Consider the following 144,179-nt stretch of genomic DNA (forward strand, 5'->3'; position numbering starts at 1 on the left):
AATCAAAAATGTCCATCTCAAAATCCCAAAATTTCCGTTTGAGCACCAACCGGGGTTTGAATGGTTGACCAAATCAAATGTTTTTTCGACATCAAAAAATATACCAATTACTTTTTCATCATTATCTATTTTATTTCTGACGTATAATTTGATGTATTTTTCAAAAACATTACTGATTGAAAGAGATAAAAAAATAGGTCTGTAATTACCTATTACCTATACATTTATTATCACCACTTTTAAAAATTGGATTAATTATGCATTTTTTGAATAAAGTAGGAAAAGTTTAAATTTCAAAACATTTATTAAAGTATCATTTGTTATCCCCGGATGATTGATGAACAGTCAGTTACAACTTACTATCGTACTAAAATGGTCAGAAATACTTGTACTAATAATGTAACTTGTTATAGAGTCTGACAAAACATTTTTTTTTTCACAAAATTATGATTCTTATTTCTTATTACTGTTTGAATCATTTACACTTTTAGTAATGCCATTTATACACTAGAAGAACTGATAATTATCCATAAGGTTAGGTTAGTATAATGAAATAACTAATAATACTAGGTGACAACTCTATTATAATAAGACGTTTAAGTCGCAGGTACGTCCAAGAAAAAAGTGATATACGGGATTCGAATGGAATTTACGTTGTGATTGAAGTTTTAGTAGCGAACAAAACCGTATCCTGGATTATTGGCATAATATTTTTGTTCTGGTGTATGGTATCCACCAAGTTCCTGTTTCCGGTATCTACCCTTTCCTTTTTTGTTACCACGACCTTGGCATATAACTTCTCTGGTGCCTTCATCTTGTTCTTGGCTGTCACCATGTTCTTGGCCGTTACAATTACAATCACCGCTATTATATCAAGGTTCTGGGTTGACGTGTTCGTATTCGTCGTCTAATTCATAATGACTGTATTGTGGTGTACCCTGTGAGTAACCCACCAATGCAATAACCAATACAATTGACTTGAAAAGACACTAAATGCATTTAAACAACATATTTAGTACCTAGTTAAGCAATTTTAGTTAACAGTTGCATATAGCTGTACATAATATAACAGATATTACTTATAAGTTATGAAATAAAATATAGTAAATTATATAAGTTTCAGAATAGATGTTCTGGTACTTATTCATAGTGGGTATATTATTCAGCGATTTCGGAGTATTGGATATTTTCTAAACTTATAGTGGCACAGTGTGGCGCGGTCTGTACACTCAACTGCAAAACGCTCTGAGTGTACGAATCCACCAGTGTTGCTTTCTCCGGGGTGATTTTTAGCATCAAATCCTGTCACACCAAAAACGTGTTCGAACCACAACCGTTCCCAGCCCCTTTAAAAAGTACTTTAAAAAGTAAAAAAACGTGCAGTTTTACATTTAGTATCACCACTTTTAAAGTCGGGTTAACTATGCATTTTTTGAAAAAGTAGTAATAAATGTATAGGTAATAGGTAATTACAGACCTACTTCTTTATCTCTTTCAATCAGTAATGTTTTTGAAATATATCAAATTATACGTCAGAAATAAATTGATAATGATGAAAAAGTAATTGGTATATTTTTTGAAAAGACATTTGATTTGGTCAACCATAAATTACTTAACATTAAAGTAAGGTATCAAGCAGTTAGACTGGGTTATGTGATTTATAGTACTTGAATACCTGTACATTTCGGAGTCCCGCAACGGACAGTTTTAGAACAGTTTAGTTTTGTTATTTATTCTAGTTGTCTATTAAAATTAAATTTATCTGCTAAAATAATTAGTTTTGCTGATGATACAGTTGTTTTGGTCAGTAAATCAAATAAATTTTTTTTTTAAATCTTATATATATATAAATCTTGTGTCACGTGTCTGTCCGGAATAAACTCCGAAACTATCTTGATGAAATTTTTACAATGTGTGTATTTTGGTCCAACTTAAAAGATGGGCTAATTTAAAAAGGGAGAGGACCAACCCCGGTAATTTAATTTTTAGTACAATTTATATTACATATATGTTATATTTTAGTAGTATGTGATAATTCTGTTGACGTGTATATGCAATATGCATACAAACTTAATGTTACAATAAATTCATTATTGAGATTTATGTTGAAAAACCATTTATAATCATGTTTTTTTTACCTTTTTTGGCCCGATCCGAATCAATTATCACCACGGATCTTCGACTTTTGCATTTTCGAACGCCACTGTATGCACACGCACAAGTCAGTCCATATATTAATGTATTATCTAAATATTTATTATGATAATGACGTGAAGTACGTGTACGGGGAAACCCGTAGGCGTATACCGTACTACATTAACCTCGATAGGTCATTAAATCTTGATACACAATATTTTTTATAACAGTATATATATGCATATTATACTCGCGGGTGGAAAAGCCCGTCCGCAGACTTCCTTTATAATACAGCGCACGTCCGACGAACGATCATAGTCGCAACCCGAAGATTGTCAATAGTCTTCCAAGTTCCAACGTTTGCTGAACTCGTCTTGTGAAAAAACACTACACAATCACTCGCCAACATGAATTTTCTGGTAAATATTATAATATATACTTATTAAATTATATCGTTATATGCGACTTGTACTTAAAACAGTGTTAGTACCAAGACCGTATACGATTTTAGGTAAAAATATCCGAGTAGGTATATTCAAAATATTGTTGTCACGCCACGATTACCTTTTCAGCTCGTGTTCTTAAAATATAGTAATTAACATCATACGAATCCTACCTTTTAATAATAAATATTGTATACTTGAATATTTTTTATTTAAATAAATTTTGTAAAGCATCAAATATTTAAAAATCTACGAATGCCTTTAAAAAAAGTTTTCAATATTTCTCTGTAGTATCTTGTACCTACTTAAGTCATAATGTTCTAATGTAGGTTACCTAACATATCTAACATACCTAACATACCTAACATATCTAACATACCTAACATACCTAACATATCAATGAATAGATTTTTAAAACGTTGTTGGCGTTTTATTTAAACCTTATAATATTATATTTATTTCATAGTGTTAAAGATTTTTAATTTGTAATACAAATTATACTTAGAGGATTATAGTCACTTTAATAATAATAATTTATAATGTTTCAAAATGAAATAGTCTTTAAAGTTCTGTGTGATACCTAAGAGTATATATTTTTAAATATACAATACATAATATAATATTAGTTTAATAATAAAATAATTTACTTTTGATGATTTAATATTTAATTTACCTTATTTACCTATATAGGCCATTTAATGGATTTTTTTTTAACAACTTTATTGTAATTTATAAAATTAATTTTGAAACATAAACAATAATTTATTATAAAATACCAAAATAAATTTAAAATTATAACTCCTAGAAACTATAAAAATACTATCATTCATGATTTTATATTCGTAAAGAATATTCTATTACCAATGTAATATGCAGGTTTTTTTTACTTTTTAAAGTACTTTAACTTTTTGGGGCTAGGAATGGTTGTGGTTCGAACACGCTTTTGATGTGTGATAGGATTTGATGCTAAAAATCACCCGGGAGAAAGCAACACTGGTGGATACGTACACTCAGAGCGTTTTGCAGTTGAGTGTACAGACCACGCCACACTGTGCCACTATAAGTTATATATTATAAGAAAATATCCTATACTCCGATATCGCTGAATAATATACCCACTATGAATAAGTACCAGAACATCTATTCTGAAACTTATATAATTTACTATATTTTATTTCATAACTTATAAGTAATATCTGTTATATTATGTACAGCTATCTGCAACTGTGACCTATAATTGCTTAACTAGGTACTAAATGTGTTGTTTAAATCCATCTATTGTCTTTTCTAGTCAATTGTATTGGTTATTGCATTGGTTGGTTATTCGCTGGGTGCACCACAATACGGACATAATGAATTAGATAACGAATACGAACACATCAATGCAGAACACCATGATGATGGCACCAAAAGTAATTGTAAAAACCGAAAAAATGGTGACAGCCAAGAACAAGATGAAGGCACCAATGAAGGTAGAGGCCAAGGTCGTGGTAACAAACAAGTGCCAGGTAGATACCTACAACCGGAACTTGGTGGATACTATACACCAGTACAACAATATTATGCCAATAATCCAGGATACGTTGGGGGTTCAGATCAATACTACCAAGGTTGGCGTTTACCACCATACAGCCAAGGTGGACCTGGTTTATATCATCCTGCAGGATACGGTAGGGTTCACTACTAAAACTTCAATCACAACGTAAATTCCATACGAATCCCGTATATCACTTTTTTCTTGGACGTACCTGTGACTTAAACGTCATATTATAATAGAATTGTCGCCTAGTATTATAAGTTATTTTATTATTATTTATAACTAAATTGTAAATTTGTTTACAATACTGTATCTTTACATTGTTATATAAGATTTTGAACTGTAATGATTATAACTCAATATAATAATGTCTATACATTTATTTCTTTGGTGTAATATATTGTTGTTATATACAGGTATTGTTTTTTTTCTTTTTTAATTGAACTTTAAGCCCGCAACTATGGCCATTAGCTGTTTTTGATGTTTTTGTTGCTTGGGGGGGGGGGGGGGAGAGATTGGAACGGTTGGTTAAAACAGGTATTGTTTGTTGTTATACATTATGAATATTAATAGATTAAATCATCATACAATTTTCAAAAAACTATGTTAAGAATGTTATCAATAAAAAAAAATTTCAAGAGGGGGTAAATTTTCAATATGGGTAAACTGAGCCACTAAATTCTCAGTTTTTTCGATGAAAATATTGCAAGGTTTATTCGATGATGTAAAAGCTGAAATTACTATTAATATTTATTAAAATTAATATTACTTAGATCATAATATTACAATACGGATGGAGCCATGACTTAATAAACAGGCATGTCAGTAAGCTCCTGTATTTTTTCTATATCATTATATTTATGAATAACAATCAATTTTATATATTTATTTGACTATGTGTGAGGTGTACCCCAGACTTATAACTGATAATTTACATCCCAAATACAATGGGGTGTTGATAAAGAACTCATGATTAATTCGTTTATTCATGTGGGGCACACTTTATGCGCAGAACGATTTTTCTGACATGGCTGTTTATTTAGTCATGACTCATGGCTCAATCCATAGTATATTATCTAAGCAGTGACGCACCTAGTAAAATATTTTTAAGATCATTTAGTATGGTGTACATTATTTGAATATTATGGATAATTATCAGTTCTTCTCGTGTATAAATGGCATTACTAGAAGTGTAAATGATTCAAACAGTAATAAGAAATAATAATCATAATTTTGTGAAAAAAAAAATGTTTTGTCAGACTCTATAACAAGTTACATTATTAGTACAAGTATTTCTGACCATTTTAGTACGATAGTAAGTTGTAACTGACTGTTTATCAATCATCCGGGTATAACAAATCATATTTTAATAAATGTTTTGAAATTGAAATTTTTCCTACTTTATTCAAAAAATGCATAATTAATCCGATTTTTAAAAGTGGTGATAATAAATGTATAGGTAATAGGTAATTACAGACCTATTTCTTTATCTCTTTCAATCAGTAATGTTTTTGAAAATATATCAAATTATACGTCAGAAATAAAATTGATAATGATGAAAAAGTAATTGGTATATTTTTTGATGTCGAAAAAACATTTGATTTGGTCAACCATAAATTACTTAACAGTAAAGTAAGGTATCAAGCAGTTAGACTGGGTTATGTGATTTATAGTACTTGATTACCTGTAAATTGTGGAGTCCCGCAACGGACAGTTTTAGAACAGTTTAGTTTTGTTATTTATTCTAGTTGTCTATTAAAATTAAATTTATCTGCTAAAATAATTAGTTTTGCTGATGATACAGTTGTTTTGGTCAGTAATAAAACAATCGCTGATTTTATGACCATCAATTATACACTAAAAATTGTTAAAAATCGGTTTGATAATAATTTCATAGAATTAAATTCTAGTAAATCAAATAAATTTTTTTTTTTTTAGTTTCGGAGTTTATTCCGGACAGACACGTGACACAAGATTTATATATATATAAGAATTTAAAAAAAAAATTATTTGATTTACTAGAATTTAATTCTATGAAATTATTATCAAACCAATTTTTAACAATTGTTAGTGTATAATTAATAGTCATAAAATCAGCGATCGTTTTATTACTGACCAAAATAACTGTATCATCAGCAAAACTAATTATTTTAGCACATAAATTTAATTTTAATAGACAACTAGAATAAATAACAAAAGTAAACTGTTCTAAAACTGTCCGTTGCGGGACTCCACAATTTACAGGTAATCAAGTACTATAAATCACATAACCCAGTCTAACTGCTTGATACCTTACTTTACTGTTAAGTAATTTATGGTTGACCAAATCAAATGTTTTTTTGACATTTATCACCACTTTTAATAATCGAATTAATTATGCATTTTTTGAATAAAGTAGGAAAAATTTCAATTTCAAAACATTTATTAAAATATGATTTGTTATCCCCGGATGATTGATTTGATGAACAGTCAGTTACAACTTACTATCGTACTAAAATGGTCAGAAATACTTGTACTAACAATGTAACTTGTTATAGAGTCTGACAAAACATTTTTAACAAAATTATGATTCTTATTTCTTATTACTGTTTGAATCATTTACACTTCTAGTAACACTATTTATACACGATAAGAACTGATAATTATCCATAATATGCAGATAATGTACACCATACTAAATTATTAGATAATATATTAATATTAAATCACCACAAATATTGAAATATATTGCAACTTTACATTATCTTTTTCAATCTTTTTCAATTCATGTACAGTGAGTTAAATTATGATTAATATTTAAAACAATTTATTAATTTTCCGATACTATATTTGTGCGGGCCGGGAGCGTACAGTAATAATACGCGCGCCCGGACACCAACTTAGGATCTTTACACCACTAACACCTAAGACCTAGAATTATGGAGAACAAGCTGGGTGTGTAATGGTGTAATAGCTCGAGCAGTAGTGGACGGGATCGCCTAGCAATTACTGTCGGCTATGTAGTGCGTGTTGTGTAATAATGTATATTTATGTATGAATATGTGTATGTGTGTAGGTGTGTATACAATTAAACAAATAGGTAATAAAAATTGATAACATGGTTTCTGATAGCTAAGTTGCTGTATAATACGCAAATTGAAATAATAGCGGTACAAATTATATATTAAAACTCACCGTAACACAAATGTATAAAAAATATATAATAATAATAATAATAAATGACTGGAGCTTATGGCCAACCGAAATAATAACAATATACCTAATGATAATATAAAAAATCTATTTGAGCCGCTATGAAAATAATGTGAGACCCTTCTGGTCCAACAATGTATAATAATAAAAATAATAATAATAAATGACTGGCCCTTATGGACAACCGAAATAATAATAACAATATATTGACGCAGCTATTTGAGCTGCAGCTCGTATAAAATAATATGCAGCCCTTCTGGCCAACAAATTAATAATAATAAAAAATATCTATAGCCCTTTTGGCTCAATAGTTAAATGTGTATAATAAATAAATAATAATAAAAAAAATGAAAAAACTCACAGATTATGGAGCTGGTCCTGTGCTATAGTATGGGTACACGCAAATGACAAAAATAATAATGTGATGATTGCCCTTATGGCTCACAATAATAAAAAAAAAAAATAATCGTGACTCGGCGCGGCGCAGTGACTGAAATCAATCACGCGATGTGATTAAGAGTAAGCAACGGCCGCTGCCGCTAGTTCTCGGATGGGTGACCATCCAGATTCGTTGTGCGCGAAAACCTTGTCACACATACACGTGTTCCTAACCGACCGTACCAACAGTCCCAACCCTACTGCACCAACCCTACCAACCTCACAGGCTAATGACCTCAGTCGGCGAAGCCTTAAAAAAAAAAAATAATAATAATAAAATAATATAATATACGAACAGACGTATAATAGACTCGTGTCTGGTCACCGTTACGACGAAAATCGATGTCGCTGAAAGACGTATGATACGAGACGAAATATCACGGCGGCCGTGTTAATAACGTTCGCGGAGCCAGCTCGGCGACGTGCGATAACGCGGTGATAGTAAAAATAATTATGTATAATAATATTATAGGTACTATTACATAATAATTCACTGGACACGTTTGAATAATATATACAAAAATAAAACAATAATTACAACGGTGATTATGTGTGTGTGTGTGTGTGTGTTTGTGACCAGCTGTTCTCCGTTGCCGATATCCTATATCTATGCTTAATGCTTATATTTCGTTATGTTGCGGCGGTAACAATATTACTTAGATGATCTTAGATCATCCGTATTATAATATTATGATCTAAGTAATATGAATTCTACTAAATATTAATAATAATTAAAGCTTTTACATCATCGAACAAACCTTGCAATATTTTCAGCGAAAAAACTGAGAATTTAGTGGCTCAATTTACCCATATTGAAAATTTACCCAATCTTGAAATTTTTTTTATTGATAACACTCTTTAACTACCTATTTCAACCAACTGTTCCAATCTCTCCCTCCCCTCCCCCCCCCAGCAACAAAAACATCAAAAACAGCTAATGGCCATAGTTGCGGGCTTAAAGTTCAATGAAAGAAGAAAACAAACAATACATGTATATAAAAACTATATATTACACCAGAGACATAAATATATAGACAATATTATATTGAGTTATAATCTTTACAGTTCAAAATCTTATATAACAATGTAAAGATACAGTATTGTAAACAAATTTACAATTTAGTTATAAATAATAATAAAATAACTTATAATACTAGGCGACAATTCTATTATAATATGACGTTTAAGTCACAGGTACGTCCAAGAAAAAAGTGATATACGGGATTCGTATGGAATTTACGTTGTGATTGAAGTTTTAGTAGTGAACCCTACCGTATCCTGCAGGATGATATAAACCAGGTCCACCTTGGCTGTATGGTGGTAAACGCCAACCTTGGTAGTATTGATCTGAACCCCCAACGTATCCTGGATTATTGGCATAATATTGTTGTACTGGTGTATAGTATCCACCAAGTTCCGGTTGTAGGTATCTACCTGGCACTTGTTTGTTACCACGACCTTGGCCTCTACCTTCATTGGTGCCTTCATCTTGTTCTTGGCTGTCACCATTTTTTCGGTTTTTACAATTACTTTTGGTGCCATCATCATGGTGTTCTGCATTGATGTGTTCGTATTCGTTATCTAATTCATTATGTCCGTATTGTGGTGCACCCAGCGAATAACCAACCAATGCAATAACCAATACAATTGACTAGAAAAGACAATAGATGGATTTAAACAACACATTTAGTACCTAGTTAAGCAATTATAGGTCACAGTTGCAGATAGCTGTACATAATATAACAGATATTACTTATAAGTTATGAAATAAAATGTAGTAAATTATATAAGTTTCAGAATAGATGTTCTGGTACTTATTCATAGTGGGTATATTATTCAGCGATATCGGAGTATAGGATATTTTCTTATAATATATAACTTATAGTGGCACAGTGTGGCGTGGTCTGTACACTCAACTGCAAAACGCTCTGAGTGTACGTATCCACCAGTGTTGCTTTCTCCCGGGTGATTTTTAGCATCAAATCCTATCACACATCAAAAGCGTGTTCGAACCACAACCATTCCTAGCCCCAAAAAGTTAAAGTACTTTAAAAAGTAAAAAAAACCTGCATATTACATTGGTAATAGAATATTCTTTACGAATATAAAATCATGAATGATAGTATTTTTATAGTTTCTAGGAGTTATAATTTTAAATTTATTTTGGTATTTTATAATAAATTATTGTTTATGTTTCAAAATTAATTTTATAAATTACAATAAAGTTGTTAAAAAAAAATCCATTAAATGGCCTATATAGGTAAATAAGGTAAATTAAATATTAAATCATCAAAAGTAAATTATTTTATTATTAAACTAATATTATATTATGTATTGTATATTTAAAAATATATACTCTTAGGTATCACACAGAACTTTAAAGACTATTTCATTTTGAAACATTATAAATTATTATTATTAAAGTGACTATAATCCTCTAAGTATAATTTGTATTACAAATTAAAAATCTTTAACACTATGAAATAAATATAATATTATAAGGTTTAAATAAAACGCCAACAACGTTTTAAAAATCTATTCATTGATATGTTAGGTATGTTAGGTATGTTAGATATGTTAGGTATGTTAGGTATGTTAGATATGTTAGGTAACCTACATTAGAACATTATGACTTAAGTAGGTACAAGATACTACAGAGAAATATTGAAAACTTTTTTTAAAGGCATTCGTAGATTTTTAAATATTTGATGCTTTACAAAATTTATTTAAATAAAAAATATTCAAGTATACAATATTTATTATTAAAAGGTAGGATTCGTATGATGTTAATTACTATATTTTAAGAACACGAGCTGAAAAGGTAATCGTGGCGTGACAACAATATTTTGAATATACCTACTCGGATATTTTTACCTAAAATCGTATACGGTCTTGGTACTAACACTGTTTTAAGTACAAGTCGCATATAACGATATAATTTAATAAGTATATATTATAATATTTACCAGAAAATTCATGTTGGCGAGTGATTGTGTAGTGTTTTTTCACAAGACGAGTTCAGCAAACGTTGGAGTTTGGAAACTTGGAAGACTATTGACAATCGTCGGGTTGCGACTATGATCGTTCGTCGGACGTGCGCTGTATTATAAAGGAAGTCTGCGGACGGGCTTTTCCACCCGCGAGTATATTATGCATATATATACTGTTATCAAATATATTGTGTATCAAGATTTAATGACCTATCGAGGTTAATGTAGTACGGTATACGCCTACGGGTTTCCCCGTACACGTACTTCACGTCATTATCATAATAAATATTTAGATAATACATTAATATATGGACTGACTTGTGCGTGTGCATACAGTGGCGTTCGAAAATTTTTCGGTTTTGCAAAAGTCGAAGATCCGTGGTGGTAATTGATTCGGATCGGGCCAAAAAAGGTTCAATATTTTTTAACTGCTATTGTAACAATATATCAAGAGCCTTGCATTAAATGTTCACGTTTTTCTACCCAAAAAAAAAAATTTTAATGATATTTATAGAAAAAAAAAACTAAAAAAATTGATAACAGACAATGTCCGTAAACCGCTCAAAAAGTGTCAAATTATTTTCAGCATTTTATCCTGTATAGAAAATGCTAATATAAACATTCAGTGAAATTTTCAAGTATCTACAATCATACGTTTTTTAATTACAACAAAAGAAGAAAATCGTTACACTATAAATCGAATGAATATCAAATGTTGTAAAAATATGAATTTCAAACGCTCATAAAAATTTAATTTTATTTTCTTGTAGATATTTTTTTTTTTGATAAAGGTAGACAAACTTATGGACAATCTTGTATTATATTTCCAAATCCTAGATTTAAAAAGAAAAAATTTTATGAATTCTCAACTCAAAATAATTTGCTAATTTTCGTGATTTTTCCGTATTTTATCAATATTTGAACTTTAAATGCTTATAAATAAGAACTCTGACTAAGGATTTTTAATTTTATATCTGCCTTTGAAACAATAACCTATAGGAGCCTTCTATTAAATTTTCAAGCTTTTTGAACCAACAAATAAAATTTTATTGATATTTATAAAAAAAAATAAAAAAAATGGAAACTGAAAATGTCCGTAAACAGCTCAAAATAAGTCAAAATATCCAAAGTATCAACTAGATCCACTTTCCTATCCGAGAAGTTACTGTTGAAGAAAATCCATGCACTTATACTGTCCTAAAAGGTGATGACAGACACAAAAAAAAACACACATCATTGTAAGATTAATACATTCACCGCTTTGCTCAGAATCTAATACACATACATTTATCTAGATAAAAAAATAGATAATTTTTTTTAAATTATATTATAATTAATGTAATTTATTAGTAATTACTAATTAGATAATATTTAAAGATAATAATTAATAAATCCTTAATGTCATTTTTCAACTAAAATAATATACAATTTAATTTTTTAATATACAACTTGAATAAAAATAAATTAACAAAATAAAACTGGGGGACGGAGTTACCGAGCGGACTAAGCCGACCCGAGTTCAATACCTTGGCCGTGGGCGGCATTTTGCTTCGGGCAAGTCACGGTGTCCGGAGAACAAGTGCCGCCATCCCCCCACCCGGGGCACGGCAGAAACCTACGGGTGCCCCATTAGAAATTCTGCCAAAACACAACACACACGTGTACCAACCTACTACCCAATTTAAAAACCTACAGTGCCCTACCCCACACCCAATGGCCTTTGTTGCAGCGGGTCACCCAATAAAAAAAAAAAAAAAAATAAAACTGACAATATTTCAGTAAACATTTCTTTTTTTAACTATAATAATATTGGAATTTGGAATCACTACTCGGTTCTCGTAAATTATTGGCTATTTCAGTATTTAGAAATGTTCTTATTATTATATTATTTATCTAGATAAATTACCACAGATAACCATTACATTTATCTAGATGAGATAATTAGATGATTTAATTATTTTTATCCAGATAAGATAATTAAAGAAATAATTTTATCTAGATAATTCCCAACACTGGTCGTATAGGTAATTTAAGTATTTATATAAATTTGTTTATAATTTATAAACAAAGTCTGCGGACGGGCTTTTAACCCGCGAGTATATTATGCATGTACATAATATGTACATGTACTGTTATTACGCCTACAGCGCATCCGAACCTTTTCCCCAATAATGTTCACGTATTGTACGTATCCTATAAATCGTGGCCGTGATAGTAATAATGTCGAAGAGTCGGTGGTTGGCGGCGTGGTGGCGGTGGTGGTTCTAGCAGTAATCACCAACGCTGGTCAGCTGCAGTTGTTATGTTGTGCATAGACGACGATGATAATATCGTTATCGTTGTTATTTACACGTTGTTTTCTTACTAATAGTTATTATCATAATAAATATTAAGATAATACATTAATTTATCGACTGACTTGTGCACGTGGCATACAGCGACGTTCGCGTATTTTTCGAATTTTAGCGAGTGCTGTCTGCCTCACTCAAGGCTCTCTCTCTCTAACTCTCTCTTTTTCGCTCCTTCTACTACACAAACACAATCTGACACTCTATGCAAAGGTCGAAGATCCACTGTGATAATTGATTCTGGTCGAGACGAAAAAGCATATTATTATACAGTTAATATAATATATAGGAACAAGGTACATAATAATATAGTATATATTGTAAAATATGTGGTGGTGGACTTTACGATTGAGATCAAAAATAGAAACAAAATAACAACTTTATCTCAATCATTATAATAGTAGGTACTAGATACATATAAATTAATATACTATTGGGAAATATTAATACTAATTAATAATTTAACCTATCACTTCTTCGTCTGTCCTTTCGACGACCTTCGCAATATTTTTGGCGAAAAAAACTGAGAATTTACCCATAATTTATTACATGCATATATTATTATCGCAAGACTTACATGCAACTGTGAAGAACACAGTGGTAATAATAATAGCATAATTATTATGTTATTCCGTTATATAATATACCAATAAAGACTATAATAGGTACATGGCTAATTTAATTTTGTTTTGTAACTATAATATCTATAATACTTTATATTCTTTTAAAACCTCGTCGTTGATTTTTAAAACATCCTAGATACCTGCAGATGTATACATATCATATCGTATACGGTTTTGGGTTTTTAATTCTCATGGATTAAGTCCAGTGTAACATATAAAATAAAACTTAATTCATAAAATATTTAAATCTAAATTAAATAGGCAGTTAAAAAATGTTTATTATAAAAAGTAGATACATCAAGATTTAATCGTCTTAAAAGACTAACATATTGTGCACATCAAATATTTTTTCATAAGACACCACAACATGATAACTATATGGTTTTTCCAATATAAATCTAAATAATGAATTTATTGTAACATTAAGTTTTTGCATATACACGTCAACAGAATTACTAAAATATAACATATCTAATATAGATTGTACTAAAGATGTATTATGTATAATACTAATAGTAAATAATTAATATTAAGAATTTCTCTTAGTATCTTAAATCGATATAAATATTTTCTAACTGTATTAGTTACGTATTCAGTCTGTAAATCTCATCTGAGATGCTGATCAAAAATGATTGCTAAATATTTGGTCAAATTTACATTAATAATTTTATCAAGTACACAATATTTTAAACAATTTGTTATAAACATGTTTAAAATATGAATTTAAAACATTTGTTTTAAACATTTTGTTCATTGTTTAAAACGAACAAAACACATATGTTTTAAACAGTGAAAAATCCAAGTGAATATTGTGTTTTTTTATTTATTGTTAATAATAAATAATTATATCTACCTATTACCAACTTTTATTTTAAATTTTTTTTTAATTTTATTGAATAAATTACCAAATTTAAAATGTTTTATTTAATAGTTTATATAATCATAATATAATATAATATAATGCCCACGTAAAACATCTATTCAGAAAATATTTCAAATGCATTTCAAATACTTTTAAGATTTAAGATAAATAATAAATAAACAGTGAAACATATACTAATACACGGCATATTGGCGTATAAGTAAATTACATATTATTTAAAGTTATTTTAAGTATAGTGTTTTTACTGCTTTAAATTGTTTAAAACTCAAACAATTTATTTTGTAACAATTTAGTTTGAAACAGCTTGAAACAAAAAATACAGTTTTTTTTGTTTTTTTTTTTCAAAAATGAAAAAAATACACCAACTCTGATTATTACAGCCGACTTATGTACCCGTGCTATATAGATAGTTGTGTTTTCGGTTGAACGTGTTGTGGTTATTCTTTGTCACGTCTTACCTAACTTTGTTTAAAAATGCCAATGTTTGTATACTTTGCTGCAGGGCTTCAAAACGTTATTTATAACGGTATAACGGAAAATAATGAAAAACAAATAAACGAAATCAATAAACGAACAACAAAAATAATCTAACACCATTAAATATAATAAACCATTAATCATAATTAATGATTAAAAATAAACAACAAACGTATACCTATGTAACATAAAAAAAATTGCAAATAACGTTTGGGCTTTTTTTGCGTTGAACTTAACATTACAATTATTCAACTAACATTACGGCGGCGTACGCGTATCTTTCGGTTTTTATGCCAGACTGACAGGGAGTGCTGTCTCCCTCCCACTCTTCGCTCTCTATCACTCTCCCTCTATTTCATAAACACATTCACGCACTATGCTAATCCGTTTTTTAATTTAATTGATTCAGGTAGAGACAGAAAAGCATATTATACAAGTAGTATAATATAGATTATAGGTGCATATAATATTGTATATATACGGTTGTGGTCTTTGTAATTTAAATCAAAAATTTAAGTAAAAAATCAGCTTTATCGCATCACTATACCTAATATATCAGTCAAAGGTGGGCAATAACTGGTTAAAAAGTTATTTATTTTTGTTTTTAATTTATTAACTAATTCAGTTAAAATTTTTATTTTTGTAAATTAACTTTGTATAGTTATTCATCATTGTCGTGCGGTTAATTTAATTTTCGTTTCAAATCATGCGGAACCAGCTATAGACAATACTGATTCGTTGACTCTTTTTAGATTTCGGTCATTTATTTTCTAATTATATAATATAATAATTAAATTTGTTAAAATATAGTCTTGGAAAATGTTTGTGTAAATCGAAATACTAGGGTGGTTTATGACATAAAAATATTGTAACTTGAAAAAAAATGTTTAACTTTTAACTTTTAACTGAAGAAAATTTAATTTAATTAACTTAACTTGCCACAGTTAATTATTTTCACTAACTTGCCGGCCTTTGGTATTAGTATAGGTATACCTACATAATATTATAATATACCTTAGATCATAATAATACACTTTTTATGGATCCATGCCCCGATAATTTTAAGTACATATTATTAGCAACAAGTTTCTGTATTGGATAAATAAACTGCGCATAAACGAAAAGAAATGTGCATTTTTTTCAATTTGAAACGACCAATGGCTAAACATATACGACGGTTAGTCTTACGCATAAGCACATCAAACATCCAATACAGTGCTCGTCGCTCACATGTGTGAGTCAAATTATGATTAATATTTAATACAATGTATTAATAATATTTTCCAATGGTATACTACTTAGATCATATTCTATGGATGGAGCCATGACTAAATAAACAGACATGTCAGCAAAATTATAGTTCATCGCATAAAGTGTGCCCCCTATGAATAAACGAGTCAATCATGAGTTCTTTAACAACGCCCCAACGTATTTGGGATGTAAAATATCGTTTATTCCAAGTCATGGACACACATAGACACATGGATATATAAAACTAGTTGTTATTCATATATACAATAATACAGGAAAAATACAAGAGTTCGCTGACATGCCTGTTTATTTAGTCATGGCTCCATCCGTAGTATATGACCTAGGTAATATACTATCGGAAAATATTAATAATGAATTCTACTAAATATTAATCACAATTTAAGCTCTCAGGTTGAACGGCCTTCGCAATCTTTTCAGTGAAAAAAACTGAGAATTTAATGGCTTATTTTACTCATATTATATAATTTATTACGTGCATACAATAACATGGACGCCACTATTCTCTCCCTTGAATATTTTTTTCTATTGATATTACTTTTAATATAATTTAAATACATTATATGATGATCGTATCTATTAATATTAATGATAAATAACAACAAACACTAGGTACGCCTGTATTCAGTATATTAATAACAACTAGATATTATATCTATTTTATTCTTACTTATTTCATCATCAACCATAAAAATCAAACATTAAGCAAAAAGTGTACATGAGCAAATAATGCCAATAAGCAAGGCTAGGCATTAACGAGTTAAAAAGTTAAGTTACTTTTACGTTTTAACTAAGTTAAATAACGAGTTACTTTTTTTTTCATGTTATTCAATAAATAATATTACTTATAAGTTAATCTATTTTATTGTCACGTTAAATTAATTTTATTCCCAAACCACATAATATCAAACATATATTAAATTTTGTAAAAATTAATTTTATAAAAAAAATAATAATAATCTGAAATATTAAATGCAATTGATTAATAATCAATAATTAATTTTTAATATACACGTGTGATGTATACTTATTACTCGGTACCTAATCATTAATAATGTTATTAAATAACGAGTATTAATGATTATTATATTTTTTATTCATTCATTCAATTACAGCGATAACTTGGCCCGTCGATGCAAATAATGCAAACCCGCAGTAGCGTATATTGCGTCCATTATATTATTATATATTGCGTAACGTGAATTTCAACGTGGCAATATGTCTTAAAAACATCTCTCCCTCAAGGGGAAAATCGTGATTTTGGACAAAGTGAAATAGCTACCTCCAGGCACTTCACAACGTAAAATCGCTGAAAAATTATGAGTCCCGAAATCAATGGTGGTGAAACTGCTCAAAGACGAAGCAATGGAGAGGATTACGGTTTTATTATGTTTCAATATGACCGGGAATGATAAAAAAACTGCCAGTAGTCGGGAAAATCTTAAAACCTCGATGCAAATAATAACTTTAATTATTATAATTTTTTTTTTTTTTACCTAATTTAAAACAACTAATTGAAAACAGGGCTGGTCCCAACGTGTCCACATTAAGCGGAATCTACTGTATTTGTTATATTTTAGTAGTATGGGGTAATTCTGTTGACGTGTATATGCAATATGCATACAAACTTAATATTACAATAAATTCATTATTGAGATTTATGTTGAAAAACCATTTAGTTATCATGTTTTTTTTACCTTTTTTGCCTCGATCCGAATCAATTATCACCAGGGATTATCAACCTTTGCATAGAGTGTCAGTGTATTTTTGTGAAGAAGAGGGAGTGATAAATTAGAGAGTTAGAGAGACAGCCGTGAAGTGAGGGAGACACCACTCGCTATTAGTCTGACGGGAAAACCGAAAAATGTTCGAACGCCACTGTATGCACACGCACAATTCAGTCGATATATTAATGTATTATCTAAATATTTATTATGATAATGACGTGTACATTATAGTGGAAACCCGTAGGCATATACCGTACTACATTAACCTCGGTAGGTCATTAAATCTTGATACACAATATATTTTATAACAGTATATATATGCATAATATACTCGCGGGTGGAAAAGCCCGTCCGCAGACTTCCTTTATAATACAGCGCACGTCCGACGAACGATCATAGTCGCAACCCGAAGATTGACAATAGTCTTCCAAGTTCCAACGTTTTCTGAACTCGTCTTGTGAAAAAACACTACACAATCACTCGTCAACATGAATTTTCTGGTAAATATTATAATATATACTTATTAAATTATATCGTTATATGTAACTTGTACTTAAAACCGTGTTAGTACCAAGACCGTATACGATTTTAGGTAAAAATATCCGAGTAGGTATATTCAAAATATTATTGTCACGCCACGATTACCTTTTCAGCTCGTGTTCTTAAAATATAGTAATTAACATCATACGAATCCCTACCTTTTAATAATATTTATTGTATACTTGAATATTTTTTATTTAAATAAATTTTGTAAAGCATCAAATATTTAAAAATCTACGAATGCCTTTAAAAAAGTTAAATTTCTCTGTAGTATCTTGTACCTACTTAAGTCATAATGTTTAATGTAGGTTACCTAACATATCAACGAATAGATTATTAAATTTTTTTTTATTTATATATTTTGAATCATTTTTCATTTTTCACCCACTTATCGAACAACCATGGTATTGCGGAAGTCAAAAACGGTTCCCTTGATCATTTCCGTTTTGTATCTATAATGTTTGCTATCCTTATGAACGACAAACTGCAATTTTGGCTGTGAAATATAATTATTTAAAACAATAATTGTATACCATGCACGTTGTTGACGTTTTATTTAAACCTTATAATATTATATTTATTTCATAATGTTAAAGATTTTTACTTTGTAATACAAAGCCGAAAAGATTATAGTCACTTTAATAATAATAATTTATAATGTTTCAAAATGAAATAGTATTTAAAGTTCTGTGTGATACCTAAGAATAGTATATTGTGTGGCAAGGGCGGGAAATGGCCTTCCCGCGTGAGCCACACATACTATTTTTTTGTCACGCCCCTGCGTTCATGGAAAAGGTTATGCAGGGATATATGCAACAATTATAGACTATTCTACAAAAACAATTTTATGGAAGACATTTTATTTTATTTCAAAATTACAATTTTCACTTTTTATATTTTATTATTGTAACTGATAAGATTATTATACAAATTGCGAGAAATAAACTTACGCATCGTTCGACGCACTTATCTAGGAACAGTGCAAATTAAATATGTTTAAATGTTTATGCGTCGTGCAAGGAGGTTATACTATATAAGATGTAACCAAAAGTTTATGTTTTGTAAGAACCGTGGTAGGTATACATTTTAGTTTTTGGTTGTGCAGGGGATACGCGCCCGGCGGCCGGCACTTTTGGGGATTTCTACTTTTCCGCCCGGCACTTTTGGGGATTTCCTCTTTTCCGCCCGGCACTTTGGGGATTTCCCTTTACCGCCCGCTGGACGGAAAAAGGACGCTTTTGAACGCTTCAACCGTGGTCGAAAACCAAACTTTCGGTGCAGGCGTGACAAAATATATTTTTTTTAATAAATATAATATTAGTTTAATATTAAAATGATTTACTTTTGATAATTTAATATTTAATTTACCTTATTTACCTATATTAGCCATTTAATGGATTTTTTTTTAACAACTTTATTATAATTTATAAAATTAATTTTGAAACATAAACAATAATTTATTATAAGATACCAAAATAAATTTAAAATCATAACTCCTAGAAACTATAAAAATACTATCATTCATGATTTTATATTCGTAAAGAATATTCTATTACCAATGTAATATGCAGGTTTTTTTTACTTTTTAAAGTACTTTAACTTTTTGGGGCTAGGAATGGTTGTGGTTCGAACACGCTTTTGATGTGTGATAGGATTTGATGCTAAAAATCACCCGGGAGAAAGCAACACTGGTGGATACGTACACTTCGAGCGTTTTGCAGTTGAGTGTACAGACCACGCCACACTGTGCCACTATAAGTTATATATTATAAGAAAATATCCTATACTCCGATATCGCTGAATAATATACCCACTATGAATAAGTACCAGAGCACCTATTCTGAAACTTATATAATTTACTATATTTTATTTCATAACTTATAAGTATATCAGCTATTATGTAATGTACAACTATATGCAATTGTTAACTATTGATTAACTAGGTACTAAATGTGTTGTTTAAATGCATATATTGTCTTTTCTAGACAATTGTATTGGTTATTGCATTGGTCGGTTATTCACTGGGTGCACCACAATACAGTCATTATGAATTAGACGACGAATACGAACACGTCAACCCAGAACCTCGATATAATAGCGGTGATTGTAATTGTAACGGCCGAGAACATGGTGACAGCCGAGAAAATGGTGACAGCCGAGAAAATGGTGACAGCCGAGAAAATGGTGACAGCCAAGAACAAGGTGAAGTTTTATGCCAAGGTCGTGTTCACAAACAAAAACCAAGTAGAACCCGAAACCAACTTGGTGGATACCATATACCAGTACAACAATATTATGCCAATAATCCAGGATACAGTGGAGGTTTACAACAAAACTACCAAGGTTGGCGTTTACCACCATACAGCCAAGGTGGACCTGGTTTATATCATCCAAGATACGCTACGGAACGATACTAAAACTTCAATCACAACGTAAATTCCATTCGAATCCCGTATATCACTTTTTTCTTGGACGTACCTGCGACTTAAACGTCATATTATAATAGAGTTGTCGCCTAGTATTATTAGTTATTTCATTATTATTTATAACTAAATTGTAAATTTGTTTACAATACTGTACCTATACATTGTTCTATAAGATTTTGAACTGTAATGTTATAACTCAATATAATAATGTCTATACATTTATTTCTTTGGTGTAATATATTGTTGTTATATACAGGTATTGTTTTTTTTTCTTTTTTAATTGAACTTTAAGCCCGCAACTATGGCCATTAGCTGTTTTAGATGTTTTTGTAGCTGGGAGGGGGGGGGAGAGATTGGAATGGTTGGTTGAAACAGGTATTGTTTATTGTTATACATTATGAATATTAATAGATTAAATCATCATACAATTTTCAAAAAACTATGTTAAGAATGTTATCAATAAAAAAAAATTTCAAGAGGGGGTAAATTTTCAATATGGGTAAACTGAGCCACTAAATTCTCAGTTTTTTCGATGAAAATATTGCAAGGTTTGTTCGATGATGTAAAAGCTTAAATTATTATTAATATTTAGTAAAATTCATATTACTTAGATCATAATATTACAATACGGACGGAGCCATGACTTAATAAACAGGCATGTCAGTAAGCTCCTGTATTTTTTCTATATCATTATATTTATGAATAACAACTAATTTTATATATTTATTTGACTATGTGTGAGATGTGCCCCAGACTTATAACTGATAATTTACATCCCAAATACAATGGGGTGTCGATAAAGAACTCATGATTACCTAATTCGTTTATTCATGTGGGGCACACTTTATGCGCAGAACGATTTTTCTGACATGTCTGTTTATTTATTCATGACTCATGGCTCAATCCATAGTATATTATCTAAGCAGATCATTTAGTATGGTATACATTATCTGAATATTATGGATAATTATCAGTTCTTCTCGTGTATAAATGGTGTTACTAGAAGTGTAAATGATTCAAACAGTAATAAGAAATAAGAATCATAATTTTGTTAAAAATGTTTTGTCAGACTGTATAACAAGTTACATTTTTAGTACAAGTATTTCTGACCATTTTAGTACGATAGTAAGTTGTAACTGACTGTTCATCAATCGTCCGGGGATAACAAATCATATTTTAATAAATGTTTTGAAATTGAAATTTTTCCTACTTTATTCAAAATATGCATAATTAATCCGATTTTTAAAAGTTGTGATAAAAAATGTATAGGTAATTACAGACCTATTTCATTCTCTTTCAATAAGTAATGTTTTTGAAAAATGTATCAAATTATTTTTCGTATTCTTTTCTTTCTTAGATATAATAGATTTTTTCTCTGAAAATCGGTTTGGTTTTTTACCAGGCAAATCGACCAATGATGCTTTAGTAAGTTATTAGTGTAGACACATATACGTCAGAAATAAAATTGATAATGATGAAAAAGTAATTGGTATATTTTTTGATGTCAAAAAGACATTTGATTTGGTCAACCATAAATTACTTAACAGTAAAGTAAGGTATCAAGCAGTTAGACTGGGTTATGTGATTTATAGTCCTTGTTACCTGTAAATTGCGGAGTCCCGCAACGGACAGTTTTAGAACAGTTTAATTTTGTTATTTATTCTAGTTGTCTATTAAAATTAAATTTATGTGCTAAAATAATTAGTTTTGCTGATGATACAGTTATTTTGGTCAGTAATAAAGCGATCGCTGATTTTATGACTATTAATATTATACACTAAAAATTTTTAAAAATTGGTTTGATAATAATTTCATAGAATTAAATTCTAGTAAATCAAATAAATTTTTTTTTTAAATCTTATATATATAAAAATCTTGTGTCACGTGTCCGTCCGGAATAAACTCCGAAACTATCTTGATGAAATTTTTACAATGTGTGTATTTTGGTCCAACTTAAAAGATGGGCTAATTTAAAAAGCGGGGAGGACCAACCCCGGTTGCTGCTCAAACGGGAATTTTGGGATTTTGAGATGGACATTTTTGATTATAAATGGTTGCCATTGGTTTTTAAAGAATATTTGCTTTACTTTTTAAATACAACTTATAATATTAAAAATGTGAAATGAAAATCTCTGTACAAGCTAAACTCTGAAACTATTCAGATATTCTTGATTTTTTTTTTAACGAAAGAGTATTCCACGGAGAAGGTTTATATGATAGACAATTTTAGGAAAATCCACCGGTGTATAATATATTGGCTGCTATTAATTAGTCGGGCATGATTGTTGATTTGTATTATTATATTTTGTCAATATACATATTATATATAATATATACAATAAGATCTGATAAGTAGCTCCAGAGTTTAGTCGGTATAGTTATAGTCTGTGTATTTATATAGTTAGATATATATATAAATTAATGTTTGTGGGTAGATTAGACCTCTGGGAAGAAGATAGGTTAATTTACAAAGGGTTAAATTAGTTTTTTTTTTCCTTAAATATGATATTGAGTAACCGGCCATCGAGTAATTGCCAAACATCTCTAATTTTTAGTACAAATTATATTACATATATGTTATATTTTAGTAGTATGGGATAATTCTGTTGACGTGTATATGCAATATGCATACAAACTAAATGTTACAATAAATTCATTATTGAGATTTATGTTGAAAAACCATTTAATTATCATGTTTTTTTACCTTTTTTGGCCCGATCCGAATCAATTATCACCACGGATCTTCGACTTTTGCATTTTCGAACACCACCGTCAAAGACAGAGTTAGGTTAGGTTACTGTCTCTCTACAGTCATGAAGTGAGGGAGACACCACTCGTTATCGGTCTGACGGGAAAACCGAAAAATTTTCGAACGCCACCGTATGCGCACAAGTCAGTCGATATATTAATGTATTATCTAAATATTTATTATGATAATGACGTGTACATTACAGGGGTAACCCGTAGGCGTATACCGTACTACATTAACCGCGGTAGGTCATTAAATCTTGATACACAATATTTTTTATAACAGTATATATATGCATATTATACTCGCGGGTGGAAAAGCCCGTCCGCAGACTTCCTTTATAATACAGCGCACGTCCGACGAACGATCATAGTCGCAACCCGAAGATTGGGAAAATCACGAAAATTAGCAAATTATTTTGAGTTGAGAATTCATAAAATTTTTTCTTTTTAAATCTAGGATTTGATAATATAATACAAGATTGACCATAAGTTTGTCTACCTTTATCAAAAAAAAAATATCTACAAGAAAGTAAAATTAAATTTTTATGAGCGTTTGAAATTCATATTTTTACAACATTTGATATTCATTCGATTTAGAGTGTTACGATTTTCTTCTTTTGTTGTAATTAAAAAACGTATGATTGTGGATACTTGAAAATTTCACTGAATGTTCATATTAGCATTTTCTATACAGGATAAAATGCTGAAAATAATTTGACACTTTTTGAGCGGTTTACGGACATTGTCTGTTATCAATTTTTTTAGTTTTTTTTTTCTATAAATATCATTAAAATTTTTTTTTTTTTGGGTAGAAAAACGTGAACATTTAATGCAAGGCTCTTGATATATTGTGACAATAGCAGTTAAAAAATATTGAACCTTTTTTGGCCCGATCCGAATCAATTATCACCACGGATCTTCGACTTTTGCAAAACCGAAAAATTTTCGAACGCCACTGTATGCACACGCACAAGTCAGTCCATATATTAATGTATTATCTAAATATTTATTATGATAATGACGTGAAGTACGTGTACGGGGAAACCCGTAGGCGTATACCGTACTACATTAACCTCGATAGGTCATTAAATCTTGATACACAATATATTTGATAACAGTATATATATGCATAATATACTCGCGGGTGGAAAAGCCCGTCCGCAGACTTCCTTTATAATACAGCGCGCGTCCGACGAACGATCATAGTCGCAACCCGAAGATTGTCTATAGTCTTCCAAGTTCCAACGTTTGCTGAACTCGTCTTGTGAAAAAACACTACACAATCACTCACCAACATGAATTTTCTGGTAAATATTATGATATATACTTAATAAATTATATCGTTATATGCGACTTGTACTTAAAACCGTGTTAGTGCCAAGACCGTATACGATTTTAGGTAAAAATATCCGAGTAGGTATATTCAAAATATTGTTGTTACGCCACGATTACCTTATCAGCTCGTGTTCTTAAAATATAGTAATTAACATCATACGAATCCTACCTTTTAATAATAAATATTGTATACTTGAATATTTTTTATTTAAATAAATTTTGTAAAGCATCAAATATTTAAAAATCTACGAATGCCTTTAAAAAAAGTTCTCAATATTTCTCTGTAGTATCTTGTACCTACTTAAGTCATTTTTAACATTGCTGCTAACACTTTTAAAATTTGATTGATAAAACAAAAGTTGTTAAATCAATCGCTTAAATAACGTAGCCGATTGCAGACATACTAAATATAATGTACTTTAATATACACTTAATATGCCTACGATAGTGTAACGTCCCCTCTTCGACCGGTCGATAATTGTTCCGTACTATCGATTATTTAAATCCAGTAATACAATTTTTTTAAAGAAAAATGTTTAATTGGTTGATCTTTACAATTCAAAATCTCATATAATAGGTACAGTATTATAAAGCAAATTTACAATTTAGGTATAAATAATAGTGAAATAAATAATAATATTAGTCGACAACTCTATTATAATACGTCGCAGGTACGTCCCAGAAAATGGTGATATAGGGGATTCGGATGACATTTACGTTGCGATTGAAGTTTTAGTAGTTTCCATGATGATTTGAACCATGACCACCTTGTCCGTGATGATTTGAACCATGACCACCTTGTCCGTGTTGTTGTGAACCTGATCCATGACCACCTTGTCCGTGTTGTGAACCGTATCCTTGATTGTTGCCATATTGATTTCCTTGCCCATGTCCACCATGTCCTTGGCCGCTACCATGTCCTTGGTTGCTACCAAATCCTTGGTTGCTACCAAATCCTTGGTTGCTACCATGTCCTTGGTTGCTACCATATCCTTGGTTGCTACCATGTCCTTGGTTGCTACCATATCCTTGGTTGCTACCATATCCTTGGTTGCTACCATGTCCCTGGCTTCCACTGCTTCCGTGTTGTAAGCCACCACCGTGGCCACTCTGTTGGTATTCACCTTGATTACCATTATTTTGTGATCCACTCCCGTAGCCTGGTGCACCCAGTGAGTAACCGACCAATGCGATAACCAATACAATTGACTAGAAAGGACAATAAATGAATTTAAATAACAATTAATCAATAGATAACAGTTGTACATAAAAGTTATGAAATATATTATAGGAAATTACGTCGTAGAACAGATGTACTGGAACCTATTTATAGTGGCCAGTGGGTATATTATTTAGCAATATCGGAGTATATGTTGTTTTCTCATGTATAAGGAGATAAATTAAAAATGATCACCGTTTAATAATAAACAATAGGTAACATCAGAAACGAGGTGATAGTACTTTTTTAATAATTAGAGCGAAAAAATGTTCTGCGCTGATAGTTAAACAAAAACAATAATATTATTTAATGAGCCTTATAGTCGTTAAAAAAATGGACTTGGTACCTAAAGGTTATATAGATAGCTCGACAATGAAAGAAAAATAGTAAATACTATTAGTTATTATTTATTAGGATATGCATTGATAAGTAATTGAATGCTTTATCATATTTTATTCTTGTTTCATTTAAAATCAAAATAACAAAATTAGGAGTACTTTAAAAACTAAAAAAAATTTACAGATTACTTATGTAGTAATATTAATATTAAAAAAATTGTTAATATAAAGTCAAATAACTCAAATAGGTACTAGAGTTTATTATAAATATAAAATTAATAATGATAGTATTTAAGAATAATTAGGTTTAAGAATAGTAATAATTTTAAATATATATTAGAATTTTATAATAAATTATTGTTTATGTTTCAGAATGGATTGTCTAAATAACAATTTATTGTTAAAACTAAATCGATAAAATGTTTAATGATTTAATTTTTTTTTTAAAAATGAATAATTTGTCAAAAGTCAATTATTTTGAATTATTAACGAATATTACATCATATATTATTATATACTTAAAAAAATATATTTTTTGGTACCTATCATACTGAACTTAAATACTATTTCATTTTGAAACATTATAAGTTATTAGTAGCATAGGCGTGTTCAGACTTTGATGGCCGAGGGGCATAACATATTTTTAAATCGTGAGATTTATTTTTTTTTAGAAAAGATAACAAGAAGAAACATTTATTTTTTATGTTAAAAAACTCGCAATGATTGGAATATTTTTTAATTGTGACCAAAAAGTATAACCATTGACGTGTCAAAACAATAAAAATAAATTTCAAACTAAAATAAAAACACATACATATATTTATAGACGATATTATGAATATAGTACATTGTTGATAAAAATAAAGTGTTTATAAATCCATTCTTCTCTCATATGGTTTCAATACTTTAACAGACTCAATGAAATCTTCTAAGTTTATGCTACTTGCAAATTCTTACTCGATACTGATGTTTAATAAACTATAGTATCATCTAACCTGTGATATGTATATGTTACGTTGTTATAAAAAATTGATGGGCATATATAATAATATTATAATCGCTAATTAAGTAATAGGTATACCTAACTCAAATAACAAAAAAATGTTCTATTATTTGTGTGTGGCAATAAAACAATATTACAACATTACAAGATATAAAACAAATAATCAAAATCTATAGGTAGGTGCTGAGTACAACAGACTACATTATTTTTTTCCCCCTCGACATGATTTTGTTGGTGCTACAGTCTACCCCCCGGGTCAGTGCCCACACGGCCCTTCCCGTTAACACGCCTATGATTAGTAGTATAGTTTGTATTACAAAGTAAAAATCTTTAACACAATGAAATAACTATAATATTAAGGTTTAAATAAAACGCCAAAAACGTGCATGGTATACAATAAATTATTGATTTAAATAATTTTATTTTACAGTCACAATTTCAGTTAGTGGTTCAAAAGGACAGCAAAACTTTATGTTTATTGTTACAATAATAACAGTTGTATTTATTATTTAGAACTAGTGTTAGTTTATTATTTTGTTTTCATTTTTATCAATATTAATATGTAGGTACTTTAAAACTGTGTATGACTAATTAATTAATATTGTAACAGACTACCTACTCTTATCACGAGCTATTGCTTCTAGAGAGTAGGTATCAACTTTAAATGTAAATATTATTATGAAGAAGTTGAAATAAATTATTATTATTATTATTATTATTATAGATACAAAACTGAAATGGGCCAGGGAACAGTTTGTTTATTTGTGGCTTCCGTAGTTCTGTGGTTGTTCGGTCGTATTAGGTGATTTAATTTTAACTCTCAAAGTATAATGATCGACTACAAGGATCGTACAAAATGAAAAAATGATTCAAAACATATAAATAAAAAAATTTTAAAAACATATTCGTTGATAGGTTAGCCCGGTTGGATTAACTTTTTTAAAGGCATTCGTGGATTTTAAAATATTTTATGCTTAACAAAAATTAATTAAACTAAAAATATTCAAGTATACTATATTTATTATTACAAATAATGTGTGTGATTCCTATGATATTAATTAATATATATAAGAACGAGCTTTTAATAGGTAATCGTGTCATAACAATAATATTTTTAATATACTCGGATATTTTCGCCTAAAATCATAATATACGTGCTTGGTACTAACACGGTTAGGTTAGGTATAAGTCGCATATATAACGATATAATTTAATAAGTAGGTGTTATAATATTTACCAGACGATTCATGTTGGAGAGTGAGTGTGTTGTGTTTTTTTGTAAGACGAGTTCAGCAGACGTTTGAAGACTGTTAGTAATCTTCGGGTTGCGACTGTGGTCGTTCGTTGGACTCGCACCGTCTTATAAACGAATTCTGCTGACAGGTTTTTCGCACGCGTGAGATATTATAATGCATATACATGCTATTATAAAATACAATCGTGTATTATGATTTAATGACCGGCCGAGGTTAATCTATAGTACCTACGGTATACGCCTACAGTGTATCCGAACCTATTTCCCGATAAATATACACGTATTATTATCATATAAATCGTGGCCGTGGTAGTAATAATAATGGTGATGAGACGGTTGTGGTGGCGGTGGTGGTGGTGCTGGTGGTGGTGGCGGTTGTCTACAACCTCATGGGCTATATTTTATTATATTTTAATTTTAAAGCGAGTTATGAGTGTTTTAAGATGTACAAACAGTTTACAATTTAAAAATACTCATAATCGCTTTCAAATTAAAATATAATAAAAAGTCCATTAGGATACCCAGATAATAATCTTACCTTTAGATTTTATAAGAGGTCAATTCACTAGGACAGAGCTACACGTGTTCTGCTGAGCGTAAAATTTTCTGTTAAGCACTTTTAAGACGGAGATAACACAGTATGCTGGTATCGCGTCCTCTTAAGATAATAATATATTAATTTATCGACTGGCGTTCGCGTATTTTTTGGATTTTCTGTCAATTTTAACGTATAAAACGTAAGATTAAAATATAAAATTTGAAAAGAAATACCTACATACTCAACAGGGGCGTCAATTCAACTGTTTGAAAGGTATGCTAAGGCTAACCACTATAAGAAGGCCAAAAAAATGTTCTTCTGTTCAATATATTATATTGTACCTACTAAAGAGTTATTACAAAAAATATATGTTATATCGCTATGCTCGACATTTTGAACCTTTATATTTTCCATGTAAAATCTAATATATTATGAATAATGTATACCTAATAATACTAACTACCTACTAAGTTAGTACTTAAATTATTTAAATATTTATAGACATAGACACTATATTATTATGCCTAAAAACATTGTATTTTTTTAAAAAACAGCGGGCCCCATTAAGAGGGCTCTAAATTACATTATAACTTATAAGTACATAAATAGTGCACCTATATAAAACAAATCCTGAAATGCTCAATCGACAATCGCACATAAAATATTTTATACAAACCAAACATTTTTATATTTCATTTGATAATACATTAATAATAATATGGTATAGCTATACATAGTTGCCGATATTTAAGACCAATCAAAAAAAGACAAAACTAATTTTGCCTGGCGCAGAAAATTAAAGTCAGGCCAAAATACAATATTGATAAGTTTTAGGTACCTATTCATAAGCATACCCTGTGGCCTGTAACACCTCATATGACACCCTTGCTCCTGAGTCTCATGTATAGACATTTTTGAGCGTATTTTCATTTTCGAGTGTACAGCCTACAGCTTACTGCATCGTGGAGTAGATAATTGAAATAGTGTAATGGGCGTGTTAAATTTTAAATCAATAATACATTGTTGCAAACGAAAAAACGATCCTTCCCAGGAATTATACTATATACTATATTATTGCAATATCGCCACTATTTTTAAGGATATTTTATAATTTACTTTATGACTATTGGTTATTTCTATTCCTATTGGTATTACCAATGGAATACAGAATGTTGAACTATTTTTTTCCAAAAACATAGCATGTAATAATTATTATATAATACCAAATAGTGTTATTATAGTAGGCATTACAATTTATTATAAGACGATACCGACTTACCTTTGAACAGTATGAATATAGGATCGTTATATAACTAGCATAATCTCAGTATAAGTAATTTTAAAAATTAACTGTGTATTTGTGTATCCATAATATAAATTAAAGCAATATGTTAAAATATACGATTTCGTCAGAACATAAATTATCTATATATAAAATATTATGTTCATACTGCATAATATCATTCAGTCTAGGTATATTGTAGATATGTACTCAATGATAATAGTTCGACTATTTATTTACGATATTTTTAAAATTCTGTAGCTTAATTGTTAGAATAACTTAATAATATGAGGAACCTAGTATTTGCATTAACCTATAAAAAATAAAAATATTATGAATTTTTAATTAATATACAAAATCTAGTTATTTGTAGTTTTGTTTAATGTTGTCAAACTTCTTATTTCAAATGCTTATAAAAAAAAATCGAAACTATAGTATATTATTTGAAATATTACAAGAATAAATTATAAGGAACCTTGTATTGGCATCTTCGTTGTTTTTTACTTAAAAACATTTTTCTTTTAACGTATACATATAAATAGCTGAAAAAAATCCAAATATTTTGGAAATTATATTTAGCTATCGTGCAAAGATTCTGCTAAAATAATTAATATTTTTTTGAAAATCTCAATTATCTATTGTTATTAAATTTTGTATAACAACAAATCTGATTTTGTTGAACACTGGTACTAACTGGGGTTGAACATAATTTTAGTTTTTACTATTATTATTATTCCAATTACTTTATTTTTTTGACCCTTTTTATGAATCAATTTGATGCAATTTTCCATCAAAAACAAACTTTAATTTTGAAGTTTGAAGCATTTTCATTAGGTACTCTAAAAAATGATGATAAATGATGACACTAACAAAAAGTTTTTTAAATAATACACACCTACATCATTGTACCTAAATCCAATACATTCAGCGTTCCTTTCAGAATGTATTATAAATAAGGCACTTGATATATTTAATTGTATTAAATAATGATTTTATAGTAGGTAGTTTAATATTGTTTCTTTATAATTTGTCTCAATAAATCAATAAAATATTTCTAGTCATTTTATAAAATTGTTCAGAAAACATCCATTGTGACATTAAAATATCTCCTTTTATAATATTTTCAATCTAAGTTTGGTAAATATATAAAATAATAAACTATATTCTAACTTCATTGGTTAAACATTAACAGTTAATATTTAAATACTCCTGTTGTTATTTTATTTTTTTTCAAAATATAAATTTGTGTATGTAAAATGTAAAACATTGGCAAATGGCAACAACCTATATTTTGTTTTTTAACGTTTTATATAACTTGAAAAAGCAGGTTGTAGTACGAAAGAGGGAGTTTTGTATTAACGATGTTATATTAAAAAATTATAAAAAAAAAATTTACAGTTATAAAATTGTATACACTATACACCGATAAATACTAACTGAAAACTGTGAGTGTTTATATGTCGAGACTTCAAATAAAATAGATAAATTCATGTTAACATGTGAAATTGTGAAATGTCATGACAATTTTGTTATATTTAATTAAAAATATTTATATATTTTTTTAGATATTTAATAGGCATTCACAATAACGAGGTTATTAGCGGATTCAAATGCATGATATAATATATTAAACGACTTATCCACTTCGTCGTTCATGCGTCATTCGGTGGTTGTACTCATTTAGGTAATGTGTTTTTTATGTACAAACTAAGTAAAAAATTAAGATAAACTTCCCATTAAAATTCTCACTGGTATATTATTATGTAGTACCTATCGTAGTATGCATTGTAGCATCGTATAGAATATTGTTCAATGCTAATATGTATTAATATATTATATAATTATAGAATACAGATATACAGTATACACATATACACGCCACTTAGTTATTTAATCAGTGAACACAGACATATGAGATTTTAACCCATATTATTTCCTCTATTTGTTTTTACTCTTAAGGTACCTTTACACTTTATTGTGTCGTCCATAATTTGTTGTGTTGTTTATTTGATTACATTACCTTGGTAAACATAATTAGAACAGATAATTAGTTAGAGGTTAGCCAGTGTAATCTTTCATATTTTAAACATTTGAATTGTAGACTGTAGTAATAATTGATAACCATTTGACCATTGTAACCATTGTATCACTGAGATTTCAACACTGAGTGTTAAATAATAGACGACACGATTGAATTGTAAGACAGCATCATCATAAGTTTGAAATCACAATGAACTTTGAATTTTTTTTTATCCTGGTCTATATTTTTAACGTCATCATCGATTGCGGAATACATTTTTAAATATTTAATGTAAACATATTGAATAACAAAAATATAGTCTTTATTTTAAAAGAAGTATTTAATACTTATACAGACTTATTCACCCTTATTAGGTATAGCTCCTTATCCTACTGTATAATAATAAACTTATTATAATATTCTGATTTAGGTAATTTATAATTTTATAAGCATACTATTAATGACCATAATATATTCAAAGAAGTACATACTTTTTTTTATGACATTTAAGGAGTGTCCTGTGGCGATACAAACTCATTTTTTTCAAATAAGCCTGCAGTAAAACAATAAAATAATTGTTAAGATGGTATTTTTTATTTTACACGTAGGTACCTATATAAATCGAAATTTGAAATATTAATGATTAAACTTTATGTATTATAAGGATAATATTCCATGATAATAGGTTTAAAGATAATATGGGACCTGAGAATATATTAGTTAAATTCAATTGACTTAATAGTACATATAATTTATATTTTATGTAAAACCATATAGTTTAAAATTGGAATGAATTGTATTGAAGGATTATAATCATCCTTAGATCTTAGTAAAAATCTACGTTTAATAACTTAAAACTCCTCGTTGAAATTTAAATTTCAACATTTTTGAAAAAATAATTAATTAGAATAATACAGAATAAAAAATTTAAGGTTCTCATTTGAAATATATTTTGACACTTCTTAAATGGTTTAGACATTTCAATATCTAAATACTATAAGTTTACTAATTTCCGAAAATCAGAATTTCAAAAACTGCATAGTAAATTGATAAAGTTTCACCTCGTAAAATATGAGTAAAAAATCAGGTTCCAAGTACAATTTTTGGTGCATCGCTTTAGCTTAAACGCTCTAAACTTGTAATGCTATCTAATGCTATTAGTGGTCTATTACAAACATATAGTTAGTTTATAAAAAAAAGCAATATTATTAAACATCGACGATAAATGTATATTAATTTTACCACAGTACTATACCTACAAGATTTTATCCCAAACAGGCTCACTCATTTTTATTATTGATCAATGCATTTATTACAATTTTTAAATGGATATTTAGATTTTTTTCATTTAAGAAGTGTCCTGTGGCGTTGAAAATTTATTATTTTTAAATTATAATACCTCTTTTACTTTAAATAATTAAGCAGATTATTTTTATTCATCTAAATCGCAATTCGAATATGTAGTTTCTGAGTTGTTTAACTTTATGTAGGCATCTAATAAATAATATTAATAGCCCTAAATAATGGTTTTCACAAAATATCAAATAGATTTATAGAGTATAATATTGCAATGAACTTATTTACTCTATTTTTACAAATAATAAAATTGTAATAAATTATATTAATTAGAAATTGTACATACTTACTATAATTTTTAAATGATAATCAGTAATCACTTATATTTTTTTAACATATTATCCTTAGAAAGTAGTTAAAGTTAAATAATTCAAAAACTACTAGTTTTATTTTAAATTTATATAATATATGCTATGGTAAATTATGTTAAACGGAGAATAATGTTATTTAACGGTTATGGCAGGTAACCATCATTATCATATTAAATCGGATAGCGTCGTATCATTTAATTTATTTTACGCGAACAATATATTGCAAATAAAAACGTGTTTTTAGTATAATAATTACCCGAACAGAATATTAATAAAAAAAAATAACAATATTATTTATTTTGACATGAAGTATAGGTACTTCCATGGCATTTACTGTTACGAATTATTGGAGCCCCGCGGCTAGCACAACTACGTTTGTTGTTGCACCACGTCTTGTAATGCCAAAGTTGATTTTTCTGGGAATCCAAAACACAACAGCTATGGTGATAATTTATCTTAGTGCAAGGTTACAATTTGTCACATTTCCGCCTCATCAGTATAATACAATTTATTTTATATATTATAATAACATCTGAGAGCTTAAAAAAATAAATATAGTATAACAAGTAGGTGTAATAAAAAAAAAGATATTTAAACATATCGCCCGGGTATCGAGCGGCAATACGATTCAATCAAATTGCAATAGATAACATCGAACATGATAAACATATGACATTGACGTGAGCAGAATCAAGTATATTTGAAAATTCGGACGTGGAGGACTTGAAAGTGTTTACTGGAATATGTTTATATGTCTTAATGTACCCTATATTATAATGCCTATAGATACATAAATATTTACAGTACCTATTGTTTTCTGTATTATTACATCGTTAACATGAACGATAATATTATCATACTGTTGTAATATGATTTATGATGGGATTATTATTTGACTAGAATTGATTTTCAGTGTTGTTATTTATAATAAAATGTACAAATATGTAGTAATGAAAAAATACCAAATTAGGTACAATAATTTATCGTATTTCACAATAATTATAGATGTAATCATGTGGCGTGTAGGTATGTGTTTATCGATAGGAAAAAATAAATAATCACAGCAACTAATTGCATTTATCCAATGTAATGTAAGCTAAGTCTGCCAATTTGTGATTCAACAATTAATAAAAAACCTTTTTATTTTTTTGTTACACAAGTTAAAAAATTAATATAAAATAATAATATTATATATTATATGAGCTATGTTTTGAACTGTATAAACCTCATACGTTTTGGCATTTGTATTATTATTATTATTGACAGTAAAAAAACCATTTGTATAAATCGTGTAACTGAGTCTGCATTCTATCATATTATAAATCTGATACCAACTGTTCTTAGGGGAGTTCAACATAGGCGATTTTCTATAATATGTCGATGGATACGAAGTGATCATTATTTAATATTTAGTGTGCCACTATATACAACAATAAAAAAGTAACGGAACACTCCCACACACCAAATGCATGTCACCAATCTGTGATCGACGAAATTTATTTTTACGAAAAACCATGTCATTTTTTTCCATAGCAAGAAAAAACGAAAATTGGGAGATAATAAGTTTGAAAAATTCTCTGATTTTGACATTTTTAAATCAATTTTAAGGGATATGAGTCAAAATTTGAAAAAAATGGATGGTTTGTTTCAATTTAACTATAAAGCCAACACCGAACAATAAAGCGAACTCACTCATTATATTATTGTAAATTTTATTTACATAAAACTCTGATGGTATTTATTTGCACTCGCAAGGTTCAGTTTCGTCTCTGTGATGATCAGTGTATAATAAATCTTAAATTTTACAGTGAGCAGACGTTTAAAGATAATTTATTCGTTTTGAATTACAATACCTACCTTATAAGTATTAATATTTTTCGAACTGATTCTAGTACAAATATTATGAATCAAAATCAGTTAAGAATAATAATAAAAATGTATTATGATTACTACCTACCAGACAAATTTCCTAATCGTATATTATCAAGATGACGCCATCCCAAGGTTTCTTGTTCGTAATCAAATTATTATCGCTATACTAAGCATCAACAAGTTTACGCAGATAAATCATCGATTACATTTAATAGAGATTCATGAAGAACTTGAAAAAAAAAATAGTAACTACCAATTATGAAAATTATGGAAATTTTAATTAAAGATTTTAATCTTTTTTTTTTATCTAATTTATTATATTATTATATTTATGCGTAACACTTCATACAAATCCATAATATTATAAAAAGTGATTCTTGGAAGCTAACCACTCTTATTCTTAACAAGTATTAACATTCGTGAAATTATATTTTACACGAGATTTCAAGAGTTAAGTGGACCAACATTTTGCGGGGTACCAACCTTGTACCACTCCACAACGCTCGTCAAAACTATAAACATTATAAAATATAATAACCAATTATTAATTAACTATTTCTTTAAAATTCAATTTTCATGTACAAATTTGTTCATGTCAATTTGCATTTCATCTATTAGAAAAATAGTAGGTATTACTTAGAATATGAAATTAAAAATGTATGACTGTCATTCAGAAAAGTAAAAATTTAAAAAATAAAAACGATAAAAAATTGTAAGAATTATAATGTTTTGTAATGATATGATATTATGTAAAATAGTGTTTCCAAAAACATAATACTTTTTGAGAAAATTAGTGTTTACTTCAATAGTATCAGTCTGTGTTTTAATAAAATGTGTACTACATTATTATTTATATGCCATCAATTTTTATCAAATATTGATAACTGAAGGTTTATCTTAACATGTAAAATATTACCGTGTTAGTAGTTGCACAACAAAAGTAAATTCTTATAACAGTATTCTGTATTACACTAAGAACAATACACTAAGAATTCGGCGACGTTCAGCGTATTATTCATTTATTATGACGTAGGTATTTTCTGGTACTTGAAATATTAGTTTTGATTAACTATACATTTCTCAATTTTGTACCATAATATTATGGTACAGCGATGAATGTATTGATTTTGCAGTGATATATTATTATATTAATATGTGTGTCCGAGTACACGATAAGCAGTCGAAATAATGTTTTGGTTTTCAACTTCAGTATTATTTATGGTGAGAAAGTGAATCTAGACAGGTCACAGTTGAAATTTTCAATAATTCTAAAATGCATTAGGGAAAAAAAAGGTGACGGTCTGTCAGCCTAGGATATTTTATATTATATTTATAATATTATTATTCATGCGGTAGCCGGTTAAGTTGAATTATTATTATTTGTTTATTATCATATTTTTATATAATAATATACTTTGGAAGATTTAAGTACCCATGAATAATATTTTTAAAATTAAACACAATACTAAAATATGTAATTTTGTCCAAATTTGAACATAAAATAACAATAAAAAAAACAATATTTTTTAATTTGTTAGATTATTTGTTTACAGAAAATCCTGCCTACGAGAAATGTTGTTTTAAATTTTCAATCCTTAGCTATAAAAGTTGAACATTTTATAAAATTTTAACTACAAAACCATTTTTAAATTTTAAAAATGATAAATGTTATCGAGATTCGAACTTTAAATACTTAAAAAAATGTGTGCCTATGTATTTTTAATATTTTTCAACTGATATTTAAGTAATATATCAGGAGCCTTGTATTAATTTTGATCCTTTTTTGCTCAACAAATAAGATTTTATTGATATTTTTATAAAAAAAAATAAATAAAAAAATTGAAATTTGAAATTGGCTTGAAACAGCTTAAAACGAGTCAAAATATTTTGAAATTTTTATCAAGTATAAGAATTTTTTTAAATAAAACAACAAAATAAGAAAATGGCTACATGAGAAATCGAGGGAATATCCAATGTTGTAAATATTTGAACTTCAAACGCTCATAAAAATTTAATTTGATTTTCCATCATACATTTTTTTTTTTTTGACAAAGGTAGACAAATTATTGAAGGATCTTGTAATTTTTATACATTTCTAACTCAAAATGATTTGTAATTTTTCATGATTTTTACGTGTTTTGTCAAAATTCAAACTTCAAATGCTTATATAAAAAATTGTGCCTACCTATTTATTTTAAATATTAGATTCTGAGCGGAGCGAGGAATGTAATAGTTTTACAATAATGTTTATTTCTTTTTCTTTTTTATTCTGTAAACACTTTTTCTCCCTCTAAACTTGCTCAAAAGTATCAAGTATAGCATCTTTTCTGAAAGGTAATGTTCTTAAGCCGGTACTTTAGAGAGGTTAGGTAAGTAGATACTTAACATTTTTACCAAACGTAATAGGTATACTATCATTTTCTATATATTACGACAACATTTTCAAAATATTAAAGCTATTGACATTTAATATTTATTTTTTTTTCTATAAATATCTATAAAAAAGGTTTGCCAGATTAAAAATATTGAAAATTAAATACAATGTTCCTCGTAATTTGTATTATATAGCTATTTAAAAATAATAAACATACATAGGCACAATGATTATTTTGTTAGAGTATTTGCAATTAAAATGTTGACAACATTTTTTTAAAATCACGGAAAATTAAAAATTAAAAAAAAATATATTAAAATTTTTAAGCTTAGGACTCGAAATGCAATACTAGGTTTCTCATAAATAGTTCATACTGGAACCAAAAAATCTAAATAATATAAAATCACACATTTTTGTACGGACATTTTTAATTTAAATATGGACGTAATTAGATATTTAAAGTTTAAACGAAGAATAACGGTTTTAGTTATTTTTTTGTCATTAAAGAATATTGTTTGTGGTCATATTTTGCGTATATTATTATATTTTAAAACTTTATAGTATAGGTACACAATTTCAGAATTCCGTTTTAAAAATATCTACATTAATTTTATGATATTGCCTAAATAGGATACTACAAACTTCTTCACACCATTCTTCGCTTATTCGGTATTGCCTAAATGCTTATAATCATAAAATAAATTCTAATATAAATAAATTCTATTCAAATAATTAAATATTAATAATATAAAAAATGCATTGTTTTCAGAATAATTAATTCAACTTACCGTATTACTTATATTAAAACAAGTTACTATACTATTGCAATATAAATTAATCATAAAATATATTAAGTAATGAAGGCTGAATTCAGAATCATTTTTCGTACCTATGCAATGATTTATGCAAAACTGTTAGGCACCTACTTCCTCCACCTTTTTTTGTTTACACGTTCTAAAGTAAATTTATTGTATTAAACATAGACATTAGCTTCGGTGAAATAGAGCGCAGATGAATATATCGAATATGAAATCTTTCCACCAAGCTAACTTGGTTGCAAAAAAATAATTATATAATTTATGACACACATACAAATGTAATCGTAATAGTTAGGTAAGTTTACCTATTTTATAGTTTGAATGATAATTTTTATTAAATACAGTCAAAAATCGTTAACATTTTCAATATAAATTCATAACTTTTAATGTAATATATTATTTTTAATAATACCTAAAAACCAGTCTTGTTCTAAATTATTCAAATATAGGTATTTTAATACTTTATTTGTATTCTAATATAATTTTGTATACATATAAAATGAAGTGTTCAAATAGGTACTGTTTTTCAATAAGTTTTATATTTTTATTGGTGTAAAAGTACTTTATGTCTATCATATTAAAACACAAATAATTTGTTTTTGTTACAAAAAAAAGTTTGAAACTGTAAAAATAAACCATCTTTCCAAATTATTTTATTTTTTTTTATTTTTTACACAGAAATCCAAAAAAGTTTGAACGTTTTCGTGAAATATCTTTACACAAAGTTTCATCGACAGTATAATCTATGGACATAAAATTCTTATTCGTGTTAAAAACTCATACATTTTGATGAACTCTATTTAATACAAGTTATAAGTTCATCCAGAAGTTAAGTGAGTAATATTTAACTCAAAAACTAGAAATTATCAAAAAATAAAATCATTTGAACTCATATAATGGCACGATAAAATCCATAACTTATATAATAAATATTTTAGATTCTAGTAGATTAAGCTTAAAACCTACATAACCATAAATATACAATATTTTAGTTGTTTCCATAATCCTCGATAAGAGTATAAAAAAATAAAAACAAAGATACATCGAAAACGTTATTATAAATGTATAAATAAGGTGTTGATTATAATACTAAATTATCGTATAAAAAAAAAGAACAAAGAGTGGTAAGAATGGTATATGAATTAAAGTCAAAAAAAAAACAATAATCCATAAAAAAAAAATTGTAAAGAAATTAAATAAATATAAAATAACTGTAAGACGAAAATTACAACTATAATGTTTCTATGATAATATTTGCTAAGATTGACACTTTTGAATAGTTTTTGATAGAAAGTCTTATATGATGCAGTATTTTTGTATTTATAATAGTTGTACCTAATCAACTTTCTGGAATTATTTATAATATATTATATAACATAAATGGTGTGGAATATGCACTTGCTTCGCTCTAAAACATTCCAATATTTGGTATGCCGTATTAGATGTGCTTTTCACCTTCAGATTTTACGCTTCTTAAATTAAACGATCCTCTCCTAATATCTCGCAACACCAAATCCACTATGCATACTTCTTCGTCTTTGGGTACCATAGATCCTCGGGCGCGCCTCTTAACATTCGGGACGTCCTTCTCTTTTTCCAATTTAGCGGCGAGTATTTTATTCTTTTCCTCTTGAATCCTGCGGTTTGTATTTTCCTGTAGTAAACAAAAAAAAAAATAATTGTTTTTAGTAAATTTGGTAAGTACACAGGTAGGTATTCAAAAAATTTACATACTTTTTGAAACCTTATTGAATTATAATTATTAATTTATTTCATAAAGTATCAACTGTAATTTGTTAAGTGACTAACATCGTATTCAATTGTTTGCATAAAAAAATAATTTGTTGTGCTGTGAGCAATGACTAAAAAATTAGTTCCCAAACTCTACAGTTGGGTCTTCTGAAGGACTATTGTCCGTTCACACTGCGTTTTATCGAATACGCGATAAGCTACCAAACTAATTACCTATGTGATTTCGAACATTATATATTATCAAAAATGACCTTACCTTAGCAACCGAGTCGATTCGCTCGAAGAAATTTCCTAACAAAGCAAAGCATTCTTCGATTTTAAATTTGTTAACGTCCTCGCCGAAATGAACGGCTACTCTTTGAATTACCTCCATTGCACTCTTATACTCCTTGTTTAAAGTTTCGATATCAATAACGGCTTGCTTCATAAAATCTAAACAGTTTAAAAACATTTAATTTAATTTATATACATAAACATACTATTCTATTTTTCAAGAACAATAAAATGTGATTGTGCATACTGCACAAACCAAAACGCATCGTACCCAAAGTGGACTGACCTCTCCATTATTCGGGTCGCAGCGTATGCGTGAAGTACTCAGTACCAACCAGATTCTCTCAATGAACAGAGTATATACATATGTCTACTTCAAGTAAATAAAACCATTAAGAATATATAACATTATTTTCATTACTTTTTTTTTACTCTATATTTAAGTATGATTAAAATTGAATTACGAAGACTTAATAGTCCCAAAGTCAGGGTCGCGTTTCGATGTATTACAAGATGTATAATACCTACGTTTTTTGATATTTAGATCCAACATTCGTAGTGCAACAATTTATAAGTTTTTCAATATAGGCATTAGGCAATATTTCCGACATTTCGTAAAAATATGAAATTCAATTAAGTCACAATTTACACAACTACTGTACTTGCCTGAGAATTGAGAGCAAATCTGTTTTTTCGTTTGTTTTGACAACTCTAAATGCAACTTTCTGATCTGTTTCGTTTTGATGTTGATTTCGTCTTCCAGCGACAAAAACGATATCCTATAATATTGGAACCAAAACAGAAACAAATAAATAAACCAAGACCAGGTTTGCGCATCGCACTTCAATATTGTGCACAGTTCACCGTCGTCGCGTATGTATATAATTATACATTTATAATTAAAAATGTACGTACGAAAATTAAAGATTAAACTACCATATTGTTGTTGTTATTATTATTACCTGGAGAGATTCCTGAGCGCCGCGGTGTACTTGGTGAAACTCAGTATGTCGTCCATATTGTTCGTCTGCGCCATTTCGACGACGAAATGGAGGAAAGTAACTCTAGGTTTGTTGGCTCTGGTGTCGAGCAATTTAGGCAACGTATCCAATGTAAATCCGCTCGCGTTGCCAGCATAGCTTCCCTGCAAAAAAATTACTTCGTCAACAGGTGAAAAACACGAGTGCGCGCTAATGCTGGCGATTAAAAAGCATTTTATTCCGATGAAAAATATGTAATCGAATAATCATCAGTTATTTTATTTTATTAAAAATAGTATTATGTCAATAAAAAAATATTTTAAATATTTTTATTGGTACCTATAGTTATGTTTAAAACCCATTCAAACGATTATTGTTGAAAACAATACAAAAAATGAACAGTAAAAAATGCATTGGAACACATAATATACGTTCAATTAATTATCTAGATGCAATTTTGACAAACACTAAATACAGAAATATGTAATATGAACTTTAAAAAATTAAGTAACTAAAATTATCAAACTACAAAATGTATAAATATAGTTAAACCAAATAAATAAAAACTAATAAGATAACAGGTACTCTACAATAATAATATTATTATATTGTAAGAGCAACAAAATATGCAAGAAAAAACTAGATCAAATATTTCTAAGTGAATACTTTTTTTAAAAATTATATCTTTAACTAAAGTTTATATAGTACTCTTTTAAAACTATCATTTGACTTAGTATGTTAATATCAGAATTAATATTTAAAATAATTTGTAAAATATATAAGTAATGTGTTGGGTAGTTGTATTATCAAATAAATTGTTACTATTTTATAAGTAAAAGTATCTTTTTTTTTATCTATTTATAAATAAATAACAAATTATTTTATAAAAACAGAATTAAAATTCATGAGTGTGTATAGTTTTACAATGTGTGTGTATATTGTAATTAGAAATTCGAATAAGTCAAAATAACCTATATAGGACTTTATATGAACATTATAAAATGCATGTCTAGAAATTGTTATAGATCAAACTAAATGACAACAAACACAATAATTTAGAACAACGTTTAAAACTAAATTAAGTATTTATGATAAGATGCGAAAATACATTAGGTAGTATTAAATATGGCTAAGGATAAAAAAAATCTCTATTTTTTTATCTTTAAAAAAGTCTAATATTAGAATTTAAAAATAAATGAGTACTTAATAATAGTTTTAAATAAATATTATAAAGTATAACAGTTTTTCCATGCTCAAAATAATAATAATAATTTTTTTTTAATCCACGCAAACTTATGATATTATTGTATTATTATAATTTCGTTTCACACATAGTTAGTTTATATTTATTTTGAGTTTTCTAGTAATTGTTGTTCATATTTCAATAAATTATTTTTTACGTTTTTTTTTTTAAATTTCACAAATATAATGCTTACGGCATTTAAGTAGTTGCCGATAAACAACACAAGCGACAAGAATTGCTTGAACGGCTGATTTGTTATCAGGTCATCGCACATTTCTTTGATGCTTTCCAGTTGACCGTGTATTTCTGATACTATGACAGGTAGTTCTTCTTTCTAAAAAAAAAATAAATAAAATATAGATTTTCAGTAATTTATTTTATGTTAATATTGTGCACGAGCAGTCATAGAATCCTAAAACAGTAACGTACTTCGATCATGAGTTTTATTCTCAACTGGTAGTTGTTTATGCTGTTGAGTTGCAGACAAAACAGCTCGGCCGATCCGATAATCGACTTGTTGGCGTCTTTTTTCTTTATCAATTTTATCTACGAATTCAAAACAGTAAAAAACTCAGTGTTGCCGCGCCACCACAATCGACCGGAACACCGAACTTACCTCTTCGTCTGTGGGCAAAACCCGTTGAAGGCCTTTTAGTTTTTCAAGAGGAATTGTCGTCCCATTCTGGAGCGCATCTAAAATTTCATGTGAACCGGATTTAAACTGTTTCAGCATTATGTTGATCGCTAAACTCCGATTATTGTCTAATATATTCACGACGTTCGATTTGGAAATACCGTTGGGCGACAAAACTGCAGGAGAAGATTTTGCTCTGGGTTTTTGACAAAAAAGTTCGTCAATTTTCCTGAAGTTTATATTTAAGTTAGGAGGGTCTGCTGACGACCAAACGGAATTGTCTGAAAACGCAAAATAGACTATTATAATTTAAACGCGCAATTAAATATAATTAAAAATAAATGTGGATCGTTTAAATAAAATTGTTCCAACTTTACCTAAATATTGGTTGTTGACCTTGGTCCAGTTCAAAGTCTTCATTTTGGTTTTTGGTAATGAGTAGTATTTAATATTGTTATTCGTTCTTCTTGTAGGTACTGTCCGATGACCATCAGTGATATTCGGAATAGTTATACCAAGTCCCATCAATTCCATTGACGATGACAATGTTGTTAATGATTGAGTAGCTTTCTCCGGTACCAAAAGTAGCTCTGGAGACCGCAATCCTGGGAAGGGAGGTGGTGGTGGTACCATTTCAGGCAACAGAGGTGGTGGAGGTGCCATTCCGGGCAAAGGAGGTGGTGGAGGTGCCATTCCTGGCAAAGGAGGTGGCAGAGGTGCCATGAATGGTAAAGGAGGGGGTGGTGGTGGCGATATTCCTGTCGATGGAAGTGGTGGCGGTAGTGGAATTTTTGGTGTTGAAGATGGTGGTGGTGGCGGTGGTGGCGGTGGTGGCGGAATTCCTGTTGTAATTGGAAGTGGGGGAGGAGGTGGTATTACTGAGCTTTTACATGATGATTCCAGCGATTTACAAGCATCATTTTTTACACAGTTTACGTCCAATAAATTTGGACGGTTATTATTCAGCTCGGGATTACTGTCAACTACAGTAAGTCCAATACCGTCACAATAACACGCACGGTCTGTCTGAGTAAATATAGAACATTGAATAGGGCTTTTAATATGGCGCCTGTTCGAATTAGTGTGTCCGTCTAATTTGCTGACGACTGGAAGCGCGGGCAGTGACGGTCTTTTAAGTTTAATAGTGGTTCGCTTATCTTTTGGTATATTTAAGCTGCAGCGTCGGGCATTCGGAGATAAACCTTTAATAAGTCTTTTCTCGTCAGTTTGAGACCCCGTAGAATGTGTTTTTGAAGTTTTCCTGTATATATCCAATATGGCTCGTGGATCATTACAGATGACTTCGTTGATCAAATTCCAAATGTCATTACTGGAAAATAATTACGATTTATTTTATTAATGTACTGTCGTGTCTAACTGTTTTCTTTATCAACTTTACCGACAAATTTAAATAGGTACAACAATAATTAACTATTAAACATTTATACAAAGCATTAATAAGTCGTAAAACTATAGATATTGAAAATAATATGTTTTTAAATATTTACATTTTTGTATCACTGTAATCCATTTCAGACATTTGCAGTAAAATGTTTTGCAAATACGAGTCGTATAACGTGTTTGATATCTATTGAATGAATAAACAATTAATCAATCGAAACAAAAAAGTAGCATCATAACCGGTGATTAAATATTATAAAGATTATGTTCATCATTTAAAATTGATATTTATTTTCAATTGAATTTGTCAATACTAAATATTACTAAGATGATGTGTCCCTGTTCTCAAATAAATACAAATTAAATATGAAAAAAAATTGTTAGCAGTGAAGTTTATGCATTGTCCATGATTAATAGATTGTTTTAAGCTTAATTTTATAAATTATTATAAAATACGTATATATATATTATAATTATTTATTTTATTAACTCGTATTAACTAAAGGTATTTACAAATTCAATTAATATATAGTTATATTATATATGTGCAATTATTTTTTTATACAATTTGAATTAAAGATGAATCTACTGTTTATAAACTTTATTCATCGGTTAATCAGATGTAATTTGCCCAATGTATATAGGTAATATTATAATCTAGACGACGAGCAAACAGACTGTAATTTTACCTTAGACCGTAACTCGTTAAGTAGCTGTTGGTGCGATTTCTGAGGCGATTGATTTTCGTCGGCCAACTGATGCTCTTCGAACACGGCAATTTGTATTTGTAATGCGTCATCTTCGTAACCCTCCATGTTATCGATAGCCGTCCGTAGTCCAAGAGCTGTAATACACATATTTGAACAATATTGGTATTATATGATAGTATAATATATTATGTCATATGACTAAAAACAAGAATACCGAACATAATAGGTGCACCTTAATCGGTGAACACAAAAGCATTGTAAAGTATTCGAGAAAAATGTCGATTAAAATTAAATCAAAAATTCCGACTTTTGAGTGTGTAATATATGCATCGAATTAAGTACACCTCTACTGTAGGGCTGTACTTAGCTTAGATACTTAAAAATTATGCTTTGGGCCGATTTTATTTTTATTTACTGCCCATTTATCAAAACTCGATTCGTGGATAATAATTATTAGGTGTACATACAGCATATGTTATGATTTATATTATATTACGATGATTTTAAATATTGTAATATTTAGATTTGAAAGTTTGTTTTCCACTTCTTTTTAAGACTTATTTCATTGTAGATACCTACCTATTAAGTATTTCAGTGGTTAGAATATAAAAAGCATATTTTCTATATAACACCTGCTAGTAGGTACGTAAAATGCATTTCAAAAGTATATTCTCCGTCACGCCACGGCTCGTAAGTAAAAGACAATATCCAATAATACAACAATATATAATATCGATAATTATATAATAATACGCACCAATCAGTTCGTTTCTGACACACGTTCTCCTCCTCGGATTCTGTTCGACAAGTATCAGACAGTTGACGAAAGCCAACAGAGTCGTTTGATAAGCGAACGTGTCCGCCAGCTGCAGTTCCATCACTACGATTTCGTAATCGTGTCGCAATTCTTGTTTCATCTATATTAAACAGCGAATAAAATATAACCGTACGTGTCGTTAAACCGTGGCCAAAACGCCATAATATAGCCCACAGGCACATTGTAGTAATGTACCTAATTATATTATTATTATAAACCTTACCTTAATGTGTGACAAGACAGACTTTACGAAAATCATCCCGTCCGAGGAGAACACGCACAACGCGCACAACAGTTCGTATACTTGAAGCTTTACGGTCGTATTATTGCATACGAGTACTGCTAAAAATTAAAATATAGTCATTATTCGTCCATTAACTGCAGTCTGGTGAATATCGTTTTTAATTTTGGGCGAGCGCGTTACGTGTAATATTATAGTATATATTATAAACAATATGTAGGTAGTCCATTATCGTGTAAATTATAACTAATCCGGACCATTATTAATTGTTGAATACGAATTTTACTCGATCGCGATATAACCGCCACTCGTTGCGAATTCATGCACCCGTGTCATTCGAGCACCTAAACTCGACAATGTATAACATAATCGTCGCATTTAGATTGACTATACAATGACAAAATAATATCATTAAATTATGGCAAACAAATATATTCGTACACGGGACAAAGGTCGTCCCAGCACCCGAGAACAGGCTCGTATAATTAGTAGTATGCACGCGTCATTATACTACGTATAAATAGTAAATACGAAACTCACTCGAAAATATAGCTGTCATCATTTATTACATTGTTGATAATAAATTAAATTGTCTTATCGTCCACAATAATGTACTCTATATACCGTCGTTGTATACAATAATATTGCACGTGTACATAAATATTAAGCGTTTAGTAGGATTTATAAAATAAAATGAAATATAATGTAACTAAAATAACGGTGAAATATAGTTAATAATATCATCGCGACAGGCTCACTTGTAGAGAGTAACCGAAATAGACTGAAAATATTTAGGGGCCCGACAGTTTTAAATCGAGTAATAAAAAAGAACGGAGATCAAAGTTTCCGAAAATGCAGCAGCGTTTAAGATCGCTTGATACTGGCTTGGAAAAATATACTTAGCAGAGTACTCTGTAAATTATTATAGAAGCGCTGAAATAAAAAAATAGTGTGAAACTGAGCCCACGCCTAATGTATTATGTTTGTCCAAAAAGTACGTGAAAAAATAATATTATCGTCTTACAGGTTGCCAATTATATTTACATGTGTAATGTACATCGTGTTTACCCTTCCACACACTTTCCTGTTTTCTAATCTTTAAAACGTACGTTAAACCTAACTTTCGGGTAATAATATAGGTACAGCGGGAACTATACTAAATCAACTTTTAAAATATGTACATAAATCAATAAGTTGGATATTAATTTTTTTTTTTAAACACGAAAACAACAATTTAATCTTTTTTATTATTAAGATTAATTGAAGAATATTAAAAATTTTAATAATTGCTGATCTCTGTATTATAATATAATATATTAACCATTTTCTAAAATCATATATAAAAAATGTCAAACAAACAAAATTTGTCGAGGAGGAAACGATCATGGTGAAACACGCTGTATATTAGGTATATTTCAATATTTCGCCGTGATTTCAATAACTATTTATTCCTGTTTGATATTATGCTCAAATCGTTATAATTTGTTTTTTGCCTTTGCTGAATTTATCAATGTATATAAAACTATGTTTCCATTGTATTTTACAAGTTTAAAAACAATACTGATTTCGTTAAACTATATTCAAACCGATCATAAAAAATAAATAATTTGTTGTATAGAAAGTATAAATGGCAGTATGGTATAAAAAAAAGTTAACCGCTGTGAAGACGAACCCGAAGCCAAGTATGAAGAGTATTCCAGATGAGTGGATATGTATTTCAATCCGGTCCTGGACCTGACGACAGCACGCAGGCATTCGACGCATTGCAACTGGGCCATCGTGTCCGTCAGAGATTTTCCGCCCGTCGTGCCTAAGCTGCTCAACAGCGTGCCCAGACCATCTCTCTGCAGGAACTCTTCGATCCATTTCCTGTGACGCGAAGAAAACAAACCACAATCGATTAATTTATTGGCGTACGATATAATATTATATAGTAATGTATTGGGCGTTGATATCATATAGGTATATAATGCAGCGATGGATAATCACAAGAGATCATGTGTCGGGTCGTGGGTATATGGGGGTTGAGCCTTAGAGGACCAAAAACTATTCTACGTAATACGGTTTACGATCAAAAATAAAAATAAGTGGCAGGTACTGCTGCTAACCAGTCTCCGTAAGAGCGATTTATATTATAATGTTTATGGGTATTGTGTATATATTTGGATTACACCCTTCCAAAAATGTCTCTAATCGACTGAAACTAAATAAATACAATATTATACAAGCAAGAAGTCTTGTTATTTCAATATATCATAAATATTACAGTTTCATTAACGAAAATATAACACGTAAATCGGGATGGGCTGCAGCAAGTCCACGTCCATCATCATATAGCTCACCCTCTGTATAAACACTTAGTTCTATAAAACGCAATACACATTGAATACAAAATCTATCTGCAGTGACGTATGCGTTTGTATATAGTCATAATGATAATAATTAGGGGATAGTTCTAAGATAGGGGTTATGTAGCCAACTCTACGATCTCACCACTATATCTGAACGACGGTATAATTGCTACTTTTTTTTTACACGTCATGTGATATTTATCATGCGGGTTGAGCGTTGACAGATTCATAATAGACATTTTTTTTTTTCGGTAAAACAAATATTATTTCGTGCGTTAGTATTATTTTCTACGTGGCGTTAAATTCATAGATTTATCATGATAATAATATACATTATTATAATATGACGTAGGCGCTTAAAATGTAATAATATTACAATATTTACAATAATCCAACGGAGGAACAATACAATTTAACATTATAAATATGACCGCACACAAACAACGACATTTCTAATGAATTGGTTTTGAAAGAAATAGAAATGTGTATTCTGAACGAGATACAAACTAGAGATCACAGCATAGGTATAATTCGTAAGACTATATAAACATTATACACAATAATAATATGTTATGTTTTAATATACCTATTAATATGATATATTACGGTCAAAGTAGATTTGTATTTATTATACGCGTATTTTACATAAATTATACACGAGATGTCCCATGGGGTTAGAACGGACGTCATTTAATTTAGTATACTCAAAGTCGTCTTCGTATTATTAAAGAATTTAAATAATATTACACGGTAAACAATTTATTTACCGAAACGATAACACAATATAGGCGACTAAAAATAGCATTAAATTTCGTATAAATTTAAATAATATGTATGTTTGTATACGAAATTCGTTAAAAATAATGACATGTGCGATGTGTTTACGTGTAGGTAAACAGATTACACAACCGGGAACGATTTGACATAGAATACTACATTATGACGTTATCCAACCGTTATGTTACCGTGGTATGTACCTGCCACCGGCTAACTTCAATCTCGTGCATACATTAGTCATATAATAATATTACATGCGTATAAGTATATTATAGTATAACATTATTGTGGCGAACAAATTATCATATACACGCCGTAGGTAATTTTTATGTTGTAACAGAATTATTAATGTTGACCAAATGATAAGAAATCCAGTGATATTCGAGTGTGTATTATTATAATATTATGCACCTAATATTATAATGATAATATTGTACGTCTTCAAAATAACCTTGATGGTCCACTATCAAAATATATTATCGTCTGATATGGAGCGATATTATACGAAAGAATTCGTATGAGATAATTACATTTAATAGGTATAATCTATAAAATCGGATGTACTGCACCGCCATATACCTAGTGTGTATTCGATGCTGGAATATTAAATTCCATAACATCTATAATATAAACAATTTGACGTGTATTATTATTATTATTATTGTTGTTACATAAATGGTCTCGACAACAGTCATAGTCCACATGCACATTTTCTGGGGTCGTTAATAATAATTATTGTTATTTTTTATTAGCATACGCATTCGAGGCCTTAAACAAAATACACGTATACATGATATAAATACATAGTATAATAATACGCGTGTAGACATAATTTTCGATTTTCACACCAACGACAAGCTAATAAATATTATTTTTTTTTGTTACCGTTTATTTGTTTAGTTTTAATTCTATTTCATCGTTTTATAGCCGAATTGTTGACTTAAATAATAATCGTCTAATCCTTTTGACAAATATAATAACAATATAACAAAACACAATAATATGCATGAGAAAAATACAATATACAAAAGCGAACGACAAATAGTTTTCAAAAAAAAAAAAAAAATTGAGTATTGTTGTGAAAAAAAATCGACTGCACAATCCAAAAGCATTCATTTAGAGCCCATCGGCGAATTCAATGAAAACTGAGTTGACAATATTTTAATCGTATTATATGTATATTATTGTTATTTTTTTTTTTTTATAAAAAGTTTTTGTGACAATAGTGCATTCTTACGGTAATTCTCGGGAAGACGCATAATAATATCATAACGCCCGGCGGCGGCGTGTACGATTACAGCGTTTGGTACGTGTTGTATTTAAGCGAGTTTAAAACAAACACCCTGCAGGCGAATTTTCCGCGTCGACAAAAATACGAAACGATTCCGGCAATGGTTATAATATTATATTATGGTAATTGCAATGTAACTACGACGATAGTGCAGTATACAGTGTGTTACTGGGTTTTCCGTACAATCTACAAGAACGATCACACGTTATTTTACGTAGTGCAAGTGGAATCGAAAACCTAAACCTATTTTGCGTTTTGAGATTGCGAGACTTTTATAAGGACCAGCTTTCGGAATTCGGGCTATACCTACTCGTAATATTATGTTAGATTTAATCAAGGCTGGGCATTAACGAGTTAATTTCCCCAAGAGACGTCATTTTGTCCCCAAAACCCCTAATCTAGCGAGTCGCGAGATTTTCAGACATCGACGCCACACATATGACATCCGTCATCAAAAAATATAAAATCGCGCCGTGAGACATTTCAATTAGATAATTAAATAATATTCGTTTAGTCCACCATAGCGACTGTATAATTAAAATAATTATTTTCAACATTGTCCAACCATCGTCGAGGCGTCGACGTTTAGCACGTTCAAAAGTGTATTCATATTTATAATATAATATTATTGATTTACCAATACAAAATATATTAAGCTCCGATATGTTTTTCACTTGCAGACTGCAGTTATAAATAATTGTGCGTTATGTAGTTGTGTACGTGTGGAACAGTCAAATTAATAATTATATGTTTATTAAATACATAATGTCACTAATGTGCGCTGTACAGGTCAAGCATAGTCCGGCGTCTCTATAGCTCCTGGATGGGTGACCACCCGGGTGTTTAGTGAAGAATCCTCGCCCTACGAACATACGTGTTTCTAAAACCAACAATAGGTCATAAACCCCCTACAAAATGCTAATGGCCATAGTTAACGATTCTTTAGTTCAATAAAAAAAAATATAATAATAAATAATTATATAGTATAATTTAAACCTTTTTTATGTATGAACGGGTAGTGACTAATTATATAATTACAAGATTGGATATAACTTTTAATGTTTTAAACAATCCTCAAAATCCCTAGTCTTGAATTTATATTCGATTCGCAGTTTTAAATTTTTAAGTGTATTATGTTTATACTTGTAAATTTTGTTTTATGATTTTTATTTTTTGTGGGTGTATTATATCAACTGTTCCCAGCGTTTAGCTCTCTTGACTCATTGAATTATTTTGATTTCGTAGGCATTATAATTTCGAAATGCATTTTATTATCTTTATAATATTTATTTGATAATTTGTTCTTATGGTTAAAAAAAACATATTTAAAATACTTATCATAATATTAATAACAGTAGATATACAATATACATATATTATTTCTTTTAAGAAAATAATCATGAAACTATAACTTGAATTTTTTTACCTTTTTCATTTTAAATAAATATTGTAGGTAGGCTTACAAATTTTTTTCGTTAGATTTTGTTTTTGATTATGATATTAATGAAAATAATGACAAAATTGTATATATTTTAAACGGTAAATCAATTTTTTTAACAATAATTAGAATAAGAAGAAGCGAACCACACAATATTATATTTCCAAATCTGGATTGCCCCTAAAAATTACTGGACGATCGGGCCCTCGAATAATAGCATTATGGCACAGTGTCCAGTCGATAAAATATTAATAATATTTGGCCGCTCACCGCTTTCGGTCACCTCCGCGGGTCTTCGCAGACATTTCCTCATAAATCGGGTTTTGTTTTTAACACCGCGCGGCTATAATTATATAGGTACCTACGCCGTTTACGTCACGTCTTATATTATTATTATTATTATTATGTATGATACCAATTTCATCTTCATTCCTGTGCACGGTATAATAATAATATTATTATAAGCACGTGGTCGTTCCTAGAATAATCCCCGGCCGACAATAAATATAGCTCATCCGAGAGCCGTAACTTCTAAAATTCCAGTCCAGTTTCAATTACATAATCATCACGGGATAATGCGTATGCTACCTCCACACCCGTCTCGTGTACATCAGCTAGACGTACATTACTATAATAGTAATAGCTAGGCAATAGCGCTGGAATTAAACGACGTGCAATATCCCCAATAATATTATAGTTTGATGGCCGTCCACCGTTTGAAGTTCACGGACGTGTTTTATAATCTTTATATTATTACAATATTCGTTTTGCTCGTCATCGTAATACTATAATATTATTATGTTATTAGCCATTACCGAACGCGTTTTATGTTAATGACATTCCGAAAACGTAATTCGACGGTGTTACGGCGACGAAACTGTCACAGACCTTTTTAAATACAATGTTTATATTATTGTGCGCATCAATGCATCATCGTCTTTATTTCTCTCGCTCATTCTCTCTCTATCGCACCATATTATATTGTCATATTGTATTTTGTACAAATAATACCTATTAAAAGTTTACACACACGAAATAACCGTCTGGTCCACAACTGCGGTGACTTTGACAAACCAATTGTATTTCAATTTAATTCAATTCGTTGAGCCCTGCTCTGTCGCTCGACGAATTTTCTAAACGGATATTTTCAATAATTTCTGATCGCCACCGCTCCCCCGCCGTCTTATTTGTTCCAATTGAGACGACACACACAAATCATAATATAAATTATCAAACAATTACTATTTTATCTTGTCACGGACTAACAAAGACCATGACATATGATCTATAGGGTATACATACAATAGTTGTTCAACTGTTGACGAGCGCACGCATAACTGCATAAGGGATATTTATTGGACTAGGTGTCTAGATGCCGGGTTCGATTGTTGTGTACGTAGAATACGTACCTAAATTCAGTATTAAAAGAATATCACGGGAAATGAGATTTGAGAACACATGAATCCGACTTGTTGTAAATGACAATTTTTAAATATTAACAAATTTTATGAAACATGAATGCTGCTTTAGTCTTACTAATAATCCATCTCTTCTACTGTAAACACTTTGAGTTGTAGTTGTAGGTACCTATAATATCTCCTATTTAATTTATAATGCAAAAATAAGTGTGGTTGCAAAACGACGTCTGTTAAAGTCTAAACATGTTATCATTTACTTAGAGTCTACAAGATAATATATTGTCTAAACTTTAGAATGTAAAAACCACAGATTTAACCGACGAAGATTTTTTGCGAATTTCACCTTTGAAAAATATTATGATTATATCGCCGATAATTGTAGAAATCCATATCACAGAATTATTCGGTGTCCATATATCGCATGATCTAATAATGGTATTGTACAAATTAGGGACAGGAACAGGTTCTTACGGTTCCGGTTCCGGTACCGGTACTTAATTATTTTTATTATGGAGTTTTGGTTCCAGGTCAGGTTTTTTGAAATTTAATTTAAGGGTTATGGTTACGGTTCCACATTTTACAACTCTAAAAAAAACTATCACAGTTTATCAAAATACTTCTACACTTCTGATAGACAATAAATTGAGTACAGGCAATGGAGGTAAACACAAAATAATCGGTGCAAAACCAAATTTTTGTTTATTTAAGAATATGGGTTCCGGTTTCGGTTTCGGTTATTTGAAAATATTAAAATTTGGTTCCGGTTCCCAATATTTTAAGGGTTTTTGGGTTCCAGAATAAGTTAGTTTCGGTTCAGTTCCAGTCCCTGGTACAAATATTAATGTAACCTACCCCTACCCCAGCGTTATATTATATAATATCCTTAAATGTTATAAGACAGAAATATTAAAACGAAAGAACATTAACAGTATATATATAATAAAATATTATATACACGAGCAACATAATACTATTATTGTGATGCACTTTGAATTACTGGAAAGTAAAACGTGCAACAAAAAGTAATTATTGTTTTGATATTAAATATTAATAAATAAACATATTTTTGTAATTCGTTGCATACCTACTAAACTCCACAAAACATAATAACTATAAATTCTAATGGTTATAACATTACAAATAGGAATTTGGACATTTGGTGTACAAACCGTGGTTTTCGTCATGCAGGCACGTGACACTACGTTTAACATTCGAAAACCATACGTAGTATAATAATATAAAGTACCTAAATACTAAGTGAATAATGTTCACATCTCAAGAAAAAAACCAGCTTTTTGAAATCGTACTACCCTAAGCTGAAGTTTGAAAAAAATACTAAAGGTTCAAACGAATTTTAATGTATAACTGTTGCACTATTCAAAAATGTTAATAACATGAAAAAATAATTTTCATCGTTCTCCAGCAAATCAAATAGAATTTTGATTTAATCAATTCGATTTTCACTATATAAATCATGCATTTTATTATTACAAGTCTGTAAGTGAATCGTTGGTCGATTCGCGAAATAATGGCGTTAGCGTCGCGGCAATTTCGCGTCGAAGGAATTTTTAAATTATTATTAAAATATCCGAAAATACGGACGCGCATTTTTTTCGTCGTCTCTTCCTGCGACCGCTACCTCTCTTAGCCATGATGGAAAATATCGAAGAAAAAAAAACCGCGAAAAGATAATAATATTATTTAGGTCATTTACGCACCGTGTAAAACGGGTATACCTACTTACGCGTAACTTCATATTATTATTATTATTATTATTATATTAGTATAATTTAGTAACGAAAATACACATCGGCCAATTGAAAACGAGCGGAAACTGAACGAATTCCTGACCGAAGCCAAGTATGCGACCGGCGCACAGATGGTTCAGCCCTCGTCGCGGACGACACACGGACGACAGCAAATCGGATAGTGCGAGTGTGTGTTTGTGCGTAAACTTAATAATTTTATCTGACCGGGCGGCGGAATACCAGTTGTATATTATTATTATTATTACATTTGTATTAATACTACTCGCACGCATATTAATGGCCATGATTGCCCACGATATAATATTATAATAATAATATGATATTACTATTACACATTTACGTGCCTATAATGTCATACGCACGTGTGTAGACAATAATTATTCGTGACGATGATAATATAATAATTATTATTATTATTATTATTATCACGCGAAACGAGCACTAAACGGTTCGCCGTGTCGCGCAGGCGGTGTGATAGTAATGATATTATATATTTTATTTATATTATAAACGATATACACACGCGCGCATAGGTGAGTTTATAAATATATATTCGCCTATATATCGTAATATCGTCGTGTAACATACCAAGGGAGTGATAGTGAGAGGGGGTGAGGGGGACAGAGAGAGAGTGAGAGAGAGAGAGGGATAGAGGGAGCGAGAGAGGTGCGCGACGCCACCACCGCCGCTGGAGAGGAATTCTGGGAAAAGGAGTCCCGGCAATGTTGTCGCGCGTATATAAGAATTATGGAACAAAATTAGAAACGTCGCCGGCACCGAATATTTTGGCTTGTTAGGACGACGGACGCACTAAAAATAGTGTTCCAGGTTCACCGTGCTATGTGGCGCTCGCATCACTGCTTTTAACTACGTGTGTTCACCTGCAGATAGTTATAAATGTGTACATGGACATGTAGTGAAACCTCTACAATAATATTATGTGCAGACGTAGTGTGTGTGTATTAAAGTTCTATTATTCCCAAAATGAAAACTACGATCGTGCGCACGCCACCGAGATGGTTTTTCAGGAGGGGCTCGCACAGATGCGCATTGGTCGAAGTGGTCCAAATCGAATGTGAAGGGATGTCAACGCCATACACAACTATACCATGCGTGTAGTGTGTGTCCCTCCTATTCGATTTTAATAAAACACATTTACGGGTGTTTATTTTTTGTTTACCATACACAATGAACATGACGATCGTATGGTTTTATATTATTGTGGTCTGTAGTATATTGTTTTCATGAAAAAATACGTAATATTATTATTATAATTTAAAATTACAAATTTTCGGAATGGGTAGTGTTATTTTGGAAAATAAGATGAGGGGTAAAATAATGTGTAATCCAAAAACAAATGTGATGACATCTTGTCCATACCGTACACTGGGCACTAGAAAAAAATATTTATAAGATTGCAATTTATCGTGAGATAATGTCTATACCTATATGTTATAACTTGCAATATTATATATAGCGTTTTGCAAAATTGTATAAAAATATATTATTATGCTAACAACTAGCAAATATACACGTGGAGACGACCGTGAAGAGTATTATTTTCTCGACCACTGTGCGCTTTCAGCCATAATGGGTTTTTTTCTGAAAATATTCGTATACGTGATTAGAGAAAACTATTCTATTCGAGAATACGAAGCTTTGAAATAAGAATTTCTGAAATAATACTATCATTGTGATGGAAATAAATTAATAGTTTAGAAATAAAATAATATCACGGAATATAATATTATAGTATACTTACACGAGATTATTTAATTTCTTACAAAATCAAAAATTGTCCGAATTAATTAGATACTTAATTATTCTGAAAAAACACCCTGTCACTATAACCAATCTATACCTAACCAATACTGTACTGTTAACGTGTTACGGTATTTTATTCAGGTACTTATATTGTATATAATATGTTCGATGAGTGGAAAAAAAATAACGATATACCTATACGTATATGTATTATTAGTTATTATATTTTACATACTGCGTAAATATAATATAATAACATTCGCTGCGCATCTAGCCCGCCGCCGTCGTCGTAATAATAATATTACATTATACGAGTATTGTTCGACTCGGTCGCGTAGTTCATAGTCACCTCTCGCTGTATACCTACGAATTGATGGAATTGAAAAAAAATCGTATCTTTCCGAGGCTTTTTAGCACTATATTATAATATTATAATACACAAAACCGCAGACTTATTGTCATATTATAATATCACCCTCGGGCTCGAGCGCGCACCTATCCTAGTCCAAAACTCGTACGCGTTTACCGTTATCGACGCAGGTACAAGGTTTGAGTGGGTATAGGTAAGTATGGGTGGGCAAGTAGTGAGGCGAGTAAGGCGGGTAGATATCGTGGATCATGGTGCACCGTGTACCCATAGAATATATAGTGCGCACGCCGCTAAAAAACAACACAACACAACGATCGCGTCGCGGATGATAACCTCCGGAGACGAATCTGTTGTCGTCGCGGTCGTCGTGACGTCATATATATATATACAACATGGTATACGCGTATTGCGATGATAACAATATATATAGTGTATAATATGTGTATATATATTTCACGCGGGGACAATGACTATATTATAATATGTACTACACGGGCGTGTAATTATAATATGATAGTAGACGGCTCCTACCTACCGCAGAAAAAATGTCGATCCGCTCCGGGGTGAAAACAACAATATAATCGAGTTATTATAATATCACATTATTATACTGCTGTGTTCTCGGTATTATATTATTAATATTATTATTATTATATAGGTACTGCTGTCGTTGTTGTCGCGGATCGGGTCGTTTCCTGAACTGCAGCGCGTTACTCCGGAGGACTTTCGGGCGCAGATCTACCATACAGGTATTGTAGAAGGAGGAACCTACGCGTCATTTATATACCTACGTTATGATAAGTATAACACGGAAAAAGTATAATAATATAATATAATATGTGCCACAGTTTGGCCGACTTTTCAAACCGGCCCGGAGTGACGATACGGAGTGGTCCATTTAACCGGCTGGTGTCTACATTACTCATTCTCTAAGTAGATTATCGCGTTTAAAATATACAATCTTAATTGTATACGCGAGTACGGCGGACCGTAAACTGCTGCGGGTGTACTCTGCCATATTTCTCCACTCACGACTAAACTTTATGAATGTTATTATTAATTAACAAATAAATAAATATTTATTCGGTACCTATTCAAAATTGTATACATCAAAAGTTTCCTAAAACGATTATTCTTCGGAGGGCGTTGAATATTAAAAATGCATAGGTTATCGTTAAAACAAAATTAAAAACACCCAACATATCACGATGTTCGGTACAATTAGTAAAAAAATATATATTAGTTCGTAAATATGAAGTTTATGTGTAAATACTTCAAACCACCTATACGTAATCGTATGTATACTATAAACATATTTCGACACCTACAAAAGTTGACTCGAAAAATGAACTCGACCGTGCAAATTGATCATTCTGTATATTATTATATTAGGCCTGTACACATCGAACTGGACAGTCGCCGCGTCGAACCCCCAGCGCCATATCAGTGCGATTTTCGTTTTAAATATTCGGGTACAACAGCAACAACAAGTACCTTTATACAGGGTGTAACCGATAGAACTGACACAATAATATAATAAAATATAATAATAGTAATAATAATATGATGACGATAGTTATATTATTATCCTCGCGCCCGTGAATGCGGTTCTTGTTCCGTCGGACGCGGGTGCCCCCTTTGTGTTACGGTTTGTGGGTCATAAATCCCGGGATAGTTACACATATAATATTACCATTATGTGTATACATACAATATATACAAAGCGTTCGCATGTGCGTCTGCCCTCACGACTTCCGGCCACTCCTGTGCGCACGACGTCAATATAAGGCTGTTTTTCCGATGTGTATATTATTATGTATATATTGTATACGACGACGTTCGGGCAGGCGCCCGTTCGGCAGCCGATCGGCTCGAGAGGTTTGAATAAAAAAAAAAAAAAAAAAAACTAATGTACCAATATATTATTGTTATTATAATAATATGTCGTTAACGAAATCCAAAGCGTTACATACGGTAGCCAACACGATGTAATAATATAATAATATAGTATACCTACCTACATAATATCAAATACGCGCGTGTGTGTGCTGGGGGGAAACGCCTAGACCGCGATTAATTAGGATTTATTTGCACCGAAGACTTAAACACTGCACTGCACGCGCGCGCATATTATTATATTGCACCTGTAGCAAGTTAAAATCGTAGTAAATTAACTCGTAAAAAGAATTTGAATAACTAGATTTCTCAAGAAATATTCCCAGAGTTCATCGACCATCACTTTCTATTATGTACCCAAACTCATCAGTCATCGATAAAATATTATATGATAATAATAAAAATGCGATGATAATAAAAATTACGAAAATACAACGACCGAATATATTATTATTATTATTATTTTAGTCATACAAAACGCCATTGGTCAAACATAATATTAATATATTTACGTGTAGATATTTAGTGCTTTCAGAAACGCGACGGTATTAAAATATTGTGTATTATATTATGTCAAATACCGCATTGCACTTCAGCTGCAGTATACACGCGACTTTCTATACAGAATTTAGTAGACGTTCTCATTAAGGAGCACCCATACCCCCCTATAAACCCACCTCATTTGTGCGTATAAATATTTAAGTCACTTTTACAACGACGTATTTATTTTTTTTTATCTCCGCGTGCATAGTAGTTGTTTACTGCATAATTTATAACCTACCTACTTATTACTATCGAGATCAGTTCAAATACAATATATGCATAATTTCAAATTTGTGTTCAATGTAATTTTTTCCGAAAACCATATTGCACTGTTTCAACACGTTTTAAACGAGATAGCGAGACTTTAACTATCTATTGTCGAGAGTTGTAAGTTTGTAACTATAGTAGGTACCTATATTATATTATTATTTGTTTCTTCACCGTTTTCATTTTTCATCATGGTAATTACCTACACCATGTCTGACCGGCAATGCTCGCCTAAAAATGTTTATTTTACCATATTCGCATTCCAAGGAATCGCACAGTATTTGACAAGCATTTTGTCCTTCACATAAAATTATTAACACATTACACATTTATACAATCATTTGAACGCCACCCAAACAATTTATTCACCATATAATAATATATCTAAACTTTTATTTTTTTTTAAACCTTAAGGTTATTTTCATATAAACTGAAATACATATTTCAGTTATAAAAGAAAACAATTAAGTAAAGTACAGTTTTTTTTATTTAAGCATGTCAGCATTATTTGTTTGGCGAACAAAATTAGGTATTATATGAACGAGTGTAAATGTGTACACGGTAATTATTTTTATATAAGGTACAAATTATTTCCGATCTAAGACTGCGGTGATTTCTCATCACGGGTAAAACAAGAATATTTGAGGGACGGCTTTCCAGTCAAAAATGAGTGGTGAAAAATGAAAACAAGCTTTGAAGGGATACAAATACTTATATGCTATAGGTACTGACGCCGTACTGTTCTATACAAAAATACAATGCGTACGTTTTTATAAAATATAATGCATATACCATAAAAGTATACTGCTATTGTCATCTACCGAAACTAATCTATTTATTTTTTAACAACATTATTAAAATATGATAATTTGTTTATCACTGTTAAATCTGAGTCCTGTATGTATTACAGTGCATGGTAGGTTACTGCAATTAATATATTAAGTGGTTATATTATAGGTATACCTAGCGATATTTATAACTGTTTTTAATGATAATTTATCTTTCTGCTTATCTCGTGGTTGAAATATTAACTAAAATGTATTCACGGTGACAAAAATATGATATAAGAAATTGATAACACGCCAGACAACTGCGGTAGGTAGTTATAGTAGGTAATTATTAATATATTATAATTAATTTTTATTTCCATAATTCCCAAACCTAATATTATAATTTTTACTGTATTGCTACCAAATAGGTTAGGTGCGCATACCTAATAGAAGATAATCAGACCTTAACAATTTCGTTACGTATAACACGAATAATGTAATATTATAATATAATATTATTAACTATCTGCCATGTCTAGTGGCATAATAATTAATACATTATACATGTGCATAGAGCAAAGTAGGTATAACCACCTGTAATCTGATTTTTCGTTTGAATACAATATATTACATTTTTTAATTGTTTACAGAATTCTTTTAGAACAACGCGCTCGCGTCATTGTCCTGAATTTGTTATTATTATGACACTATCGTCGTCCTAATAGAACAAGGGCTCGAGCAAGATATTATAATGGTGAAATTAATGCAGTAATGATGACGATGAAGTAGAAATTAATTACGCGCTGTATGATAATAATAATGCACTAGGCAGGCATCGCGGGAAGACCACAAAATGTATATACATAAACAATAATTTAGTAAATAGTATAATAACTATGACATTGAAGTGGACAATTTTTGTGTCGAAGTTTTTAATAATTCAGATACAGATAATGGTTTTAAAAAATGTTTAAGAAAATATGTAAAATTAATATTACTACCAACCGTCGCGCATTGTTTGTAAATTATGTCATTGAACATTTTTCCATTTTAAGTTTTCAATAAAATAACAAAAAAATATAGTACGAAAATGTAAATTATGCCTATTACATAGTTTTAAAAATCGTATAAAATATGTCAAATTGCTAACAGTCGATTGTATTTGGTGACTGTAAAAGTGTAAAATTCTATATCCAAACTTATTAATAATAATATTTCGTGTTAGAAATAATCGGTCAAACTATGATTTATAAAAACGATGTGAGATTTTAACTCAAGAACTACGATACAAATTGTACTAGAATTGAACCCGTGACATCATATTATTATTAAATTTTATTTTTAAAAAAATGTTAACCACCTCCCCTCGAATTTGAAAACTCGAAGTAGTGCCATTGGACGCTCCATTCTTTCGCGTCACCACATTCTTCTATTGCACATCACATTTGCTTATTGTAAATATGAATAGAGATAGTACATTTTCTATTTTAATAAAAATATTGTTCAATTATTATTGTTGTTGACGCTATCGTTTAATGTACCCTACGTTTGATAATAAGCTTGCACGAAATCGTTCGGTTTGGGAAATCTCATAATATGACAATATAGAATTATATTTTTCCATAATAATATGACACCTCACAATATTATTAAAGCTCAAAATGATTTTGACGATTTTGTACATTTATTCATTACAATGTAATTTGTCTGCGTACACGCTATGCACGCTATGCACGCTATATACTATTATGAACTATCTATCCATTCTATCTGCCTATCTATCTATCTATAATGATTATATTACTTGTCTTGCCATTTTTGCAGCTTGCAATTTTCCATGTTCGGTTCAATCATTTTCCCGGTGTGAATCACACGACATGTTTTATCGAATTCAAATTCAAACGAATGATAATAATAATCATCGAGAGGCGGAATATTATTATCGAAAAAGTGCGGTTTTTGAAAAAAAAAAATTAATAATAATGATGTGTAATACAATAAGTTATAATAAGGTATTTTTAATAAAAATTAAAACGTACACACACCGAAATAAAATATAGTTAACAACAATTATTATACTAAAAGGCCAATATAATAATACGATATATTAAATCAATTAAACGAGTGTATATTATAATAATATTGAATTTTGTGCGGAGCGCGCGGAAGACTTGTCTACGCGAGGTACACGACGATTTTAAAACTCGTTCACACACATGGTTCGGTTTGTGTACATCAGCCAAGATTGACTCCCACCCCTTCCTAACAGTTACAATATGATTGTTGGTTTTAGTCAGCGTTAAATTATCTTAGAACAAATGTTTATACGTTTTTTTATTATTATTATTGAGTTATACATATCATACATTATATAATATATAATATTATGTTATTAGATCAAACAGTATATTAATAATATAATAATTATTGTACAAAAGTATTATAGGGTTTCGATCGTTATTTACGCATTGCTCGGTTTTTTTTTTTTAATGACTTTGTAATTTTTTTTCTATGATATGTTTTGAGATGCAGTTGGAATTCTTAAAAATTATAAATAATTTCGTGTTTGGATTCATTTGAACTTAGCAGTATTTTAAAATAAATTATATTTTAAAATGGCGAGATACGTTTTAAACACGATAATAACAGCAAATTAAAATACCTAAGACGCATATTAAATTCTTAAATATTGATTTTTTTTTTTGTTTATAAAATCCGAGACAAAACAAACGTATGTTTTATAGTATTTGTTTTAACTTTACCAAAACTATTAAAATAAGTATATAACATTAGTAACAATAGTAAAAAAAATTAAGGTTCACTACAATTAAATTTACTATAATGGCGAACATTCTTTAACAAAATTCCTTTTGTGAGAGGAATAAAATAATAATAATCGATCTCAGTCTTTATGAAAAATGTGCTTACATTATGATTTAATAAAATGCGTACTCGTAAAATACTAATATAATATTATATTATACTATCATAGTATTAATCGCGTTTATCATCAGTGATTCTGAGGTTCAAAAATGTCACAAGTGTATAGACACTTTAGACACTTTAGACACTTCAGCGTCCAAATGATTTAAATAAATACATTTAATAGGTAATACAAAAATGTAACGTATAACGTAGTTATATTATTTACAGTATGAATAATAGTATATAATAATAAAATGTGCGTCTGTAATTATTTATTTGATTTAAGTTAAATTTACATTTTACATAATCATACTGTTAATACTATAAATACCCCGAAAATATAATAAATATGCCGCTATCGTGAGATAATTAAATAATTGATAACAACGCCAATAAAATATTTTGCATGTATGGACTATGGCTATCGACTTATATCAATATATAATATATATATACAGTTGACGTGTTTTTCCTACTCAAATACAATTCTGATAATTCCGTAGGAAATGCATAGAGCGTGTGCATAATTAAATATTATGCTATTATATAATATGACTAATAGCACATTAATAGTATGTATAGGTAATAATGCTTAAAGGTACAGATTAGCAGAGAGTATAATACAATTATAGACCTCCACAGTTATAATTATTATTATGATATCATTTAAATTGGTTAACAATATTCTACGACGTGTAGGTATAAATTACGAGTTAATTACCATTTTTTTAGGAAATTGATTAAAAATCAATCGAGGCTGTATCGTATATAGAATATAGTCAATATAGATAGTGAATTCTGTTTAATCAGCTCAAGGATTGATGAAAACCCAAAACTGTGAGGTATACGCTCGTATAATAGGTTCATTGGAAAAAAAATGAAATTTACCGGATTAGTTGTCGATTGTCCGAGATTATGACGTGTAAGATGAAAAACTCTAGAAACGTATAATAACTTATTTTAAGTATATAGCCGCATATAGGTATGCATATTACTATACCTAAAACGAACACAACTCTGCAGTAGTTAATCAGTTTTATTTCAAAACACCTAACGTGATCGTTTTACCTACAACTTAGTAATATACGGGGAAAGTAGTCGCGCGATTATGGAAAAAAAAAACATTCACGTTATCAAAACGGTAAAATATGACAATAAATTATTATTATTATCACGGGTACTCGTATCATTATCGACGTCCCCCGCGATCCGCGTCCCGATTACTATACAGCAACAGGTGCAAGATAATAATATTAATGTATGTCGCTACAGTTGTACTGCGGTAGTGCAGTGTGCGAGTTGGCACGAGAATATAATAATATTGTTACGTAAACGAAAATAATAACAAGATGAACACCGATATAGTGTAACGCCTATAATATATAGGTTATTATTATACGAAGAATCCGTACGGCGTGATTAACCTAGTCCAAAACTACAGCATAATAAAATATTATGAATAAATGTCAGCGGGCAAGGCTGTATGAAATTTATTGTGAATGACGTTTTTTTCACTCGTAGTAATAATAAGATGGATTTTGAAACTATTATTTTACGGTATTTTTTTTTAATCGTATACAAGTAATTTTATCAATTCCCGTAGCAACTTATGTTGTTGTATATTACTATCGATTTCAAAAGGTATTTTACGGGCTTGGTAATTATTATGACGTATACGCCGCGTCTAATATTGTTTTTCATATATTATGTTTCATTTCTTTTAGTCTTGTACTTATATATGTATAGGTAATATGTTTTTAAGTATAAGATGAATAAAACCATCGAGATTTTCTATAATATGAGTTATTCTTGCTATTTTGAATATCTTTTAATTTTTACTATAATTTTCAGCCTTATTCGTGAGTCCAGAGTCCGGAATTATAATGTAATATATTAATATGCATTATGCACTTAAAACGTGTTGACTAGTGCATTTATGCGCCATTAATATATGGAAATACAAGAAAAAAAAAACCATTTTAACTTGACGTTTTTACGAAAAACATTTTCGAAAATGCCGTTTTGAGGCGTATTATTGTTTCTGACAATTTGAAATTTCCATTTGGTAGGTAGTTACTAGTTAAGTACTATAAACTTTTAAAAAGGTTGGACACCCGGCGATCACGGTGAGAAAAAACCGGACCGCTTCCGTGTCGTCGCGATAGGAGCCGACGAGCGTTTATAATATGCAGAGTGCTAACCGCAGTAACCACCCGTATTATTTGTACTTAAAATAATCAGGAATGTCACTACGATTTTAGTGAATATAAAAAGTATACACGATATAGATATCTGCAATTTTAATTCCACCATAAAGAAACCATTAGTTTTGATAAAAAATATATTTTTTAGTGTTGTTATTTAATTTTATAATATATTTGTTGCATTCATTTTTACGAAAAGCATCCAATTCCATAAATACATAAATACATGTAATAATAATTTTAAGACAAAATTTGTACATTTAAATACTAAAATAGCCAAGTATACCTGCAATAATTACAATGTCTTACTTCTAATGTCCTTAAGTTACTAGAATATCTATAAATATGCAAAATAAAATTAAGTTGACGATAATATTAGTAGGTCTTGATTCGAGTTTAACACACTGATATTTATTAATTATTGTACAAAATATATTTACAGAAAGTATGCGATAACGCATAGAATTCCGATCCCTATGAAGTTATATGAACCATTTCAATTTAGGTGTACAACACATTCTTGAACACTTCACACGGACACGGTCGTTTGGAGTAAAATATAATTTTGGTCGGAGTATACACATTATTATTATTATAAAGAGATAGAGAGAGGAATGGTGTTGGTGTGTGTGTGTATGAGAAAGACATATATAGAGGCAACTGTCAAAGTTACTATATATATAGACAATTTCGTTTGTCGTCGACATTTTTCCGTTCATTCATTATTATTTCTGAAAACGCGGTATTTTTAAATTTTACAATAATAAATGATGCATTAGATGATGTTGACGTGTCTGTTGAAGTTCACGTGATTACAGTGCACACATAACAGCTAGCTGTCGTTGACGACGGGGGTGGATATCCGCCCCCTCCGGTCGCCGGTGCAGCACGCATATGGATCGCACATGTTTCAAGCCCCACACCCCCGACTGTGGTGTTTCGACTGATACAAAAATGTCAAAAAACGAAGATCATCGCTTGTGAATGATGAAATATGAATAAAAGGTTCGACGAAACCATACGCACACGCATGTTGTTATTATTAAATATTTTGTGAGTTATAAATATATAACTATATATAAGTGTATAATAAGTAGGCATTGTATATTATAATACTTGTGAAGCTACGCGAGCGGACGCTATATCTGTCATTCGTGTAGAGTATCTATGTAGTGTTTTAATCGGTGGATTTCGAAGGATCGTGTCGATATTAGTGTCTAATATTATTGTAATGTATTGCCAAAAGGAGTAAAGGAATGGATGGATATTACAACCCTTTCAGTATTTTTAACAATTTATATTACTGCTGCAGACAAAATGGATAAATTCCATGAAGTTCGAATCGGTCGGATTATAAAATAATTTTAATCCTTTTTTTTGATTTTAATAATTGATAAATTGTAGTTTGTAGCAAATAATTATATCTATAATAATGGTATTTTTAAAATTAAAACAGTGGAGGCGTTGATATACATTTGTTAAACTAATATCTACGTCTAGATACAATCCAGTCATGAATTGATGATTAAATAAAACATCAAAACGTCCCACTTATTATATTACCTATGTATAATAATATTATTTGTGTAGGACCTTGATCTCAAATCGAATTCATCTATATATTTTTAGTATAATGAAACACGAAATAGTAGCAAGATTGCAAGAAGAACTTACAAAAAAGCAAAAATATTTTTTTTTATGTAACAGAGTGTAACTGAGTAACGCATGTTTTGTATTCTGTCACCACCCGTGGGATTCGGGTATATGACAAAAACCGGGTTATTTCACACGATTGGACGACACAATAGGGAAGCGAGAAATCATTATTATATATGGTTGTATAATTAATAATTATACATAGTAATAACATAGTTACTGGCTGAAGTTTATCGAGCAAAGCGAAAAAACATTATTCAAGTCAAAAAATTAATAAATTTAGCCCCCAACCATGATTTATTTTTGGGGACAACATTGCGCATACACAGCAATTACGGCCGTGTACCGCCACGACCTACGTCGTCGTTTCGTTCAATATTTAAAACATAGTTATAGTAATTTATCTGGTGTTTTTCTTCCGTCTCGTAAATCATCAGGGCCCACCACGCGTGTTTTTACTATCCAACAACTCTATAGCAGAGTATATATAATTCTAGAATAGAGTATAAAGTATACAAAATATATCATATATATTGTATAGATGTATCTGTTCGTTTGTTTGTGTGTGTGTGTGTGTTTAATTAGTCGCGAAGATTGTTGTAATTCAAAGGGTATATTATGTAACTCTTTCCCGAGCTCCTGAATCCCGTTTGATTTTACTACCGTAACCGGTCGTGTTTTTTTTCAATTTTATAATCGATGAAAACACTATACGGTAGCGCGGCAGGCTGCAGCTGTGGCAACAACTCATGGAAACCTATATTATATTATATTATATGTATATTCTACTATTATACTAACGCGTAAAACGGGACAGCATTTAAAATGCACTCCGATTGTATATCATACGTGTTTGAACATTACGAGCACGCGTATATAGTATTTGTTCGAAAACGGAAGTGGAATAAATTAGATTTTTACGTTTTAACGCGTTTTAAAAACGAACTGCGGAACCAAGTACCAACATATAACAATATATAGTCACAACTCACAATATTACAATAACAACAACAATAATGATAATATCATTATTCATTATACATACATACAACGGGGTTCGCCCTCAACGCCGCCGAAAGGATATTATAATAATGTGTATATGTATTGTAACAATGCTATACATATAATATGCGCACGCCGAGAATTGAACATTATACAATTATAATATAAATATTATATAGTGTCGTAAAATAACATAATATAATATAATATTACGACTGAAAGAAACTCGTCGTTGATATTATATTAATCATTGGGCCTTCTAATCGATTTTTGCGCACTCCAATACCGTCGAACTATCGAGATCATACGCGTATATCTATATGTATAAAATATAGAGCTTTTAAAAGTTCAAGAAAATATATAACATTTTGAAACCTATTGTTGTTTTTATTATTATTATTATTATTATTGTTATTAATGTACATCAACAAGTATAAATTAACCCACTAAAATACTTAACTAACGACTAGGATACTACCTATATATTAATTTGTTACAACTTGTCTGGTTGAGCGTCTACCATCACCTGGAACTAAACTGCAGAGAGGCAATATCGAAAATTGATACCGAAAAATATGTATCGTTCTATAGTATCCATACGAACTGGGTATTAGCTACTGTTATTTCCAAACTATATTATAAAAAAACAAGTGAATCAATTACAAAAAAAATTCAATATAGTTCAAGGTTTTATGAAATATTTCAGACCTTAAACTCTACATATTACATATTTAATATGCGTCTAAACTAAAATCGGCTAGACGTGTTTATTATTTATAATTACAATATAATATTTTATTGCCATAAATAGTTTGTAATGGGTTTAGGCGCTATGCTATGCGTTATCGAAATTTGAAACGATAGTAACGCGTTTATAATATACGTACGGGTTTTATTTTTTTATTACGAGACGCGAAACTTTTAGAACTATATTATTATTATGTGCCGCCTGTCATACGGACGTAATTGACTGTGTGTTTCTATTTCAGAGGCGCCAAAACCTATAATTGAAGATAAAAATCCCATTAATAAAGATACGTTTTAAAAGCCTATTTTTAAGCGGGCCGTACAAGTGGATTTTTTGGCGCCTAAGTTTACAATTTAAACACTTCACTTTGTACTATGGCATGTCTACGGCCAAATAAGCTATTTTCCATTTAGTTTTCAGATATAATAGCCTATACCATGAGATCATTATACTATTACGTATCACATAATTATTGAATATTTTTCATTTTAATAACGATCGAGAAACGACCATTGTTTTGAATAATATTATACTAATATACTCGGAAGAATGTCACGATTTTTTAAAGAGCATATTATTTTCTTCTTACGCCTTACGCGGTCTTTCGATTATTTCGAAACCGGAAAACATAAATGTATTTCAAACCAGCTATATGGCAAGATTAGAGGCACAAGGTGACGTACACTTCACTTCAGTAATGTCAAATACTGTATATTAGAATAATTTTTTATAAATATTATGTTATAGATTGAAATGTATAAAATGTTAACATTTAAAAATAATTATGATGCAATAAATGCATTTATATATATTAACAATATATTATTATCCTCAATATAGGTACTTATTTAATATAATTTATATAAATTGTTATTTGAATACGGTTAATGGCAGGGGAGAGGCCAAAGGGTCAAGTCCTCTGTGCTCTGCGTCATTATCACAACCCCTAAAAATCAACGCGAATTATGTCGCTGCAGTTATATTATATAGCTATATATACGTTAGTACGTCACATATTATATATAATATAATACAGTTTGAACAATACCGAAATTCGTTTTTAGTTTTCTCTTGAGTTAAGTACATAAGTATATAATACGTTAATAGACACGTATTACTAAATTGTGAATAATTAATGATATACTATTATACAATTGTTGTTAGAGTACGCTTAAAACAATATGCACTCTTAGTTTCAATGTGTGCACTGTGAAATCATAATAATATAATTTGGAGAAATAATGTGGGTTTCAGCTAATGTGTAGAATTTTAAAATTGTTTTTATCGAACATTTAGCAGATTATTTATTTCGACAATTAATAACGGTTTGACGATCACAATATAACATATAGTGACGTGATGCATTATATTATAATATAATATTATAGTTATAGTGGTATAGTTGCATAGTACATTTCAAGACAGTAATTAAGACGAAATAATATAGTCATAATCTAAATTAGTGATTGTATGTTATGATGGTTGATTAATATTTGTTTATGGATAATAATCAAGGAGCGATAGTGCATTTAGCAAGGAGTGTAATAAGGACTGTTTATTAGAAAATTAGGGAGCTGATGATAGTGCTTAAGTCTGAACGAATTAGGATAAAATATTAGAACTAGACGGAGTCTCACAATCGTTATATTATATTAGTATGTAATATTGTCTTTGGTCGCATCTGCATATTATGTTTTTTTCTGTAGTGATATACTATATATGTATCTGTATTCAATATTAAGTTTTTTTTTATTGAGATATGAGATAGTTACTTATACGTAATAATATGTAGTGTGTATAATTCGTACCTACACGTTGTAATATTATTATAAATAATATTATGTGAGATATGTGACAGGATTTCGTGATTCACAAACGAGTATCCGCTTATGTGTACGTATTCGAATAGCTATGCTATTTGTCTTGCACGGTGTATATTGACGCAACGCGATTTATTATAATACATAAATATGCGCAGTGACTTGCAACTATTTGTAGTAAATGTTTCAATATTTAAAAAACACCTGTATAGTGCAGACTTATATTATTTAGTTATGCAGACCCATAAAGCCTCAAGTACGACGTTCGGATATCGGATGGTAATATAATAATTGCGTATAGTCCGCACGACGACGTAGGTGTAATACCATCGGCAAGAACAATATGGTATTATTGAAGGAGGTATTCGTGTATAATAAAACATAATATACTTGCCGGTTGCCGAACACGAAAATCAATTTGTTAAAATCCAAACGGGCAATTTGATGATATTGAAAACGAAAAGTCGCGAAATTCTAGACGCAAACATAAGATACGCCTCGTTAACACGATCTGCGATGGCTATTTACCATTTAGTATTTGCATATTTATATATGTCACAATAAATACGATTCATACAGTCATACGTAAATATTGAATATCTACTAACAACGATATCATAACGATTTGCAATAACGAGGGTCGGCATGACGAGACGTTAGACAAACATATTCGGTAGGTACCTAGGTACTCGTGGATTACATTTTGAAACAAACAAACAATTATGTAAGTCGATCGTTGAAGAATGGTGCAAGAAATTTATGTTCGCGAGTAGGGGGAAGAGCTCAAACACCCAACCATATTATACAGTTTCGCCTTTGTGAGTGGGTATACTTGTTGAATTTGAAAAAAACTGTCAAACGAAATAGCGTGAATACAATAACATAGGTAATTAAAAATATCCACGTTGCACACTCGACGAGTGCATATTATCATAATAATAATATAATATAATATGAAATAATATATAGACTCGGAAAAAAAGGGTAGTTGTTACTTATATTACTGCTGCGCCTGCTCGTATAATAAATTGTGGAGTTTACACACTTACATTCGACGTAATTATCAATTGAATTGAAACAATGGAATCAAGTGAATAACAAAAAAACAACAATAAACGCAATTCAAACGAAATTATTGCTTACACGTGCATGTATATACGGAATGATACATTTAACTGACTACACTAATTTTATTAGTTAATTTCAGTGGTTTAAAAAAAAATATTGCTCTTTTATAGTTTAAACTCTAAAATTCTAATGTATTTACAGTAATACACGTTTTTATCATACCTAGTGATTGTTTAGATGTATGTCTTAATTCAAAAACATAAATATTTAGACGAGCTGAGTAAAATCACACGGAGATAAACTATGGTCCACACTACTCAGCTTATATAAATTATAAAGTAGACTGTTGACATATTTAAATGCATCATTCCGTATATTATATTATACATTTACATTTTGGTGGACAATAATAATAAATTAAGTAGGTTTATATAATACTACATTTTGGACATACTAATCAAACGGTTATAAAATGCTGTCCTCTTGGTGAAATGCAACTATGATTATAATTAATATTAGGTATTAGGTAAACATCTTGATAATATATGTTATGTCGTACAATGTGTGAGTATATTTTGTGCAGTACCTATCAGTGCTTGAATTTGGAATTGTTAAGTAGATGAGCTCAATCTAACGATTAAAAAACTGCGTTCCGAGTACAAAATGATTTAACACAGCCCAATCAATACCAAAAGGTATTAGATAGTTTAAACCATTGAAAAGATAAAAAAATATCTAATATTAAAAATGTAAAATTCATTAGATATATCATTGGCAACAATTTTAGACCACTCCACATTTTAATAAGAATTATTTCGGGCATTAGTTTGTGTCGTTTTTCCGTCCAAGTAAAAAAATAGTTGGGGTACGCAAAAAAAAAATTAGTAGAGGAGTTATATAACCAATTCGAGTATTGGTACCTATAAGCACAAACACAGGGTTGATGTGGATGTTACTTATAGAGGCCTCGGAGACAGTTCGATTTAAAGCATATTGATGAATCCGAATCATTTAATAAATACATGAACTATGGACCAATATTTTTGCAACAGGTCGCGGACCCCCTATGCCACTGCACACCTGGAATCGCCTTTAACTTTCCAGCACTACCAGCAGGCTCTGTACTGTATGAGTACATACAAACAGTTCATATAATACTCACACCGCTTCAGCCACTCAGGTCACTCGGCCTCGTCTTAATAATATGTATAAACATCAACTACCTACATGGCTACATAATATTTTCTACATACCTATATTGCAAGCACATGCGCCGAAGTCCATGTTAAGGTCGGCCTATGGCCCGACTTCCCTTAGTAAACTATAATACTCTATTCAGTCTATTCAGAATATGAGTACAACCAGTTCGCGGATAAATAAATGATGGTTAGGTGGAGACTGGTGGAGGCATGTGAGAATATGTTAGATACATGTGCAAACTCGACGTGTTTTTGTCCGCCGACTGGTGTACTTTTATTCTGAATAGAGTATAATATATTTAAGTCAACAATATAGTGAGTTACATAGACCCTATATTATAGAGAATGTTTTACTATTTTTTTTTTTATGTTGGGTAAGTAGGTATATTATTCATAATGTGTTGATAATTTAATATATACCATTTCTATATAGGTACTAGATAGCCAGATAGTACCTTCTCATGTTAAATTTATCAACTCTGTTAAAACAGAATGTTTATAATAAATAAATTATTAAAAAAACTAATTCTCAAGAATATACAACAAAAATATATTTACTTTTAATTTGCCCATAAAGTATTAAAACAAAATACATTAAATAGCGCCTCTCGAAACCATAGGTTTCGGTATCCGTAATCGAATAATAAATCGCTCATAAAGCAAAATCGGCGTCAACAAATAATACAGCTAACTAGAAAACATGTAGTTTGAACTAATACAAACGGAATTTTCATAGGACCTGTCCTATATCATAGTAAACACATTACACACCAACCATATTATGATATGCGCCCCAAATGATCTATCTGATCCACTATAAATAAGTATCACGCATTCACGCCATAGAAGTTTATAGATATATATTTTAAGAATTTAGGATGTAATAATAAAATCAGGTGTGCAAGGAACTTACAAAACTTAGTATAGCTGGAGCAATATAAATCGTCAAATTTTTAACTATCAATAATGTTGTTACCATGATAAAATATACCATTGTGTAGGTATGTTCATGTTCATCGTCTTATAAAGGTACGTCAACAGAGTACACTGCATCTATAATTGCAGCTATGGATATTATGTAGTAATAAATTGTATGATAGTTTTAGTATATTACATATATTTGTAACATATACAAGAGTGGCGTATTTTAGGGTGACCGATAGGTGGATTAGACAGTTAGACCTCGACTTTTTTATGTATAGAAATAATTATTGTATGTATCATTTAATAATTATATAGATAATAGTAAAATTGTCAAATTAGCATTAAATAAACTAAAAATTAATATAATATAATTGTAAAAAAAAATACAAGTAAGTAGTTGATTAATATGGGGCCGTCAAAATTATTATCACCTTTTCCTCTGGACGAGTTTCAGTTACGCTACTGGTATAGATATAACAGATTTATGTAGGCGAATGCAATGTAGGGGGTCTGCAGGTTGTACGTCCATGGTCCATCATCATATTATTATCATTTGTCAGTTTATCACAACACATTAATAATAATAGGTATATATTATTAAAGTATTAGAACAAAAATTAGTAAATACAATAAGTACTTAGATTGGAAAATACATTGAATACACGGGGCTCACCGTATATACAATATTATACTAGACAGTGTTGTACAACCAACAGAGGGCTATATGTTATAGTGAGTGCTTCTTTCACGAATATATACGATGGTGATGGCTGCACAATGATTTCTGTAATAATAGTGTATAATAATATTATATTATATTATTATTTTATTGTCATATTGTTGTATTCGATCCCGCTTGTTCCTATATATTTGACCATATTATTCACATCGACAGTCACGATCTCTATAATTGGCCACCCACCCACACGAGTACATCGGAGAACATTGTCATGGGGCCGATGTATAATAATGTATAAGTATATTATAAATGTAATACTCGACGACGTCTATACATATATCGAAAAGCTAGTTTCTTTTTTTACGAATGGTGGAAGGGGGTGGGCCATGGGGGTTGTCATCGAGTTAAGCACATCGCGGTGTCAAGTTCATGTGGCCCGCGGTAAACGCACAAGTGTATAACTCTACTGTTGGTCGCAATAAAAAATCGTATTAATCTATGTAGCCACGTAGGTATACTTCCCAAATAACAACATGATAATATATTATTATAGTTTGTATTTTTGCCTATATACGCCTCAATGCCTGCAAACGATACACAAATTCGCACATTTTATGTACGAGTAATGAATATAATATAATGTAGGTAGGTACATACAATAATATTTTATATACCTAGTATAAGAATTATTAATTATTACGTTCAGTATAATTATATACCTACTGATGTCTGATTATGTATATAATTACTAATTAGTTAATTGTTAGAAATATATTAGCTCGAACATAACAGTAGCAAAAAATAGTTTTGGCTACATACCAAAAGATCTGAACAGTGTTAGAGATGTTTTTGTGTAAAGCGATTAGTTTTTGAAAAATGTACACTATAATTATGTAGATTATAATAGTGCAGGCATGCAGCTATGCAGCTAGTATAATATATAGGTATAAATGAACGATGCTATGATATTAATTATATAAAGTGATTCTTTTAAAGGATTTTACCAATTTTCCCTATAGTATTAACGTTTTGGGTATTAATATATTTTTATATAATTTCAACTATCTCAAGACATTACAAACAACATTTTTGAAAAAATATTTCGTTAAGTATAATATTTTCACGTTTTAGAATGACGGCATACATTTTTAGTTTCATATTCCTTCCAAAGCAGAATATTTTCTTAAAAAATTGTAATAAATAGAAATCTAATTTTAAATTACTAGAAATACTAATTTACTATAGTCTATAAGTAATAAGTACCTAGGTATTTTAAGTTCATTTGAGTTGAAAGGAGTGGTGTAGAAGTAACCCACCAAATATTAGTCCACTTTAAAAATGTTGTTTTTAATGAATTAATATTATGTAATAAAATATATTTTCGAAAACGTTTTTGAAAAAATTATTATTTACATTTAAAAGATTCACCTTATATGTGTAATAATATTATATTCTTTACCTATGTCCTATATACGTATTGATATTATTATGTCATATATTATGTATTTAATATTGCTTGCAGGTCGGTCGTGCCACTGATTTTGGTCGGGCATACCTATAATACAATGGGCGGCGGACAACTCGTACGATGACGATATGATTATTATTACCGCTGCAGTTGTTATATTATCGGCGGCTACCATGCGTAGTGTACACAATATATAATATATATTATATTATACAATATGTCAATATTTATTTTTAATATTATGTGTGTGTGTTTCAACGGACGACCGGAAATTAACGCAATGATAGTTCTCCAACCCCCGAAACGTGAATCGTGTTCAATATTACGGTGTACACGATACACCGACACAATATATTGGGCGCACGCGCGTACTGTTGGAACATCCGGTAATAGGTATCTACACGAAAGATTCATCTCGATCGAAGTCGTCGAAAAAAACGCGATTTTATAATAATATAAAATAAACATTAAACATATTACATGACTTTATATTAAAAATATAATAATGGATGACGTGTAATTGTATTGTATCGTACAGCCGCTGATCGCTCTTTTTTAAGTAAAAAATTAATTCGATTATAACCTTCAAGTACTCAGAATACCTAGGTAGTAGGTTCCCAAGATATACCAATCGAATATCGATCTTTTCTAAATACGAACATTTGGTCGGCTGTTTTCATGGTTTGAACCTGCGGGAATTTATCTGTTATAAACAATACGCAATGTTGCGTTCTTATACGTAAATTGAAATGAACTTATTTTTAAAATTATACGACTAACGCTCGTATGTATGCGCAATAACTCATTTAACAATAATCTATGCGTTGAGAACTACATATTCGACACGGTTATAAACGAAAACCTATTACATTCGTCCTACGTCGAGCCAATTTACGTCATGGAAAAATGTATATCCTAATGGATATTTTATAACCTTTTACAGTTAACATTTATAATTGTTATAGATTAATATTTTTTAGTATGTGTACAACTAAAACGATAACATTACTATACAACCTTAAAACTCTACTATTTATTATAGCTTATACATTTTAAACAAACGCGGCTAAAAACATACCATACATAATAATTTATAGCCTGATATAAAATCAAGAAACATAAATTATTTATTATTATTGTAATATTCTAATTTTTCATTAAATAAATCATTTTTATTAAGTTATTAATAATTTTATTAGGTATACGTAAATGTATAAACATTATGACTACTTTGCTCAAATTTTAAGTTTTAAAATTATGCATATTATATTTAAATCTTTTCTTTTCTTTTCATTGATTTTTAGAAAATAAGAACCTCCCGCAGATATGATATTGTACTTATTGAATTAAACTTACGTCGCCGTCGGTAACTTGACGTCTTGGCACATTGATTCGAAGAACCATTTGTCAAAATGACAAAATGTAGGTATAGCCTTATACTGTAGGTACAAACAAACTTAAAAATGTATAAGATTAAAGTTTAAATTCCAACTACTAAATTATTTCTCCTTCAACAGTAGATAGGTAATGATAAATAATTTATAAATTTTTTTTAATTCCTTCTCCTTTTGATAAATCGATGTTATTGCTTTTTGTATTTAGGAACATTGTTTACTCAAGTTATCTCACGAACTACGATACATGACATTAAATGTATACATTTTTATAAGAAGATACTATTATAAATAAATATATATTTGTTTAACTCGTTTAAACATTTTTTAGGTCTGGTTACCATCTATGAAATATTGAGTAACTATATACCTAGTGATTAAATTATATTTTAAACAAAAAACATCTGATGAGCAAATACACGTATATTCACGACGATGTTGCAGTAATCTTTAACTTTTACCACTTAGACCATCGTCGTGTACATAGATTTAAGCTTAAGATTAAGTAATTCTTATGACTCATCGCTCTAAACGGTATATTGACCATACAATATTACTCAAAATTCCGATAAGACTTATGCAAAATTTAAACCAATCAATCACCATTATGTGCAGTAGTAGACCGAAATCCAATTACTAATATAAATAAATAGGTAGGTATATAAATATAAATTATACAAATAAAAATAATATGAAATTATTATAATATTATGTTTACGTCAAGCTACATTTTAAATTCTGTAAGCTTGATACATGTTTGATGTCTTAATACTTTTCAACTGCAGGTGACTTTTATATATTTCTATATTTTTCTTATATAAATTAATGTAAAATGAAAATTTTCTAAAGTTTAAAACAAGTGATATTATAAAATGCATAAAAAGGTAAGTTGATCTAGTTAACTTTCGTCGTAAAACTGATAAAAGAATAATCAATTAACGGCATGCTTATATACTAAAAAATATTATTATTGGCATAATAACATTCAATTATATAAAATCAAATATTTAAAAATGTAGTTGGTTATTTTTATTAAAATTCATGATAATTGGCAACATACATTTCTCCTTACGAGTTTACTGGATCTTCTTACTGCAGTAAGCATGCTTGTAAAAAAAATTATGAAAACCAGGGCACGAGACTAGTATCTGCACTATAAAACAACTAAATGTGCAGTATAATATGCAATAAAAAGTTACAAAATATGTAAAACAATATACTTTGCTGCCTTAATCCATGTAGCCCAAGTCTTCAATATGCAATGGCTGGTCTGAAGACAAACATCTATATAGGACTACACACTACAGATTTTAAATGATCAAAACGACTTGGAGCTTTCTTAAAAAAATTTTAACATTAGACTTAACTTTATTGATGGATTTACATTGCCTCAACTTCTTCCCCCCCCCCCTTAGTACCTTGTTATGAAGACAATTATGTGATACACTCCTATAACATGTATAATTTTCGTGTATTTAGCATTTTAACCGATTATACCGTGTAAGACGCTGCATCGTTTTAAATAAAGTAACAAACGATCTGGTATTAACTAAAAAAAAAAAAAAAACCAATATATTTTTATCTGACAGTTATCACATAAAAATAGACGGAAATAATTTAGAGGAATGTGTAAGTACATTTACAACGACAAGGCAGCCGTACAAAAGTCCAAAACCAAATTTTCGAGGCGTGAACATAAAAACGGCGGTATTAATGGAAATTCTCCAATTTAGCAAAATTAAAACAACAAACCTTGAAATGTGCAGATAGAAGCACTAAAAATGTTTGTTTCTGAACAATTACCGAACCTTGATGAAAACATTACTGTTAAGTACCTAACCGTTAAGGGGAAATCAGACACCAGTTTTCCTTACCTACTTATTATTTACACTTGCTTGATATGAAATTAAACAAGTCTTACAATAATACAGTATAATATAATACGGAAATGGTATAAATAATTAATTAATGAAAATATAAAATAAACAAAAATCAACAGTTTGTTGGAAATTAATAACTATAAAATGAAATCAGTCATAAATCAATTATAAATGTGTTATAATTATATTATATGCACTATACCTAAAGATACATAATATATAATCTTTAGGTATATAGAGTGATCCCAATTTTAGGTCTCCGATAAAATAACAATACAATAAGTATCGATTTTAAAGTTTTCTATTTTGTTATTTCAACAAGTTTTAAATTCCATTTTTGTTAAATTAGGAAAATAATAATTACACTACAAAATTAAGCACTAAAAAATTTAAATACCGTAAGTACCTATTACTATTTTTTTTTTTTAATTGTTTGTGTCACAGTATTGAAATGATCACACGAACAAAAACTAAAAAACATTATTCTAAGACATGTATTTCAGTTATTTACTTATTTAAGTCACCAAATAAACTGAGAAGGTTAATTTTGGCCAATCTTTAAATGTATTAAATATAAACATTATATTCACTACATATTTTTAATTTAGGGCCAAAAAGTGTGATTTTGTTGTGTGTTTGAATTTTTATCAACACTGTGAAGGCACTCATAGTATAATTTTATTACGCATTTCTATAACTACTGTTTGCTGCAAAAATGATGTACGGTTCAAAACTTATTTTGTAAAAATAAAATATAGTTTTTATTTACATTTTAATTTGTATTTAACTTAAAGCGAATGTATACAAGGCACAAAATAAACGTAATTAATCAATAACTAAACTTACCATTGTATGTATATTTTATCATTGGAACCAATTCCTTTGCCCTCACATCCTCTAAACTCTACAAGCATAACTAGACATGTTCATCACTTTCAATATACTATTTTTACTAATGTGTTAATGGAATAAAGAAAATTAAATAAAACGCGTGGGTCGTGGGTATGTTACGATATCGAAAGTCCAACTAGTAGAACTATTTAGCCATAAATTAAGAAGGTACCACTACCTAGTGTATTAAATATAATTCTCTTTTAATAGTTTATTTTCTTGATAATAAATCGATTCTTAAATCAAGTAGGTATACACAACAATATGTTAATATAATACTAATATACATTAAATCAAACACGATTACGTAATCATACGGAAATTATTGCTATCTTTTCGAAATGTCCAATTTAACGCATAATATTGGTTAGTTATATTTAACTGTAGAGAAGATACTAGGGTATCTAAACTGTTTTAATATTTGAAAACATTAAAAATAATAATTAATTTATAAACGACTTTGTTCAAGGAAATTTTCACACCGATGTTATTGCTGAAAGTACCTTCGTCTCACATTAACATAATAATATAGTTATAACTTATAACTATTATCTGTATATATATATTTTTTCACTTAATTTCTTATTTTTATGTTTTCTATTTCAGTATTAAGGTTCATACCGGTTTCAATTGGTGTACTATATTTCGCAATAGTATAGATTTTTTTGGTATTTCTTTTGATACAAATTACACTTCATAACTCACGTCACCCGTGTTATTCAAAATTCCCATTGAGTAATTTATATTTTTATAGGATACCTCTTTGGTAGTTTTCCAATTAACCGTTATTTTTGATATACATCAAATATATAAAAATAAGTATGTACAAATTAATGAAAATCGAGTAAGTATCTATATATTTTAATTTCCCTGAAAATCTTACCGATGGCAATTTCACAGTTGAATGTTTTAGTAAACATGGAATAGGTAAGAAATAGTTATTAATTATTAAATATTTTACTGTTCATCAGATAATACATTTAAAAAAAAAATACCGTAAGTATAAGTTATATTATATTATTTATTACAATAATATTATGATTGTGTCTCATATATTCAATATTCCAAAACTGTGATAGATAATGATGTAAACACCGTTGATTATTCGGCACTTGAAAATTAAAAATCCTCGAGCGATCATTGGTGTGTTGGGATTTTTAGACACGCAATTATACATATAAACAAAATGTTACGATTTTTTACAGTCTTCCAGGACAATAACGAATTGAAGTTGCCTTAAAAGGTTTTGTATATGCAACATTATTTGACGATTTGTATAGATGTTTGTATGCTTTCGTTATAACAATATTTTGCTGGTTTGAAAAGTAATGGTTTAAAATCGAGACAATACGAAGGTCTAATTTAATCTTAATTAAAATATTAATAAGATAAGTGTATTACTTTAAAAAAATCATAGAACGAGAAGTGGGAATTCTGAGTAGGAAGTATACTTTCTAATATAATAGTATTAATGAGTAATGACTTTATTGAGATTGAATATCATTAAAAAAAATGTATGATGTTATATTATTTACTAACGTGTCCTCGTTCGATGTGTTTAATCTATTTTTTAACTAACTGACAACTGTTCACGATTATATCTTTGTATTGAGGATCGAAAATAATATATTTCATAATCAAAAACCTATTAACAAGTCTTATAATAGTTGGTTTCCCGTGAAGTATACTTAATGTTATATAAAAATATAAAAAAATTATACAAACAAAAATGTAATAATTGCGAAATAAAAGTTGCATTATGTTTTAAATAGTTAATAAGTTTAAACCATTTTTTCCAGAACGTAAAACAACACTTGTCTAATAAGCTATAATGAAATATGTAGCTGATATACTATATTTAAAGCTTCATTATGTTTATGTATAGTAAAAATAAGCTAAATAACATATATATATTTTATGGTTATTTATGAATTATGCTAGGTATCTACAGATACATTTAATGTATATATGACCGATATTTTAAGTATTATAAAATATCTTTTATGTTAAGGCTTAATATTTTTTACTGGTGGCCGACCATACACAATAGTATTGTAATTGTTTGAATTTTTAGAGCTATAACCCTATATTATATAAGTGTGCGGTGGTGTACGAGGGGTAGTCGTATTTCTACTAGTTCCAGGGTTTTAAACCCCCCTAAAATGTATTCTTTTTACAAAAAATCTCATTTATCATCATAATCAATACATAGAGTAGACACATTGTTGGTAATTTTTAATAGATATAAAATAAATTTTAAAATAAAACCGAGAATCATAGTTTTAGTTTTCTTTTGTCTGATATAAGAACATTGCTACACGTCTACCACAATCGTTTTATCAATAATAATTACCACGTTTAAAACGGCACAAAGAAGATGTATAGATGACCAGGTTCAATACGTAGGCTAAATTTGAGACTTAACTCTTTAATTGTTTTAACCAGTTGTACGAAAAACTGTTTAGCAAATAAGTGAAAATGGGGATAAAGCCCCGGGTCTGTGATTAATATTAGTACAAACCATAACCGAACTAAAATTCTGTGTACGCTACTGTATGTGTGATCAGTAGTTCATAGTATAAAATGAAAACCTTGTTTGAAGCAAAAATGATAATAATGTAAATACGATAAGAAATAGGGTGTAATACTATAATCTAATATTATTATCGAAATATTTTGATCACTTTACATTTACGATTCACATAAGTTTTATTGCAAGTATAATTGCGTATAAATATAATTTTAAGCAAAAAGCTGTTGGGCTATTTTTTTAATAACAATTTTAAAAAAAGGTTTACACTTAATGCTCAATACAATAGAAGCATGCATTAAAAAAAAAACGTAATGTTACTTACTTGTCAGCTTTTTTTATCAATTTCTTGATCGCCAAATAATTGTCAACGCCAGGTAACTGTAACATTTTTATACAGAGTTCTGGTTCCCATTTTGAAAGGTTTACACCATTTCTCATGTCGGCCAGCAGCTTTGACCCACTGAGCCGATTTTTCTCATTGTTAATTGTTGTGCCATTGTTAGTCTTCACAAGATTCGCTAATCTCATCCATTGGTTTTGCGTAGTCATATTTTATCTTAAACATAATTTATTAAAAACTATATAATTATTACTATACGTAGGTATATAATATATAATATGTTAATTTATTGTTTAATAATAAATTATTATTTCACCATTATAGTTTTTAAACTTAGTTAGATATACAATACCTATACATATCATGTAAATAATCTTACTACTACCTATGATGTAAGTAAAAGTCATTTTAAATGATTTTCTTATTTCAAAATAAATCTACGTGACTGTGAAATTGATGTTATCATATATACACATCTAATAATAAAAAAATCAACGCCTTGTTGCAAGACAAAAAAATTAACAAATTTAACTGTTCATTAAAATATATATATTTACAATGAACCAAGTACTGTGATGGCAGACAATATTTAATGTTTGAGGAACTGTTAAATATTTACGATCGATATGAATGTACCTATATAATATGATATGTCGTGATGATGAATTTTATGCATTTTCATCTATGTTATACATTTATAGTATAACTATTATCTAGAAGAGCGGCAACAGGTGCAATATTAACGACGAATAACTTTTTTATTTCCTTTTTCCAACGCTGAAAATTACGAAATAAAAAATGAACCTTGACATTTAAAAAAGCAAAAAACTAAAAATGTTTAAAAATGTTGTTTTTCAATGACTTCAAACTATCTAAATAAATATTTTAAAAACCATTAATACTTTTCAAGATAATGAGTGCTTACTACTTAAATAATCAGGATTTATCCTGTATAGTGTATACATATATACACTATACAGAGCTGATACTTATAGGTATAATATAATTATAATACCTGAATTTCAGAAAAATGTGTTTGTTTTACTGACTTACCGCATTGAAAGACGCTCTACTCTATAACTGAGAATATAGTTGTTTACTGCCAGAATTGACCTCTCTGTTTATCGTCAACCTGACCGTGCCAACTTCATCCACCATCGGCAAGTACGATGTACATTGTACATTTTAATTAAATTTTTTTATACCTGCACAATGTGCAGTGCACATTTCTTTTTACCACAGATTTGAATTATTAAATTAATGAAATAAAAATAACTAGAGTTTTTCAATTCATATACGACATAATATCTCTTAATAGAGATGTTAATATTTGGATACGACTATATGAACGTGAAAAATTGAAATCTTATTTCATAATTAATAGTAGTGAAAAAATTATATTTTGGTAGTAAAAATTAAAAGATCAAAAGTAGGTACATATTAATAAAAACTTAAAAATTACTTTGTAGTACAAAATCACAAAACGATTCTTTGCAGTATTGCGCATATGTCCACGTGGACATCAAACGCCATCTGTACCTTTATACGTCATATCGTTGTGTGAAAAAAATTAAATTGAATCCGCTCGTTAAAAAAATATAACGAGCTCATATAAAATACGCAAGTAGTGGTGACGATGACGTAATAACAAGTGGCTGTTGATAAGTGTGTGGGTATGTATGAAATAAAAATCAATTTAGAGGAAAAAAATAACGTTTCAAGTTTCAACCAGTCCACAATGTAAAATTATTTTCGCGTTTATGGTCACAATTATTGACTGGCGCTGCAAAGAGACTTCGACGACGATACGCATGTTTCTTATCATTGTATTACATCGGTTACTAAAGCTGTCGTCCTAATTGTCGGTTAATTTTTTTTCTCCTCGAATTAGAGGCCGAACGATAATGGTTCATACAACACCCCACGTGAAGTCTGTTTATTTCAAACGTTCGTATAATATTATACACATGACAGCACAGTAATTATCATATTGCTGTTCTTACGCCAACCAATACCCATCATGTTATATACATATATTATAATCAACCTTCGTCGAGGCAGACTAGTTAAACACAATAGACTATATTATATGGAGCACAATGATGGATATATTATTATAGATTCCATTGCAATATCTACGTGTCAGAGTTATACGTAAAGTAGGTGCTAAAATGAAAATAACAATAACCGATGTCATGTATATTATCATCATGTTATATGAAGGTACTCGGTCTACTCGACCGAAAAGTTCATGTCACAATTAGCACGTGTACTTTTATTAATATTTAATATTTACAAGACGATGTTATGCCGATATCACAAATTTAATAGACCTACATAGTACATATAATACATAACATAGTGCAGCGCATACAAAACAACATAAATTAAAAATAATAAATATTGTTCAGAAGAGCATATTAAAAGTTTGATAATTCTTATTCATTTTATGGTTACGTACTTGAAAAAAATGTATTCTAGTATTTTTTTTTCAATTAACCCATAAATCATAGAAAACAGTGTTTTATTTTAATTAAAAGTAATTTTCTAAAATATTTAAAATTTAGAGATACGGTTTATTGAGTAGTTAATTTGTCAATACTTAATTCAATATTATTTTGTTTATTTATTCATCATTTGCAGGCTATTGTTTCATGCATTGTGGGCTGTAGCATACATTTAAAAAAAACAGTTATAAAGTGATAAAATCTAAGACATTAATATTATACTGTTTATCAGAAATTCGGTATTTATGTTTTTATTATACTAGAAGATCCTATTGTCTAAAAAATATCTTATTTGACAACGGCTATATATTGATTTATAGTGATTTTATTCTCATGTACAGTTTACAACCACAGTGCAATACGTTTTAACGTTTGTATGATATACGAATAGGTAGGTATAGTTGATTTCACAATTTTATTGATTGTAATAAAATAATCACTATTCACTAGATATAGGCCACTGTAAAAAAAAAAAAGATGAATTTCTTCAGAAATACCTATAACATTAAAGTGAATTTAGTACAGACAGTGGAGTGATGTACAATTTTTTAATACCTATGTCTATAAGTATAGAATTTCAACTCTATTATATTAATACCTAGTACGATAGTACTAATAATAATATGAATTGATTCTCATTCTTAAACAATACTGTCTCCGTTAATTGCCCATACCTACTATGGTCTATGAATTAAAAAACTAAACTATGAATTCCTGAAGCGTTGGGTCTCGTAAATATAATATATATAATATATATATGTGTATGTAGGCAATATTAAATGTCCCACAAATATTTACATTGATTACAATCAAGTTTTACCTACTTAATAAAAAAGGTCATATAACGGTACGTATTGTTCTTGTTTTTTACAATCAAATAGAAATAACGAAAAAATAATTAAATTGAATCTGAATATATATATTATAAATATAGGTACCATACCTAAATAGTTTATACATATATGTACTACTACTATACATGTAACTATATTACCTATGTAAATAATATACACACGAATAATTCATGAGTCACTGGTAATATAATCTAACATAAATCGCGTATATTTCCTATATTTGACACGCAATATTGCAATATCTACAAGCTCCCAGCTATAATACTGCGTGTATATATACATACAACTTGTATCGTCATTTTCGAACAATTATTACTAATAAGATATATTTAGTTAATTTTATGGAAAATATTCGACAGTATATATACTATATAGATCAGTTATGTTAAATTTCAGAAATCTAATAATTTTAAAAATATCCAATAATGTTTAAAAATGTTCAACGCCATTAGGTAGATTGGAGTATCGGTCCAGATCATTGTAGGCTGTAATGGATGAAATGTTGAATTTGAATTCAATGATAAATTATTGAATACAAAATCAATTCTGAGCTGAGTGTGTCAGATTTAGACGCCTATTTCTATTAGTAAGTATTTTATAATTTGTATTAACATTACGCACAATTTGTATTATATTTTATCATATTGTGTTTTTGTTATGAACTTATAAGTCAATACATTAATATAATTTTCTGGAATAAATAGCTCAAAATCAATCTATAAGTATTTTGAAAATGTCATTGTGTATATAAAATAATATAATATTGGTACGTAATCGTAAAAGTTTCAAGTCACTACAATTAAATATTACTTATTAGTATAGGTACTTATTTGTTGAAGAACTTGAAATAGGTACAACAGAATAGCTAAAATCGTTCCCAATATACCAATTATAGAGGAAAATTGTTATTTATCGTTTAACTTCTAATTTCATTAAACTTGAACTTTGAACTTCAAACGATTATAAAAAAAAAATTGTGACTATGTATTTTTGATAGTTAAAAAATGCAATAAGAAAAAATATAAGGAACCTTGTATTAAATTGTCAACGTTTTTGATCAAAAAACAATATTTCTATTAACATTAATCGAAACAAAAAAATATAAGATTTTAAATGTCTATGATAATATAATAGTTCAAAATCTTTCTCCCCAGAACCTATACTGAAACTTAAATGGCTAAACGTGTTTTTATTTGATTCAGAATTTATAAGCATTTCCTATCTCTCCTAAATCTTATGGGATGGCATATATTATATTTACTACATATTTTATTAGTCTATACACTGTATTTATCTATGGAGGTATTGCTATTGCTACATTAAAATGTCTTTGGATACTTTAGAAAAATATATATTATTTCCTACTGACTTCACTAGTGCAGAATGCAGATAAAGGTTAGTCTAACTCCGATTTTGAAACAATAATATCTACTGCTAGGCACACGATATAAACGATCCAAACAGCTAATAATTTAATTTTTAGTTATCTGGAAGACTGGAATCTACCTTATTGTACCTAAACTTACCTAGTTACCTAAAATAATCTACCATTAACAACTCATGCAGTATCATATACAAACAATAAATATATTTCATAATTTTATTGAAAGTTAAACAAAATAAAAAGTTATATTCCTCTTGGTCACGAGATGTTTTTGCTTTAATGCCAGATTAAAATCCGTCATTATATTTGTCATCGAACGACTATAATAAAATTACAAAGCAAAAGAGGGTGCACAGTTAATACCTAATAGGGCTTTAGCTGGTCATAAAAGAGTAACATATAAAGAATAATATTGATAAATATTTCATTATTTAATGTAATTTCAAATTTAAATTTCTCATCTAATATAATGTATCTAATATGAATAATAACATTTATAATTAAATATTTTAATTAATGTACTCATTCATTATTATGATCTTATAAGATCTCAATATCTATTATATATTTTGACAGTTGATGTGTTGTGAATAATTAAATAGAATAATAATGTTATATATTACTAAATTACTAGGTAAGTATGTCTTAAATACCTACCGTAATAGTGGGATACTTTGTTCCAGGGGTTAAACATTGCTCCAAAAAAATTATATTTGTACAGAATTTCATAATAATTGATAAAATAAATAAATATAATAACAAAATAATGATTATTAATAAAAATTGGCTTACTTATAAATGCATCATTTTAGCTGAATGAACAATCTTTTGTCCATGTAATATTGTCAGAAATGCTTCAAACTTTTTATGCGGAATTACTGCGGAATTACTGCGGAAGCACTGCGTGTATAAACGCTTCATTATACAATTAGTTATTTATAATTAATTATTTTATGATAACTAGCGATTTGAAAAAATGTGAAATTAGTGTAAGTACATTATGTCGAAGTCATTTGTTAAAAAAACATATTAGGTACAATAATAATTATATAATATGCGGGATAGTATTTATACGTGAGCTTTTCAATGTCAAACTGGTTTGAATTAATAAATAATTAATTGAACTTGTCATAAGTGCCACAATGGTTTTAAAATATAACACTTGGTTGTTGTATCATATTGAATGTTAATATTACATCTTTAAAAAAATATAAATATTACAGTAGTCAGGAATCATATAAAAAGGTAGGCACCTAGTTGATATTGAAATAAAATTATGACATTTCTATGATAATTTGCAGATTAATATAATACAACAATATTATAATTATCAACTTGTAGAGTAGATATATCTAAAACTTGTTAATCTGTATTTTTTTTTCGAAATGATTATTGTAATTATTATCATGCAATATTATATAGGTTAAATTTTGTGTGTATAGAAAGCCCATAATGTGAAGTGGGGATCATCAAGTGAGATACCTATAATATTATTATGTAATATATATATATATATTTTGTTCAATAACTGATTAAACTGATTAAAAATAACACTTCAATTTCCGATAACATGTATTTTAGTAAACATCGTTAATTAAATTAAATTAATTAGTTTTGCCTTTTGGTCTCATATTATTATTATAAATTAATAACCAAAATTATTTTGGCCACATATAAATTATAATCAAAATATTATATAATGATTTATATTTTCGAAAACAAATAACATGATGTGTACGGTTTCCATACTTTATAAGCTGTATATTATTATGTACCTAAAATATTTTTTTCCTACAAAAATTCTATTTTAAATTTTAATACAGGAATAATCAACCATTGCTAAATCGCTGATGAATTGGATTTTATCATTATGGTTTATAAATAATATTATATTCGTTGATTCTTTAGTAGACTCTTAAGTCTTAGATGATTTAAAGTGAATGCCAAACCACCTGTAATTTGTACATTAAAAAGGTTTTGCCTGAAACAAACTCACGAAGACAGTATTAACAGTAGCTTTACCAAGTTTTCACGATACATAAAGAAGGCATTTTTTTATAATTTAAAGACAATCAAAATCGTTCATTTGTGAAAATTAATTATTAGATTTTAAGCTGAACGATGAATGTATTTATTTTAGAACGATATGTGTTGCTGTTTTTTACGTGTCACCTTTTGGAACCTATAAGTAAAAATGCTTCGATTTTCTATTTCAGCAATTATTCTAGTAGGAAAGTGAATCTTGTTAGTACTTTGAGGGGTGGAAAATAAAAACTCCCAACAGTTTTCGAAAACGTCTAGTAAAAGAAAAAAACTTTAGGAAAAACAGTTTTTTGACAAATTCCATCTTGGTTTTGGTGTAACTCTAAAAAAAACAGGTACATGGTATTTTTACCAAATGTTTATATTAGAACTTTTTATACATCATTAACATTTTCACATTTTTTGAGTTATTCATAAGAATAAGAAAATTTCAATTTTAATTAGTTCATTTTAATTATTGTCAATAAAAATGTTCACCCGATCAAAAACCTTGATAATACAAGGTTTCTCATAAATTGTTGTAAATGGAAATTAAATAAAAATCGAGCGTAAATCCACAATATTTTTTATGAGTGTTTGATGTTTTTTCGACATTATATTATATTCACCCAATTTCTCATATCTTATTTTGTTGTAATGCAATAAAAAATAATCGTAGATACTAAAAATTTACACCAAATGTTTATTTTATCATTTTCTATACATGATAAATTGATAACAATTTCAAAATATTTCTAGTCTTTTTGGGCTATCAACTATAGACATTTACAATTTTCAATTATTTTTTAGTTTTTTTCTATAAATGTCGATAAAACTTTTTTCGTTGGGTCAAAAAGCTTGAAAATTTAATCCAAGGTTCCTTATATGTTTTTATAATAGTAGTTTAAAAAATATTAAAAATATATTGTCTGCATTAAAATTAAACACAATTTAGTACCTATACAATATTACTAGCTGTCGCACCCGACGTTGTCTAGGCCAAAGATTTGTATTTTTAATAAATATATTTGTACAAAATTTTTATACCATATTTCTTCTAATTATAATATTAATATAAAATGTAACGAATTGCAACCATTTAGATTGACAAAAAAATGTACTTTTTCATATGCTGAAAAAATCATGTGTGACCTACCCTTTACCTATCTTCAGCCTATATGAGTTGAAAAATCAAAGACAGTGTATTAAATTGGGCATAAATTCACTTTAGCTACCCATACATTTTTTTAAACATACTTTTTCAACGAGTTAAAAATAATGGTGCAAAAAAAAATTTTTTGGAAATCATTGTTTTGGAAGCTATATCTTTGATTTTGTGTTGACACGCATACGCACAACAATTATTGTACGCTTATTACTTTACCGCCTAGCATCTATATAACAAATTTTGATTTTTATGTATTTTAACGAGCAAAAAAAGGATGGTTTTGAATTTTTCTTGCACCATCGTTCTTAACTCCTTGAAATACGCGTATATTTTAGAAAAAAATCTAAGATTTGAAAATGTAATACAAGATTCCTCATAAGTTTGTTTACCTTTATAAAAAATAAATGTCTACAATAAAAAAGCCAAGAAAGTAATTATGATGAAATTGCAAAATATACCTATTAATAAATAAATAGTATATTGAAATGTATAAAATACGATTTTTTATAAAACCCTATTTGTTACTAAAGTTGCAATTCTAAAAATGAAACATTCCACTATAACAATTACTTACAACTATTATTTTCTATACACAATGTTATATTTTAAATTGGATTTAAGATATTTAAAGACTTGAAATTGTTAATTTTTTGTTTGAATTTATTCAAAAAAATTTAAATAGAATAGTTGTTTTTCAAACAATTTAAAAATATTAAAAATACAACCATCCAATTTTTTCACAAGCGTTTCAAAGTCATAAAATAAACGATCATAGGTACGTCGTGGTAGAAATATATACCAATGATGTACGTATAGTGCTCTATCAATAACGCCGTGAAAGTACCTACCTGCTAAATAGATTTGACAATGATTTTACATTTTAGATTCTGAGTGAAACGATGAATGTATTGATTTTACAATAATGTGTTATTTTTATTTTTGTGTCGATCATCACCTTTTAGGACAGTAAAAATGCTTAAATTTTCTTCAACAGTATCTTTTCTGATAGGAAAGTGAATCTAGTTGGTACTTTGGGAGGGGGGGGAGGTCAAAAGTAAAAATTTCCAGAAGTTTTCAAAAGCACTGTGAAAAACAAAAGAAAACCTAAGAAAAAACGGGAATTTTTACGCAAAATCTGTTTTTGAGAAAATCGATTTTTATTTTTGGTGCAACTTTTAAACAAATGACCGTAGGTACATGACATTTTGACTGAATATTAGCATTTTCTATACACCATAACATTTTCCAAATATTTTGATTTATTTTGAGCTGTTTACGGACATTATCAGTTTCCATTTTTTTAGTTTTTTTTTCTATAAATATCAATAAAATTTCATTTGTTGGTTAAAAAAGCTTGATAATTTAATAGAAGGCTCCTAGGTTATTGTTTCAAAGGCAGATGAAAAAAATTAAAAATCCTTAGTCACAGTTTTTATTTATAAGCATTTAAAGTTCAAATCTTGACAAAATACGAAAAAATCACGAAAATTAGCAAATCATTTTGAGTTGAGAATTCATAAAAATTTTTACAACATTTGACATACACTCGATTTCTTGTGTAACGATTTTCTTATTTTGATATAATTCAAAAACGAATGACTCTAGATACATGCAAATTTCACTGAATGTTTATATTAGCATATACTATACACCATTACTAACCATTACTATACACCAGCGGTTCTTAACCTTTTGTAGATCACGGACCCCCGATGAAAGATTTCTAGAAATCGCGGACCCCCTTACCAATTTTTCGAATACCTTTTTTTTATAAAACATCTCATGTTATCAATGTTATCATAACCAAAATTATAATAATTATTTTATATAACAAATTACATAAGTAGACATAACAAAACATACACAGTTATAATTATTTTATTACAGTTAATTTTTTATAAAAATGTAATTTAAAACCATAATTGAGTATGATCGTCAACTGCACTTAGTGGCAGTAAATATAAGACTGCCGAGACTACGGTGCTATACGCATGTAAATTTCGTATTAAGCGTGAAAATGTAATGCAAGACTCCTGATATATTGTTTCAATAGTAGTTGAAAAATATTTAAAATACATAGGCACAATGTTTTTTATAAGCATTTAAAGTTCAAATTTAAAATTTAATAATTATTATGTAGTTAAAAATGTATAAAATGTTCAACTTTTATAGCTAAGGATTGAAAATTTAAAACAAGGTTTCATGTATAGGTTCCAAATATGTTATGTATAAATCACTTTTTTCACAATAATATCATCAAATATACTTCGTAATATCATAGGCTGACTGACTGTTTTCGCTCAGAATCGTAGGTGTAGATAATAAGTATTTGGATAAAATTAATCATTGTACTTTTCATGTAGGAATTGTAACAATTATTTCTAATAGGTAGGTAATAAAAAAAAAATTATAGAAAAATCATAACCATTTGGGTTTATCTCAAATGGTTCGTGTATGTAGTACCTATGTATTATGATGAATAAAATTATATTACAATAAATATTTGTAATTTGTTGTTTTTAGATTCTGAGCGGGGCGATGAATGTATTGATTTTACAATGATGTATTTTTTTAATATTTTTTATTTCTGTGTCTGTCATCACCGTTTTGAGCAGTAACACTGCTTCGATTTTCTTCAACAATATCTTGTAAATTCTTGTTCAATGGGAAAGTGAATCTAGTTAGTGCATTCGGGAGGTCAAAATTGAAATTCTCAATAGTTTTAAAAAGTGCAGGGACAAACAGAACAAAAATAAAGGAAAACAGAAATTATTATGAAAATTGATTTTGGTTTTTGGTGTAACTCTAAAACAAATGAACGTATATACATGCAATTTTCACTGAATGTTTATATTATCATTTTCTATACACGATACAATTTGAATTTAATTTGTTGGGTTAAAAAGCTTGAAAATTTAATACAAGCTAGGCTTCTAATATAATATTGTTACAATGACAGTTGAAAATATTAAACATATGTCACCTAACCATCCATTATTCAGTGACCCACAGAACGACTGATTGGTATTTCCCATTTTAACAAATAATTAAAAATATTTTTATTGATAAACCATAATAGTATTACATGATTTGAATGTTTAATCATACTCTCCATATTTTGTTTTATATGTACATCTATCAAGTAGAAATATATTATAAATATTTTTACCTTAATTAAGATAGGTAGCAAGAATTTTTTTTTATAAATTTCTTTAAAAACTAATTATATACACATTTAAATGTGAAAACATCTTTTGATAATATCGTTCCAATAAGAATAAGTTTTTGTTATCATTTTTAACCTTTTTGTATGGTCAATACAATTATTTTAGATGCACTGGTTTATTGGATAACGAGGTGACCGGTATTACACAGTGACCGACGACCCGCGATTGTAGTTCCCCCAGTCTCCCCTATGCGCAACCTGTATATGCTACGTAAAACAAAACTTAAATTTTGTGAACTATAATATGATCCAATTATTTGAGTATAAAATAATGAGAGCCAAGGTTTTTCTTAAGTTGTACGGTTATCGATACCGATACCTGTAAATTTTAATATTTTAAAATACAGGACCATTACATATAGTATGGTCTGGAACAGTGAAAGGGTTAACTAAGTGGTAGGTGTTACTTGTTGGCGTGTCACCCCGTCGGGTTGAATAATTATAAATATTAAAAAACACTGAAGAAACTACTTCAATGTGTAAGTAAGGTATTTAATATTATCACTGCTCAATATTTTAGTACCGTCAATATTATATTATATGTGCATCACAAATCACAATTTGACAAATACAACACAAAAACCAGTCTGAGTAAAATCATATATTATTGCTGCAATACTAAAAAACGTACATAGATACTGTTGTTTAAGTATAATCGGAGTGTCTATTCAGCAGATAGAATTCTATGAAATAAGGAACTAATTTATTTTATTATGTTTTCTTCGAATCTGCATATCACCTACCTACTCGCTACAATATAAGTGTAGGGGAATTTGTACGAATCATTGCCTCTGGGTATTTTTTTTGTAGAACATTGGTTCTGCAATGACCTATAAGTTTTGCACGTGGAAACTATAGAATTGCCGGGAAATCGCTGAAGGTAAAAATAAAAGACTTATTTGAATTGCACTCCGTAACCTATACACAATATTTATTTGGTATTACTCAATAGGTCATTGCATTTCACCGATTGCGGTCGGACATGACGGTTTCGTTGGAAACGCAAACATTACCGAGGTCTAATGTAAATCAGTATATACCTACATATTATACAAACAGGCAACAGTTCATACGAATTTTTTTATGTTATTATGTTATAATTATTATTATTATTGTTTAATGACTAATATATATTAATAAATTATAAATAACATAGGTACCTATATTTGAAATATTTTCTTAGCTAAATAGATTTATTAGATGGTTACCTATTTCTTAAAATATTAAATATTATATACGCAAGTATTTTATTATTGTACCAACCAGTTATTATAGTTATAATAACTTGTTAGGTAAGTACATAATATTAGTTATAACTTATAACTTAAATTTGGGATATTATAGTAATTTTTATGGTATATATAATAATTAATTTGTAAATACATTACGGTAGCCGATAGATACCTATTAAATAATAGCTTCTTGAAATAAAATGTAACGGAAACATCGTTTACGATTAGTTAACGTAAAGTGCAGTATTAAATGATTATAGACTATAGTACATTATAGTAAGTAGTAGGTTACCTAACCTATATATTAAACCTAAAGGTACCCATTTAATTTAGTTAAGGGGATTGGAAGCGGTGATTTTCAGTCATTGTCTAACACACGTGGAATATAGGAATTTAGACATGTTTTCATTCCAATGTACGATTGATCTAGTGAAGTGATAAGAATTCAACAAACAATTTTGAATTTGTCGTCAAGTCTACTTTCCTGATTTTTAATTTTTTGATTTTATTTTCTCCAAAAATTTAAATATATTATTTCATTTTTAGTACGAGTTTTTTTAAGATTTAGGGGAAAAAAATCAAAAAATGTGGGAAAATTGATCTCAAGTAGACATACCAAATTAAAATCTGTTTTTAGAATTCTTATCACTTCACTAGATCAATCGGCGGTACGTTGGAATAAAAACACATCTACATTCCTCTGTTCCACGTGTGTTAGACAAAGACAGAAAATCACTGCTTCCGATCCAATTTTATTATTAAAGGGATTGTGGCACCTAGATTCCATTACGTACCTATTCTGAAGTTTGAATATGGATTTATCGTTTTTTGAATAGATAAGGTAATGAAATATCAACTAATGGGATGTAATTGCTTATACCTAATTAAAATGTGAAATTACTTACAATTTTATAAGCTTGAAAATTGAAAAAGTCCAGACGTCTACGCATAATACTTCATAGCACTTTCGTACACTAAATTCTTCAACGGCACATTATACTTAAATGACATTGCTGTGGCTACGAGCACAAGTTGAGGTTCAATGACGGTAGGTAGGTAGGTACCTATCTTGACTGCAGCACATGCCCGCCCCCCAATATCCATTCGAACAACTAAAACCTTCAAGGTCTACTGGCGTATTAAATACCTACACCAGCGTATTAAATGGATTAAAATATAATAATATAGTAAAACAATGTCAATTGATTAGGTACTGTTTATTCATCGAGAATTTAAGACATCCTTCAAATTAATCAGTTTTTTTTTTAATAAATACGAAACAATTAGTGCTCATAATAATTGTCATGTATGTGCAAAAAAAGTTAAAACTAAATTAATATTAAAAAAATTCAAAAAAAAATTTTTTTTGTAAACATTTGTGTATTTTATTTAATTAGATAATTTTATAAATAATATATATATATATTGATAGTGATTTATGATAAATTATTATACATACCTACTTATTATTACTTACTTATAATTATTATTTGTATTGTGTTGTATAAATATTTGTAGATCAATGTATTCATTTACTTATTCAGTAATATAAGTAGTTGGTTTTTAAATAAAAAGTGTAAGAAAAGTAAACCTAAAACAAAGAGTAGAAAACAAGGATGGAGATAAAAAAGGTTTGTGTATAACAACAAGTATCCTGTTGTCAGGGGTCGTCAACTGACAACAACAAGTAGGTATCAAGTATGTAATAATAAAACATAATATACAAATATAATATATTATACATATACAATATACATCCATGCATATAATTTTTAATGAATAAAAATGTACAGTACTGATGATTCATACATTGAAACTGGTTTCTACTGTAGATTATAGAATAACAGGTAAGTATAAATCTAACTAAACAAAAGAGATTAATCATTTTTGGGTTGAACCTTGGTAGATGAAACTACTATGATAAAAATAACATATTGAGTAAATTTACAAATACTATGAATCACCTTTAAGTTCACTTTGTTTTTCTTCCATAATTCGTTGTGCCTCCAGTACATATTTATCAGCTAATGCAGTAATCTATATATTAAATAAAAATAAATAATAATAGGTAAGCATGTGAAAGATTTAAGACAGTATTTTTATACAAAATTTTTTCTAAATAATGAATTAGCTCTTTTTAGAGCTAATTTATTATTTAGAAAAAATTTTGTTCGCATATATAGAGCCGTATTCAGCGTTGTGGTCCTTGGACAAACTTAATCTTCCAGGCCCTCGAACAATAGTTTTTTTTTTGTAGGCTCGGGCCCCTTAAAAATAGAATTAGCCCTTAGGGCTGGGCACGTGAACCTAGAAAACCGGTCTGAGTATGGTCCTGCATAAATATTCTAAGTAGCATGCTACTAGATATTTTTTTTAAGTAAGTTATGATAATTTTAAAATGTACAAACAATTTACAGTTTCAATAAGCTATAAACTTGCTTCATAATAAATATATCAATAAAAGCCTCTGATAATCCATAGATAATAATTTTATCTTTAAATTGTATAACAGGTCAATTCACTCTAATTTTAGAATTTACAGAATAAAATCTATTATTGTGAATGAAAAATTTGCCATGTTGTACGTTTGTAAGACAGAAACAACACATGTGGGTATGGCGTCTTCTTAATGACTTCTTTAAAAATTATTAGAGTTTCTAGATTAATATTTAATATAATTTGACTATAATAATGATTCAACTTATTCCATACTTTTTTTGACGTAAAATACTTTTATATAATTTGGTGTAAAAGATTGGAGTATAATATTATTCAATAGTAATTTATTTAAAAAAAATATTAAATAGACAATAGTATACTCTTGTGCAAGTGTATTTTTATTATTATAAATGTTGTAAAGTTTACATTTTTTTTTTCAATTATTTTTATGCATTTGATATACAACAGAATGTCACCATTAATAATCTTTATCCCTAATAAATTAAAAAATTGAATTTTAAAAACAACAAATAAAAAACATAACAATATGTATTGTTACATGTAATTTTTGTTGTGCATATATGGGATAAATTATTGCAATAATACATAATAATAAATTTGATGCTTGTTTAGTATGATACCAACATAGAAATATTTCCCTACAACCTGCACAAAAATTAATTTAGCTAATATGATACAGATAAATTATAGTATTGTCTACAAAAAATAGATACTACTCATAACTTTCTTATATTTTTTACCTAACCTGACAGAAAACTCAATTCTCAAATATTTTTATAGAACATAAACATAAAAAGATTAAAATTGAAAGTCTTATCAATGTCCACTCTAGAGTTCAAATTGAAACTATTGAAAAAATTGTAAAAATTGAGTAAGGGATTATATGGAATAAAATAGAATGGTGCTGAAAGCATTCTAAAAGTTAAGTAAAAGTAGAATAGTCTATTAATCATGTAAATACATTTGAAGAATTTTTTTTGTATCATCAAAGTTCTTGGTACTTTCCTGTTATATGAGACTACAGCTATTATCGTGACTACCACCCAAGACCACCTCCGTTATCGCGACTACCACCTTTTATTTATTCATGATTTACCATTTTTGTTCATGTTCGTGTTCGACAAGAACAATGATAATATTATTCTTTGTATTATTATTATTTTATTGTTTTCAGTGGCCATACGCCCAGTGTGGTGTTTACTGTATAAAATGTATAACAAATGATTACTGGGTATCAAAATCTTTTCTTTATTTAATTTTTTTTTTTATATAATAAATTTAAATTTGGTCATTTTCACAATACCTGCATATTAAAAAAAATATAAAAGAATTAAGTATGATTAATAAAAATAAAGTAGTCTGTGGTAATAGAAAATTGTACACATTTTGGTAGTCTTAGATAACAGTATTGTGATATTTCACAAAACAATCGCTGTAGTCGTGATAACAGAAGTAGTCTTGGGTGGAAGTTGCGATAATAACTGAAGCCTCGTATAACAGGAAAGTACTAAGTTCTTTACTACTGAAGATTATTAACTAACTAACCAAGAATATATTTTATCTATGTTAAAATTGTTATTTTCTACTATTTACTATTATTGTTATATAATATTATAATAATATGTATTATTTATGATTTTAGGTAGGTTTATTAGACTAACTGTATTTCAGTGTAAATATTTAGGTATTTTAATAAAAAGCAGTTATTTAAATATTTTAAATAAAATTAAATAATAACATTTGTTTATAAACTATCTACTTATTATAGTAGTCTATAAATTATTTTACTTTATTTTTAATTTCTGTCTTCTTTTATCTACAATAAATAGAATTTGAATAAGATTAAGACTTAAGGAAATATTGAGTGTTTCCTGTTATTTAAAACTAATTACATTTTTAACATAAAAACTTTGAGTTATTTAAGGACTTGTGCTTGATTTTATTTAATGATGTAGGGAAATAAGTAGGTTGATGAATATAGCTTAAATATGGCATATAGTTTTCTCAAGTACCTGATCTTGCAAAGTGTGAACCAAATCTGTCGCTAATGCATCATTGTCTTTTAATACTTTGATATTTTTGTTTTGTAATTCTTTAATAGAATCTTTAGTTTTGACAAAAAGTGCTTTTGCACCTTTGCTTAAGTTTTCTCTATGTTCTTTTGTAACTCTAAAATACAAAAATGTAAAAAATTACTTATTTCCAAAATGTTTTACTTTAATACTTTACTTAGGTATTGGTATAAATATAGAAGTTTTATCTTGTTGGGGATTTAAATTCATACCAGAAGCTTTTAATGATTCCAAAACAGCTGGAATTGCTTGTGGAAAAGATGTCATGTTCAAAATTATTGTTTTAGGATTTTTTCTCACAATCTGTGCTAAGTCTTGTATAACATATTCATCACCTTCAAATGTAACTGGTAGTGAATCCAATGCTCCTAAAATGTGAGTTTTAACATATAATTGTTGTTAAGTATAATGTAGCTGCTACATTGTTTCTATTGATTAATCTTTAATAGCGAATCTACATTTCACATTCCATTTAATAAGAACTCAGTTGCATTGACATAAATAATATTTCACAGGTCAATCAAATTTGGCTGTCTCACAAATAAAGCAAGTTTGCACCGCAACTGTTAATGATAAGGACAACAAATAATAATATATTATAAAAAATTGAATAATTTTAATTTTTGTATACCTGTAGAAGATCTTAAGGACAGATTTTTAATATAGTTATTTTTTAATGCAGCCACAGCCTTTTCCATTTCGGTTTTCATGGTGTTGTATTTAAAGTGCTCAGCCAAAAAGTTCTCATCAATGGATACTTTTTTTTGACCTTAAAAATAGACGTAAAATAAATACTCAAACATTAAAAAATAATAATAACTAGGTAGGTACTTATTTGCATAGGTATTGGGTATTTATCATAGGTGTAACTACGGGTCAGGCCAGTTGGGTCCATTGCCTGAGTTAATACTGACTGGCTAACATACTGATTTAATAGAATTTAAAATCAAAATTAAGAGGACGTAACACTGGTATTTGTTGTTTCCGTCTTACCAGTGCGCAACATAGCAAATTTACGCTCAGCATAACACTTGTAGCTTCGTTGATTTAAACATTAGAGTGAATTATGAACCTTGATGGTAAGAACATTATCTGTGTTTGTACATTGGTTTTTTACGATAATTCAGTTTTTAATTAAGTTATGAGCATTTTTAATTTACAGTATATTATATACGCATCACTTGCTAAAAAATTGAACTGTCGTAAAAAATCAACATACAAACACAAATAATATTCTTACCATCAAGTTTTATAATAGGTCAATTCACTCTAATTTTTAAACTAACAAAGCTACACGTGTTCTGCTGAGCGTAAATTTGCTATGTTAAACACTTGTAAGACGGAGACAACAAATATCACTATTAAGTCCTCTTAATTAACTTATTTTGTAAATAGAATTATTTTCATATTCATCATTTGGTCTGTCCCAACAACATTTTCTAGTTTTACTTATAGTATTTATCATTGCAAACATGGTCTGGAAAAGTGATATTATACCTTTATTGCTTTTCTTGTCTTTGTTTTTTGCATAACATCGAACCAAATGGTGCGTACAACACCAGTCGCTGCCGATATTATCGAGAAATGTCGACGACGGGCGCCTTGGGTCCATCTGCGACTTTGCATGTAACCTACCAAGACATTGGAGTGCGATGTTACAGGGACTTCGTCCGTGCCGCAGCGCAGAGACGACTTGTGTTCCTCTTCCTACAGCTGTCGTTATTTTCAACATGTTGATTGAGCACCAAACGGAATACAACGAAAAATTGGGAAAATAGAATTTTTGAATTTTGAAATATAATATTATGGTGCTTCCTGTCGATAACGAAGTCGTTACCCCTTAATCCTTATCAACGTCCCGTAGTCCACAGAGATAATGGTATCAGTGGTACAGCAGCCATTTTGTTTTTCATACCATCACAGAAACCATAGAATAGGTATTTAGTATTTACTATTTAGTCAATCCATTGACCTATTATACATATATAATAGGTCAATGAGTAAATCAGTCAAATCTGTCAATAAGTTCCATCACTGGATGGATTGTTCTTTCAAGCCTCCAACCCATTAACTCCCACAACGCTTGTACTTATTGTAAAAAAGGTGGATAAGTGGATGTCGCTCTGCTGTACATTAGGTTACAAGTGGGTCACTATAATGGATGGTGTTAAATTTGAATCCAATCACATAATTGTATAAGAAAAACGATTCTGAGCGAAAACGGTCAGTTAGCCTATTATATTACCAAGTATATTTGATGATATTATTGTGAATAAACTAATAAAGTAATTTATATATAACCTATTTACGTGGAGCCTTGTTTTAAATTTTCAATCCTTAGCTATAAAAGTTGAACATTTATAAATTTTAACTACAAAATAATTATTAAATTTTGTCAAAATTTGAACTTTAAATGCTTATAAAAAACATTGTGTCTATGTATTTTTAATATTTTTCAACTGCTATTCTAACAATATATCAGGAGCTTTGCATTAAATTTTCATGCTTTTTTACCCAACAAATAAAATTTTATTGATATTAATATAAAAAAAAACTAAAAAAATTGAAAACTGACAATGTCCGTAAACAGCTCAAAATAAGTCAAAATATTTTGTAAACGTTGTGGTGTATAGTATACAGTGTACATTAATATTAATATAAACATTCAGTGAAATTTGCATGTATCTAGAGTCATTCGTTTTTGAATTATATCATAATGAGAAAATCGTTACATAGGAAATCGAGTGAATAACAAATTTTGTAAAAATATGAATTTAAAATGCTCATACAAATTTAGTTTAATTTTACGGTAGACATTTTTTTTTTGATAAAAGTAGACAAACTTATGGATAATCTTGTAGGTATTACATTTTCAAATCTTAGGTTTAAAAAGAAAATTTTTATGACTTCTCAACTCAAAATAATTTGCTAATTTTCGTGATTTTCCCGTATTTTGTCAAGATTTGAACTTTAAATGCTTATAAATAAAAACCGTGACTAAGGATTTTTAATATTTTTCAAATGTCATTGTAAAAATATGGTAGGAGCCTTGTATTAAATTTGCAAGCTTTTTTATCCAACAAATAAAGTTTTATTGACATTCATAGAAAAAAAGACTAATAAAATTGGAAACCAGAAAATGTTTCTAAACAGTTCAAAACAAATAAAAATATTTTGAAAATTTTATCGTACATAGAAAATGCAAATATAAACAACCAGTGAACAATTCATATATTATATACGTTCATTTGTTTTAAAGTTTTTTTTTTTTTTTAGAATTGACTTTATTTGAAAAATTACGATATATACAGTAGTACAATAAGTAAAATTATTAATTTACAACAGTTGACAATGACTATACACATGAGGAGGGAAATTACACATTTGCGACACTTCTTACATTTATAAGTTTTAACTTAAGTTATCAAATCTCGGCACCATTTTTTCATGAACATGTTATTACAAGGTATTATTTGTATAATAATGATACGGTTAATAGAAAATAATAATGATGTTATTGTGGAATGAAAAATAATGGGAGATACGATATTATATAAATATAAATTTTAATTATTAATTTAATTTTAATGTGAATTGTCTGGTCGATAAGATAAGATTATGGAATGCTATCAGTTGTGAGTGCTTTTAGGACTGACGAAAGAAGGGAGATAAGGGGAGTTATTAGTGAGTTTAAATTTGAAATAAGACTTGAGAGAGTGTCGGTGATTTTGAGTTCCGCGTGTAAATTTTGATGATTTTTGGTGGCTTCAGCGTAAGATTTGGTTTTTTGATAGGTGTTGAATCAGATCCTTTGGCTGGATCGACAGTTTTTTTGAAGGCAGCTTTGTAGACTGGGCATCCTTTAAAGTTTGCGGTGAGGTCTTTAGCGCATAGGGCGCATTTGGCTGGACTATTTTGGTCCTTGGTGCACTCGATTGTCAGGTGGTTTTCACCACATTTGACACATCGAGCTTTATGGCTGCAATATTTCTTTGTATGTCCATAGTCTTGGCAATTATGGCATTTTGTTTTAAAGTTACACCAAAAATTAAAATTCGATTTTGTCAAAAACCGATTTTGCGTAAAAATTCCCGTTTTTCCTTAATTTTCATTTTGTTTTTCCGGGTGCTTTTGAAAACTATTTTAAATTTTGACCCCTGAAAAGTACCAACTAGATTCACTTTTTCCCATCGAACAAGATATACTGAAGTTGAAAATCAAAGCATTATTTCGACTTACTAATCGTGTACATAGACACAAAAATAAAAAAACACACATCATTGTAAAATCAATACATTCATCGTTCCACTCAGAATCTAAAAATGAATTTAGAGATTGTATAAATAAATCAATAATGTAACAAAAAAAAAAGTTTTTAGTATCATTTTGTGGTACCTATTAGGCACGAACCACGCACTATGGGTGAATGTACATTCCCCCCCCTCCGATATATTTTTTAGGCGGACATTTTGCACCATTATTTATTATTACATAGTTTATTATTGACCAATAATATTGAATTTAATAGTAATATTATATACTATAAAAAATATTACTATTTATTATTTAATACGAAATTATTTTTTTTTTTTTTTTTAAATATAAAATACATGAAAACATTTTTATTTTCATAAATATAATAGATTATAAATGTATAATAATATGTTTAATCAACTGAACTACATGAAACAATAAAAAATTAAAAAAAAAATAAGTATAAAATAAAATATAATTAATAATTAATAAAAAATGATACATTTTCTAAAAAACATTTGATTTCTGATTATTTTTTTAGTTCCAAACACATATTTTAGCCTTTGTTCATATTTATATTTAATTTTTGTTAAAACTGTACCAGTTTGGATATATTTAATTGCTTGTGAATTTGATTCAAGTAGTTCAGTTGATCAAAAATATACATCTACATTTATGAAAATAATAGACTATAGGCAAAAAAATTATTTTATATTAAATAATAAACTTTTAAAAAAATGGAGGAAAATGACCTATAGGTACTACACCAAAAACAGTCGAGGGGGGGGGGGGGTGGATGTCCGCGATTCGCACTAAGATATATTATATTATATTAGTCTGCAGTGGTATTAGGAAATTACTAATTACTAGTATTACTCTATGACAGAAACCCACTAACTACCGAGTATTTGAAAACGTCATAATACATGATACTAAAATCTATATTTTTATGCATAAGTATTAATACAATCACATGACAATAATGGTTTTCGATATTTCAAAGATAAAACGATTTTTAGTTATGACGGTAAACAATTTTCTAGAAGAAAAGTACCGACCCGTATCGAAGTCAGAGTTCGATACGGGTCGGTACGTTTCGCTGGTTTCATGTGTACCGTGAACCGCACATGTAACTTATTGAACCTATAAATAGGTTAGTTTTATAAGATTTTCAAGGGAGAGATTGGAGTGTATAAATACGTTATGGGTAAATTTTAAGCGCCCAATAAGTTACACGTGCAATATACAAACGATACGTACCGGACTACTTCGATACGAGTCGGTACGTTGTACGTAACTATTCCTGTCGATACGTTTCGAATTTTTCTTCTTGAAAATCTTGATACACTCATAGATATTATACTCTAATTTCTCCATTAAAAACTTTCATCCCAGGTCGTGAGGGTAAAATTCGTACTTTCCGTACGCAAACGACAACGACTGAATAATAATTTTAATATGACACGGGCGATGGGCAGACGGACGTCGCGTAAAATACGAATTTCGCCGTTGCCGCCTATTTTTTAGCTTTGGCAACGTTGCGCGGCGGCGGCGGCGGCAGCGTTGCCGGATCGCATGATCAAACAAAAAAAGTCAATGCACTCGTCTCTGCCGCGGCTGTGGACTGGTCGCACCGTCTCTATGTCGCCACCGACCGACGCTGCCGTCGCCGTCATCGCGTACTTGTGACTTGTGTGTAACGTGAAATTTCGTGCAAGTCCGAATCGTCCACGACACGCACACACTGATACACACACACACACACTCGTCCACTTTAGTACACTACTACTACTACTACTACTACTACTACTACACACACACACATTCTCAGACGCTACGCCGCTCCGGCCCGACTTCGATTTATTTTTTACGCGCACGGCGTTTCCGACCGGCGGTGGTGTAGTTTCTTTGCGCGTGTGTCGGTGGTCCGTCGTCGTCGCCGTTTTGCTTGAACTCTCAACCGAAATCGTAACCGACGACCGTCGTCATCACGACTGTTATGCGTTCGGTTTCCGTCCGACAAAACCGACGGGATCGCCGCAGCGCATGACTCAACGGCCGGCAGACGCCGCTCTGCTAAAAACCAGACCAACCACCACCACCGCCATCGCCACCCGCTCGGTGATTCGGTCGTTTTGCATCTAACACGTCTTAACTATATTTCATACATATCGTTCACCTCGCCGCCACCGTCACGACAGTACAACACAACCATCACGACTCCACCGGACTACTTAATATCGTCAATTTATCATTATTATAGAGTACCACTACCCACCACACTACCGTGCTAATATTACTGTTATTGTCGCGGAATCGACAGAATCTGTGCAAATTTCGATTCTACGGCTAACTAGTCGACGATAACCACCTGACTTCCCAGTTGTTGAACCAAGTTTTACAACTTAACACCGACAGCGGCGGGATTCCACATAAAACGCGACGTCAGCAGCCTTACACATTCAGTTCCGTCTTCCACGTGAGCAGAAAACATGGCCGGTAATTATTCGATAATTGTTCACTATGTACTATATCATATGCTATTGCGGAAACCGGAACGGATCCCGTGTCCGTCTCTCGCACAGGAAATCACAGCGAGGTTTCCACCGTCGTCGTGTTTCCGTTTTCCGTCTCTCCATACTATACATTCCGTTTTCCGACACGATTCAAATGTGTTCCAGACGCACATTCGTAGCCGTCGTGAAATATTTTCAAATTTTGTTGTACCTATGGGTTAACGTTTGCATACTATAACGTGTTGCTGAACGGCAGAGAGTTGACAGTAATCATATTATATACCCATTTACTGTACATGATATCGTTTTACATGTCTACCTAATGGCAGACAGACATAGATAGGTACATATTTTATCAATTTATGAATGGACTATTCTAGATGTGCTACTCTCATTACCAAGTCGCTATAGGTCGCTCAGAATATCACATTTTGTCACTTTTAAATGTCAATTGTCAATCAGTAAACTAACTAAGTAACTAGGTAGGTACTTATAGATTTTTAAATCATTACAGATGTTTTGATTACCTTCAAATCAGCTGTGATTTGTGAATTACAAATTTTGTTCTCATTTGATTCATTTTGTAATTGGTTAATTCTGTCTTATTAGATATTGTCGAGGATATTGTTGAGGAATACATCAATATTTAATACAAGATAATTATATTTGGGTACCTAAACATTAAGTGTTTAATTTTTGATCCATCTTCAAATAAGCTTTATTTATTCTCAATTGAGTCAGGCTCGGCATTAGATATAACCAGGGGTTACATATCACTCAAACTTTCATTCCTACCGTAACTTACTAATTTCGATCATAACTTTAAGCAAACATATCTAGTTGATTCTTGTTTGTTGTAAGTTAAAATAAAATAATAACATTTTATTCCTATTACTTACAAGTATTTATTTTATTATCTACCTACCTATAAAAACAATTTAACCATAACCTCAAAATCCCTGTAAAAACATTAAATTGTTAGGAGGTATGTGCCTACCTACCTATACTTTCAACTCATTATTTTAGTGCTCAATGAATTTGTTAATTTAAAATGTCTATATCTGAGTTGTTAACTTTGTCACTTTTGCTCTAAGATTGAGGTTGATGACCTAAGTAGATATATATCATCTGCATGTGCTTTGGTATCTATTTGGAAAACAAAATGACAATCAGTGCTGCACGTATAAATTTGGTGATTCATACTTCTTTGTTTTTGATTAAGCAATCCAGTCAAAGATATTATGCAAATATCTTAAGCCGTGTTTATATTGGTGCATCAAAACGACAAACTGTTACTTGTTCACATCATATCCTTACTCAATTATTGACATTGAATGAATTGCCTAAATTGATGAGTATAAAATACTTGCATACTACTGTATACTGTTTTGTTACTCGGGTGTGTAAGCGTTGTTACAATTTTTCATTTTATTATACAGGTGTGGTACACTGCTTAAAACATAAATTTAATTTATTTTTAATATAAGTAGCTTATCTTTTATCTTTATTAATTGTTATTAAGTGTAATTTTATATACCTACCTCTTTATTTAGATTTTAATTTTTTTAAATGTCCACACTGCAGTGATGGCGGTGAATTGCTGCAGGACACATTTCACCGCTCACCGCGGTGGTAAAGCCAAGACAATAGAAACTCAACACCACCGCTGCAGTGTGTGGGGACCTTTAGATAGGTTTTTAATTCTTACTTACATATCTAAATTTGATTATTCATTAATTTGATAACAGTGGTACCTAGATGATTGGCGATTGAAAGTGATAAGATGTAACGGGATGCTATGTATCATTTATATGTTATTTTACTAGTTCCTCGTTACAGATCCATCCCTGCCGGCTTGATAACTGATAAGCTTTCAATCGCCAATACCTATAGGCTATAATAAAACCTACATGTTAAGACAGTATGTGCGTGTGAGTACTAATTTGCATTCCATATTAATTTACATAAAATTTACATGTACATTTTTTTTGTGTTAATCTTTTATTTTTACCCTATTATTTATCTAGACATTAGGTCTCATTATTGGTACAACAAAAATAGTGCTTGCATATCACAATAAATCATTTGTCCTCGAAAACTGGATACTGTGACTCAGAACCCTATACATATTTTAAAATTCCGTCTGTGGGAGATTGATGATCCAATAGTCTAGTTTCATGTCCCGAAACAGAAATCCAAAATATGTATTAGGTAATAAGGGTAATTTAATTGTATGGAGTAGGTACCTACCCTGTTTTCGTAGATACATGATATATATATTAGGTATTATTTCCATGTTAAATATATTAATATGTAATCTATCAATAATTTCTGTAATACATTTTTTCTTACCTATCTCAATTTAATTGTTATTTTTATTGTTTTTGCAGAAGATCGTGAGTCCAGTGATCGGAAACATGAAAAATCAAAGAAGCGTGATAGGGTTAGTTACTAAAAAATGTTTTTTTTTTATCAATAATCATTTATTAATTTAACGAAATTATGTCTGTTCTAACCATTTGTTTTGGTACTTGTGGAATACGTTTTACACATAGTCTTTATTCCACTATTTTTAATGACATTAACGCTTTTGATCCTATTGTTACTCAACACGTTAACGAAGAGTATAAGCATATAAGCGAATCTTATTTCTTTGAATTAAAATCTAGTGGTTATTTGGAACCCAGGTCGGTTTTAATAGATATAGGAGATCCAAATATTGGTGAAACCTTAAAAAAATCAAAAAATTGTAATTGGGGATTTGGACAAAATGCATTAGGATTTAATTTTATTGAAGGAACAACAAATAACTGGTCATACTGCTATTATGTCAAAGGTCCTGAAATGTTTGAAGATGTTTCTAGTCGATTGAGATTTGAAATAAATAAAATTGATCAAATTGAATATTTTTTAATAATATTATCACCTTCAGGTGGTTGTGCTGGATCAGCATGTTTTATACTTGAGAAATTAAAACAGGATTTCCCCAAAATTTCTTTTATTGTTGTCTTTATTATACCATATCAGTCTAAAGATGCTATCCAAAATTATAATACTTCATTTACTATAAGCAAATTGTATAGTATTTCAGATTGTATTTTTTCATTTGAAAATTCTGTTTTACAAGAAGTTTGTCAAGCTGGACATTCAGAGGTCAAAGTTTCATTTGATGATTTGAATCAAATAGCCACCAAACAATTAATATCTATTTTTCAACCAGTTGAACATCAAACGTTCCCTTATTTTCTGTCACTTGTACATGATCAAAAATATAAATTTTTAAGATTAATGTCATCTCCTAATTATAGAAAAGAATATTCTTCTTATGAATCAACTCCCAGGTGGGAAGCAATTGTGAATCAAACTATACGTTCATTAAATGCATCACATACTGTGTCTTTTGGAAATTTTGTTGTATATCGAGGTGCTACTACCAATGATGTTGATAAATTAAATTTTTGTGGAAAGTTAAATACTTTATCATTTTCAAAACATATTCTAGAGGAACACAAATTTTCACAAATGTTTCAGCAGAGACATTTTATGGGTTCCAAATATTTAAGTGTGTTGTCAAATAATTCTACTAATGTTTCTGCTTTAAACTCTGTAGTAAAATTAGCCAAACGGGCTTTTTCCCATAAAGCATTTGTACATCATTATATTCAATATAATACAAATATCAACGATTTTAAAAACGTTTTTTCTAATGTGAACCAAATTATTAAAGACTATTATGAATTAGAGTGATTTTACACTTCATACTACCTAGTTTCGTTTTAATTTTATTAACTATTAGATCTCAACATTTAGTAATAATATTTTCTAGTCAGTTGTCACAAATTAGTCTTAAGGTGTTCCTAGATAGTTTTTCACTTTATTCCTGTTTTTAACGAACATTTTAATTATTGATACCAATTATTTTTTATAAAATCTATTATTTATTTTTTTTTTAGTGTGCGTTTTACTGAAATTATTGTACAAACTTGAGTGTCATTTTAACATACAATAAATCATCTTTTTAGTTTTGATAAAACACACTTTTGTGTTTATTATTTATATTATTTTTTATTTTCATCCCCTATTTAGTTGAATAGTTTAATTTTAGCTCACAATATTGCAGAAAATGTATATTAACATTTGAAATTGTATGAAACTGTGTTAATGAGTGTATGACTGACTTTTCTAAATACTATGCCAGGTTTACCAATATTCATTAGTATTTAATTTAATGAACCCATAATTATTTTGTAGTTGCTTAATTATGAAATAGGAATCTATTATTTATTGGTCATTTGGTCCACAATATGTATGTTTATGGTCTTTTAAATTAATTTAAACTGTTGTGGAACCATTATATAAATTAATAGATATTTAGTTACTGTAAACATATAACATTGTTACATTTCAGGTTTTTTTTCAATAGTACCTAAATAAATCGTGTATGATAAAATTAAAAAAAATACTAAATAAATATGCCTACTCCATATACGCCTATTCAACTACTGTTATTATCATTAACTTGGCTGTAAATAAGGGATTATCAGCCTAATATTTAATTTTTTTGTTTTATAAACAGTTATCATTATTAGTGTTTTAGTCCTCACAAGTGTTTGGTTATTTCAAGATTTTTATGTATTATCTTTTGGTTTTTGTTTCTCAACATCAACATACAATCATCTCAATTTTCTTATGAGTGATTCATGTCTATTCAGTTGAACACCAATCAAGTTGAATAGGTGTACATGAGGTTTTTATATAAATCAAAGGTAACATTTTTAAATAATGTACACAAGGCCTTTTTTTGTCTATCACTATTTAATCATTATTATTGATCATAAACTTTTTATTCTTTACTTAATAATTCCTTTATAAGTTATGGCTTTATAATTTTTTTTTTATATATATATATAGTATACCTTTTGGTTCGGTTATAAAATTATAATTTGATAAAAGGGGCCTATAACATTCTTAAAATATTATTTTAAACGGTTCTTTTTTTTTCCACAGGAACATGAAAAAAATGGTGTTAAGAAAGAAATTAAACGAGAATACAAAGATGAGCCCTATGATTCAGGTTATCATTCCCAGATTAAAAGAGATTACAAATTAAATCATAGTATTAAGAATGAAAATTTCTCTGATGATGGCGACTTTAATATGTCCAGCCACAAGAGGAAACAAAGTGATGATGATTTTTCAATAAAGGAAGAAGTAGCGTCTGATGATGATGACATACCTTTATCAAATAGAAAACGTAAACATTCTGGCAGTAGTGAAGATGACGTTCCTCTGAGCGCTCGAACAAAGCATATTAAAAAAGAACACAACAGCAGTCATAAAAAACATAAAAAAGATAAGGAACATAAGAGTAAACATAAAGAAAAGGATAGAAATCATTCATCTAGAGATTCTAAACATAAGGTTAAAAAAGAAAATAATACATCTCAAAAAGAAAGTCCCGTTAAAGGTACACCAAAGAAAAAGAAGGAAGAAGAACCGCAAGAAGTATGGAAATGGTGGGAAGAAGAGAAAAAAGATGATGGTGTTAAATGGAAGTTTTTGGAACATAAAGGACCTGTATTTGCTCCAGCGTATGAACCTTTACCGAGTAATGTTAAATTCTATTACAATGGTAAGCAAGTAGTTCTTTCAGAGTTGGCTGAAGAAGTAGCGACATTCTATGCTAAAATGCTTGAACATGATTATACAACAAAAGAAGTATTTAATAAGAACTTTCTCAAAGACTGGCGCAAAACTATGACACTTAAAGAAAAGGAGTTAATAACTGATCTTTCATTATGTAACTTTAAAGAGATGAACGTATATTTTACTAAAAAATCAGAGGAACGTAAAGCTATGAGTAAAGAGGAAAAAAAGAAAATTAAAGAAGAAAACGAAGCTTTGCAAAAAGAGTATGGGTTTTGTACTATTGATGGTCATAAAGAAAAGATTGGTAATTTCAAAATAGAACCACCTGGTTTATTTAGAGGACGAGGTGAACATCCTAAGATGGGTATGTTAAAAAAACGAGTAGTACCCGAAGATGTCTTAATTAATTGTAGTAAAGATTCTAATATACCTAAACCTCCTCCTGGTCACAAATGGAAAGAAGTTAGACATGACTTTGGTGTCACATGGCTTGCTAGCTGGATAGAAAACGTTCAAGGTCAAGTTAAATATGTTATGTTAAATCCATCTTCTAAACTTAAGGGTGAAAAAGATTGGCAAAAGTATGAGACTGCTAGAAGATTGGCAAAATCAATTGACAAGATAAGAGAAAATTATATTAATGACTGGAAATCTCGTGAAATGCATGTAAGACAAAGGTCAGTTGCTTTGTATTTCATTGATAAATTGGCATTGAGAGCAGGAAATGAAAAAGATGAAGACCAAGCTGATACTGTTGGTTGTTGCTCTTTACGTGTGGAACACATACAATTACATGAAGAATTTAATGACAAAGAATATGTAGTTGTATTTGATTTCCTTGGTAAAGATTCCATTAGATATTACAACGAAGTACCTGTAGAAAAAAGAGTTTTCAAAAACTTGAAGATATTTATGGAAAATAAAAAAGGTAGTGATGATTTATTTGATCGTTTGAACACATCAATATTGAATCAACACTTGCATGAACTTATGGATGGACTTACTGCAAAAGTTTTCCGTACATTCAATGCTTCATGGACCCTTCAACAACAACTAGAAAAATTAACTGATCCAAATGTGTCTGTTGCGGAGAAAATCTTACAATATAATCGAGCGAATCGTGCAGTTGCAATTTTGTGTAACCATCAACGCGCAATACCAAAAACACATGAAAAGTCAATGGGAAACTTAAAGGAAAAAATTCAAACTAAAAGAGCGGCTGTAAAAGAAGCTAAGGATCAATATAAACAAGCCAAACGAGATGTGAAAGACGGCAGTGTGCATTCCAAGGCTCAGTTAGAAAAGAGGAAAAAAGCTTTAGAACGATTAAAAGAACAATTGACTAAATTAGAAGTTCAAGAAACTGACAAGGAAGAAAACAAGACAATTGCTTTGGGTACGTCCAAATTGAATTATTTAGATCCGCGTATATCAGTAGCTTGGTGCAAAAAGTTCAACGTTCCTATTGAGAAGATATACAATAAAACGCAAAGAGACAAGTTTAGATGGGCCATTGACATGGCTGGACCAGAGTACGTATTTTAAAATTTGAATGAAACGAAATAACCTAAATTCAATATCAGAGATTTAAAACCAATTTTACATTGTTTGTCCTCCTTTTTTTACGTAATTTACCTGGCCGAACAGTGTTTTTACAATAATTATTGGTACAAATTGATTCTTATTCATGGTACCATCATTGAAAAACATTAAAAATGTAATAAATAAAAAAAAACCTTCATATTGTATTCGTTTACAATTATTCATAGATTTTTTTTCTTTTTGTATTGTAGTGTCCATCTTATAACCAAAATATATAAGTTTGTAAGCATGTTTATTGTATGCTAGACCTTAAATTTTTTTTACCTTATACCACTGATTGTAAATTGTGATAATGCTCTCGTAATATGATTAATAGTATTTTGTATAAAATAGAAAACAAATTAAAACTTATTTTGATGTACTTTCAACTTTTCAAGTAATGGTGACTTTTTTAATTTTAATTTTTTTTAGTAATGTATTACAGCAACAACTATTGTTTTACTTATTGATAATGCCCATAAAAAGGTGGTTCTTCCAGCAAATAATATTATTAAATTAGTTGTAATTTCATGATATATGTATAAATGTCAGTCGTAATATTTTTTATTGTAATACAAAATTTGTACAGAATTATATTGAATTTTAAATTAAAAGCTTAACAAATTTAAATGTTATTATAATTTTCATATTTTTTTTAAACCGATTAAATAAAACGTTATGATTGAAAAAATATTATAACTTATATATAATAAAAAAAGAAGTAGGTACCTACACAGTTTTGTTTATATTATGTATGGTTTCAAATGTAATGGTTTCAATTTAAATAAAATATTTCATTCAATTTGTTTGTAATTTCTTTTAAGTTTTAAATTTTTTATACTTAGGTTTTTCCTCAATAAAAGTAATACTATTAATATTCATAAATCAAAAGCTTCAATTAAAATGCAAATCATCTTAGGATACTCTTCATGTTGTATATGATTAGTGATTACTATGCATGAATTACATACATCTTATACAAACTTAAATCACAGTCATTTTCATTTATTAGTCAATTTTTATTTGTATATTGTGTAATAATTTTAATTCTATTGGCGTGGCAACAGTAATAACATTAACATTGTATTAAAATTCAAAATCAATATTACTTAACATGAATAAAAAAAAAAAATTAATGTATTTATCATAGACCAGGATACTATGTAACTATTTTTATTTTGTTTTAACATAAGCAATAAGCATCTAATTACTGTTGTACCCAGCCAAAAATGTGTTTTGACTCTGTAATTTGTATATAGTATTGAATAAACCATTCTAGTCAGAAGCGCAATTCATTCAAAAAACTTGGTGTTGCTAACCTCCAATTTTGCAGTCTTATGTAATAATTAGTTATATCCTTGGATACACAGTTAACAACTTCCCCCAACCCCCCTCATTCAATAATCACTTGTTTAATAAAGCTTTGTACTGTACATGTTAATTAAACTTAATTAAATAAGAATTAATTAAGAGGATGTCAGCGCACTATTTGTTTTCTTTCTCTGACCCACGCGCAACATAGACAAAACGCATTTTCGCAGAATCGTTTTTTCTATGTTTTCAAGCAATCTTAGAGTAAAATCACCCATTACAAAAAAGATAGAGTGCTTATAATATTTTAGAGTGAATGACATCGATTTTATATTTTATTGTTATTTGACTTTGTATTCGACTTTCAAAATAAACAAAAAAATGTTGTAAATTTAAATTATGTTTAAATTGTTTTGAAACAATATTTAGAGAAATTAATGTATGTTATTCTCTTTATTTTTTGTAATGGTTGATTTTACTCTAAGGTTACTTTAAAACAGAAAAAACGATTCTGCGCAAATGCGTTTTGTCCATGTTGTGCGTGGGCCAGAGAGAGAAAACAAATACCTAGTGCGCTGACATCCTTAACGTTTAATGACATAAATTAGTATAGTCTTGATTCAAAACTGAGTGTGCTAAGCACATTCATGCACCATCCCTAAATTGTTTCCGTAATCGTAGTGACATGCAAATTGAAATATGCAATTTGTGTCGGAATATTATTTAAATATTCTGAATGCTCTGTTGGTGAGTACCGGGTCGTTTGAATCCAATTGATATTATCTTTCATTGAAACAATTGGTTGGTTTTACTCGTACTCACCTATAGACATATTATAAATATTACGCTCGATAAATCAATCTATATCAATATAGTCATATAGACTATTCAAAACGTAGTAGACTATTGTGTTATTTATGTCGTTCTAAATAAGAATGATTACAACGACCGACAAGTTGAACACGTACAAGCTATAGGTACCAAGTATAGCACTGCAGTGGTAAATTGTTATTATATTAATATTATTAGTCGGGAGCAATAGTACTTACACGTGCGATTGCCACTTGAACAAATGTCAAATACAATGACAATATTGTGACGCGAGTGTCATTGTTTCTGTCGATAATCTTTTTTAATATTTTTGAACCGTTTTTTTTCCACAGTAAATACGTACCTAGTTAGGTATAAATATTACCGAGACATATCAGTATCATTTTAGGCGCAACTTTATGCTTCACAGGTTACATGTTAATGTTGTGGGATTGCTACAAACTCGCTCTTTGTTCGTTCCACCTTTATAGAATGTCAATTATAATAACGTGACTTATTTTGACATTCTTGCATACGATGGCTGGAGCGTGATTGTGGTGAAATATCGGAAAACTGCACAATACTGTTGTATTTTACCGATGTCAGAGATCCCGGTTCTCGGGAGTATTGGATAGGCAATTCGTAATTATACACAATAGTCAATATAATTAATACCTATATATTATTATTTATTTTTGCTGTCGGAATATCTATTATTTTTATTTTACTATAATGCACATAATAATATTGTATTGAAATATCAGTACATATAGTAAATATTAGAGTTTCAATAAGGCTTTTGGTCAGTGTCTAGAACGTCATTACTCATTACTAATGACTCATTAGGTACCTACCTACCAAACTTTCATCGACTCATACATGCAACATATGTTGTCCGTATATGTAGATATATTATACATACGTTTTATAGTTTTATTGTTTTATCCGAAATCGGCACGTTTGGATTTTCAACAGTTCCTATAAGTTATAACCTATACTTTAGGGCTGTTTGAATGCATTTTGAGGGGATTCATTGAGGGCAGTTATTTTAGATGCCTACATACCGGAAACGTACATACTAAAATAAACAAGACAATTTAATAGTACTATTTCGTATTAATAATAATTATTATTATGTCGTTCCGGCTAATTATGTTATGTGCATGACGCGTCCTCGAGTGTTATACACGTACCTACACAAATGTCGATAAATTTTACGATCGTTCCTCAAATGAAACATGAATTGTATGAAAAATGAAAATACATATTACACATTGATAAATGAAAAATAAATTTACCGATTTCATACTATACTAATATACTAATTTGTTGTACTTATTTGTATACATATAAAATTATTGTGTTTTGAATTGTTGTCACTTGTCATCAACAAATGATTATAAAATACATCCAAGTAGATAATTGTACTTTTCTTTAATTTTATAAAATTATACTTATCAAGTCACAAGGTATAATGAATATAATAAAGGCAGCATGGTGACACGGGGGGATGCTCAGAATCAGCGCGTTGTCTCGCTGGACAGAGTTGTATAGTTAGGTTTACAACTAAAATTTCAATTTAGACCTTTACGTTGGGGCGAATATTTTATATAGTTTCGCCACTGATCCGTAAGACATTTATGAGTTATATTATTGCGCAAACGATGGGGTCTTATTCGTTATTATTTATTATTCATATTAAATCTCAATTCGAAAAGGCTGACAACCGTGATGCACGACGACCGCCGCATTGTACTTACGAATAAACTTGGTAAGTTTAAGATGGTAATAATTATAATAGTCTAAGGTGTCGTCTGTGATGTCTCGTGCTTGGGTATTTATTGTTATTATCCTAATTTTTACGACGCATTTTGCCGCACCCGTTTTCGACCGTATCTAATATGGTTTTATTCGCTAAGTTCGAATTTTGTTCGCGCATAAAATTTGACGTACGAATCGCTAATATATTTGCTATACACATAATATGCGTGCACTATAATACGCGTTCTTTATTATTGTGATTGTTACCCACTACATATTACATTAAGCACATTTTTCCTCTTACACTTGCGACGTTCGTTTTGTTGCTTAATCATATAATTTACGTTTTGAGCGTTTCGTAAACCGCAATAAACCTGATAACGTTTGAATCGTATTGCCACCGCTATGTATAGGTAGTACTGTGTACCTATATTATATACTTAAAGATTTTTGTAGAATTTTAATGATACTACACAGTATCACAGTGATTGCACACGGCCATGAAAATGTATGCTACTAAACCTATTAACATCACGACTCACACGTAGGTATAATATTCTTCATTCCGTTGTAAGATTTATCACCTGTTGCAGGTTGCAGGGATGAGAATTTAATGCAATACGTAGGTATATAAACAGCTGTCAAAAAATGTGATATATATGTTCTGAAAAATTTAAAATACATATAAACATAAATTATATATGATATAAATAATATAAAATACAGCATTTATATAAATAATTCAACAAATTAAATAAATTCGTTGACAATTTATGTATCAAAGCAAAAAAATATTATGCTTAAAACGACAAGTTACAAATTTGCGTTCGCAGTACCAATTTATTGTGTGTTGTTAACTTTAATATTGTAATTTAAAGGGAATCGTCCTATTATCAAGCTTGATATATGTTTATATGTTGTGTTATGTCCTTAAAATAATTACATTTTTTAGTCGTTATGAACATTTTTATGTTGGATTATTTTACATACCTACCTGTTCATTATTAATCGTTTAAAAATTAAATTTGTTTGTACTACGGAGTCGACACGTTCGGTTATGCCATCCGCATAAATCAGAATAATAGAAAAAATATGATTTTGTATGCACACTAGTTGTAATATAGGGTAATTTACAAAACAAAACAAAAACCACGACAATGCATCAAATTAACAACCCTGCAAGTTACCACATTTATATACCAGTGTACCACTGCTTGTCCTTTTAACCTTTTAATCAATACATTTTTTTTATTCAATATTTTTGTTCTGCATTAATGTCAACGGGTTTAAGGTTAGGGTAAGACTCTTTGATACCTAGCCAATTTTTGTAAATATTTTAATAGTTGAATTATGGGTTTTCGTTTATAGTTGTATATTATAATAGTTAGCCATACAGACATTTACAGGAACTTAATATGTAATATCTACCTATACACAATTGTATAGTTTGCGTTGCACAGCGATGTCTAAACGCGCTGTAACGTATCCGTATGGAACCTAAGTATTTAAAAATAAAGTGCTACCCAAACTTTCTAATATATAATATATAATATCAGTCTTAATGAAAAATTCGCCAAAATCGGTGAGCCAACTTCACACGCCCATACGTAAGGCCCACCAACTGCGGTTGGTAGTACACTAGCACAAATATGATATGATATACCTATACTATACCTAGTACCTATATACACGCATATTATTACTAGTATTATGTTCTTTTACAAACACGTTAACCCTATTTTGTTTACCAGCCTGCATCATTCGCCCTTGAATTTCCACCCATCCATTTTTCATATATTACACCTATATAACCCACATAAACAATAAATTCGTCTATACACCGCATATAAAATAATAATTTACAAGGTTTATATAGCGTCGTGGTTTTTGCGCGTACCTATAACGCTATACATTTATTATTCGGCCAAATCCCAATACCTAACTATAAATAAATATTATTCTTCTCTTATTTACGACTTTGTTTTGTCCGGCAGCCCAGCGGCCCGCCGAATGATGTCTGGACGGAAGAGGAAAAGCTCCAGCTGGCCGAAGCCATCGACATGTATGGCATATGTAACCCGGCTCGGATCGCCACACGCGTGCCCACCAAAAAGTTCAAACAGGTGCAGTTCAAGTTGCGCCAGCTCGGGATCGAATGCCGGAAGGAGGCTCAGTGCGCGGACATGAAAGTCATGCGGTTTGTCAATCTCAATGAGATGAACGACTTGTTCCTGGCCGGCGGCACCAAGCCCAAGGACGTGATGGTCAAGTGGATGGAGTACCTGGAGACGTTCTACAACAAGCAACCGTCCCAGTACGACAAGTTCAAACTTTTTTCCAGCGCGTTTCTGATCATGTCTGAGTGTACGCCGCCTCCGAAGACGGTCCCGGACGCCTCAAACAACGTTATAGACTTCAGGTGAGTAGTACAACACACATATTATTATATCATTGATTTAAAATGTAACACTATCCATTACAGTCACCCACTTGCATAACCTACATGTACAGAGCGACGCATTCATTTACCCGCTTTTTTAATCTGAAATTGCTGATACAAATTTCGAATATTGAACAAATGCTCTTTTATTTATGATTCTACGGATATAGTACTAGGATTACAGATGTATAGTGTAATGAAATAAGCTACTGTAGTAAATATATAGCACGAGCGGCGATTCTCGTTCGTGAAACATATTGATTCATCGGTATTTTAATTTTGGAATATTTAATACTCTTATAGTTTTTTTCGGAATACATTTCACCCTTAATCTGCAAGCAGAATATTTTCCCAAACTTCGATGCAGATTGTATATCGATGAATTCGACCTAAATAAATATATAATATTTTATAGATTATTTTGTATCTCGCAGGGGATGCATTATGAATTACGACGGATGATGGATCATTGTATACTGAGTATAATATTTTCGTACCTTTGTCGTTCTAGGAAGGTGTATTATTTCTTATACCGTGTTTTCAACAACTATTACGTGGGGAAAAATCACAAAGACACCAAGATAACGACTTACCTGCACGAAATGTTCTTGCGCGTGTTGGAGGACATTGAGTACTCATCCGACGAAGAGAAAATCGCCATGTACAACATAGTGTCCAACTGGACCAGTGTCAACAGGGACAAGTCGCTGAAAGTGTATGGGAAACCGGCTGGATCCGAAAAGGAACAAGCACAATTATTGGTAAGCGATGTCTGTGTATGCGAGTTGCTTTTTTTTGGCTGTAAGTATTGTGGTGTAGGTCGTGATGCAGATCGACGTCAGCAATTAAGTTTTTTAATAGTTTTCTTTTCGCAAACATTTGCGGACCGCTGAGTCGTAAAATATACAATAATTGAAATCTTCACACGCTACATCAGACCCTGATTCATCTAACCTTATTCGAAAATCAGGTTCTGCAGTTGTTTGCATAAGTATTTTATGATTTTATTTTTAATTATTTCCTCCCAATTGACATATTATCATTTCCAGATAGTATATAATATTACATTTTTTTAATTTTGTCCGAGTGTCCGACGATATATTATACGTTATTATATCAAAATAAAATATAATATTTTATATTAGTTTTTCGATCACGGATCGTATTTTTTTTTTAATTAATCCGTTTGCTGCATTCGTTATTTTAAGTAAATTACAGTTGTTTTTTTCTAAATTAAAAACAATACACAATAATATTAACCTATCATTCTGTCCTCCATAATAATAATACATGTTCACATGCTAGCTTCGCTACTGCAGTATACCACTTATGTTTTCCATTGTTTTTTTTTCCCATTTCAAGCAACCACCACGCGTTAATCTACTTATGACCCAACCTTGTGCTCTTTAACTACCATACATATATACTGATAGTTTTCCTTCGACTCAACAATGATGTCGCATGTGTAACTACTAAAAATAATTACGCATAATTACAATTTTTTCACAATTAATTCTTGTGAAGCCTATATTATTTAGTAGTCTCGAGTACAAGCAGTTGATGCCATGGTATTCTATGGTGTTTGAAGAACGCCAAATAATATTTAATTTAATAATTATTACGTTATCGATATTCTAATGCTTGGTGTTGGTTTTCATATATTATTAGGACATCAAACCGACTTTGAAGACGCCGGGGTTCAAGGTGTTACAGAATCCAATGATTCCGAGTTTCAATCCACTCCACATCCGGTCCAACACACCGTTGTAATTTTATATTTTGTCCCTTATAAAATCATTACATTTAAATTTTGTTTATGAACGTGACTATCTATAATTACTAAGGCACGAACACGAATTAGTAATTATGATACATTACGATTTAATTTTCAGATCGTATTGTTTTTTTTTCTAAAATTTACTATTATGTACCTGATTATAATAAGATAAAAACACTAGGAGATATAAGTTATTATTTTAATTTTAAAATAAGAATTAAAAATAAATAATTATGAATCTGACATTTTTGTTTTGATGTTTGTATAAATACTACAGTTTAGATTTGTTTACGTAAACACAAATACGTAGACTCTTATATTTACAGCTGTGCAACTTTATACCACGATGGACTTATAACTATATTATATATTTACTTATGGAACGGATAAGCCAAATTTGAATTGCACGTCCATTGTTAAATTTCGCATTTAATGAAAACAGTTTTTATAATTTCTAAATAATAAAGTTACTGATCATGAAATTTTAAAAGTTTGGATATATTTTATAGGTACTTACTTCGAAAAAAGTAGCTCATTCGCATTCAATATGTTGATACACCTAATATTCACGGCAATATAGGTTATAAATTTAGGTAATTAATAATGTAAGACCGTGATTACAACTTTGATTTCAAAATTGTTGAACATAGTCCGATAAAGCTTCGCAGTTTATAGGTAGTCGTTGGTACGCACTGGGGCTGAATTGGACCAGTTTGCGATCGTAAGTCTTAGCATGGTGGACTACCTCTCTAAGTAGTATTATAATATATATGTATTACATATTACTGTTATACGGACGTCGGGCACTATAGTGATACCTTAAATCACGGTCAATGCAATGTTGTAACTTAGTTAATGTTAATACTATATTACTATAATATACTAAACATGAACTGCTCAACGTAAATTTGCTAATGTTTTAAAAACATTTCTGGAATATTTCGATGCCTAACATTATTTTTATTATTTTCAAATTTTGCCTGAGCTATCCACTCGTTTTAAGACGGAGACACGTGTAAGTTTTATATAAATAAACAAATAATGGTTTTTATATAAATATAAGAACGTAGGTTGAATAGTATAATATAATTAAATAAATAACATACCCATGATGTTTTTCTTTGAAAATAATTGAGGGTAGTAATGATCGGGTGAGGATGTGCGGGATTCATAGTGTGGTTTATTGCGCTGGTCGAATATAATATGTAATATAAATATATATTATGTATGTTGAGCGTGGTTGGCGAAAATTATCCGATCCGACTCTACAATTACGTACTTACGCACTTTACCGATTGAAATATACCGAAGACTATATTTTCCGCCGTAATCAGGTGCTCGTAAGTCGTAGTAAGTGTATCACTAGATCCGTTATACACACGATATACCGGAAAAATAGGGCATGGTCCGGATGACGAAGACAATAATAATAATACGACGATGATGATAATATGTATACAATAATTGTTATTAACTACGCGCCGGCGTTGTATGCGTGTGTACATATATGTAATTGTTTTTCTCGTACGTATATTTAAATTTGAATACGTCTAAAAATCGCCATGTGACAATTATACAGCAATATTATATTATATACGTATTCCACGCTGCCGAGTACTATTATATTGGCGGGCGGTAATGCTATATAATATTAATGTGTGCTTTGTGCGCGGCGTTAACTGCTCCAGGGCCAATTAGATCGTGTCCAACACGACCTTCGTACATTTTTCATCACATCTATCTCAAAGATTTTATATATCGATGTACACTGTAAACACAGACGTGCGTACACATTATTTCATTGTACATCCGACGATCCCGAAGAATAATATAATATGTAATATAGGAAATCAAAAGCATAATAATAATATTGTAATATTGTATACAGGTGCTTTCAGCCATCGGGTGCGCTTCCGTCGTGACGGTCGTTCATAATAGTATTGATATAATAATACGATCGGTCGACCTTTTATCTCGTGGATTTAGGTATACGGCGTACTTTATATTTCCATACAATTTTATGATTAATTGAACGGCGTTTAGTGTCTCAATTTATCTATTATCCTTATCCAATATCCACGTATTCTATGTGTGCCTATCCTGTCGGCATCATAGTATTACGGACCACCGACTGTACTTATTGTATTATATTGACATATTGTATACAGTAGGGTAGTTACGTTGTACTGTTGTAGTTGTGTGCACAACGCGTATATAATACATTACGCATTATTTCTGTAATAATTACCATTTGTAACAAATGTAGACACATCGAAAGCCCAGAGACATAACAATATAGTTTCTCTGATGTAAAACGAAAAGTGTATCATTTCATAATTTAATCGATTATCGACCCCATGAGTATAATTTCTACAAACAGTAAATAGTTTACAATACGGTATTTAATGCACATGTCTGGTCATCCGCAACAGGTTTGCGATTTCGGACTCCGTAGACGTATACGATGTTTATACCTATTTATGCGTATTCTTACTGCATGTCGATCGCACTTAAAAACCCACTCTGCTGTCAACTAAGCGTATACATTGTAAACGGGAACCAGAGACATATTTATCCAATGCTGTGGTATAGGGGGGGGGGGGGGGAGCGCCACGGGTGTGACATTTATATGGACATATTTGTGCTTATTGTTTTTTGTAACAAATATTGTAATCATGATCGAAAATGTCTATCTCGTTATTGACGCACAGATGAAAGAGCACTAAATTTTACCGAGCACCGTGATCGTGTACCTTGATAATAATTTATAATAAATAGTGTTTATTTTTCTTAGTTGGGATTTGTTTTTCCTTTTTAAAGGAACCCGGTGATTTGCTATCTCTGTCTAACATGCGCGCGACATAGAGTTTTAAACGCGTGTTCTCTGCCTGCAAACATACCAATTTATCTATCGAAGCGATACGAATTTCATTCTAAATACAGATTTGAATTTGTCGTCGGGTCTACTTGAATTCGACTTTTCCACATTTTTCATTTTTTTATTTAAAATTTTTCAAAAATCTTTTTTTAATATAACGCTTAGGAATCGGGTGCTAATATACAAAATTTGAAAAAGTGGATCTCAAGTAGAAAAAAGTTTTTTTTAATTAAACACACTCGGCATTCAAGCGATATTTTGGTTCAACTATAGCATCTTGAAAATTAGACGACCTTATCAAATATTTGAAATACACAACTTTCTAAAACTTGATAATTATATTAATTTATATAATATCAATTAAAAACAAATGAGTATTATAAGACCGAGGCGTTGGTATAATATATAAATCTAATAGGTCCATTTGATGAAAAACAACTTGCACTGACTACAGCACCTACGATAGAGTTGAGGTACTAATCAGTATTAAATGCACAACTGTATAAGTAATATAATGATTATTATAGTTTTAGATAATTCATTAATAATAATAATTAACCGATGCAGTATATAGTTGTGTGGGTAAACATCAGTCGCATAATAATCTTGTATATCTAACAAAGTAATAATAATTATTACTTATAATATACTTCAATATTATATAGTCAATACTCGTGAATGAGTCATGTGTGTAATTTATACTAATGAATACAATATGTTCCCATGTACCTGTTGTGCTATTGTCAAACACTCAAATGTATTAAATATCAATAACGATAATGCGCCTTTAATATTATGTCGCCTCCGACTAAAGGTGGGTTTCCACTATACATACGTTCACGTGTACGTGCATTTATTGACCGGTTCCGTTCGCTAAACGTTTGCCATCGGTGAAGATGGGTTAAATGGGTTAGGATTGGTAACATATTAGTACCTCGTATATTATTAGGTATAGAGCCATGTCACGAAATAGTTGAACTAAAGATCCAACTTCGTGGTAGCATGGTTAAATGTGCGTGCACACATAAAAATGGGATAGTTGTTTTAACTCTTTACTATGTTCTTGACCATTCAAATTGACATTAACTGTATTTGTCAGTCAAATTAACTAAAATGGAACGTTTATCTAAACACCGTATTTTAACTATTTTAAGGTAATTTAAGTAGTTATTTTAAGGTATTAAAATAACTCATTAGAATTGTTATTTTGAGAACTGATGTTTTTTAGTTGAATGTTTTTGGATGTACTACAAGTTTAGGCCATTGATCATTATCTGAAATATTTTAACAGTTTAAATGAAAACTATTTATGTAGTTAATTTATAGGTATAGAATACCACTGTGGCCTTTGTTTGCTTGTAAGAGCGAGTGTTTATATGTTTTTACCAGGGTTCTAACCATACATACCATTGAGTAAAATAATAATTACTTATACATTACTCAATAATACATATACATTACTCAGTGGTATGTATGGTTAGAACCATGGTAAAAACATATAAACACTCTGGTATACCAAAAGCTTACCATATTATATTCCAACCAATCACAGAAAATTATTTTTATGCAGTAACATGTATGTAGTGGAAACCCACCTTAACGTTTCCAACATTTCCTAAACCGTTCGGTCGAAATATATTTTTAACCTAGCTAAAATTTGTTTGAGCTATAAATATATAATCATTTGTCAACTTCATTCATATTAAATTGTTTACGATTTATTAAGACAGGTATACCTATAATACGGTACGGCTATAATATGCTGTTTATAAAAACTCATTTGGAAGTTATTGTTAACTTATTGCATGTACCTACACATTATTTCGTACTCTGTATGGCGTGTTCAGTAGAATGGCGTGCTCAGTTTAGAAGTATAGGATTTATTATACACATTACATTCATTTATTTTCACAGAAACCAATTCATAATTAGATACAACAATTATGTTTACAATGATTTGATGAACTTGAGCCACGACGTATTAGTAAGTAATAACTGAAACACAATTGTACATTAAAAGTCAATTAAAAAAATAAAATGATTGAATGAAATAATGAATACAATACACAATACTACCTATACATCATACATATAATATAATATCACACATTTTATATTATAAATTACATTTTAAATAGGTATGACATAATATTGTATTTATGTTATTGTTTTAGGCGCTTTACATTTTAATGGGTTTTATGTCTATCCCGTTACATAATAATTTTTTTATTGCACCGATATTAAGTATATATTTATAACGGTTTATGTAATTCAAATTAATTTAAATTATTTCTTTATACAATTATTACTATTATGAATTATTACTGTTTGTATTATAATCATATAATAAAATAATTGCATTCAATTTGCTATAACGCACAAGTGCCAATAATGTCTTTAATATGACATCTGTATTCTTAATGATTATTCATGCTGCATATCATCATATTATTTTTTAATGTATACATTTTGAAATATTTTGTTCAGGCAGGACAAATATTTCTAGCTTGTTAAAATTGAAATAGGTTAAAAATTAAAAATAAGAATATTTTTAAAATTATAGGTACGTTTAAATGTTTAATACTTAATAATATGTAGAGAGGTAATACAGATAATTACATGGAAAAATTACCTATATACCTACCTATAAAATGCCACTGGTCGAAAAACCAAAAAAAAAAAAACGGTCAATTATTTTTTAAGTAAAATTATTTCACGATCAATGCTTTGGTCGTAGAATTAGAGTGCTTACCATGTGGATTAGATCATATTAATAATATAATGCATTTTTATATTAAAATAGTGTAACCACAACGTAATTGGGAGTAAGTATACCTACCTACCTAAGTCTACGAGTGTACATAAACCTAACCTAATATTGTTACCGGATCAAGTGTCAGATTGGACAAATTCGGTCCATCGAGTTTTCCGTACTGTAATTTTTTTTTATATTTTCCATTTTTTAAACTTTTAACTCTTAACATATTTTCAGCCATCGGCCCCCCATGACTTGAACAGCTCAACATTTTCGCGGACCATATAGTTTTACTCGGTAACTCGTCAGGCCAGTCCGGCCTTGACCGGATATTGATAATATTCGATTTTTAATCTGCAAAGTACACTCAGTTCTAATATATTAATATTATAATATACTGCTATTTCATGGCCAATTTATTTTATGTATAATTCAAAATTATTATTAAATAAGAGCGTTCAATGGCAAGAGCATGTAACGCGGAAGAATGAAATTGTGTGATTACTACAATATTATTATGTGCAGCGAACATAGCTACAGAGCTGTAGAAAATCAACCGTAGTCCGTAGACCTATCTAAATAATACGATCTTAAGGAAAGTGGCAGTAAATATAAATATATTATATGTATAAATATTAAAGATTAAACCCGAGAGAATATATAAAAAGGTCAAACGTCAAAATAGCAATTTGCACGACACTTGGAAACGACACTCGCATGTAATTGCAAGTACGTGCTCAATAAAAATATGAGATAACTTTTACATATATATTGGACGATCGAAATCGGCCGCCTCCCGAATAATATAGGTATAGTGCGTTGATTAAGTGGTGTACATAATATATGTGTATGATGGCTTATGAGCTTCTCCAAGGAAGTGGATACGTTATATTATTATGTAATTTTTTGTCGCTAAAATCCGTTTCCGGTGACCGGCCTCCACTCGCGGTTTATGCGTATAAATGCACATGTAGACATACGGTCTAAAACTTGTTATTACCTATTGTACATATTTATTTAAAAAAACGAAAAATTTTACAATCAGCAGATCACGTAGTTAGTTTAAAAATGGGATTGAAAAAAAATAAAATTTATCTTATAAAATTTAAAGGCAAGATAATTATCTATAGGTAATAGCATAGGCTTTTTATTATATTTTATTTTTAAAGCTAGTCATGAGTATTTAAGATGTACAATTATATGCAAGTATTTGCTTTAGGGATTTTTTTCCGAACATTTTTTATCCGGCGTTTATGTTTTTGATTACCGGGCAAAGGTAATATTTAATACCTAGCTAAACCCAAACAGGCACGATGCTTTGTACAGGTGGCCCCCTTTTCAGCCAAAATGTACATTTCTTTTTTCGGTGAGTAGTGCAGTTTTTTTAAATTTGCAATTAGAACAACTAAACTAAACAATTTTTTTTTTTAAATGTTATTAAATATTATGGTATCCAAATTTGATTGTTAATAAAATTATAACATACAACAGTTACTGTTAACAAATTATAAAAATAAAATCATATTCAATAACATATTATTTTAGTCGAATAATATAAAATAATATGTACGATGACTAATGATTAATGATTAATAACTAATGAGTAATTAATATCATCTAGAACACATTTTTATAGTGTATAGATGAGTAGTTAATCATAGTTACTTAATGACAGCATCTAGAAACACTAAACTTAATCTATGCACCTTCAGGTAATAAATAATATATATTTCAAGCTTCATAAAAATTGGTCAAGTTGATCTTATTTGGAGGGTATATCAATAATAAATTGCGTTGAACTAGGCCAACTAGGAGGTATAATTTTTTATTTGACTAAGGCGATATAACATTTAATTGATTACTATTTTATTTTTATAATTTTTTCACAGTTGTATGTCATAATGTTTATCATTAAAAATCACATTTTGAGATACCATTAGTTGTTCTGATTATAAATTGTAAATTTCTGAAGAAAACTGTAATCGTCCAAAGGGGCAGCGGCTGAAAAGGCAGCGGTACGTTATCAAGGTGACCCCCCCTTTGTACGATCCACCTCAACGGCTCAATATGATTTCTTTCTAAATCGAAATACATAACAATAATATGCAATCTACCTTTACTATTTAGGTACGTATAAAACAATATTTTGAATCCATTTTGAATCGTATAGTCTTCGTTACTATTGTTATTATCTAATGTCGGTAATCTGATAAACACAGTGTTCAACTGCAGTGCGGGGTTAGAATTTCCGAGTGGAGTATAAATTTTCAAATCGTTCACAATCGCACCAAGCGAAATTGTGTTTTCGCAATAGTAAGTCTATTATTCTTATATACGTACCTCTATTATTGACCGTATCTATATTATATAACCACTTAATTATTATATTAACACTCATACCAATAATCGACGACGCACGTCCTGCCCTAGGACGCACCCATTTTAATTGGAGACCGCGACTTGCTCCCAAAATGTGCCTTCAGTGCACAGTGACGTGCGTATACGTTATATTTGTATAATATACGATACACAGAGATGCTCGCAGAATCCGCACCTGAAAGTGTACCTACCCATTTTATAATATTATGTTACTACACTACGGTAACACACAATAATTATTGTAATATATATAGTAGGCGTCATGCAGTAATAGGGTACCTATTGAAAATATAATATACATTATAATAACAACAGCAAGTACTTACCTATATAGCTGGTACCTATAATGGTATGGGCAACGCGAAGAAAATCTTAGTGTCGTGTACTCCTCCTATGTTATGTACGCATGTCGCATGTATAGTGATATTATTATATACTGCAAGCATAACCTGGTAATAGGTATACCTGTGCAGACATGCAGTTAAGTCGATGACGATAATGATAATAATAACAACAGCAATAATTGCGTTGTGTTATCGTGGCGGTTAATCGTTTTGGCCTAGAACCCGAGTAAACAAAATGACTACGCGCTTCCTATATAGGCACGTCGTATCCTGCGACCAGCGATCTGCGAACCCGACACGACTTGTGATTAATGGACGCGTATAGATCGCAGCGGCGACGACAACCCCGCGCGAGAGAATAATCTACAGCAACAATAATAATAATAATAATAATAATAATAATAATAATAATAATAATAATAATAATAATAATAATAATAATAATAATAATAATAATAATAATAATAATAATAATAATAATAATAATAATAATAATAATAATAATAATAATAATAATAATAATAATAATAATAATAATAATAATAATAATGATAATAATGATAATAATGATAATAATGATAATAATGATATACCTAGTATACGTACCTATAATGCCGGTTATGCGCGCGCATATAATTATTGCGGATTAAATATTTAAATTATAATAATAATACATACCATTATTTTAGTATATTATTTTAAAACGTGTATATTATAATAATATAAAGTATTATACTGGTCTCGTGTATATATCAGCTGTGATCTGATGCGGACGAGCCGTATTATTATCGGCTGTTGCCGTGCTATTATATATTATACATAATGAACCTACTGCAGTCTACAGGTGGTGCCTCCGAATAAAATCACGCGCTTCCTCTGAGCCATCCGGGCGGGACGTGCGGTTCATACCGAGGATAACATAATATGATAATATTATATAATATCTATACGTGGTATACCATAATTTAATAATACTATGTAATACGCGCGCAATCGTCTCCGCTGTGAATTTCCCGTAAAAACCTTTGCAGATTACGATCTGTAATGGGTACGACGCGATATAACCCTAAATCGTTAGGTACCATATTACTTATTAGACACGCTATGTCCGTAAAAAATAAAATACGATTACACGCGTATTTATCGTAATAATTCGGCAGATCGTCTGGACTTCCTCTTATATCCGAACAATATAGGTATATATTATTGCCCTTCGCGTCGTCTCCCGGTTGGACCGCTGCAGAAGGACAGACCCTGCACGTTATCAGCTTTACGCGTACATAATGTTATTATTTATTATATTATATGAAATTAATTTAGTATAATATTATAAATATTTTGTGATGTGCGACGTTTTGATGTTATGTACCCATGCTATCGTAGATCGATCCGACGATAACTATACGCGAGTAAAATATTTAAATATATGCGTACCTAAGTATGTATAGGTATGCGTTTATTATGATGATAATATTACGATCATGCGCGCCACGATGTCGACCAAAATCGTCTTACAAGGACGTCGTACTTCGCCGTCACACGAGAAATTAAAACGAACATAATATTATTATTATCTCGGTAACCGTAAAAAAATATGTTTTCATTATACTTATTTCATTAATCGCCTATAGTCGTCGCAGTCCGACCGCCGGGCCCATATGGATCGAACAGCGGCGCGCGAACAATAGGACCACGTTTTTTTGTTTACAACAGGTGTGAGGTGTCTATAATCTATTTGTTGGTACGCGCACAAGCACACGATAGTAATATTAAATATTGCTGCAGAAGAATTCACCACGACGACTCCATTTTGATCTCCACCGCGCGCCGACCCGTTGGACTTTTGACAATGACAGTGAAAAGGGCACGACTACGTTCGCGGCCGCGTCATTAATTTGTAACGATATTTCACGTTCTATATTTTCTAATTCTCCCAGATGATTTAATCTGAATCATCCCATTGCGCATACTTTTCAAGTAGTTTTTTTAACGTCGAAGACAAGAAAAGCTTTTTTTACACGATGCTAAATTTGATGGAATAGTTAGAAAAGTATAGAATGTATATAGGTAGAATCATTTTCTGAAATATTCCAAACTTCACGAACCAACAACAGTCAACCAACGTTGATAAAATGATGACGACATAAAAGTTTTTCAATCTAAAAATAGATTAATTTTTATTTGATTGTAATCAGTTGTTGAAGAATTGATAGAAGAATATACAATTTCAATTTTCCCATTCACTTACAATTTTTTTTCCATAATTACATAACTAGGTTAGGTAAGTTTGTCTCTTTTTAAACAAAAAGTATATTGTACAAGGTAATTATACGATCTTAAATTGTTTTACACGCGAGTGAAACATGGACTACTACAAAAACAGATGAGCAAAAAGTAGCTATTTTCGAGAGGAAGGTACTAAGAATGATATTTGGCCCAAAAAAAGATCGCTCAATCGACCTCCGGGAACGACGGACCAATTAAGAACTTAGGGAATTATTCAGTGATGCAAGTATAGTAGCAACGCTGAAAATCAAGCGTATTAGCTGGGCAGGACACATATGGAGAGCACAAGACCAGATAACTTGAGAGGCAACAAAATGGATCCCCAATGGAAAGAGGTCATTAGGAAGGCCAAGACAAAGATGGGCAGACAGAGTTAAGAGTGACTTGCAAATGCTAAGAGTAATAAACGGTGAAGAGCTAGCTAATGATAGAGAAGCATGGAAAGATGTGGTGGTTGCGGCAAAGGGCCTAAGTGGCCTATACTAAGCCCAAAAAAAAAATAATTATATAACTAGGTCAATAATAACTAACCTAATTTATTTTTTTTACCAACGAAAAACCATAAAATATATGGACATTTCAGGGGTTGCAAATTTATACTTTTGCGATCCCCAAATTACACAACTGCTGGGGTATACACCTGCAGAAATGAACACTGGATGGGATGGGGTCTTACGTATAAGTGTATAACACAATTTAGATGTAATATAATCTTATCAAGCAATTATTATTTATTATTGTGTAGTGGTATTGATACACTTGTCACTGTTTTATCTCATAGATATTACTTGGCTATAGTGCATGCAATAGGAGGGCTACGAGTAAGTTACTTCTACTTCTACTTTAAACCTTCCTCTTCCTAGAGGATGTGTGACTGTAATTCTATAATCTATTTATAATAAATTTATTGTTACCATTATTCAATACTGCTGTTTTATATATCTATTGTTATTTAAAATTTGTTGTTTACCATTAGTTAATTTTACTATGTTTTACTATTATTTGTATTACTTTCCATCGTTGATTTATTTATATACTAATCGTACAAATAAATTGTAATAAGTACACTGTTATTTATTAAAAATATTAAAATATTAAAGTAATGTTTACTTAATAATGCTCATTGCTCACTATAGTACATCTTCAAATCAATTAAAAAGCGAATAATATTATAAAGTTTATGTGTGCGTATATTTCAAACAAATTGTTAAGTATTGCATATTATATTCGTGAGTTGTTTCTTATAATCGCGTAATAAGATCATCGAATGAATATTTTGTTTTATTTTTTTACTTAAAATGTATATAGCTTCGGGTTTTTCAGTTGCATAGTGCGAAAATAGTCACCAAAGTATTTTTTTTTAAAATGAATTTAACTTAATTTATTTAATTAGTAATGAGTAAAAAAAAATACTAGGTTTAAAATGTAAATTTTGCTGATAAAATAAAATAATATACATTATACATTATTAGTTAACTATGATTTATGATTAATGTAAATTATTAGCCTTATATTTATCTGTATGAATATTGAATATAATATGTATATTTGCCAAAACAAAACGTAACTATAATACACGCTTATTAACTATACCTACCTACATCATATCTATACAAGAATATTTCTTTGAAAATAATTGAAAACGATAAAATAAAATGTCCCTTTACACAAAATTCACATGCATTCTTGTAAGAACAAGAGGATACCTAGGTACTTATTATAGCTATTCATATATTATGAAAAGAAACCATCGACTCGACATAAAGAGAAAACGAGAAAGCCGCACCTCCCTAAAACAATAATTGATACCCATTCTTGAGGTTAATATGTTATTATTACTTGTTGAGTGTTGACTATAATATAATTGTTCTTATACCTTTGTAGTGGCGCCCTATTATTTTAAAGTTCTGTGGAATATGGTAAATTTATTTTACGCCCACCCATTCGCACTCATAAAATGTTTTTTACTATATTTTGTATGACTATTAACACATTAATTTCTGTACGGTTATAATGGTTCGGTCAGTGACATTTAAAAAGAAAATAGTAGGTACAGGTACTTATTGTTTTTTTTTCAGTTTCTATAATTTAAACATAGGCTGGTCTGTGAATTTCATTATCCGAGTATTTTTTTTTATTATTATCTACTTATCTTTAGTTATCTTCACCTGCGAAATATTCGAGAGACATTATTAAATGTACGTTTGTAATGTTTTATGCAATAGATCTTACAACGATTTTTTGGTTTTGAAGATATGTAATATACCTATTTCCATTCTTCCCGGAACATCTCATCACGCATTTATAACTAATGCGTTGTTTTCTCCGCAATCCTCGTTAAATGATACTCACATTTAATTAATTGTCCAATTAAATCCAATGTCAACGGTTATAATATTTTGTACGTGTTGAACAGAGGAAGTCTCCAAAACGCACATTATACACTTGACACGCGTGCGACCTTCTCTGAAAGTAAAAATATATATTTTGACCGATTTCAAATGTTCCTTGCAAAAAGGGGTATTCAGGCAAAGCGGTTCGTAATTTTCCAGTTTAGACGCTTATGTACACATTACGCATATACATTATACAATGTATATTATACATATATTTACTATATACAATATAATATACCTGTACGTCTTTATACATTTACTAACAATCAGTAGGTATTATTAGGTAACCTATAACCTAACTTTACATGACGATTTATTTAAGTGTATTTCGATACCCGACGGCTTCTTGTCATGTGTAATTTAATTTATAATTTAATTGCAAATAATGTTGTACGAGTTGTACAATAATAATAATAATTACAGTCCGACTAAACAGTTAACAATAGTATTGAAATGTCTAAAATACCATTATCATTTATCAGTTTTTATCACCAGCATAGTATAAGACAATTCGTTATGATGTAGTGGCTAAAGTACTTATTATAGTACAGTATAGTATCCTATAGTTCCCACTTCCCTGCTTCGTATTTGTATGCACAGTGATTATAAAAATAATTGGCTGTTGATGATTTACTTGCTGATGTAATGTTGCGCGCCCATGTTCGGTGAAACATTTATCCAAAGAGCATAATATATATAACGTATTGACGTATCGTTAATAATTAATAATTAATAGGTATAGGTATCAGCTATGCGTGTAATAAGTGATACTTGTGTTTTCCTTTGTACTTATCGTAATAGTTTATAAGTATCTATTAATTTGCAAGCCGAATTTTACCTTATAATGGTTCTCTGTTAGGTTAGGTATTCTATTTTATATAATCGTTATGAAACATGGACTTATAGTTTTCCGCATTTTTTGGGTACGGCATAATATAGAGTGGGGTAATATTGTATAAGAGTAAGTATAATCATTGATTATAAATACTAGTATTAATAATGTATATGCGCATAGGTACCATTTATATTTACAATTTACGCAGCATAATATTTGCTGTAATGTTTTAGAATTTTAGTCTGCAGTTAGCGTTTGGTAAATTTGTTCGACATAAAAAAATTCATCATTTCAAAATCTAACCATTTTTTTTTTTAGGTCGTCCATGGCAAACCCACAATTATGTTTGATATTTGTAATGCCATAAAATAGGTATAATATAGTTTAAATGTGTCTATATTTAAAATTGATATAATATGTATCACATATTATAACATTTTAAATGTAACAAATCATAATAAAAAGCAAAATAATATTATTATTATTAAAATACATAGATAGGGACTTATCAACGGTAATTTCTACTTTATATTAGAATGTATTGACTATTAATTGTATAGTAGGTACCTACTAAAAAGATGTTTAAGTAGTGGTAAAAAGTCAGTGTAAGTATAAAAAAGTAGCCATTGCGTTCAATCATAACTTCAATTTTTTATTGTTTTTATCGACTTATAGCTTGACAATATTATGATCTGCATTATTTAGAATACCATTAGATATTATATATAGGGTGATACATCCCCTTTTTCTTCTATAATGCAATTATTCAAAATTTGATTTTTTAAGACCATATTTTCAAATTAGAACATCCCTTTTCAACTGTAAATTATACGGCGGATAATTTTTCTGAAATTTCTGACGTATCAAAATAAAAATTTGTACCGGTAGTTTTTGAGTTATTCAACTTTATGTTCTAAGAATAAAATTAAGGGCTATGGTGATTTGAAAATTGTAGTCATTAATATTAATCTATCAATATTGATAATTTGTAAAATGGCCCAAGTATAATAAATAATAGGTCCAGTTTTATGTCTATTTTATATTTATGTAAAACCATTTGTATGGATTATATTATCCTAATACAAACATTTTAATAACTAAGAAACTACCCGTTCGAATTTTGAATTAGGTACATTAAAATGTTCAAAAAAATTAACCACTAAATAGTTTACAGTAAAAAAGGGGAGGTTCTCGTTTGAAAAACAGAAGTTTTTATAGACACAGGACATAACTTGAGTAAAACGAAAAAAAATCAGGAACTTGAAAATACGGTTTTTGAGTATATTTTAAAATTCCAAAAATCAGAATTCAAATAAATTCATTATTAGAGGGAAAAATGGGGGCGCGCATACTTGATAAATCATCCTGTATAATGTATACCTATACTTGATAGGGAATTTTACATTTATCGGTTCCTATAGCTTCAAGTATATCGTTTAAGTTAGCTTCAGCAGTACCTATTGACTATATAATATTGACAATATTATTGTTATGTGTACATAATATTATAATCCAGTATAGTTGTCACTGTTATTGTTATATTGATGGAACCTATACGGCACTGACACATATACAGTTTTATATTAGGTTTGTACAAATAAGGCTGAACGAGTACCTACGTGCCCATCGTCGTTGTCGTCGATGACAGGGCGATCGCTGCAGCTTTCGGCCCGGTGGCGAAGGACACGAATTATTATGATATTATTATCTTATCTACTGTGACCCCTTTTCGCGGTGTCCTATTTTGTAACAGTTCTCGCGGGGCAGGCCACTCATATTATAATATACAACGACGAGTGTCGACCGATATAAAATAGCTGTGACAATGGAGTTTGTGCGGCCCCCGACAACTGCAGCAACCCACCGCCGTTTTCGGTTTTCTTTCACTATCGTTGCTATTGATTTATCGGGCTAGAAAATCACCGTTATACCTATACCTCAAGACAGTCCACGAATTAGCCGACGAATCTGTATGGGTACATTCCCGATAGTGTCACATTGCAGCCAGATACCGATCTCAGCCGTCCTCTGACGATACTCGATAGTCGCGCGCGCCGAAATTAATAATATACCAATAATGCACTACAATACTAATAGGTGTTAGAAACGATCAATGCCGATAGAAAGCTTACTAAATTATAATATTGTGCTCGCACGCACGCAAATTTTTATCGTATTTTGTGTTGTATTCACACGTAGGTATGCGTGTTTGAAGTCTAAATATTATAATATTTTGTTTCGTACATAGTTAATACGGCTAATATGTGAATAAATATAATAAGTATTGTAGATTGTATTATTCCGACAAGAATGATGAGATGCCTATTAAATTTCTTTTCCTCTGGTGTCTGGACGAATTTGACAAGTTATATTTTGTTTGGTAGACGGGTTGCGGAACAGAAGTATTAGAAGTAATAGATTATTTTACAAAGAACAAACAAAATATGTTTCTTGTGTATCGGTAAATCATTTACTGAGGAATTACACTGTACAAAAATATACATTTTTATTTAAACGTGGGGGAAACATAATAACAATATTATGTAGGTTGATTTGATAATCGTTGGCAACTAAATGTATACTTTTTCTTTAAAATTAATCTAAAAAAAATAACAACATTGGAATATTTCAAAACTGAACTAATAAACCATTACCTACGTCTATTGGACACATCAATATATTATGATTCATATAATATGAAATACCGCTATAATCGTTATTACACGCGTTTGTTTTGATTCTACCTAATAGTGTTTTACTAATATATTTTTTAATCATATTATTCCCTTCGTAATACGAGATCAAGTATCGGGTAGTAATTATTGTGTCCATTTGGCTATATTATATTATATTATCGTCATCGTAACGATGTCGATCCGTCATTATTTTATTACGGTGGTATAGATTGCTGTGAAAAGTCCATTAAACTCGATGGAGTCCTGACGGGTTTCATGTATTAGACAGATTTTTACTCTACGATAAGGATAACCTAACCGAAAATGTCTATGAGGATACAAGACGAATAATATACTATCGGCAAAACGCGATGAGTGCTCTTAGCTATATATACACGTGAGATAACACATATATACCTACGTCGTTTCGAAGGGCGCGAAACTCGTTTAATATTCATAAAATATTCTACCATTTTACCAAAATTTTGGTTTTACATATCATATAAAATTACTTACACCGCATCATGAACGATGTACCTATATAATGTTTGAGTACCACTGATCCGCCAATTAGTAAGAAAATATTTATGTGGCAGCTTTGTCGCCTTTAGATATTGTATACAATCCATCAAATGTGCACGTCATATAAAATATACTTTTTACTTACGACATTAAATCAATAAAGATTTTTATATTTAAAATATTTCCTGTAAACAACGAAAACAATTTTTTTTTATATATCATTGAGCAGGATAACATTTTACAGTATATAAAAACTTGTTTGTATGTTTATTAATTAGTTATGGATAGTTAATTCCCATCGAAATGATATCTAAAAAAATAAACTGATTTGTTCAACTAACCAATAAAAAATAGGGATAATTTTTTTTGTACTAAATTGAAGGTTATTTACTTAATTAAGTAGGTATTTACATATGCATATTGATTATTGGCATGTGAAATGTATAAATGATTTCCGTTGTTTTGTCATTTTACGGCGGTGTTTGAAATATCACGATACATTTTAAATTTTTAATGTGATCAGTGATCACACATACATGTTAACGGACAAGGGACAGTTTTTCTTGTAACAATTTATTTAACAACTATATGATTTCAATATTTGTTTAAAAAATCATAAATGTAAATACTATTTTCTTTAATAGATTATTATTATAGGTAGGTACCTATTAATTATTATATGTTTAACCAGTATTATTTGAATAGCTTGAATCTTTGGGTTGTGTCTTTCTTAAAATTAAAATATATTCATAATATTATAGTTGTTAGTCAACTTTTTTTTAATAAATTAGCTTAAGGTTATCTATACAATATTGAACAATATGATTGATTATTGTAGATTTATCATACCTAGTGGAATAAATATATTATTTTTAACTTTTAGTATTTTTAATACTTTTTATGTTGTATTCTATGATATAGATACCTACATAATATATATTTAAATACAATTCAAACAGTATTATTATCATGACCGATATAAAATAATCTATGAGACATTGAATTCCTTTTTTTTTTTTAAATTTTATCAATTAATATTATTTTAAATGTTACGTAAGAACACTGCAGTAGGTATTGCACTTTAAAATTAAATAATGACTTGTTATCCTAATTGTCTTTCAATTTAAAAAAATGATTGTTATCCAAGAAAGGTAATATAAAGATAGTATCTCATTGAGTAATGTTCCTAAAGAATTATTATTGATGGCAATACAAATTATAATATCTATTCTAAAAAATACAATATAAAAAAATGTTTTATGATAACACGTCCATAACTATGTATTCATGCTGCCTATAGTATCCTAGCTATCATCTAAGGAGACTACAAAATATATTAATTATTGAACTATATAGGTAAATAGGTAATATATATCAATGCACAAATTATTCTTTGCGCAACATCCGACCTATAGTCCAAAGAATGTATTTTATAAAAAAAAATTATATTATGATTATAATAATACTATAGAGTATAGGTAATAGGTATATATAATATTATGTAAATCGTAGCAAATAATAAATCTTACAAAAATTGGTAGGTAACCAGTGAAAATTGTTTGTTCATCAATGTGACAATGTATTTCATTAAAGGCTTTTGAGGTATGGGTAATTGTTTCATCAAAAGCCCTTAAATTTAAATATTAAAAATGTATTTTAATTAATCATCGTGTTGATGTTATGTTGTAGTTTATCGGAGTAGGGTCCAACTGTTATAACCCCAGAATAATATTATTGTGTTATGTATTTAAATTAATGCTGCATAATAGATTATGATGCCATTTACTATTTCAAAAAAGATACAGTATTAGTAATTTTAAAATTAATTTAAAATCATGGCCATTTTTCAGTGATATAATGTCAGTTTTTGATGGTTTTATTTCTTTATTCCTCAGTAATATCGTAAATTGCGAACGTGTAAACTGTAAAGTGTAATCCATCCAATAGTTTATATTAAAAAAAAAAAAAATTTAGATGTTAAAAACAGTCATATATACGACCAGAAACTGAAACAGTCATACCATATATTATAATATACAACTGTATCTATACCGTTTGCAGCGGACGTTTATGTTTGGATGGTATACCTATAATGTGAACTGTGTTTATAATTCGTAAACACATTTCGTTTGCACATGTACTTGATTGTATATCATATGTTACTATCGCTGGCGGAAATGCGTTTCCTGGGACTGTAGGTATAAGCTTTCTAAAATGACTGTTTATACAATGGTATAGTACACCCGCTTCCAAGATAAAAAAAAAAAAAAACCATAAAGTCACACGATTTCAAAAATATTAATTTCTTACGCCTACTGCAGTAGGAAAAATCGAAATAATAATTATATCTGTCTTTTTTATACGTATGTATCTATATTCTGTATAATATAGTATGTGGTGACCAGCGAATCGTGAAGATGATATTATTTTGTTGTGCGCGATGACAATTGATAAAAGAATAACATGTAGTTTTTGGTGGTAAAAAGTTCGTTATTCTTATAGGTATTATAATGCATTAAAAAATAGTACAATTTATTTATAACCACAGTGTAACACAAACGATAGGTGAGACATATTGTTATAATGTGAACGCGACATGGTGAAATTTGGCTTAATGTAGAGAACACGCAATAACTAAGCAGCAATATTAAAGACGGACGCTCGTGAAAAAATTTAGGTATGAAAATATTGCACAATAGGTGGAGTACTTAAAAATATAATATACAAGTCGAGAGTATATATATATATACCATAAAAAAAATAATACAGCGTATAGTGCAGTATTCCGCTGAGCCGCTCCTGTTGGGAAAATGCGCGATGGGTGACCTCAAGCTTTGATTAGCGTCATTATATACGTTATAAATTAAGTGCGCAGCGCATAATAATTATTGCATTTAATTGCACGTATGTAGAATTTCATAGTTGAATATTATGCGTTGACGCATCGGTGGCGGTGCAATATTTACTGTTTAGTATACGTTTTGCATATAGAGTATTCATCACATATCGTAGTTATTATTTTCGTACACATTTATAGCTTACATATTATACCTACGTATAATACAGTTAAAATTTAACATTATACTAATATAGTGATAATGTTATAAACTATCAGACATTTTAGTCGGTAACAAGCATGAAAACATAT

At 29.6% G+C, this 144,179-nt stretch overlaps 8 protein-coding genes across 12 annotated transcripts; 4 read left to right on the plus strand and 4 right to left on the minus strand.

The window, feature by feature from the left end:
- The first annotated feature begins 2,398 nt into the window (after window positions 1-2,398).
- LOC132943104 (uncharacterized) lies at window positions 2,399-4,531 on the plus strand. The gene is made up of 2 exons (XM_061011912.1): window positions 2,399-2,555; window positions 3,871-4,531. Exons 1-2 carry the CDS (start codon window positions 2,544-2,546, stop codon window positions 4,264-4,266), a joined length of 408 nt encoding a protein of 135 aa, XP_060867895.1. The 5' UTR covers window positions 2,399-2,543; the 3' UTR covers window positions 4,267-4,531.
- A 4,201-nt stretch (window positions 4,532-8,732) lies between these two features.
- Window positions 8,733-10,875, minus strand: LOC132942970 (uncharacterized). The gene is made up of 2 exons (XM_061011706.1): window positions 10,713-10,875; window positions 8,733-9,397 (listed from the first exon to the last, which is right to left on the minus strand). The coding sequence occupies exons 1-2, from the start codon at window positions 10,722-10,724 to the stop codon at window positions 9,002-9,004; spliced, it is 408 nt and encodes a 135-aa protein (XP_060867689.1). The 5' UTR covers window positions 10,725-10,875; the 3' UTR covers window positions 8,733-9,001.
- Window positions 10,876-18,204: 7,329 nt separating this feature from the next.
- LOC132943884 (uncharacterized) lies at window positions 18,205-21,288 on the plus strand. Its single transcript, XM_061013027.1, has 2 exons — window positions 18,205-18,563; window positions 20,589-21,288. Exons 1-2 carry the CDS (start codon window positions 18,552-18,554, stop codon window positions 21,018-21,020), a joined length of 444 nt encoding a protein of 147 aa, XP_060869010.1. The 5' UTR covers window positions 18,205-18,551; the 3' UTR covers window positions 21,021-21,288.
- Window positions 21,289-25,632: 4,344 nt separating this feature from the next.
- LOC132943881 (uncharacterized) lies at window positions 25,633-29,071 on the minus strand. The gene is made up of 2 exons (XM_061013025.1): window positions 28,913-29,071; window positions 25,633-26,324 (listed from the first exon to the last, which is right to left on the minus strand). The coding sequence occupies exons 1-2, from the start codon at window positions 28,922-28,924 to the stop codon at window positions 25,848-25,850; spliced, it is 489 nt and encodes a 162-aa protein (XP_060869008.1). The 5' UTR covers window positions 28,925-29,071; the 3' UTR covers window positions 25,633-25,847.
- Window positions 29,072-40,380: 11,309 nt separating this feature from the next.
- Window positions 40,381-98,407, minus strand: LOC132943877 (inverted formin-2-like). Of its 5 annotated transcripts, none has more exons than XM_061013017.1 (15): window positions 98,236-98,407; window positions 84,920-85,153; window positions 49,225-49,421; window positions 47,535-47,650; window positions 47,252-47,411; window positions 46,474-46,628; window positions 45,892-45,971; window positions 44,761-45,713; window positions 44,366-44,664; window positions 44,179-44,295; window positions 43,943-44,083; window positions 42,489-42,670; window positions 42,193-42,305; window positions 41,510-41,685; window positions 40,381-41,155 (listed from the first exon to the last, which is right to left on the minus strand). In XM_061013017.1, the coding sequence occupies exons 2-15, from the start codon at window positions 85,144-85,146 to the stop codon at window positions 40,940-40,942; spliced, it is 3,132 nt and encodes a 1,043-aa protein (XP_060869000.1). In that variant the 5' UTR covers window positions 85,147-85,153; window positions 98,236-98,407; the 3' UTR covers window positions 40,381-40,939. The 5 variants fall into 5 exon arrangements, with proteins under 5 accessions (XP_060869000.1, XP_060868999.1, XP_060869001.1 ...); XM_061013016.1 differs by having other exon boundaries at window positions 47,535-47,653; XM_061013018.1 differs by lacking the exons at window positions 84,920-85,153; window positions 98,236-98,407 and adding an exon at window positions 82,020-82,140 and having other exon boundaries at window positions 47,535-47,653.
- Window positions 98,408-99,046: 639 nt separating this feature from the next.
- Window positions 99,047-103,819, minus strand: LOC132943880 (ribosome-recycling factor, mitochondrial). The gene is made up of 5 exons (XM_061013024.1): window positions 103,360-103,819; window positions 102,494-102,631; window positions 102,020-102,230; window positions 101,803-101,959; window positions 99,047-99,367 (listed from the first exon to the last, which is right to left on the minus strand). The coding sequence occupies exons 1-5, from the start codon at window positions 103,592-103,594 to the stop codon at window positions 99,284-99,286; spliced, it is 825 nt and encodes a 274-aa protein (XP_060869007.1). The 5' UTR covers window positions 103,595-103,819; the 3' UTR covers window positions 99,047-99,283.
- A 3,909-nt stretch (window positions 103,820-107,728) lies between these two features.
- On the plus strand, window positions 107,729-116,664 carry LOC132943878 (DNA topoisomerase I, mitochondrial). Its single transcript, XM_061013022.1, has 3 exons — window positions 107,729-108,615; window positions 111,023-111,075; window positions 113,640-116,664. The coding sequence occupies exons 1-3, from the start codon at window positions 108,609-108,611 to the stop codon at window positions 115,824-115,826; spliced, it is 2,247 nt and encodes a 748-aa protein (XP_060869005.1). The 5' UTR covers window positions 107,729-108,608; the 3' UTR covers window positions 115,827-116,664.
- On the plus strand, window positions 111,085-113,633 carry LOC132943879 (tubulin delta chain-like). Its single transcript, XM_061013023.1, has one exon. The coding sequence runs from the start codon at window positions 111,135-111,137 to the stop codon at window positions 112,377-112,379; it is 1,245 nt and encodes a 414-aa protein (XP_060869006.1). The 5' UTR covers window positions 111,085-111,134; the 3' UTR covers window positions 112,380-113,633.
- Window positions 116,665-144,179: the final 27,515 nt, after the last annotated feature.

Source organism: Metopolophium dirhodum, chromosome 4 (assembly GCF_019925205.1).
Source record: "Metopolophium dirhodum isolate CAU chromosome 4, ASM1992520v1, whole genome shotgun sequence".
Lineage (NCBI taxonomy): Eukaryota > Metazoa > Arthropoda > Insecta > Hemiptera > Aphididae > Metopolophium > Metopolophium dirhodum.

What these genes read in the sequence shown, in the direction of transcription:
- LOC132943879 (XM_061013023.1), top strand. Translation starts at nt 111,135, where the DNA reads ATGTCTGTTCTAACCATTTGTTTTGGTACTTGTGGAATACGTTTTACA.
- LOC132943878 (XM_061013022.1), top strand. An exon ending in AATCAAAGAAGCGTGATAGG is followed by an intron (nt 111,076 to 113,639) that starts GTTAGTTACTAA and finishes TTTTTTCCACAG; the next exon opens with GAACATGAAAAAAATGGTGT.
- LOC132943880 (XM_061013024.1), bottom strand. Translation starts at nt 103,594, where the DNA reads ATGTTGAAAATAACGACAGCTGTAGGAAGAGGAACACAAGTCGTCTCT. An exon ending in AGACAAGAAAAGCAATAAAG is followed by an intron (nt 102,632 to 103,359) that starts GTATAATATCAC and finishes TCTATTTTTAAG; the next exon opens with GTCAAAAAAAAGTATCCATT. An exon ending in ATATTTATACCAATACCTAA is followed by an intron (nt 101,960 to 102,019) that starts GTAAAGTATTAA and finishes TTTGTATTTTAG; the next exon opens with AGTTACAAAAGAACATAGAG.
- LOC132943877 (XM_061013016.1), bottom strand. Translation starts at nt 85,146, where the DNA reads ATGACTACGCAAAACCAATGGATGAGATTAGCGAATCTTGTGAAGACT. An exon ending in TCGGCAACTACTTAAATGCC is followed by an intron (nt 42,671 to 43,942) that starts GTAAGCATTATA and finishes ATTTTTTTGCAG; the next exon opens with GGAAGCTATGCTGGCAACGC. An exon ending in GAATCGACTCGGTTGCTAAG is followed by an intron (nt 41,156 to 41,509) that starts GTAAGGTCATTT and finishes TGTTTACTACAG; the next exon opens with GAAAATACAAACCGCAGGAT.